The 144,179-nt window shown below is 42.2% G+C and overlaps 2 protein-coding genes across 2 annotated transcripts; one reads left to right on the top strand and one right to left on the bottom strand.

Annotated features, from left to right (window-relative positions):
• Nucleotides 1-25,226: 25,226 nt before the first annotated feature.
• On the bottom strand, nt 25,227-56,099 carry APIP (APAF1 interacting protein). Its single transcript, XM_060261208.1, has 7 exons — nt 55,855-56,099; nt 43,677-43,777; nt 38,355-38,403; nt 37,332-37,449; nt 34,642-34,777; nt 26,809-26,976; nt 25,227-25,854 (listed from the first exon to the last, which is right to left on the bottom strand). The coding sequence occupies exons 1-7, from the start codon at nt 55,921-55,923 to the stop codon at nt 25,755-25,757; spliced, it is 741 nt and encodes a 246-aa protein (XP_060117191.1). The 5' UTR covers nt 55,924-56,099; the 3' UTR covers nt 25,227-25,754.
• Nucleotides 56,100-60,126: 4,027 nt separating this feature from the next.
• On the top strand, nt 60,127-138,191 carry PDHX (pyruvate dehydrogenase complex component X). Its single transcript, XM_060261207.1, has 11 exons — nt 60,127-60,465; nt 73,189-73,272; nt 87,895-87,995; nt 93,252-93,442; nt 98,947-99,045; nt 104,536-104,695; nt 106,304-106,451; nt 118,399-118,457; nt 127,525-127,683; nt 131,020-131,084; nt 137,479-138,191. Exons 1-11 carry the CDS (start codon nt 60,321-60,323, stop codon nt 137,741-137,743), a joined length of 1,476 nt encoding a protein of 491 aa, XP_060117190.1. The 5' UTR covers nt 60,127-60,320; the 3' UTR covers nt 137,744-138,191.
• The last annotated feature ends 5,988 nt before the right edge of the window (nt 138,192-144,179 follow it).

Genomic DNA, 144,179 nt, shown 5'->3' with positions numbered 1-144,179 from the left:
TCACTTCACAAAGTACTTGTCACCTGCTGGGAACAAGGCAAATTACCACAGGACTTTCGCGATGCAATCATCATCACCCTATACAAGAACAAAGGGGAAAAGTCAGACTGCTCCAACTACCGGGGGATAACCCTGCTCTCCATCGCAGGCAAAATCCTTGCCAGAATACTCCTGAACAGACTGGTGCCCACCATTGCAGAAGAACTCCTCCCAGAGAGCCAGTGCGGCTTCAGAGCTAACAGGAGCACCACCGACATGGTATTTGTTCTCAGGCAGCTCCAAGAGAAATGCAGGGAACAGAACAAGGGTCTGTATGTGACTTTTGTCGACCTTACCAAAGCTTTCAATACCGTTAGCAGGAAAGGCCTGTGGCAAATCTTGGAACGTTTAGGATGTCCCCCAAGGTTCCTCAGCATGATCATCCAGCTACACGAAGACCAGCGAGGCCAAGTCAGACACTGCAACGACCTCTCGGAGCCCTTCCCAATAGGCACAGGTGTAAAGCAAGGCTGCGTTCTCGCGCCAACTCTCTTTACGATCTTCTTTAGCATGATGCTTCAAAGAGCCGCAGTAGATCTAGATGAGGACGATGGTGTCTACATCCGCTATCGCACCGATGGCAGCCTGTTCAACCTGAGGCGACTAAAGGCACACTCCAAGACAATGGAAAAACTCATCCGAGAGCTACTGTTTGCTGATGATGCTGCACTCGTCTCCCACTCGGTATCAGCTCTGCAGCATATGACGTCCTGCTTTGCAGAGGCTGCCAAGCTATTCGGCCTAGAAGTTAGTCTGAAGAAGACAGAAGTTCTCCACCAGCCTGCACCCCAGGAAGATTATCACCCTCCCTGCATCACTGTGGGTGAATCAGTTCTGAAGACAGTCCAGCAGTTCAGCTACCTGGGGTGCATCATCTCCTCAGATGCCAAGATCGACAAGGAGATTGACAACAGGCTGGCAAAGGCAAACCGTGCATTTGGCCGACTGCACAAAAGAGTGTGGAGCAACAAGCATCTGAAAAAAGGCACAAAGATCAATGTTTACAAAGCGGTTGTGATGACAACCCTCATCTATGGCTCCGAATCGTGGGTTTTATACCGTCATCACCTGCGACTCCTTGAGCGCTTTCATCAGCGCTGCCTTCGCACCATCCTCAACATCCACTGGAGTGACTTTGTGACCAACACTGAAGTCCTCAAGCGGGCAGAGGTTACCAGCATCGAGGCACTGCTGTTGAAGACGCAGCTGCGCTGGGCAGGGCATATTTCTAGGATGGAAAACCACCGCCTTCCCAAGATTGCCCTGTATGGCGAACTCTCCACCGGCCATCGAAATAGAGGGGCACCAAAGAAGAGGTACAAGGACTCCTTGAAGAAATCCCTTAGCACCTGTCACATCAACCATCACCAGTGGTCTGACCTAGCCTCAGATCGCAAAGCATGGAGGCACACCATCCACCAGGCTGTCTCTTCCTTTGAGAACACACGCATAGCTGGTCTTGAGGACAAAAGGAGATTGAGGAAGAATCGCACTGCTACAGGACCAACCCTAAATCAGACTTTTCCCTGCAGCCGCTCTGGCCGGACCTGCCTGTCCCACATTGGTCTTGTCAGCCACCAGCGAGCCTGCAGCAAACGTGGACTATTGCACCCTTCTTAAATCTTCGTTCGCGAAGCCAAGCCGAGAGAGAGAGAGAGATGGGAGATATTTACACAGGCTAACATGTTGTTCAGTTGTTTCAGGCTTTACACAAACTTTTTCTTGCTTTAAGTTCTCAGTTTCAGTTCACAGTTTCCCTATATCTTGCTCTCTCCACCTCTAGCAAAGGCTGGCCTCTTGGGTATGATGTGCCCAGGTCTCACTAATCGACTGGAGCCGCCACTACCAGCCCTTCAGACTTCTTAGACCCACATCTGCTCCCTCAACCACCTTTCTAGTTCTTCCGAGATGTATATAGGTGTCTGTGATCGTCCAGGTCTTCACTAACTCACACTTGTTCCTCACACACACAGCCCTCTTGGCTGGTTTTGTCGAGCTTGTAGTCTCTGGAAGACTTTCCCGCCATTGTCTCAAGCTCCTTCACAGAATCAGCTGCCCTCTCAGCCTCGGTCAGGCACGAACTGACCCACTCTGTCTCTGTCAGGCTCCAACTCTGACAGACTTCTGACAGGCACCAACTCTGTCAGACACCAACTGACTGAATGACTGCCTCAGCAGTTTCTGTCACTCAACCACTTTCCCTCCCTGAGAGCTCCGAGCACTTTGGCCCCACCCTCAGGTCACCTAACGGCCCTGTGCGTCTTCAGTTTCTGGTTAACCCCTAGCTTTCCGTCACATGTCCCTCCCCCTTCTGAGACATTGTGCAAGGCGAAAGGTCTCAGCCTTTTGCTGAGCAATGGGACATGGGCACACTTGCTTGGGTTACACTATGTTATAACTTCACACTTTTGTTATAACACCAACTTCAAAACTATATACATTCTTCATCAGTTATACAGACTAATATCTTCTATAACATCACTATACAAACAGACTTTTCAAAATTTACATTCTTTGTGACAGTGCATCCGCAATCACATTTTGCTTCCCAGGAATATGCCGTATGTCAAAGTTGTAATCTTGGAGCTGTAAACTCCATCTTATAAGTTTGCTGTTTGTATCTTTTACTTGGTTCAACCATTTCAGGGGAGAATGATCTGTACACAGTGTAAACTTCCTTCCCCATAGGTATGGTTTCAACTTACCTATTGCCCACACAATCGCTAAACACTCTTTTTCAATTACTGAGAGGTGTTGCTCTCGGTCCAATAACTTTCTACTCAAATACAGAACTGGATGATACAGTCCTTCCTCTCCTTGCTGTCTTAATGTTGCACATACCCCAACATTAGATGCGTCAGTAAAGAGGGTAAACTCCTTTGAAAACTCTGGAGTTCTCAACACTGGTTCAGTGGTAAGAACCACTTTCAGATGTTCATAAGATTTTTGACACTCTGCATTCCAGTTTACTGGATCAGGGTTCTTCTTCTTGGTGCACTCACATAGCAGTGCTGCTATCACGCTAAACTCAGGTATAAACCTTCTGTAGTATCCTACTACGCCCAAAAATGCTCGAATTTGTTTCTTAGTTTGGGGTCTGGGCCACTCATGTATGGCTTGCACCTTTCCCCAATCTGCTTTGATCTTACCTCCTCCTAGCACATGCTCTAAATACTTAACCTTGGCCATGGCTAGTTGACACTTAGATGCTTTGATGGTGAGACCCGCATCTTTCACTCGTTGTAACACAATGGCCACATGCTGCAAATGTTCCTTCCATGTAGCACTGTAAATAGCAATATCGTCAATATATGCAAGAGCAAATTCTTTCAGTCCCACTAACATCTTATCAATTAATCTTTGGAACGTGGAGGGAGCATTCCTTAACCCAAATGGTAATACAGTAAACTCAAAGAGTCCCTCTTTGGTTACAAAAGCTGTTTTCTGCTGATCTTTAGGATCCACAGCCACCAGCCAATAACCTTTTGTCAAATCTAAGGTGGTAATAAAATTGGCAGCTCCAATTGTCTCGACCAACTCATCTATGCGAAGCATTGGATACACATCCGGTACTGTGATCTTATTCAATCTTCTGTAGTCCACACAAAACCTTATGGTTTTGTCCAGTTTGGGTACTAGGACTACAGGTGAGGCCCACGGACTTTCTGATGGTACAATCAAACCCAATTTCAACATTTCTTCTACCTCCTGCTGTACATACTTGGCATTCGGGCCGGTCACTCTATATGGTTGGAGGGCCACAGGCCTCGAATCCCCTGTGTCAATCTTGTGACACGCTAGGTTTGTCTTACCTGGTACATCTGAAAAAACTGTTTTGTACCTTCCCAATATTGTTTGTAATTGGCCTCTTTGTTCTCCATTAAGAGAAGGGGCGAACTGAACCTCATTAATGATCAGTGGAGTGAGCAGTGAAGTGGCCAAGTTTGCGGATGACACTAAATTGTTCAGGGTGGTGAGAACCAGAGAGGATTGTGAGGAACTCCAAAGGGATCTGTTGCGGCTGGGTGAGTGGGCGTCAACATGGCAGATGCAGTTCAATGTGGCCAAGTGCAAAGTAATGCACATTGGGGCCAAGAATCCCAGCTATAAATACAAGTTGATGGGGTGTGAACTGGCAGAGACTGACCAAGAGAGAGATCTTGGGGTCATGGTAGATAACTCACTGAAAATGTCAAGACTGTGCGTTTGCAATAAAAAAAGGCCAACGCCATGCTGGGAATTATTAGGAAGGGAATTGAAAACAAATCAGCCAGTATCATAATGCCCCTGTATAAATCGATGGTGCGGTCTCATTTGGAGTACTGTGTGCAGTTCTGGTCGCCGCATCTCAAAAAGGATATTATAGCATTGGAGAAAGTCCAGAGAAGGGCAACTAGAATGATTAAAGGGCTGGAGCACTTTCCCTATGAAGAAAGGTTGAAACGCTTGGGGCTCTTTAGCTTGGAGAAACGTCGACTGCGGGGTGACATGATAGAGGTTTACAAGATAATGCATGGGATGGAGAAAGTAGAGAAAGAAGTACTTTTCTCCCTTTCTCACAATACAAGAACTCGTGGGCATTCAATGAAATTGCTGAGCAGACAGGTTAAAACAGATAAAAGGAAGTACTTCTTCACCCAAAGGGTGATTAACATGTGGAATTCACTGCCACAGGAGGTGGTGGTGGCCACAAGTATAGCCACCTTCAAGAGGGGTTTAGATAAAAATATGGAGCACAGGTCCATCAGTGGCTATTAGCCACAGTGTGTGTGTATATATAAAAATTTTTGCCACTGTGTGTTACAGAGTGTTGGACTGGATGGGCCATTGGCCTGATCCAACATGGCTTCTCTTATGTTCTTAATGGTATCTTCCTGGGATATTTTCCCCCAACCCGACAATTCAGTTCCCACACTCACTCCCTTCTTAGCAATGAAAACCAAATTACCCCTATCAAAATAAGGTTTTAACATGTTTACATGGAACACTTTACATTGTTCACCATTCTCACTTAAGTTCACTACATAGTTCACGTTGGAGACCTTATGGGCGATGGTATAAGGTCCCTCCCAGGCCACATCTAACTTGTTCTTCTTCCTGGGCTTCAAAACCAGTATGTCTCCTGGCTTGAACTCTCTGTCTCTGGACTTGGAGTCGTACCACTGCTTCTGCCGTCGTTGCGATCTTCTCATGTTGTCTGCAGTCTCCATCATCTGCTTGGCAATTCTTCCGGCGGTGCATTGTTCTTGCTTCTGCTGAATGAGCTGCTGCAGTTCTGTTTCACAAGTGGTGATGCATAGCTGGTATGTGGATGGGGAAGCTATACTGCCCAAAACTTGTACGGTTGGTTTCCTAGCTTGGACAACAGTTCCATTAGTTGTCTTGGGAGAGGATGACAAAGGAGCACACATGCCAACTGACAACTCTGATCGAAGAGGCTTGCTGGTCTGGACAATTTCTTGCTCTGTTGCTTGGCTGTGTCCTCTGCTCACTGGTTGGGCCACCTCAGAGGGTTCCAAAGAGCCAAACATGCTCTCCCATTCTTCTTCCGTCATCTCCCCAGCTCTCTGCCATAGTTCCTTCAGGCTGTCATCCTGTTGCTGCTCTCTGAGGAATTCTGCAGCAGGGATGGTCTGCAACATTGTTTCTTCTTCTTCTGGTTGCTGTACCAACACCTCAGGCGCTGGCTCTGGCCTGTTTCTTATAACAATGTTTACAGGATTAGCTTGCTGTCTCTTTAATTCAGAAGCTAAATCATTGCCCAATAAAAGTGATGTTCCTATGTCACTCAGGACTCCCACAATCCAATCACCTTGGAACTCTCTATACTTGATAGGAACTTCTGCTAGGGCCACTTCAAATGCAGGTCCTCTAATGCCTTTTATGGTGTAGGATTTCCCAGGCAAATACTGATGACTTTTTACTAATCCTGGCTGTATCAGGGAAACCTGCGCCCCTGTGTCCCTATAAGCCTTGACTTCCTTGTCATTTACCGTCACAGTCTCAGTATACTCCTCACTCAAGCCTTCCTGCACCTTCCATACTTTCAGAACACTAGTGGGTCTTTCTGGTGGTGTGTTCTCTGGAAGTGAGGGGTTTGTTTCTACTTCTTGCTGTGGACACTGCGCCACTTTAACTGTCTTAGCTGGTGGTGTCCTTTTCTCCTTTTCCTTTCTTGGGCAAGATCTGGCATAATGCCCTATTTCTCCACATTGGAAACAAGCAGCCTGAGTCTTTCTGTATGGAGGTGGACTGTACCGCCTTGCAGGGTTGTTGTTACCCGCCCCAGACTTCTCTGGAGAGTTCCAGACTCGGGGGTTTTTTATTTGGAACAGTCTACATTGATCTCCCTAGATCTGATTCAATCTCATCTAGAATCACAGCTGCTGCTTCTACTGTTTTCAATTTCTTGTCCCTCAGAACCCACCTATACTGAGAGGGGACTTGGTTATAAAACTGTTCCAAGCCCACTAAGTTTTTCAGGTCTTCTAATGTGGAAACTTTACTCCCTTCTACCCATCTGTTAAGGGCTCTGTCTAACTGACAACCTAGTTGAGAGTATGTTTCCCCAGGCTTTCTTCTGATTTCTCTGAATTTTTTCCTGCGTTGCTCTGCTGTTAAGCCAAAGTGGACTCTGACTCTTTCCTTGTACAATTGATAGTCAGAGGTCTCCTCATCCCTCAGTTCAGAGTATATTTCACTCAACTCTCCACAGATCTGGGGTCTCAAATAAATCATTCTGTCCTCATCAGCAACTCTTAAATCTTTACAGGTTCTTTCAAAATTAAACAAAAAAGCTTCTACATCATCCCCTTTTTGGTACTTGGGGAATTTCTTTTGTTCTACTGTGAGGTGCCTTTCACTTCTAGTATCACGTTGAAACTCTGGCCTCCCCTGAATCTCCTGGAGTTTCAAACTGTACATTTTTTCCTCAAGTTCTCTCTCATTTTGCCTTGGTGGATGATCTCCGGAGGCATCTGGATCAAGGCGGTTTGGCACTGCTGATCCTTCTTGATCTGTCAGCAGTGTTTGATACGGTCGACCGTGAAGTGTTGGCCCACCGCTTTGCCGATGCAGGGATATGAGGGCTGGCCTTAAAATGGCTGGTCTCCTTTCTCCAAGGTTGGGGACAGAGGGTGGCACTTGGGGGTGAACTATCCCAGTGGCACCCATTACAATGTGGTGTGTCACAGGAAGCAATTCTCTCCCCAATGTTAATCAACATCTACATGCGCCCCCTTGCCCAGATCACCTGGAGGTATGGGCTGGGGTGTCATCAATATGCAGATGACACCCAGCTCTATCTGCTGATGGATGGCCACCCGGATTCAGCCCCAAAGGAATTGGGTAGGGCATTGGAAGCCATGGCTGGCTGAAACTGAATCCATCGAAGACGGATGTACTGTGCCTAGGTTATAGGGGACTGGGATCAGAGATCAGGCTCTCATCCTTTGCTGGGGCTCCATTGACGCCTACATCAAGGGTGAAGAGCTTGGCGGTATTTCTGGATGCCTCTCTAACCATGGAGGCCCAGGTTACCACCACTGCCAGATCGGCCTTTTTCCATTTGAGGCGGGTCAGACAGTTGGTCCCATATCTCGACCCCCGCAACCTGGCCACAGTAACCCATGCAATGGTCACTTCCAGGCTAGATTATTGTAACTCTCTCTACATGGGGCTGCCCTTGACCCTCCTCCGGAAACTCAAGCTGGTGCAGAATGCTGCTGCATGGATGTTGACTTCGTCACCTGTACGGGCACGGATTCATCCTGTGCTGTGTGGACTGCACTGGCTACCCATTGAGTACCGGATCCGGTTTAAGATGTTGGTACTTACCTTTAAAGCCCTATACAGTCAGGGGCCAGCATACCTTTGGGACCACCTCTCCCTATATGAGCCCCATAGATCCTTATGATTAGCAAACCAACAACTTTTGGTAATACCCGGCCCCAGAGACATCCATCTGGCCTTGACGAGGGCCGGAGCCTTTTCAGCCCCTGCCTGGTGGAATGAGCTCCCCCTGGAGATCTGGGCCTGAAGAATCTGCTTCAATTCCGCAGGGCCCGTAAAACAGAGCTCTTTTACCAGGCTTTCAGCTGAGGCAGTGGGAGTCGCTTGTTATTGGCCTCCCCGCCTCATTCCATCCCAGCACTACAAGATCTGCTGGACCTGGACAATAGATCACATCTGTGAGGCAGGATCTGCCATCTTAGTCTGTCTAATTTTAGATTTTATATTTTAAACTAGTCTTTTACTGTTTTTATTGTTGACTGTTTTTATGATGTAACCCGCCCTGAGCCTGTTCTATGGGAAGGGCGGGCTAAAAATCTAATAAAACAAATAAATATTAAGAAGTTTTAAATTATTACAGAAATAAAACTGCAGCTGATCTATGAGTGCTTTCTCTGTCTCTCTCCGTGAAGTGCTGTCAAGCTGCTTCTGACTTCTGGTAAACCTATGAAGTAATGTCCTCGCAAATGTTCTATTGTTAACAGCCTTGCTCAGGTCTTGCAAACTGAGGGCTATGGCTTCCTTTATTGAATTAATCCATCTCATGTTGGGTCTTTTTCCTGCTGCCTTCAACTTTTCCTGTAACTCTTGTCTTCTCATAATGTGACCAAAGTACGATAGCTTCATTTTAGTTATTTTAGCTTCTGGGGACAGTTCAGGCTTGATTTGATCTAGAATCTACAAATTTATCTTTTTGGAGGTTCATGGAAGCTGTAAAACTCTCCTCCAACACATTTCAAAGGAATCAACCTTCTTCCTGTCAGCTTTCTTCACTGTCCAACTTTCACACTCATACATAGTAATGGGAAATACTACATCATGAATTACATACTACATCATGAATTACACTCATACATAGTAATGGGAAATACTACATCATGAATTACATTGATCTTGGTTGCCAGCAACACATCCCTACATCTAAAAATTTTTCCTAGCTCCTTCATGGCTGCCCTTCCCAATATCAATCTCCTGATTTCTTGGTTGCAGTGTCCCTTTTGGTTGATGGCTGAGCCAGGGAATAGAAAATCTTGAACAATTTTAATTCCTTCATTATCAACCTTAAAGTTGTGCAATTCCCCAGTAGTCATTACTCTGGTATTCTTGATGTTCAGCTGTAATCCTGATTTAACACTTTTTGCTTTAACTTTCATTAGGAATCATTTCAAGTCTTCACTATTTTCTGCCAGTAAAGTGGTGTCATCTGTCTCTCTTAAATTCTTAATGCTCCTTCCCAGGGCTTTGTTGGTTGAAAAAGTTCAGTAGGAACTCATTTGTATATTAGACCACATCCCTGACATCACCATTGTTTCACAAAGCTTCTTTATAGAAAAAGCCCAGCAGGAATGTATTTCCATATTAGGCCACGCCCCCTGACACCAAATCAGCTGGAACTGCATTCCTGCTAAAAAAAAGCCCTGTTCCTTCCACCAATATTCACTGCCCCCATTTGGATTGACTCAATAAATAAGGCAGTTGAGCGGGTACAATTTTGCTTCCTACAGAAGACCTTGGGTGACCCATTTTGTGTCCCGCACAAAGCTTTATGCCTAGAATTTTATGATCAGAATGTTATGATCACAAGGGCATGGCTCATGAGCTTTAAATATTGGCTGCGTTTGCATTATAATTCTGACCCCTCCAGCTACTGCTTTCAACTATTAATCTAATCCTTAACTCCCAAAGAGTGCTTGTTAATGGTTCCTCATCCTCTAGGAGAGGAGTGATAAGTGGAGTGCCTCAAGGACCTGTCCTGGGACCTGTTTTGTTCAACATCTTTATAAATGATTTGGATGAAGGAATAGAGGGAATGCGCATTAAATTTGCAGATGATACAAAATTGGGAGGGGTTGCAAACACAGAAGACAGAAACAGGATACAGGATGACCTTGACAGGCTGGAAAACTGGGCTAAAATCAATAAAATGAATTTTAACAGGGAGAAATTTAAAGTTCTGCATTTAGGTAGGAAAAATCCAATGCATGGTTATAGGATGGGGGAGACTTGTCTTAGCAGTAATATGTGCGAAAAGGATTTAGGGGTCTTAGTGGATAATACGCTGAACTTGTATCAACAGTGTGATGCAGTGGCTAAAAAGGCAAATGCAATTTTGGGCTGTATCAACATAAGTATAGTGTCCAGATCACGTGATGTGATGGTGTCACTTTACTCTGCTCTGGTAAGTCATCACCTGGAGTATTGTGTTCAGATTTGGGCACCACATTTTAAGGATATAGACAAGCTGGAACGGGTCCAGAGGAGGGTGACGAAGATGGTGAGGGGTCTGGAGACCAAGTCCTATGAGGAAAAGTTGAAGGAGCTGAGGATGTTTAGCCTGGAGGAGGCGGCTGAGAGGTGATATGATCACCATCTTCAAGTACTTGAAGGGCTGTCATATAGAGGAGGGTGTGGAATTGTTTTCTGTGGCCCTGGAAGGTAGGACCAGAACCAATGGGTTGAAATTAAATCAAAAGAGTTTCTGGCTGAACAGAAGAACTTCCTGACCGTTAGAGCGATTCCTCAGTGAAACAGGCTTCCTCGGGAGGTGGTGGGCTCTCCTTCCTTGGAGATTTTTAAACAGAGGCTAGATGGCCATCTGACAGCAATGAAGATCCTGTGAATTTAGGGGGAGGTGTTTGTGAGTTTCCTGCATTGTGCAGGGGGTTGGACTAGATGACCCTGGAGCTACCTTCCAACTCTATGATTCTATGATTTCCAGTATTTGCCTTATATTCTGAAGGTAAATACTGCATTCCTTTAAAAAAATCCTCATCATTAAGGTAATCAGGATATTGATTTGATTAAAACAAAACTTTTCCTTTCATAAACATGGTGAGGTATTTCCACAAGAATTTAACTTTTCAGCCTACTGCTTCATAGCTTTGAATCTGACAGTTAATCTTGCTATATTATCATCTACCAAAACACACACACACAAAACCGCCCGCCCCCCTGATTTTCTGACGTAGGCTTCTTATAGTGAATCATCTGTGTCATTCATTTCCAGCAAGTTAGCATAGGATCAGTTATCATGCAGCCTTGCCCTCTTATGTGTAACTCTACCACATTCACTAGAGAATTTGATTTCTAGCTTAAGGATCAATGTAATTTTGGCTTCATTCTACATGCATTTCCAGTCAATTTGATGTTTTGTAAATTTTGTAAGGAGTGTTTCAGTGTTTTCTGCTTCGACATCCAATGTGGCATTTCTGGTTTGGATTACTTTATTGCAATTGTCTATGCGAGCTAATATCTTATACCATACAGCTGACATTAACACAGAGAAAAAAGACATCACATAGTATAAAACAACTTAAGTTATAAATACTAGTCTTCATCCTGGGACCCCAGGAAACTCTCAGGCTCCCTTTGGATCCAAGGGCCCTGGTGCAATGAACCTGCTGACCCCTCCTTTCATAAGGCCTGTAATATAGAATGTACTACCTTGACTAAAACAGCAATGGTACTTCTAGGGCCAGTTAATTGAGAGTAACACAACTCAGTGGGTTAATCCTTGTTGAACAAGTTTCTGAAGATCAAAAGACATGTATGCATTGTTTTCCTAGCTGATAGCCACTGTATCTAATACTTGCTTTGAAACAGCTATCAGCTAAAAAAAGCAATGTATGTTTGTACTTTTTTTTTGTTATCCTCCATCATGTTTTTATAGACATACTATACAACACCCCTTTTTGATAGGTCCAGTCAGAAAATCTTAGTCGTAACACTATGAGACTAGACAATATGAAAACCCAAATTAGCAAAGTATATGATAACTTTATATTTAAGAAGAGATTGGCATTATACCCCACCCTTCACTTGGTCTCAGAACAGCTTACAATCTCCTTTCCCTTCCCCTCCCCACAACAGACACCCTGTGAAGTAGGTGAGACTAAGAGAGTTCTCAGAAAACTGCTCTTGAGAGAACAGTTCTGCTGAGAACTTGTGGCTGACCCAAGGTCACACCAGCAGCTGCATGTGGAGGAGTGGGAAATCAAACCCAGTTCTCCCAGATTAGAGTCTGCACACTTAACCACTACACCAAACTGGCTCTCATTTATATATTTTAATAAACACACACACATTTCAAGTGGTGGTGACAGTAATAGGGCTCTGATGGTAACCAAAAAAATGCATAAAATATTAAATCCAGACCTTGTAAAGTTTCAAAAACCTTGACATTTCAAGTGCCCATTTAACAATAACACTGAGACTTCTATGCTGAATCTCGTGTTGTTACTGGTTTTGTTCATATAATGATTAGATTCCAAATGGAACTTACACAGGTGTTCAGGTTTCTGGTGTTGAGTGATGGAAATGACTGATTAATTACAGACTTAGCTTTTTACATAGTGTAAACAAAACTATTTATGAAGAGGACTGTCAGATGGGTATCAAAGTACTACTGAAACACAAGATTACACAGAAACATCTCCTCCTCACCTCCAAAGCATATCACGTGCCATGAAAAGAAAATACCTGATGGCACACTATTGAAGATTTTATAAGGGCAGCTCAACATATGTTAATTGGATCAAATCATCCATTGTGAATGGCATGCAATCTTTAATTAAGTTGACACTGAGAATACAAACCTTCTGTTCTGGTATTTCTAAATAACTGAAAAGTTAATTGGTGGTTTGTGTATTGATTTTACCTGTAAATTCAGCTTCACCAGCTATACCAGCTGGAGGACGCCGGCGAGAGGCCGGAAGCTGGAGACAGCGGCGTCTGTGAGTTACAGGACGGGGCGAAGTACCGACGCGGCTTAGTTGCCGGCGGGACGACGGCCCTATCCCCCCCCCTTCCATTACGGGGATTGGAGGCCTGTGGACTGGAAAGTTGGGGAGTGGAATGAGAGGACGCCGACGAGAGGCTGGAGGGAGCGACGACGGCACTAAAGAGCTGCGGGACAGGGCGAGGTACCGAGGCAGCTGGTCTGCCGGCGAGACGACAGCCCTGTCTTTTTCCCCTCCCTCCCCTCCTTCCATCGTTAGAACCGAAGGTCTCCGGGCCTCTTGGATAGCGTGTTGGCACGCACCACCCTCATGTAAGATCAGCGCCCAAGACTCAGACCAAGACACCCACACCTTATGGACACTGCCGCACTTTAAACAAAGACCATTTGCACTTTACTGCCATCAGCACTTTAAAATAACTGTTACTCAAAACAGCAGCACTTTAGCCAATTAAGACTACTAAGATCATTTGCACCTTATTGTCTCCGGCATTTTAGTTGGTTTAAACTGTACCCTCCTACCACTGGACCCTATCTCCCAAATTATTAAGATTGGATTACTAAGATTGGATTAATTACTGGTTATTTAAACTGTTTTTACTGACTAGCTAATTTAATGGAATTATTTATGGCAAATTAATGGAAAAGGGGGATAATTGATTGAAGATTTTTAATTAAGGAGCCAATTGGATTTATAACATTATTGTTAGCTAGTGAATTGGATGGGTTGGGATGAGTGTATATTAAATAACTATTAGAATATTAGTGGGTAATTTATTGATAGGCCAATTGGAGGTGGGAGGGTTGAGAAGAGATAAACTTATGTCAGTGGAAGGGTTGGTGGTACCAGTGAGAGATGATTGGTCTGGGGATTCCGGTACTCCTGGGGAGGGGGAGGTATGACGGTGGGAACAGGCGGAAATGGAAGGGAAGGGGATCGAGACAAGATAGTGCTCGACCACCTTCCAGCCTGTGTCCCATCCCGATGGTGACAGGTAGTGGGGCAAGGCGAAATTACTCGCCTCCGTCACTGGTGTTATGTAATGCCAGGTCCATCAATAATAAGACCTCTACCCTTCGGGAATTCCTGCTTGAGCAGGATATGGACCTGGCATGCATGACCGAGACCTGGGTGCGCGATGGGGAGACCGTAGCTCTCTCCCAGATGGCGCCCCCGGGATACTTGGTGTTTCACCAGTCGCGGACTAGCGGGTGGGGGGGAGGGGTGGCCCTGTTCATTCGAGAGGCTTACTCCTTCCGGGCCCTCCCGGCTCCGGAGATCAAGGGTATTGAATGTGCCGGCCTGGCGTGGGATGTTGGGGAGGGGTTGGCGATCTGGCTGGTGTACCGACCGCCTAACGCACCGGACAGCACCTTACTATCCCTGACGGAGGCCGCAGCAGGATGGGCATTGGAGCACCCGAGGCTTTTGATCCTGGGTGACTTCAATGTTCATGCCGATGACGTGACCTCCAGTCAGGCGATGGACCTAGTGTCTTCCATGGCGACACTAGGACTCTCCCAGGTAGTTACGACACCCACTCACCAGGCAGGTCACATGTTAGACTTGATCTTCGCGTTGGGAGTTTCAGTGAACGATCTTGCTTCTATAGCAGTGCCATGGTCGGATCACTATGCCCTCAAGGCTCGTGTGGATGTCCCACCCCAAGCCCGTTTGGGCGGCGAGCTTATTTTAGCTCGCCCGCAGAGCCAGATGGACCAGGAACAGTTCCTGACGGCTCTGCGGGATCCCTGGCCCCCTGGCGACTCCCTCGATGACCTGGTGGAGGCTTGGAATGATAGGCTCGCCGGGGCCATCGATGAGATCGCACCTAGGCGTCCTCTGCGCCCTCGTTCAAGGCCGACACCCTGGTATAACCAGGAGCTGTGGCATTTGAAACGGGGACTCAGACGACTAGAGAGGCAATGGCGGCGTACTCGAGACGAAGTGACTCGAACATCTTATAGAGAGTTTATGAAGTCCTATGAGATGGCAGTCAAGGCCGCAAAGAAAACATACTTTGCAGCGGAGATTGCGTCCGCAACTTCGCGCCCGGCACAACTGTTCAATACAATTCGGACCCTTACAACACTGCCACAGGGCAGACCAAATTCTAATGAATTGGAAATTGGCTGTGAGGCTTTTGCGAATTTCTTTGCGGATAAAATCGCATCGCTCCGTTCTGACTTCCCTGCTATATTAGATACAGTTAGCAAACCTGAGGCTCCGTGCCTGTCTTCGGATTGTGTCCTGGACGGCTTCGGTGCGCTCAGCCTGGAAGAAGTTGACAGGATCCTCCTATCTGCATGCCCAACAACCTGTAAATTGGACCCATGCCCCTCCTGGCTTATTAAGACCTGCCAGAGGGAGCTAAGATATCCTATACGGGATATCATAAATAGATCCCTGCTAGAGGGGCATTTTCCATCAGCACTCAAAGAGGCGGTGGTCCGTCCCCTCTTGAAGAAAACAACGTTAGACCCGGCCGAATTGGCACACTACCGGCCGGTCTTGAATTTGCCCTTCTTGGGCAAACTTATTGAGAGGGCAGTGGCGTTGCAGCTACAGAGTTTCCTGGAGGATGCTTCTATCCTTGACCCCTACCAGTCTGGCTTTCGCCCGGGCCACGGGACGGAGACGGTGCTGGTCGCCCTGGTGGATGACCTTCAGCGGCATCTGGATCAAGGTGGCTCGGCGGTGCTGATGCTGTTAGACCTATCAGCAGCGTTCGATACGGTCGACCATCGGCTTCTGGCATGCCGCCTTGCCGACGCAGGGATTCAGGGGCTGGCCTTGCAATGGCTTTCCTCTTTCCTTGACGGTCGGGGACAAAGGGTGGCGATTGGGGAGGAACTGTCCCGGAGACACACGCTTGATTGCGGAGTGCCTCAAGGGGCGGTACTTTCCCCGATGTTATTTAACATCTATATGCGCCCCCTTGCCCAGATTGCCCGAAGGTATGGGCTGGGTTGCCATCAATATGCTGACGACACCCAGCTCTATCTGCTTATGGACGGCCGGCCTGCCTGCGCCCCAGATAATCTGGACCGGGCGTTACAGGCAGTGGCTAGGTGGCTTAGGCTGAGCGGGCTGAAGCTGAATCCGGCGAAGACAGAGGTCCTTTGCTTGGGTCGCTGCGGCCCGGGAAGGGAAATCCCCCTGCCAGCTTTTGACGGCGCGCCGTTGATAGCGTTGAGCAGGGTCAAGAGCTTGGGGGTACTATTGGAGCCTTCACTGACTATTTTATTCCAATTTTCCATTCCCTTGCAAATGCTTCTTTTCAGCTGTGACACATAAGCTGCATTCATATGGGAGACGTGGGCCAACACAGCCACCTCCCCTCACAGATTAAACAGGGCACATCTGGGCACTGCAGTGCACTTGCCATTACCTTGTTTTCTGATGCCTTGTTAGCCCTGGACCCCCTCTACCATCATTTAAGGACTATGATTCCCCTGGCTCTGATGCCAGACCCACATGGACTTTTAGCTACTACAGACTTTTGCCTTCAAACTCACATGCCTATTGCCTTATGGACATTCAGTCTTGTTGGACTACAAACATCTGGCCTTTGTGCCAGCCTCAGTATGGACATTTGCCCTATGAGTTATGCAGCAAACAAGTGGTAACACTACAGAATAGAATCAACAAAACAACAATGTAAAAATACAAGTAAAAATAGAAGAATTTTTTAAAATATATATTGTAATTTCAGTTCTATTTCTTATTTAAACAACTTTTTATCCATACAAAAAGATACCAAAGTCCACAGTATAATAAATTACAAAATAGGTAGGATTCCATTGAATAGCATCTCTCAGTTCAAGTCCATGCTAAAAAATACTGATGTTTATATATATTCCAAACGTTTCAGAAATCTGCACGGAATCCAACTCCCTTGAATGGTCTAGAGCTTGTGCCTGATGACAATGCAGTAAGACATTTTATTTGACATCAATTGTATTTTTGTACAGAATAAGATAGACTCTGGAAAAAGCACTCCTAGTCGACAAACATATTAAGGAAGAATCTTTTATCCTTTGAGCCAGACCATTCAAGGGAGTTGGATTCCACACAGAAATTTCTGAAATATTTGGAAGATCTATAAACCGATATTTTTTGCATGGACTTGAACTGAGAAGATGCTATTCAGTGGAATCCTACCCGTTTTGTAATTTATTATAGTGTAGTGTCTTTTGTATGGATAGAGTTGTTTAAATAAGAAATAGAACTGAAATTACTATATATATATATACATATATATATATATTCCTTCTATTTTTACTTGTACTATACACAGTTGTTTTGCTGATTCTATAGGAGTTATGCAGCAGTGTTCCATCCAAGCGTCTGCCAACTTCCTGCTTCTGCCTGTGACTGCGTGACTGTTAGGCTTGCCTAGCAAAGAGGACTCCAGTTCATGCTTCCCAGATGAGCTGTTCAGCCCTGCAGAAAGCAACTGCACTCCTGTCATCCAGACGACCCTGCCAGAAGCAGCCCCTGACAGAAGCCATGTTTCTGAGATGTCCCAAAACAGTCATTCCTGCAGATCTCCATACCAGGGAGATGTCTAAAACACGTATCACATTCCCATGATCAGGTATGCTTTGGAGATGCAAATAAAGAAGCCTACAGTTAACAATAGACTAGCTGTCACGTCTTCACACCTAACAAAAGACTTCCTGGGGACCATTCAGGCAAGCATCTGACACAATGAAACATCTTGGAAGATGATCACTGTCAATGACTTACTCCTATCATGTAGACCACTTCCATTGTGATAGTTACGGTAATAATAATAAGTTTTTATTTATACCCCGCCCTCCCCGCCAAGGCAGGCTCAGGGCGGCTTACAAAGCATGATATAATATCATGGTATAACAATAAACGGTGTCACAATAGTAAATAATATGGCGCTAGATTGCCCATGTAGTTCTCTTTATTTTTACGATGGTTTACACTATATAAAACCATCAACACCCATTAATCCTTTTGTCAAACCCCTGGAAGCCATCTCCAGGGTGATGTCATTGTCTTAGGACATGAATTTGGCTATAAGGCGGCCATTTTTTTTGCCAGATCGGTGTCTCTTACAGTACCCCCACCCTTGCTGTTTGAACTACCCCCAATTACCTGAGCAGTACTGGGTCCATTATTGCGAGATACGCTAGTTTTCTTGCTCCCCCCCTTACTTTATGGTCTTCGCTTTTGGCTCATTCTTCTGGATTCTTCAAGATTGGAAAAGTATAGGGGCTTCCGGTTCATGGCGTAGTGAAGTAGAGCATTCTCACTGAGCTCCGGTGAGTGCTCTGTTTATCTAGCTCTCGGGGGGGTTCCTCTTTTTGAGGATACCTCCAAAGAAGTGTCAGGGGACACTTCACAGACTGGGGAGCTGGTTTGGGAGACTTTAGGGGAGGTGGAGGCTTTCCCTACAGATCCCTTACCTGTCTCTTGTCCGGAGCTAGCTAACGCTTCGGCGTCTTACTAGGTCACCAGAGATGAGCTGTTAGAGGGGAAACTAACTCTCATTATTGGAACTTTTGGAACTTTCCCGATTACGAGCGGCGAGTAAGGGGCAAACTATAAACGGCAGCCTACCTCGGTCAACAAACTTTGGTGTCTGCCCGGGAGGAGAGACGACGACAGAGGAAAATGGCGGCGGCGCACCACCGTCAGGGCTGAGACCAGCGGAGCAGAACGAAACCAGGCTTGCCAGGTCTCTGGCAGGATGAGGTGTCTGGCGGGTGAGTGGATCCCCCGGAGCGGTGAGTGACAAGCAATAGACCCTTCCCCCAGAAAGGCGAATGGTGAACGACGCAGAGAGGCTTAGCGGGGAGAACACGAAGACGAAGGCGGAAGAGAAGCTGAGGCGCTTGAATCAGACGGGAGCAGGACTGGAAGGAAGTGATTGGAGGGCAGTTGTAAGTGAAATTGGTTGGCAGTTGTAAGTGGAAGAAGGTTGGAGAAGGGTGCTGAGAGACATAATTGACAAGAAGGCTAAAAGGAAGGTTGCGGACGTAATTAGAAAGCTACAGTAAAGATGCAGACTTAATATAGACGGCGAAGGGAAAGCGGAGGGCTCAACTGAAAGTAGAACGCAATAGGAGTAAGCTGTTGGCTGTTGCGAGACGCCCTCTGCCTGTTCAGGGAGGAATTGATGGGAATGAGACGTGCTGGGTCAGCTGAGCTACGCTGAGGGAAGAGAGAAGCCGACGGAGCTAGTGGCGAAGAAGATCTCAAACAAGGAAGGGGTGGATCTTAGCAACATCCTTGCGGCCACCCCTCCCTTGAAGAGTGGTTTTCGTTTGGTTTTCGTTTGGATTTATAGTTACCATTACTGCTACGTTATTTTTTGACTGGCTTCGGGGACGGTGCTTGTTAACAAGTTGTTTAGGTGGACAAAGTTTGTGACTGAAGGCATACAAAGATGGAAGACCTCAGAGGCTGAAGAAAGGAAGTAGAACTCATAGACAGGACAGAACTATATAAGAATAACGAATAATAAGCCAAGAAGAACAGAAGATAAGAAGAACAGAAGAAAGAAGAAGAGAAGAAAGAAAGGGGTCTGAGGGTTGTAATATAAGTAATGCTAAGTATTTGCAGTAATTAAATAATGAATTTAAGTAACTGATGAATTGATGATTAATTGTATAACTGATTAATTAACTAATTGATTAATATAAGTGGTAATTAGTGTTAGTTGATTGATTGATAGTTGATTAGTGATAACAGATTGATTAACGTGATTGATTTGAATTAATTATAGTATAAGTAATATTTAATATATACTATCCATAATAGAACATAACCAGTTATATCTAGCAATTTGAATGTTTTGGAAATTGCAGTAGGCAATAACAATAAGATAACTCTGGTTCAAGATACCTGTTAGAGGAAGGTTGGAATTATTTTTTCTGTTAGGTACAACCTTTTGTGTTCCTGGAAATGGAGGCTAAAATTAAGAAGGGTGTTCAATCTACTCCACCTGGGGGGAGCAAACCAACTACCACAGCTATTAGTCAGGAGGCCTTAGATAAACTGCAAAATTTAATGACAATGGGCTTTCAGCAAAATCAAGCAGCGTTGCAAGATGTGAAGACTGACCTAATGGGTGAGATCAGGAAAACTAATGCACAACTGGGAAAATTTCAGAGACAACTGTTGGCGAACACACAGCAGGTACATGAGCTCTCTGCTAAGTTTGACAGACTTGAAGAGCGTGAGGCAGCCATGTCGGCTAACACTAGAGAAAATCAGGCCAGTCTGAGTATGCTTGAAGATCACATAGCAAGACTGGAGATGGACAAAGCAGCATATCTCTTGAGGTTTCAAGATATTCCAGAGGAGAGAGGAGAGGATTTAGATAGTAAAATTCTCAAGCTGTTAACAACAGATGAAGACAACATTTTAGTCAATGGCAAGGCGGATATCGAATTGGTCAGAAGAGTGGCCTCTACCCACACTAAGAAACTTAATCTCCCAGGTGAAATCCAGGTTAGATTCACACAAACTTCAACTTGCGAAAGAGTACTGAAATTGGCAAGAATAAAGGGCCTGAAATGGGGTGACAAGAATATTAAAGTTCTTAAAGACATACCCTGGTCAATAAGACAGAGACGCATTGGTTACAAGAAGATGACTACCTGGCTAATGAAACACAACATACAATACAGATGGTTGATTCCAGAGGGAGTCTTCTTCTCCTACCAATCAAGGAGATATAATCTAACTACGCTAGAGAAGATGGAAGAATTTTGGACCAAATTTGTGGAACCTGACAGTCAAGATTCTGGATCCGGAGAAGACCAGGCTGAGGGGCCAGATCATGCCCTTAAAAATACAAATGGAAGAGTTAAGATGAGGGCGCAAACACAAAAAGAAAAACGGAAAATATCTGATAGTAAATGCCCTCCAGAATGATGGCAAGAAGGGACCTGCAGATCTTCTCAGTCAACGTCAACGGACTAAATGAACCTAAGAAAAGAAAGAAGTTCTTTCTACAGTTACAGAAGATGAGATCCCAAATTGTGTGTATACAGGAAACACATATTAAGAAAGATGACAAAAAATTTTTACAAAACAAAAAATTAGGCCAACTTTACTGTTCCTGTGATTCAAAGAAAAAAAGAGGGGTTGCGATTTATGTGCAAGAAAATGTTGAATCTAAACTACTATATAGCGACGAGATAGGTAGAATCGTTTTAATAGAAGTAGAAATTAATGGTGGCAAAACAATTCTGGGGAATATCTACGCTCCTTGTGATGGCCAAGAGAGATTCTACACTCTACTACATCAGAAATTGCTTGAATATAGTGCAGATAACTATTGTATTGTGGGGGATTACAATGCGGTTTTCGAGCCCAGCATGGACAAGAAACATGACCCCATCAAACCGATTAAATTCCGGAATGTATTACCCAAATCCTTTATCCAAACGGTAGAAGAACTTAATTTGATTGACGCATGGAGAGCCAAAAACCCACAAACGAAGGACTACACTTTTTATTCTCATGCACACAAGGGATGGTTGCGAATTGATATGTGCTGGCTATCAGCGGCCTTAGGTCTATCAATTACTTAAGCACATATATTGCCAAAAACCTATGCAGATCACAACCCCATACAAATCAATTTGGAAGACTTCCATCCCAAATCACGTTGGACCCTTAATCTGCAAATATTAAGGGAGAAAACCTTTATTGAAAAAGCCAAAAAAGAAATTCAGATGTTCTTCCAACAAAATTTGAAGAAAAATACTTCGATGTTAGTTATATGGGACACCTTCAAAGCATTTTTAGAGGGATTGCAATCTGCTATTCAGCTAAGAGAAAGAAGGAAAAGACGAAAACTTATAAAGACCTATTACTACAATTGAAAGACCAGGAAGTACAACAAAAGATAAAAAATACTAAAGAATTAAAACTAAAAATCCAAACTATCCAACATAAAATTAACTTGATTCTCACCGAAGAAGTAGAGAAAAATTTGAAATGGGCAAAACAATTCTACTTCGAACATGCTAACAAGACCAGCAGATGGCTAGCCTACAAGCTAAGAAAGGAAAGGGCGAAAAATACTATCTCTTCTCTTAAGAATGGAAATAATGAGGTCTCCCAAATCACTCAAATAAAAGAAATAATACATAAAGATCTATATTCCAAACAGGACATCCCAGAACAACTTCAGGAAGAATACTTAGAGCAGGTCCAAATTCAACATTTAACGAAAGGACAAAAAGACAGATTAGAGGAACCTATTTCAATGTACGAAATTAGTGAAGCTCTTAAAAAAACAGAAAATCAGTAAGTCTCCAGGCCCGGATGGTTTGCCCATTGAATTTTTTTAGAGCTTTTGAAGAGGTATTGTTAATTCCTTACAAGGAGGTAATAGAAGATATCCAAGAAACTGCTAAAATTCCTGCATCATGGACTGAAGCGATAATCTCCCTGATTCATAAGAAGGGAACTGATCCCCAAGAGGTCAAAATTATCGACCTATATCAGTTTTAAATGCAGACTATAAAATATATGCCACGATTCTATCCAACAGACTTAAAAATGTAATTTCATCGGTAATCCATACCGATCAAACAGGATTTATCCCCGACAGAAAGATGTGCCAGAACATAAGATACTTACTTAATATGTTGGAATATTATCGTCAACACCCAGACAAACAATTTGCAGGCATCATGTTAGACGCTGAAAAAGCTTTCGACAAAGTTAATTGGTCTTTTATATTTAAATCACTAAAGGCAATTGGATGTGGGGAGAAGTTTATTCAACTCGTGCAAGCTATTTATGTCAAGCAAAAGGCAAATATAAAAATTAATGGTCATGTTACAGAAGCGATTGGCATTCAACAAGGCACGAGACAGGGGTGTCCACTATCACCACTCCTCTTTATTTTGACTTTAGAACCCCTGATTAACAGTATTCAAGATGTTGAGGAAATTAAAGGAATTAAAATTAAGGATAACATCTTCAAGATCCAAGCTTTTGCCGATGATGTCCTGCTCGCGATAGAAGATCCCATATACTCTATAGCCCAGCATAAGAAGAGACTTCAACATTATAGCGTAGTATCTGGTTTCAAGGTAAACGTTCTGAAAACGAAATTTATATCACAAAACATGACAAAGGACCAAATATCTTATCTGGAAAAAGAATCTGGGTTTCAACACGAGAAGAAAGTAAAGTACGTGGGCATATATGTAACTAGCGATTTGAGGTCACTACAAAAGGATAATTACGACAAAATCTTAAAAGAAATTCAAGATGATCTGGCTCGGTGGAAAGATCTACAAATCTCATTGTTGGGCAGAGTTGCTTCCATCAAAATGAATGTGTTACCCAGAATACTCTTCCTGTTTCAGATGATCCCAATTTCATTACCTCAAAGTTTTTCCAGCAACTTAATAAGGCCATCTCAGCCTTTATCTGGCAAAATAAAAAGCCAAGAATTAGGCTTAAAATCCTACAAGATAGTAAGCTAAGGGGAGGCTTAGCCCTACCTGACTGGAAACTGTATTATCGAGCCTCCTGTTTGGTTTGGGCCAAGGAATGGTGCCTGCTAGAAAATAAAAGACTTCTACTATTAGAGGGTGCCGGCCTAACTCGAGGCTGGCATTCGTACATGTGGTACCAGGCCCCTTTGGGAAATAACATATTCGTAAGACATGTAATAAGGAAGCCTATCTTCAAAGTGTGGAGTGAAATAAAAAAAATATATTATACACATGTACCCCATTGGGTATCCCCAGTCGAAGCCTCAGTACATCCCAATGTTTATAATTGGGAACTTAATTATAATTATGGAGCACTATTAGATAGCACTCATAAACTAAAATTAGAGGAAGAGAACATCAAATTAGATTGGTGGACCAAGATGCAAATCAATTCAAAATTTCAAGTCGATAAAGTAATGGGGTTTTATAAGAAATTAAATGAATTGGATATGATTTTACAAGATGATGTAAAACTTATTTCTAAGATTTATAATTGGCTGTTGAAGGAAAAAATGCAAGACGAGGTAGTTAAAGAGTATTGGATTAAATGGCTTAAAGATTTCGGTTTTAACATAGAACTGAAGGAACGGGATGAAATTTGGCGGCAAAATATTAAATTAACTAAATCAGCGATTTTTAAAGAAAACCTTTATAAGATGGCATATTGTTGGTACCTGACTCCAGCTAGATTGGCAAAGATTTAAACGAATTATTCTAACAAATGCTGGAAATGTGGTAGAATAAAGGGTACCCTCTTTCACATATGGTGGCAATGTAAGCACGCAAAAAAATTCTGGGCTCAAATCCATGATTGGTGTCAGAAAATTCTAAAATTAAGATTCTTTCATACTCCAGAGCTTTATTTATTGAGTATTGTTAAAGAGAAAATATCAAAGTCATCAAAAAAACTATTATTGCATGTTGTGACGGCTGCCAGGATGTTATATGCTAAGTATTGGAAATCCCTTAAAATACCTGACAAGAACGAATTTTTATTTAAGCTCTTAGAAGCTGCAAAACTTGATATGCTATCGACAAGACTAAAAGAGGGGGATTTACAGACCTGTAAAAAAACATGGGACCCGCTATACTCGTGGATAAATAGTATGGGATTGGATATGAGGAACCTGAAATGGTGTTTTGGATAGGCCCCTCCAGCTCAAGGTGGGGGAGAGGGATTGACTGTTTATTGTTTCTTATATGTATGTGTTTATAGGTTTGTATGTTTATATAGTGTTTGTATTACTGTATTACTGTATGTTTGTGCTGTTCAATAAAATGTTTTATTGTGAAAAAAAAAAGATTGGAAAAGTATAGTCCTTTCTGTGTTTATTCCCTTATATGTTTCACTATCCAATTTCCCCTCCATTTTCCTAGGACTGTATGATTGTTGTGTGATGTTATTCTTTTGTATGCTTGAACTATTCTTCTAATAAAATCCATTTCAGTTTATCAAATCTTCTCATTATTTTGAGAGGGCTCCTGGGTAGAAAGACTCCTATATACATAGGTTACTGACCCTGCGCATTTGCCATCTTTGCCCACCTAGATAAATTCCCCTATACTTCATTCGAGGGGAATTTGGCTTAACAGGCTCCAGTCTGCTTCAAAAAACCACCAGTTACTTTCTGGTGGCAAATTAATGAAGCACTTCCCTGGTGCCTTTCCCAGCTATCTGAACGGCTGGGGTCAACAGAAAAGCACCTGCCATGTGCTTGAGTGGTGTGGCCACTCCTCTGGGGTGCTCGCTGCTAATGCCTGTCTAGGCAGCTGGGTGTGTGCCGTCTTAGCCCCCCCGGGGTGCCTCAAACTGTGATGCTTTTTTTAAAGCTGAGAAGCTGCCATGGGAGCTGCCTGCCTGAATCCAGCCCTAATTTCTCCTATGATCAGCACTGTGTATTTTACACATGTCAAAAAAATCAAGGAAAACAACGCATGGGAAAATTTATTTGAACTTATTAAATTGGACAGTAAAGAGAGCATTACTTTGACACTTTTCAAATGTTTTGGTATGCTTTTTTCTATAGCAGTCTTTCAATACTTTCTAGTTTAAAACTAATTAGAACACTTTCTTAGCAAACACCAGTTCATAAAGCAATACAGCTTTTTATTTTTTAAAACCACAACGGAACAAAACCTTCACATTTTGAAGGTGCTGCCTAAAAACATTCTATAATATGAATCACAAGGAAGACTCCAAGGCAAAATTACTGTCAGCTGTCTGTGGAATATGGCAGATCCCATGCAAATCAATACAGAGATGGAAGCTCAGACTTGACAAGCCTTCAAGGTTTAATAAACAGGGTAAAATGACATAATTAGAAACAAAGTGGCTCTGAAACAGTTAAGAATATGTTATATAAAATGCTGACAAGTTATTTAGATACCATAGCCTAAAAAGCCCCTTGATAAATTGTACTGACACATTAAGGGCATCTCGGAACAAAGTGTCAAAGTATTAAATGATCCCATTTTCTTCTTTAGGAACCGTAGCAGGATCAAGGCCATGTTGCTTCATTTGTACCGCAATATCAAATAGGTAGTCATAACACTCACACCTTAAATGTAAAACAGAACAAACAAATCTGTGTTCAGCAACTAGATTATGGTGTATTTTTTAAAAAAAAATAATTTAAGCAACCCTTGATTGTAGCAGAATGACAATATGTCAGTGCCCTCCCCCCATCTGTGCAATGGTTAATCTGGTAATACCTTTCCCTTCATCAAAAACATTATTCAAGCCAGTGTGGTGCTAGAAGTTTTTATTATACTCATTTGGTAAGCAGGATATAATTGTTTTCAGTTTGTGCTCAAATTTCTAAGGCTATTGTGAAATGAGGGGTTATATCACCAGGAGTATTTGTAAAAGGATTATGAAGACAGAACAATATGTCTGGGCCAGTGGTCCCTCTAAGCTGAGTTACTGTGAACTAGCTCATGAACATATGAAGCTGCCTTATACTGAATCAGACCCTCGGTCAATTAAAATCAGTATTGTCTACTCAGACTGGCAGCGGCTCTCCAGGGTCTCAAGCTGAGGTTTTTCACACCTATTTGCCTGGACCCTTTTAGTTGGAGATGCCGGGGCTTGAACCTGGGACCTTCTGCTTACCAAGCAGATGCTCAACCCATGAGCCACCGTCCCTCCCCTCATAGGTTTTTAGCCTCCATCTAACACACTTTTTTCTTAGCTCAGGAAAAAAGGCCCCAGAGCAAACTAATTTATGCAGTAGCTCACAACTTTAATGCCAGTAGCTCACAAAGTAGAATTTTTCCTCACAAGACTCCACAGCTTAAAGGGAGTATTGGTCTGGGTGTATAGGCCATCCACGTGTATGAGAGCCATTCATACCTAATTAGAAGGAAAAAGAAGACCAGAGGTGGGAGGCTGTCATCTGTGGTGGTCCTAAAATCTCCATGCAATCTTTAGTTATACCTGAATGTACTACAGATCAGCACTTGTAGAAGATGAGGGCTACCACTACAACAGCTTTCTTTCTAGGTGTACTCACATTGTCTTGGCTTTTTCCCAAGTTTCTCCCCAAACATAAACTCCATGACGCCTGACCAATACAGCACAGGAATCTGGATAATCATTCATTGCTTGCACCATTCTCTGCTTCAAGTCCTTTTCTTCAGGTGTGTTCTCAACAATGGGAACAACTAAGGTATCATCATATCTGTGGGGGGAAAATGGTGTGGTTGTGGCTGTTATATTCCCAGTGGAAGACATGTTCTCTTTAAGGTTATCATCATGTTGCTTCCTTCTAGTAAACACTGAAAGGGAAGAATTCTGTTACATAATTCCAACATGCCACAGCACTAAATGATCTCTATATAAAGCACAAAGATTGTTTCAATTTAAAAATAATTACATTATCAAAGAGATACAAAATATCAAGCATGTTCACATTACAGAATTTTGGAAATAAGCATTTGTCTGACATCATCTTTATCCTACCTGTTTCTATATATGTTTCTAGGGGATGACCGGGGAAGATATGCTGGTGGGAACAGACGTAGTGATAAAAGAAGGAGGCTGAGACATGGAGAAGCTCGGCCTCCTTCTAGCCTGTGTCCCATCGCAGGGGTAGCAGGTAGCGGGGCCAGGTTGAAATACTCGCCTCCGTCATTGGTGTTTCGTAATGCCAGGTCCATAAATAATAAAACAGTCTTATATAAATAATAAAACTCTAATAAAAATAATAAATGCAGTCTTCGCAGTGGAGGACGGTAAGCAGTGGGGTGCCGCAGGGCTCGGTACTGGGTCCCATCCTCTTTAACTTGTTCATAAATGATTTAGAGTTGGGAGTGAGCAGTGAAGTGGCCAAGTTTGCGGATGACACTAAATTGTTCAGGATGGTGAGAACCAGAGAGGATTGTGAGGAACTCCAAAGGGATCTGTTGAGGCTGGGTGAGTGGGCGTCAACGTGGCAGATGCGGTTCAATGTGGCCAAGTGCAAAGTAATGCACATTGGGGCCAAGAATCCCAGCTACAAATACAAGTTGATGGGGTGTGAACTGGCAGAGACTGACCAAGAGAGAGATCTTGGGGTCGTGGTAGATAACTCACTGAAAATGTCAAGACAGTGTGCGTTTGCAATAAAAAAGGCCAACACCATGCTGGGAATTATTAGGAAGGGAATTGAAAACAAATCAGCCAGTATCATAATGCCCCTGTATAAATTGATGGTGCAGTCTCATTTGGAGTACTGTGTGCAGTTCTGGTCGCCGCACCTCAAAAAGGATATTATAGCATTGGAGAAAGTCCAGAGAAGGGCAACTAGAATGATTAAAGGGCTGGAGCACTTTCCCTATGAAGAAAGGTTGAAACGCTTGGGACTCTTTAGCTTGGAGAAACGTCAACTGCGGGGTGACATGATAGAGGTTTACAAGATAATGCATGGGATGGAGAAAGTAGAGAAAGAAGTACTTTTCTCCCTTTCTCACAATACAAGAACTCGTGGGCATTCGATGAAATTGCTGAGCAGACAGGTTAAAACGGATAAAAGGAAGTACTTCTTCACCCAAAGGGTGATTAACATGTGGAATTCACTGCCACAGGAGGTGGTGGCGGCCACAAGTATAGCCACCTTCAAGAAGGTTTTAGATAAAAATATGGAGCACAGGTCCATCAGTGGCTATTAGCCACAGTGTATGTGTGTATATAAAATTTTTTGCCACTGTGTGACACAGAGTGTTGGACTTGATGGGCCGTTGGCCTGATCCAACATGGCTTCTCTTATGTTCTTAAAACCTCAGTCCTTTGAGACTTCCTGCTCGAGCAGGATATGGACATGGTTTACTTGACTAAGACCTGGGTACGAGATGGGGAGACTGTAGCCCTCTCCCGAGTGGCTCCCCCAGGATACTCAGTCTTTCACCAATCATGAACTAGTGGGCGGGGGGGAGGGGTGGCTCTATTCATATGGAAGGCTTACTCCTTTTGGGCGCTCCTGTCACCAAAGATCAATGGCATTGAATATGTCGGTTTGGCATGGGATGTTGGGGAGGGGTTGACGATATGGCTGGTGTACCGTCTGCCTAATGCACCAGCCAGCGCCTTACCGTCCCTGTTGGAGGCCGTAACAGGCTGGACATTGAAACACCCAAGGCTTTTGATCCTGGGTGATTTCAATGTCCAAGCTGATTATGCGAACTCCAATCAGGCGGCGGACCTAGTGTCATCCATGGCGACACTGGGACTCTCCCAATTTGTTACAGCACCCACTCACCAGGCGGGACACATGCTGGATTTGATCTTTGCAGCAGGAGTTGTAGTGGACCAGGTTACAACAGAAGCAGTGCCATGGTTGGACCACTATGCCCTAAAGGCTTGTATGGATGTCCCACCTCAAACCCATTTAGGCGGCGAGCATATTTTGGCTCGCCTGCGGAGCCTGATGGACCCAGTGCGATTCCAGATGGTTCTTCGGGATCCCTGGCCCCCTGGCAACTCTAATTGAGTCCTGGCATGGCCAACTCTCCAGGGTCATTGACAAGACTGCACCACAGTGCCCTCTGTGCCCCTGTTCTAAGCTAGCACTGTGGTACACCCTGGAACTGCGGCTGATGAAACAAGGGCTCAGAAAGCTGGAGAGACAGTGGCAATGGACTTGAGACGAAGCAACTGGAACATCTTATAGAGAGTGTATGAGGTCCTATGAGATGGCAGTCAAAACCACAAAGAAAGCTTACTTTGCGGCTAAGATTGCGTCTGCGACTTCGTGCTCGGCACAACTGTTTAGTATAATTTGGATGCTTACTACCCTGCCACAAGGCAGGCCAAATCTTAGGGAATTGAATATCAGCTGTGAGGCTTTTGCAAATTTTTTCACAGAAGATCTCGTCAGTCCGCCACGACCTCCCCGCCACAGTTGAAACAGTAGGTGAGCTTGAGGCTCCGTGCCTGTCTTCTGGACCAGCTTTGGATCATTTTAAATTGCTCAGTTTGGAGACAGTTGACAGAATCCTCTCTACTGTGCGCCCAACAACATGTGACCTGGACGCTTCCCCATCCTGGCTAATTAAAGCTTGCCAGGGAGAGCTCCAATATCCTATATAGGATATTGTAAATAGATGTCTCTTGGAAGGACTTTTTCCAACGTCTCTTAAAGAGGCAGTAGTCCGCCCTCTCTTTAAAAAGTCCACTTTAGATCTGGCCGAATTGGCACACTACCGGTTGGTCTCGAACTTACCCTTTTGGGATAAAATTATTGAGAGGGCAGTAGCACTACAGTTACAGAGCTTTCTGGAGGATGCTTCCATCCTAGATTCCCACCAGTCCAGCTTCCGTCTAGGCCATGAGATGAAGACAGTTTGGTCGCCCTGGTGGATGACCACCAGCGGCATCTGGATTGGGGTGGTTCAGCAGTACTGATGTTGTTAGACCTATCGACTGCATTTGATATAGTCAACCATCAGTTGCTGTCCCACCATCTTGCCAACGCAGGGATCCAAGGGTTGGCCTTACAGTGGCTTTCCTCTTTCCTTTGCGGTCGGGGACAAAGGGTGTCAATTGGGGAAGAATCATCTCAGAGATACATGCTCAACTGTGGTGTACCTCAAGGGGCGGGTCCATCCCCGATGTTGTTTAACATCTACATGCGACCCCTTGCCCAGATTGCCCTGAGGTATGGGCTGGGTTGCCACCAGTACACCGATGACACCCAGCTCTATCTACTGATGGATGGCCAATCTGATGATGTCCCAGAAAACCTGGACTAGGCATTGCAAGCTGTGGCAGGATGGCTTAAACTGAGCAGACTAGAATTTCCGGGATCCGTCATCTTGGCTTCAGAGTTGCTTGCAGATCGTCTCTCTGCAGCAACTCTGAGTCTGGCCATTGGAGGGGCTTTTTCTTTGGCATGGGACTTTTACGGGGGGGGGGGGGAGAGCAGCAACTGCCCTCTGTGCTCTCTGTTCGTTCTGAAGCTCCACGGCCATGAAAGCTGGCATACCAGCAGAAAAAGAATGCCCGATAGCTTTTTGCTTTCACTTTCTCCAGTACAACTTTGAAGAAGCATTTTTCTACTTCTAAAGCTATGACTCTACTTAACATGTAGGTGTTTTTTCTAATTCTACTCCCTGATGTGTCACTCTGCATAACTACAAAAGATCAGGTCAAAGCATTTAGAAGAGGCCTCATAATGTCATGAGCAGTCTTAATTACTTAAACTGGATTGAATATAATCACTAAAATTGACCCGGACTATAATTGGACATATATACATCAAAGAGTTTACTAAGAAGTTGCAATACGATATGAGCACAAAGGAGTTATATTGCAGAGTGTTCTGTCTCTATCGCCTGACTGTATCTGAAAGAAGGGTTTTTAAAACTTCAGTTGAAGCTGTTGTGGAACGGGGATTAATAGGAGCTTGAAGCGAATTTAAAATCTGATTTAAGAGACTGAGTTTGATATTAGAAATGGCACTTTTTAATGAATTGTGACATGGAAAAGATATTTGTTCAAATCTTATCTCTCTGAAGGAAGATCTTATCTCATTTATGCAGCTCCTTAATGATCAAATTGAATGTTTTATGCTGAAAGCTAATGAAATTGCAAACCTACAGGGGTCCAGTTCTAAAGAGAGTATATTGATGGCAGTGAAAGTGGAAGGGGAAAGTGATACTCTCAGAAATAAACAAAGGAAAAGTAATATACTCTTTTGTGACGCATTTTCAAAACTTGACCGGAAATTAAGATGCAGTGAAATCAAGCTGAGAGGGAAAGATGGCAATGAATTCTTCCCCCTGAGGTTGAGGGGGCAGGCCATGTTGAGAAGAGAAAAGTTGCACTCCAATCAACAAATCAGGATTTGGAAAGCATTTCAGAAAAAGGATTTGGGATTTTTTTTTCTGCTTTGGTGAATGGCTGGACAAGGAACTCTGACTAAGACGTGAAATGTGATATCAAAAGACAGAATGTGATTAAATGGGCTGCCTCGGATGCAATATGGGTGCAGAAATCAAAGGAACTTAAAACTTTTTAATCTTTGGGAAGAAGGACTGGAATCTGGGTTCTTTTGGTTTTTTTCCCTCTTTCCCTTGTGAATAAATAAACATGTAACCATTAATAATGAACAGATGTTAAGATTTTAAAAGAATAAGGGAGATTTTGAAGCAGAAATGTTAATGAGTGCAGTTAACATATTTCTCTATATAGTAGATGTATTTACAGTTTGTCTATTTAGTGAGATTGTCTATAATGATATAAATATAAGATCAAAGGTTGAAAAGACAGATAGCATAACTGCTGTGGAACTGGGTAGACTTGGTAATTTGGCAGACCTGTTTTTAATATGTTATCAGGAGAAATGACTTAGATATAGATAGACAAAATATTTAGTTGTATTTTATGTAATTTCCTAAGGATAAAGAAATTATTCTTATGTGCTTTTTAAATGATTTCGCTAAATCAACCATTTAATTTGTGCTTATAATAGGTTTAAGTTAAGTAAGATAAAATTGGCATTGGGACAGTTTTGAAAGAAAAAAATCTTTTTTCTTAACTGTTTATATTTAATTTGTGTTTAAGAAGAAGTGTCTAGATTTACATTGCTTTACTAGTTTATTAAAAGAAAGTATTCCTTTTTTTTAGTCTGCTAAAGGAAGAAAGGAAGGTAATATTTAAGGAGATATTTATACTTGTAGGTAGAATGATCAGAGCATTTTATTGGGAAGTGGAATTATAATTGATATATATGTACTGGTTTCTGTTTCTGCTTTCCCCATTCCATCAAGACTCCTTCTCCCCTCTTTTTTATGTATCTGCAATGCTTCTTTGTAGTTTAAATCAATAACACTTTTTAAAAATCAAACTGAGCCGACTGAAGCTGAATCCAATGAAGACAGAGGTCCTTTGCCTGAGTCGTGATGGACTGGGCAGGGGGATTCCCCTACCAACTTTTGACGGTGCGCCACTGACAACGGCACACAAGGTCAGAAGTTTGGAGGTGCTACTGGAGTCCCCCCTGACAATGGAGGCCCAGATAGCAGCAACTGCGAAATCTGCCTTTTTCCATCTTAGCCGGGCGAAACAGTTGGCTCCTTTCCTTGACCGTAGCGACCTGGCAACTGTGATACATGCAACGGTCACCTCAAGATTGGACTACTGTAATGCCCTCTACATGGGGCTGCCTTTGTCACGAACCCGGAAAATACAGCTAGTGCAGAACGCAGCAATCAGGCTGTTAATGGGGCTGCCCAGGTGGGAGCACATACAGCCGGCACTGCAAGAATTGCACTGGCTGCCAATAGTATACCGCAGGGTTTCCCAAACTTTTATTTCCCGTGGCCCGGTTATTTTCACACTTCTCCTTCATGGCCCACTAAAATTTGGGGGTGGAGCCAGGAGATAGGAATTATGTTATTTCCTGTGGTGTCACTTTCAGGTCAAGGGCCAAGTGATATCACTTCCAGGGCACACTGAACCAAAACTCCACCAAAACCAAAACTCCACCTTTTCCTGTGATGTCACTTCCAGGGCACTTCCCCAAACCTGCCTCTTCTTCTGAAGTAACTTCGTTTTCAGAAAAATTTCTCTGAAACTCATGCTGAGCCAAAATGGGGGTGGAAAGTGGGTGGTCTGTAACTGGGGAAGTGGTGAAAATCACACACCCCTTTGCTGGCAGAAGTGCCCATTTATTGGCAGAAAGTGAGCAATGGATCACACTCTCTGTCTGCAAACAGTGGCCAGCCAAATGCTACAGGAAAGTACAAACAGGGCAATATTAATCCATGTTATCAATCACTTGCAATAGTAGTGAGTCATAAGGTGAGAATGGAAAAGTTGTCTTCTTGCTATGACTGCAAGCAGCTCTAAGTTACAGATCTGTCAAACAAATTTCTAAGCTCTGTATTTATACCAGTGGACATCATCATCATGCACTTTGACAGTGTATTCCAAATTATACATTGTGCAATCATTTCCTTGAATATTCCTGAATTTTTGTATTTTGAATGGAAGTTAACAAAAATATGATCTGACTTCCATAAAACTGTTAGGATCCCAATCATAATTGTCTGCTAGCAGAGTACCTATAGCATCCCAAGAATTTTGGCTCTGTGAAGAAGATATACTGTGTTGATCAGTGGAATTTGCATAATGAATACCAAAGTGGGATTAAGATTAGCTGGAATTAAAAAAAAATGGAATTAGAATTAGCAGAATACTGCCTATACAGATACTGGGAACATTCCTGAAATTATAAATAAAACATAACATACAGTATTTTTTGCGGTAATTTTATACAAAACAAAAAATAAAAAAAACAAATAAATGTTTGAGCTTCATGTTTTAAAGTAGGAGATAACATATATCATTGTTATATATGGTTTTAGCCATAGCATAATACTAGAATACTTTCATATAACCTAGAATATATGCCTTTAGTACAAGACCAGTAGTGTATTTGTGATACTTCTGCAGGCATATAACGTACTTTTTCATTATTTTCCCATTTCCTATTTACTGCTAAAACGCCAATTAAAAGCATACAGGCATCAAAAGTGTGAGGTTATTAGGAACTGCTACCATGCTTGTAACTGTACTTGTTAACCAAGATTTTAAAAGCTGGTTTATGTCTTATATTTTTGGGGAAATCACCAAGTACTGTTCTTTAATTTCTGTTCAGCCAACAGGAAAACATTGGTACACATTTTTTTTAAGTAAAAAGAAAAAAATATTTATTTAGTAAAAAGAAAAGAAACATTTATTTATTTTGTACCAACTTTGATATATAATTTCCAATTACTTAGGTATTAATTGAGAGATAATTCTGAAATCTATATATGAAGGAAAAGGCACTAGGAACCAGCAAACCTTATCTGTAGAAAATTACCTGAAATATCCTCCAGTAGTGCATTTCTTGATTCCTTTAATCATCTCCTGATGAGTAATCCTGAACTCACTTCCTGTATAGAGAAGAGTGGCCATAACAGCTGCTTTGGAGTGAGTATGGATCACTGCCCCTGCCCCTAAGAAAACAAGTTAAGGGAAGAATATATGACTTGCAAATTGCCACAAAGCATTTATTTCTCATCGCTTGTTTCCTGATACCCTCTCCCTGACGATGTTAGATGGAACCTGTGGTATTCTGAATGCAAAGCAAGCTCACTACTACTGAGAAACATCCCTCTCTGCTGAACATAATAAACACATCCTTTTTGTATATTCTTGAAGTATAACTTGTGTTTCTGAAAAGCCTTGTGAAATTAGAAATTACAATGTATTTGCAGTGTAAATAAAATGTACAGCTATAAAGACAACAGGGCAAAAGAAAAACAGATGCTGGACATTCAAAATGAAATAAAGGGAAAAAAAGGGGAACTGAGAAAAAGGCCAGGGAAAAAGAAAATTATGAGGGAGATTACAATATTACAAACACAAATGAGACATTTGTTAAATAAAGAACTGGAATGGAATCTGAAAAGGTTGCAGCAGAAATCTTTCGAGGGAGCGAATAAACCTAGAAATATTTGGCCTGGCAATGGAAGAAAAAGAGAGAAAGTAAAATTATTAATAAAATTGTAGTGGAGGGAAGAGAGGTGGTAGATCAAGAAGGAATAAAAAGAGAATTCTTTAAGTATTATGCCAAATTATTTAAGGGTGTTAAAATAAAGAAAGAATAGATGGAAGAGTATTTACAAAAGATTAAAATAGCACCCTTAACAGAAAATATGGGAAAAGTCTTGAATGATCCAATTGAAAAAATAGAAATTGAAGCAGCAATTAATGCAATGAAAAATGGAAAAGCACCTGGGCCAGATGGATATACAACTAAATTTTTTAAAACCTTCAAAGAGGAGTTAATTCCGAAACTTCAGAAATTGATGAACATAATAAGAATAAAAGGGAAAATACCAAATACATGGAAGGAAGCTGTTATTTCGTTGATTCCAAAGGAAGATAGAGATGTCACAAATGTAAAAAATTATAGACCAATCTCACTATTAAATAATGACTATAAAATATATACAAGAATCTTGGCAGAACGGCTTAAACAATATTTGATAAATTTTATAAAGGAAGATCAAGCAGGGTTTCTCCCCAAAAGGCAAATAAGAGACAATATTAGAACTGTTGTAAATATTGTAGAATATCATGAAAGACATCCAGAAGAGGAAGTAGCATTATTCTTTGCGGATGCAGAGAAAGCATTCGATAATTTAAATTGGGACTGTATGTTTGCAGTAATGGAGAAAATGGAGTTGGGGGAAAACTTTATAAGGATGATAAAAGCAATATATACTGAACAATGTGCAAGGCTATGTATAAATGCAGATCTTACAGAAGACATGATAATTAGCAAAGGTACAAGACAAGGCTGTCCGCTTTCCCCACTGTTGTTTATAATGACTCTTGAAATCTTACTGATGCAAATCCAAGAAGATAAAGAAATAGAAGGATTAAAAGTAAAAGGATTTACTTACAAATATAGAGCATTTGCAGATGATATAATGTTTATAAATGAAAATGCCATACAAGTCACACCTTTGTTGTTAGCTAAAATACAAAAATATGGGGAATTGGCGGGACTGTGTATTAATAAAAGAAAAATCAAAATTTCCAGAAAAGAACACAAGCAATACTCCATGTGTTTAATCAATACTGGCCTGGAATATTAATAGAAAACTAACAAGTAAGTGCATGAACAAGAGAACAGCAGTACTTACTGATCTCAGTAGTGTATTAACTTTTTATTAGCATGATTTGGGATTTTAATTTTTAAGAAAATAAGATGCACATAATTAATGCCCATTATAATACTCCTTATTTATTTTCCCCAAAGATTTTAATACTGGGGAATGCAGCAACTCAGGCAGGACAGCTGCTGTACTTCTAGAATATAGTACTCGCAGCATAACATTCCATCTCCCAGGCCCAATTGTCAGATCTTCCCTAAGCCTACTATAACCATGTGGATCAATTGTCAATGTGTTTAGACTAATGACTTTCTCTTCGGTAGGATGAATGCTCATGAACATTATGTGATAACACAATATAGCAGCCAGTAACTTGCATAGCAATTACATGGTATTTTAGCGCTTGCTACAATTGCCTTTTACCTATAAAACAAAAGAAAGGCTTTAGATTGCTGCAGTTCTCGGACAATATTTGGTATAACTACTTACCATCCAAACCTATGGTAAACAAATCTCTATTTTATCAATCATATGCACTTTCCTTCATACTCAGAGCTGGAACCAAAGTCCCATGAACTGAACAAATCTCTCCCCCTATGAAGGATGGAGAACCCCTGGGAGCAAAATTGGAAATGGTGCAGTAGACTGCAGCTTGAGAACAAATAGCCAGAAATCACCTCCCCCAAGCATAAGCTTTTATGTGAAGGAACAATTCACTCTCCTTGCTCCATTCCCAATACTGCCTCAGCTTTGTTTCTGAGGGTCCTCCAAGCCTTAGGAGTAACATTTCAAGATGTATGTGTGTGTGCATGCGTATGCACATGCATGTGGTTGGGGTAATTGAATCCAACCCAATGGTCTGATTTTTTTCATCAACACTGCATACCTCTCATGGTATAAGCGTTCATGAAGAGTGGAGTACACTGACTCTTCTTCAATTTCTTGTGTGGTGGAGGCCCACTGATGTCCCGTTCTTCTATGTCACACACAAACATATCTTCAGGCTATAACAAAGCAAAACCCTGAAAGCACTCGTATACATATATTTTTCCTCATGATGACCTGTTCTCTTTGGTTTAGACATTCTAATATAATTTATTATTCATAATGTATTATTTATAGATACATAACACACATCCAGAGTGAAATGATGGAGATCCAAAAAAATCACAAATCTGTTTGAGAAATATGTCAACTGTCAAGAGTAATGACGACACTTAACATGCTATTTGATAAACCCTTTATTTTAAAAGAACCTTCATTTAAAAGGAGGTATATTGAGAGAAAATAACACTGTACATGCTGTTTGATTAATTATATTTTCTTTATATTGTGTTTTATTTCAATTTAATAAGTGTTCTGATTAAGGAGTGTCTTTTTTTTTGCAAATATTGCAGTCTTGGAATAACCATCCATTTTCAGACTCTACTCTTTCAAGGGTTACAAGCAAACAAAGCTGAGATTCCTTTTGATTCTAACACAGATGCAAATTTAGGAAATACATATAGCACTAATTAAATATTTAATCAGAAAATTTACATAAACACAGGAAAAATGCTGCAGTACAGTGCATTTTCAAGTTTTTGTTGATTAATCATGTTTCATTTTATACTTTTGTAGGCAGAATGATCTAATTCTATCTAATGACCAATTCAGATTCCAGAAGCTAAGCAGGGTTGGTACTTAAGATGGGAGATTGCTAAAGAAGTTTGTGCAAAGGAAAGCAATGGCAAACTACCTCTGCTTCTTATTTGTCTTGAAAGACCCTTGCTGGGGCCTCCATAACTTGTGACCTGATAGCACCCACATATGTAAACTTCACTGTACAGACCTGCTTCTATGTAAACATGGATAATATAAGCACGTAGATGGATCTCCAAGGATGAGACTAGAAGTTTAAAAATGTTACCTGAATTCTTTCTTTTTGGACACCAGATGGAGCAATGTAGATCTCATTACTATGGAGGGAGGGAGTTAAAAAACATAGATAAAAAGTATTCTGAAACATACAGCACTTTTTACAGATGCAACAAACCATGCAGAAGATGTCCACATCATGTTATGATCTATATCTGAGCAGTGGATTTAATCTGTTGCTGCATGCTTAGTCAGTTCAGGATCATCCACTATTAATACAACTTAGATGTTACTATTCTAGGTGTCTTTAGTGTTATAAGATTGGATCTTGCAAACTTTCAAACTTCAGTAACAAAGCAGTAGCTCTAATTTGAACAGGAAGAGAGCCCATATTCCAAGCAAACTGAAATAGAAGCAAAACTTGTTAACCCAAGCAGTCTTGTATCAAAATAAGTACATCTGGGAGTGAGGGGTAAAGATACCAGTGTCTACAACTTGAGAAGAAAGAGGAATATAAACTCATAGAAGTGTGTTTTAATCATATGGAAACAACATTTGGTTTTGGCGCTCTTACTCTGAACATTGTGCAGCAGAGACACCTAGTGAAAAATCAGTCACACTGCCAACATTTTTTCTGATATTTCAAGACAAAGGCTGATGCCACACAGAGGGTCCCTCCCCACTCCCCATGGCAGTCATGTTGTCAGTGCAACTGTTTTGCAGTTTCCACTTCCAACACAGATTCCACACAACAGGATAATCTCCCCCCTTGTGGTTTCCTTTTCACAGCAGCTGTGGATTCCATCAACACCATCACCCCGCTGTTGTTATCCCACCTTCATGATTCTCTGCCATTCTTTTAAAAATATTTGGTGCATGTATAGTGCTGCTGAAGAATAACGCAATACTACACTTTTGCTCAGGAATAATATAATGTTATACTTAAAAGCATTTATACAGCACCACTCCAGAATAGTGTAATACTTGGATCTTTTGGCAATGCTAACTGCTGGAAGTTACTGGGTCATCTGCAGTCATCTACATTGAAGACTAATTGGCCCCCTACTGCTTGGAGGAAGAGGAAAGACTTCAGAACTTTTCAGGTGCTAGTGAGCGAGCAGAAAAAACACTTGCCACTTATATAGTCACACTGTAGTAACAGTATCACAATGTCACCTTAAAAAAATCTCAGTTGATATTAGCATGAACACCAAGGCAATTCACTGTGAAAATGCAAAGAAAGGAGCATTTCTTTCATTCAGACAATTAAAGACACATGAAAAAGATCATTCCAATAATGCCATGCTGGGAAAGATCTCTCCCCCTTCCAATGTTTTTAACGAGCAATTTTAGCAGGAGTTGAGTACAGTGTTGCGTGCAAACAAATAAAAGGAAATATGAGTAGAGTTGCTGAAAAAGAGAAAAAACTTTTGCGTTGAGACATTCCAAAAGAACATAACTTTTCCAATTAAAAAACCCACAGTGTTTACCTTTATTTGTTTCTGAATTGGTTTTTTTTTTTTTTTGGGGGGGGGGGGAGACCAACATTGTACATTACAGTAATCTAGTTTTGATATTACTGTGGTATAGATCCTGGTGGCCAGTTCAGCGGTCTCAAGATAAGGGGCCATCTTAAGGGCTTGGCTGCTGGTAGAGTGTTTTTGGAACTGGACTAATTTTCCCTCCCAGTAATTGGGTTGGATCCAGTATAACCCCAAGGCTTTTAAAACTAAGTCAGCAATGGTCCGTTGAACTTCATCAAAAGTGGGGAGAACAAGGTCCTTCAAGACCTTCAACTTCCCAACCAGCATTACCTCTGTCTTTTCAGGGTTTAGTTTCAGTTTGTTCACTTTAAGTCAGTTAACCACAGCAACTAGGCAGTCATTCAGGACCTTCACCACATTGGCAGGACATTTGGATAAGGATATATAAAGCTGAATATCATCAGCATATTGATCACAACCAACCCCCAAACTACTAATGATTTGTCCCTAATGGCTTTTCATAGAGATTGAAAAGCATAGGGGATAACTGTGGACCCCCACAAGGTATGTTACACACTGATGACAACTGGTTTCCAATAGCAACTCTGAGTCCAATCCATGAGGAATGATTTGAACTACTTCAAGGCACATTCCCTGATACCTACTATAAAGAGGTATAACCTTTGCCTGTACTCAGACAGAAGTCATCAACTAAAGCTAGCAATCTGAAAAGAGATATTATGTATAGCTTTTTTAAAAATTCATGCATTAATTAATTATTGCCATGGCATTTTCCTACCTGAACACAATTAAAGGAAAGAGAGTGTGTTGTTACTCCATTATAATTTGAATATTTTAAAAACAAAGATATGAGGCTGTATTCCCCATGCCACAATTTTTAAACCTGCCATATTGTTTATTTTCATTCAGTTCAATGAGTATACTATTTAACAGCTGCCAAACAAGGAATTGAGCGTATGCTAAATAATATGAAGGAAAAGCAGCAACTCCTAAAGCAAAGCTCAAGCCCAGTTCCTGGGAGGACCTCATTTAAATATTTATTACAGCTGGAAGTCCTGGCAACACACTTTACATCAGACTCATGTTCTAGTCAGTACACCTGCATACATATACAAACATTAACATAAGGGGTTTATGGCTCTTACTGATGGGAGTATGAAGCATGCTGCTGAAAGCACAGATTCTTTAATTCTGTAATTCACTAGATGACCAATCACAGAATGAAATGCACTGTTTCGCTTCCAGTCTGGTATCAACTAATCAACCTCTCATGACTTTTATATATATATATATATATTTTAAAAACAGCAATCACTGGAGAGACAGATAAGTAAACATCTCCCGTCCTTACAGAGGCATTACAGCCCAGACAGGATCATGATGGGGATTACAGTGGATTGTAAAACATGTATTTTAAACTCTGACATGAACCCAACCACCTTCTGCTAGTGATATCACTAGTCCCATGTCTCCTTCTCTTGATTGCAAAATATGGCTATGATAATGGAATATTAAAGTGAGTTACCTAATTATGCATGGGACAGTGTCTCAGAAAATCTGTAACCACTTCTGAATGAAGCAGGCTTTTAATAAATGAAATATAACTGATTAGATCAAAGAACTAAGTAACACCTGTATAATCTTTACAAGCTGCATAATTTAGTACAAACTTGCAGAATTTGGTTAGTAAAATAACCACATACAGTTGTCTCTCATGATACAGAGTACAGAGCAGATCTAAAGCATACAACATGAAACATGAAGTGACCCCCATGCACAAAAAGAGAGGACAGAAACCTGCAAAGCAAGAAGTCCAACTGAAAAATCAAGATATGCAACCAGGGATCCCTTGGCTTTTTGAGCCTGTGAGCACCTTTTTGAATTCTGATCCAGGATGGTGGGCACGATCACAAAATGGCTGCTGCAGGAGGCAGAGCCAACCACAAAAAGTCTGCCACAAGAGATTGAGCCAACCACAAAATGTCAGGGAGTCAAGTCATGTAAAACTCTAATAGTAACTCTTCAACATTTTAGGCAGAAGATGTGTTTAACAGGTTGTTTTTTTAAAAAAAAACCCAAACATTTTGTTTAAACATATTTTTTGCATACTCATAGCTTGCTTTCAGTCATGCAGTGAAGATACATGTGCTGTGGTGGCAGCTGCTTCCAAAACAACAAATCTGCAGAGCCAATCAGATCTCCAATAGCCAACCAGATGCCCTGATGGGCAAAACCCCACCTGGCAACACCCACTTTCTAAAAACACTTGACAGGCACCAGGAAATGTGTTGGCAGGCCCTGCGGTGCCCACAGGCATCATGCTGGGGATCCCTGGTCTATATGATCTTATTAGACAGAAGGGAGAGTGCAACCTCAAGGACTGGTTCCAACAATTAGACCTTTACATCAAAACCAGCCCTTCTCCCTCCTTCAACTTGCCCTGCAATTTTCAGAACTGGTAATTTTCTATAGCTTTTCTCCAAATACATTCATCTCAGTTCACCCCTCCTTCTGGTCTCCGGCCTGACTATTCATAATGGCAGGGGATCTCCAAACTATTTATTTATTTATTTATTTATTTTATGATTTATATCCCGCCCTTCCCAGCAAGAGGCTCAGGGCGGCTCACAACATAGAATCTCACATAAATAAGATTTAAGAATATAAACAGTTAAAATAATTAACACATTTAAAACATTTAAAACATTAAGGACAGCAGAAATCTAGTAAAACCACACTTGGTTTCTTGTGCCAGCTAGTTATAGGCCAGCCGGAAGAGGGTTGTCTTACAGGCCCTGCGGAACTGAGCAAGGTCCCGCAGGGCCCTCACCTCTTCCGGCAGCTGGTTCCACCAGGAAGGGGCCATAACAGAAAAGGCCCGGTCCCTGGTAGATTTTAAACGGGCTTCTTTTGGCCCGGGGATAACTAGGATAACTATGTTTCCACTGCTTTTGCAAATCCTGCTTCTGTTCACCTCTCAGTTCAGCACCAGGAAGGAAGGAAGCAGTGGGCCCGGCAACTCTAAACCTATATGCAACTCATTGACTACAGGCTTTTTGCCCATTCAATAAAATTCTTTCCAGTACATGCCTTCACTTAGAAAAACCTTGCACAAGAATGTTCCTTCTGCAGACTGTCTGTTTCCCTTCGATCACCACTAAGAGGAGCAATATATCCAATACCAATACCAAGATGCAGCTCTATTAACTCAAGAACAGGTAAACATTTACTTTTTATATCTATTTAAAGTAATGCACCTGTATTAAATTGTATGTATGTATGCATATATGTGCGAATAATTTCCAACATCTGTTAAAACATCTATCTATCTGTCATCTTACCAGATGCTGGAAATTATTTATATTCTACTAAGCTTTTAAAAAACCAAAAGTTTATTTGGTATAACCTTTTGTGTGCCAGAAGACTTCTTCCTATATCTAAAAAAGTGCATGTGCATACAAAAGCTCATAACTTGAATAAACTTTTGTTGGTCTTAAAGGTGCCACTGACCTCAAAATCTGTTCTATTGCTTCAGACCAACATGGCTTCCCACCTGGATCTAGCTTTTTAAAAGTTACTTGCTTAAGACATACAATAATGACATATCCCTTACCTGGGATTTAAAAAATGTGAATTACAGATTCCTGAGCTAGAGTACTTCTATTAAGTGACTTTCTCTTTTAAACTGTCTTCCAGCTTCAATGTCTACAATGTTTTTACTAGAACAAAGAACCAAGTTGGAGTCCAGTAAGACGTTTAAGACCAACAAAGTTTTATTGAGAATGTAAGGCTTTTTTTAACTAGTCACTTTCACATCTCTTTGCTGAACCATCCATCTGGAAAACAAAACAAACAAACAAACCACTCACCCGTGCTTCATGCTGATCCCTCCACCAGTACCTGTAACCCATCCTAAGTGATAAAACTGCTGGCAAAGCTCTGGGATGAGAATCCTTGGATGCAGCTTGTCCTAAAGACAGGGAAAAGTAATTGTTTGCATTGGTTCCTTTAAAATTAGAGCTGTGTGGTTTAAATGAATGATCCTAATTAAGTAGGCAACAGATTTATATTATTAATAATTTACTTTTAAGTACTTTCAAAAACTGCAAATGGCTAGTGTTGTTTCAGAAGAGGTATTCCTCCTTCTTGGTCACACAGTAAGACAGCGTGAAAATTGGCCCAAATGTAAAGTAATAAGCACAGGTTATCACTATATATCACAAATGGCTGGGAATTGGAATTACCATCAAATCTATTCACTTTCCTGGGCACAGAAGTTGAAGGAGCCCCCATGCAGTCTGGGGAGTTTCTATACTAGCTTTTGGAATCAAATATATCACAGAAAAGGGTTGCAAAAAAGGCATTTACTAATGCATGTTGATTGCAGCAGTGTTTCTTCTGTTTGGTGTAGTGGTTAAGTGTGTGGACTCTTATCTGGGAAAACCGGGTTTGATTCCCCACAACTCCACTTGCACCTGCTAGCATGGCCTTGGGTCAGCCATAGCTCTGGCAGAGGTTGTCCTTGAAAGGGCAGCTGCTGTGAGAGCCCTCTCCAGCCCCACCCACCTCACAGGGTGTCTGTTGTGGGGGAGGAAGGTAAAGGAGATTGTGAGCCGCTCTGAGACTCTTCGGAGTGGAGGGCGGGATATAAATCCAATATCATCTTCTTCTCCTCCTTCTCTTGTACAGTATCCTATGAACCTTTGGAGAGATTAATCCAAATCACAGAATCCATGCATATTCCCGCAATAGCTTCAGATAAGAACATGAACCTGAAAGAGGGCTTACCTCTACCTACATGGATAGCCAAACAGATCATAATACTAATGTATTTCATTTTTATAACAAAAATTAATTGGATGTACTTTGATGCAGAACTCTGAAAAGTTTTTTTAATACAACCTTTTAAGATACCAGTAGACCCTTCATTTTAAATATTTAATTATAACTGAACAGATGAATATTTTCTCCAAGGTAGGAGAACCACTTACATGATTCCTAAATATTTAAATTTAAATTGGAGAAAAATAAAATTAGATTTTTGAAACTCATTCAGCTTGATAGGATAGAGCTGTCATTAGTAACAGTCTTAAAAGATAACTTTCAAATGCAGTTTTGCTGAAATTACCATTAACAACTGCAATTTGTCACTCTTTATTTAGCACATTTTAGCAGATGCCAAGTAAATACTCTGGGGCAGCTTCAGAGTTAATATAAATAGCTGCATCTCTATTGAACAAAATGCAACTATGCAAGTTTACACCAGTTAATGTTGTGCATCATTATTAATTTGGAGCTAGCTACAAAATCAAACTCCCTTTGAAACCTTTCATATCATTATGTATTAGTCTAGCTTTTATACATGCTATTTGCTGCAAAGAAGTTATACACTTTTGCATAAACTGGAAGTTTCATTTCACTAGAATATCTTTCAAAATGAGCTTCTATTTATCTCAAGTATCATTATAATACCAAACACTGCAAAGGGATTCACAGAGGATTTACAGAATTACTGTTAAGCCAACAAAACTGAAATATGTTGACAAAAAGTTGCCAATATGCTCCAGTATTTCAAGGTAAATTTATAATAATAATAATAATAATTTTTTATTTCTATCCCGCCCTCCCCGCCGGAGCAGGCTCAGGGCGGCTCACAACAGAAAACACACATTACATCAGTTATAATTATAAAACACGGTTAAAACAATTACAAAGTATTAAAATTCACATAACAGTATGGCGTTATAACAGGTTTCAATAATTTCAGAGTAAAAACATTTCAAGAATAAAAGCATTTCTAGCAGCATATCTAGTTTTGTCACAGTTTTTCCACTAATTTAGGTATTAATCCTTGTACAAGTAGATTTGCATTGAAAACGGCTGCATTGAAAGGTGGACTCTATGGACTGTCTTAATGAGACTTTATGGAATTGACTATGGCCGACTGTCTTAATGGGACTCCTCAGAGTGCTACAGCCGAACCACAAAGGCGTCAAGCACTCAGTGTCATTAGAAATAAGGAACTGATTCCAGGTCCTTGCAGTGGAGGTAGAGATGGAAATGCTGCCAGCGAAAGTATCACAAACACAAGGAAGACGGGGTGTGTGTGTGTGGACAGGGAGTTACAAAGAAATGACAACAAGAAGGAAAAGGAAAGTGTTGGTCATAGGTGACTCCCTGCTGAGGGGTATGGAACATCATGTGTCCAGATCTAACACCTGACCGAGAGGCATGGTGTTTGCCAGGGTCGGAAATTAAAGATATTACAGAATTCATTTTGCTCTCTACATGGGGTTGCCCTTGTCTCAAACCCGGAAGTTTAACTGGTGCAGAATGCTACAGCCAGGCTGCTACTGGGGCTTCCTTTGCGGAAGCACATTCAGCCTTTGCTGAAAGTGCTGCACTGGTTACCCATTGCATACCAGATTTGTTTCAAGGTGCTGGTTCTTACCTTTAAAGCCCTATATGGCCAGGGACCTGCATACCTTTGGGACCGCCTTTCCCACACGTTCCCCAGAGAGTACTACGGTCAGGATTTCAAAACCTGCTTTCAATCCCCAGCCTTAAGGAGGCCAGGCTGAAGATGACCAGAGCCAGGGTCTTCTTTGTTGCAGCTCCATGCTGATGGAATGAGCTTCGTGAGGAGGTTAGGGTCCTGCGGGATCTTTCTCAATTCTGCAGGTCCTGCAAGACTGTAATATTCCGCCAAGCCTTTGATAGCTAAGATCGGAGACTGCAACACTGAATGAAATGATCTGAACCACCCTGAAGCAAAGGCGTGATCCTATGATTTTTATGGAACATCTGGATGCAACAGTTGAAGATGAAATTAGATATGGAATGGATATGCAGCTATCCACCATAATTAAATATACTATCATTTTAAGATTGTTTTTAATAGTACATGTATTATCTTAATGTTTTAATGGTATGTAAGCCACCCTGAGTCTGCTTCGGTGACGAGGGCAGGATATATGCCTAATAAATAAATAAATTTAAAGAGAACCTATATGGCACTGAGTGTAGTTATTGGGGTCATTTATTCTGACTTTTCAGTATGTATCTTTTAGACCCTGGGGTTAGTCCTTGCAGAAGCCTAGCCCTCAACTTGAATTGCTGAGGCTGACAAGGCCACCTGTAGGCTGTTAGCAGATTGTTTAGATTCTCCTTAGTGATTCTTGTTAGCAGGGCTGGCTGGGGTTCCATACAGTGGCCGAGCATGGGGGGCTCTGTCAAACCAGATTGTTTCCACCTATCCAAGTTTAATTTGCATATGTCAAACTTGTGATTAGCTGGGGGAATCAGGTGAATCTAATTATTGCCTATGGTTCCCATAATAGTTAAAAAAGGGAAGTTTTTCTTCCCATTATGCTTAGGCTAAGGCTTATTTTTTGGACTTTTGGCTGTATGCCAGAAACTGCTGTTATTTTGTTTGGAAACCCTGGATTTATGCTGGATGGACAGGAATGCCGTTACGTCACTGGACTAATGTAAGATGACCTACCTCCTGAACTTTATTTTAAGAAATTGTACTGATGACTGGTGTTGAACCACCAAAGTAATTTAGTTTAAAAAAAAGATGTTTTTTTAAATTTTCTTGTCAGAGTGTTGGTAAGATCTTGCACCTTAATAAATCTTTGTTAAAGACCTCTTGGAATTTGTCTATTGGTCAGGGCTTTAAAGAGTCTACTTCTGAGACTTAAGACCTGGGCTAAAGAGCCTGGAATTTGTGTACTATCCTAGAGGAAGCAGAGTGGACTGATGGACATATGAAGCTGCCTTATACGGAATCAGACCCTTGGTCCATCAAAGTCAGTATTGTCTACTCAGACTGGCAGAGGCTCTCCAGGGTCTCAAGCTGAGGTTTTTCACACCTATTTGTCTGGACCCTTTTTTGGAGATGCCAGGGATTGAACCTGGGACCCTCTGCTTCCCAAGCAGATGCTCTACCACTGAGCCACCGTCCCTCCCCTTCCTGCTTCCTCTATTTTAAAACCAGTCTGGTGGCAGCATATCAAAGTAAGTGTGCTACTCCTGTCAGGACTCCAGTCCAGCCTCCTGCTGGGAAGCTGGGGGGGAGAGTTGGAGGTTAACTGCAGGCAGGGTACTACACTGAGTTTTTATAATTTTGCAAACTTGTGTGTTATTATTAATTTTATATATTTTAACTATATTGAAATCACCCAGAGCCTAGTCCAAGCTGGGATGGTGTGATTAATTAAGTGTAATTAATAACAGTAATTTTGGGGGTCTATCTCAATGAGTAGAAAGATAGAAAGAGAGGCTGTGGTGTAGCGGTTTAGAGCTGTGGATTCTAATCTGGAGAACCAGGTTTGATTCCCCACTCCTCCTTCACAGGAAGCCTACTGGGTGACCTTGGGCCAGTCCTCATTCTCTCAGAACTCTCTCAGCCCCACCTGCCTCACAAGGTGGCTGTTCTACGGAGGAAGGTAGGGTGATTGTAAGCCACTTTGAGACTCCTGAAGGGAAAGAAAAGCAGACAGCTGTTCTTCTGTTTGAAGAACTGTCCTCAGTTTGGGTTTGGCTTTTATTAAAATCTGTGGGAATTTCAGCAAAGGCTTCTGGAAAATTCCTGTGACATACCACCCTTCTCCTATAACCCAGTGATAGTATCTGATAAAGCACAGCTAACTGTGGTTGGGAGTTTATTTTGACTAATAACAAAATGAATATCTGTGCGATGTCACAGATACTTGGAATGCTTTTAAGTCAACTGAAGTCAAGGATTCTATTTCCCCCAGCATCCACAGACATGGGGGAGAAATGGACTATTTTTCTCTCCATTCCTTGGGTTCTGTTCAAGTCAATGACTTTCACTGGAAGATTTTGGGATTGAATCCCTAAGACTGGGGAGGGATTGAGCCTAAAATGAAATGGAGCTGCTGGAATCCACTCATTCCTATTTAGGATTGCAGCCAAGTCCCCACCCTTCAGACATGAAAGAAAGACACAAGAGAAATATATATATTATTAAATCAACTTTGCTGAATAAATTTTAAGAGGCAGCCCTAAAACACCCACATGTCCTTATCCGGGTCAGACTACATGGGACACTGTTTCCAGTCCAGGGGGTGAACCTGGAAAGAGTGTGACATGTAGATAAGTCCTAAGTTTACAAGAAAGACAGTGCCAGAGAAGGCAAAAAAAAAACAAAAACCAACTCCTGCTTCCACCAGGGCTAATTTGGGGCTGCAGGGAAAAATTTATTCTTGGCTCCAATTCAGGCAACCATTTCTAAGCCTGCATTGTCCACTTAAGATTGCCGGAGGGGGGGGGTTGCCTCTAAAAGCTGGGCCTGAGTGTATCAAATCAGACCCCTCTTGAACAGCTGTTGGTTTGGGGAAGGAGGATCCTCCTAATGTTCGTTTTGGGAAGGAAGATCTTCCTGCTGTTGGTTTTGGGAAGGAAGATCCCTGCGGTACCCTATTGTTTACCTCGTTCCATTGTGTAAACTGTCCATTTATACTCACTTTCTGTTAATTAATTAAGAGGACTTATCCTGTTATCCCATGACTGCTGAGTTTACTTAGGAGCCTCTGATGAGGAACTTTATCAAATGCTTTCTGGAAATCTAGGTAAACAGCATCTACTGGATTACCCTTGTCCACATGTTTGTTCACCCCCTCAAAGAATTCTAAAGTGTTAGTGAGACAAGATCTTCCCTTACAGAATCCATGCTGATTCTTCAATAGTTTTTGTTCTGTGTCTACTAATCCTACCTTCAATAACAGAACCCTGGAGTCTAGTGAGTGCCTGGTTTAAGTCCTGTCCCCAATGGCTATGTTTATGTTTATGGATTTCAATGGCTTCCCTGCATAATCTAACATGGTAACTGGATGTGTTGTCCAGCATTAACAGTATCTTAGAATAAGAAGACTGTGTCCTGTTTTGACAATTTCAACAGGAAGGAAGAGAGTTTAAAAATGAATAGGACATGGTTTCTAGTCCTGAAAAACACAAAATGTCATACAGTTTACAACAGCACTACAGATAAGACTAGAATTTCAATAGCCAATTCATATACAAAAGAACCTCCTCAGGAAAGCTCCTCAATAAGCACAGCACAGCCTGGGAAGCTCCTACAAGATAATGACTCAGACTACCCCACCTTCCTGAGTAGATATGAATTACCTGCCTACCATCTTCTCACTTTGACCCAGAGAGAACTCCAGTTTTCTGGATTACACCTCTGAGGATGCTGGTGAAAGGTCTCACAATGCCAAGACCAAGACCACAGCCATACAGCTTGGAAAATCTACAATAAGTAATGAACTCTGGCTGTGAACGCCTTCGACAACAGACATAACATTGCCACAAAAAAATTCTAAAGTTGGCTGACTCAAGCAGTAAGCCCAGTTAAAATGTTTGCCACATGAAACACCACCACATGGAAGCACATTCAGCAGTTTCCACACACAGATTAACATTTCAACTGACTTGTTTGGAAGAATGCTCAGCTAAAACCTATGAGCCACATACTATCCTATGTAGTGGTTACAAAGTAACTGTACCAATGCCTACTCAATGATGTTACATTATATCTGAGAAGACTTAATTTGATAGCATGTGAAAAAAAAATCTTGTGTTTCGCTTCTACAGTGTACACTGCACGTGTAGAAGAAGATGATATTGGATTTATATCCCGCCCTCCACTCCGAAGAGTCTCAGAGCGGCTCACAATCTCCTTTACCTTCCTCCCCCACAACAGACACCCTGTGAGGTGGGTGGGGCTGGAGAGGGCTCTCACAGCAGCTGCCCTTTCAAGGACAACCTTTGCCAGAGCTATGGCTGACCCAAGGCCATGCTAGCAGGTGCAAGCGGAGGAGTGGGGAATCAAACCCTGTTTTCCCAGATAAGAGTCCACACACTTAACCACTACACCAAACTGGCTCTCCTTCAGTGTAGATGCTGAAGCCTTTTTTTAGATCACTAATGCCTAAAAATGACTGCTTCAAAAGATGCAAAGTTCGACCATGAAAAAAACTCTGTAAAACTGTTTAATATTTGAAACAGTACTTGAAATAACAAAGGAAAAAGTTAAAAGATGGCAAATCACTTTTGTTTGTATATTAACTGCCTCCTCCACTTTTATATTTTCAAACTACGGTAGTACACATTTCCATTTAAAATAATTTGATGAAGAAAGTCTAAAGTTCACATCACTTGGCTAAAAATAGCAACAACAGAACCTTTAGTTAGTTTTGTACAAAATGAATAAAAATAATTCACATAATTCTGAATTTTATTTTTGGAGCAAATGAAGTGCAGTTTAATTATAGGGTAGGACTTACAAACCACAGTAATCAAAGCTTCTGTAATTTTCAAAATAGAAATGGGGTTGATGTTTCTTCTTTCTATCCCATTATTAGTAGCATTGATAAACCACTGAAGTAACAATAGCTAAAGCAGCTGTGCTGATAACTTTAATCATTTACCCCCGCAAAATAACATTTACATGAGAAGCCTGTCCTGACCAAAAGGATGTGGCTGGATGACAAGGAATGATGGACAAACTCCCCATATATGGATTGCAATTAATCCTTCAGAATCCAACTAATTAAGAACCCTGAAGTCTTAATTTATTCTTTTAATGAATTAAAGGATGGGATGTGGGCCCCACCATGCTCCTGATGACATTGACAGGCATGTAATAACATTTCATAACTTAGATGGGAACTCTTCCGCCTGTCCTTTCACATTATTTACAGGAAACATGGGAAGTAGGAGAGATACTCCAGGGAGGCCTCACGCTTCATAAGAGCTTACAACATTGCCATATATGTAGTGGTGTGTTCAAGATGGGACATAACATTTCGGTCGCATTTTGGATTCTGTGGCTTTGCCAGCTGTGAAAGGGAGTCACAAAGAATGTCCATCCCTGACTCTGGTGTATGGACCCAGAGTCTTTCTGGCTTCTTAACATCACTAGTGAGAACTGTAAATACCACTGTTCACTGTAATATAACCAACAAACCCATTAAGTACACCAAGCATACAACCTATCCAACAAAAACAGTTCACAGCTAACATGAATGAAATAATTTAATGGATATTTTCTCATTCCATTATATAATGACACAATGGCTTTTTGGCTGTGTTCAGATTGACAGGTCACAAGCTGTCCAGGACTGGCCTAAACACAGTGGGTGTTTTCGCACTTACGTTTTACTGGCGCGACGACCCTCCTCACGCCGGCGGATCTGCAGTGATTTCGCACTAGAAGCGCCGGCGCAGCCCATTGCGCCGGCTACTTCCGTCGCTAAGCCAGCACAAACGTTTTCCTGCTTCTTGGCGGTTTCCGTTTGCGCTGGCTTAGCGACGGAAGTAGCCGGCGCAATGGGCTGCGCCGGCGCTTCTAGTGCGAAATCACTGCAGATCCGCCGGCGTGAGGAGGGTACTCGCGCCAGTAAAAGGTAAGTGCGAAAACACCCAGTGTTATCTATGCAGTGCAAAAGCAAATGCACTACAGTCTATAAAAAGTGCTATTCACCTATAAAGTGTTGCAGAGTAACAAAGCAAAAAACTGTAACTTATTAGCTAACAGTATATGGTTGACCAGGCTTTAGTCTTGAATCCAATGGTGTCCGCACTGCAGCTTCAGATTGACTAAAATATGCAATAGTTTTGTTAAGTCTGCTATTACTATCAGTGTATATTAATTGGAATCCTGACCTGGATGGCCCAGGCTATCCTGATCTCATCAGATCTTTGAAGCTAAGCAGCGTCAGTCCTGGTTAGTATTTAAATGAAACCATCCAGGAATTCCAGGGTTGCTATGCAGAAGAAAGCAATAGCAAACCACCACTTTTAGTCTCTTGCCTTGAAAACCCTAAAGCAGTGGTGTCGAACTCATTTGTTATGAGGGCCGGAGTTGACATAAATGAGACCTTGTCGGGCCGGGCCACGTGTGTCACAAAATGTAATGCCAGGTAGTAGACATATAAACTTTATATAGGGCAGACACACCATTAAAGATTTTTTTTAACAAAATAAAACATGCTTAAAATATTAGCATGCTTGCAATATTTTGTTTCACAGTCTCTGATAAATGCCACCTCTTGCTATGGATTATTGCATCAAAAACTGCAGAAAATGTTTGTACTGAACCAGTCTTGAATATGCATTCAGGTATACACATCTGTAAGTTGCAACCCTACTTTTGATTCATTGACATTTATTACAGATATCTCATGGTCAATGCTTTGAGGCTAAGACCCAGAGGAACATGAAGCAGCTGGACACTGTGAGCTTTTGTGCAGAAGTTGCTTCATGCACTAGTCAAGAACATGTGAAGGCACCATGGCACAGACTGAGGGCTATGTGCTGGTCTACAAAACTGTAATTTTCCCCAGAAAAATGACTACAATAAAAAAAAATACAACTCCCCCCCCCCCAAAAAAAAGCTACTACAAGAACAGAGAGACAGCCATGTACAGTGGTCAGTGTCAGCCTACTATCTGAGAAGTCTAAATTCAAGACCCCCAATCAAAGGAAAATGTGAAAGGAAAATTAAGGAAAATTTGCTGGGTAAACCTGGGGTGGAACACACTCTCAGCCTAATTTTGATATTTCTTTTCTAAATAGTTCAAATGCTTTCCTACTGAGAAAGACTGGATGGCATGAGTACAGTGAAAAAGAGGAGGGGAACCTAATAACACCCATAACAAGCTAGGTTTGCCAATCCCCAGGTCCCAGCGGGGGTTCTTATACTTTCCCAGGCTCCTTCCCGCCCCCAGTCAGCTGGCCAGCAGGGGGAAGCCCCGCCCCCAGAGGACCATGTGCCTTTCCACCTCCGGAGGCTTCAGTCTCCGATTGAAAGGCTTCCTCTTGGGATGGTGTGTCTGTGTTACTTTGAAGAAGTTGGCAGCAACTCGTGAGTAGAGAGGCCAATCCCTCGCTTCAGAGTCGCCAGAAACGGTGGGGGGGGGGGGGGAAGGAGGGAAATGTCTGCTGAGCACTTCATTATTCCCTATGTGGAGATCGATTCTCATAGGGTATAATGGGGAATTGATCTGGAGGTTTCGGGGGCTCTGGGGTAGCTGTTTTTTGAGGTAGAGGCACCAAATTTTCAGTATAGTATCTAGTGCCTCTCCCCAAAGTACCTCCCAAGTTTCAAAAGGATTGGACCAGGGGGTCCAATTCTATGAGCCCCAAAAGAAGGTGCCCCTATCCTTCATTATTTCCTATGGAAGGAAGACATTTAAAAAGGTGTGCTGTCCCTTTAAATGTGATGGCCAAAACTCCCTTGGAGTTCAATTATGTTTGCACACCCTTGTTCCTGGCTCCACCCCCAAAGTCCCCATATATTGCTTGAATAGGACTTGGCAACCCTATAACAAGCCCAACAAAACTTTCTCTCTGTAGCAAGGCAAAAAGTTCATACCTTCACTAAAACGTTGATAGTCTTAAAAGCACTCTTTGTAGCTCTTCTGATGGTGGGGACTGGCAAAAGAAGCTCTGGCTCTTTCTTTCCTTTCCTGGAGCATGAGGAGGGAGAGGAGCCTCAGCCATTCATTAGAAGGAAGAGAGGCTTGTCTCAGTAGCTCTGCAGGGTGATTAATTGAGCCTGGCAAACTTAATCACCCAGCAGAGCTATAGAGCCAAGCTCCCTCATTGGCTGAGGCTGCTCCTCCCTCCTCCTCCCTTTGGGAATAGGGAGGGGGGAGAGGGAAAGGCTGCTTTGCTGCTCTGGCCTGCCCAGGGAGAAACACAAAATGGCAACTGAAAAAAGCAGGCAAGGGAAAATGAAGCAGATGACAGCCAGTTGCTGGAGGACCTGATTGGAGCCCTCTGTGGGCCTGATCCGATCCACGGGCTGTATGTTTGACACCCCTGCCCAAAGAGGTTGCAATAAATCAGCTACAACATGATGGCCCTTTACAACACACGTATTTTTAAAAAGTAAAGGCAGTCCCAAGTGGAAGCACCGAGTCATTACCATGACATTTTCTTGGCAGACTTTTTACAAGGTGGTTTGCCATTGCCTTCCCCGGTCATCTACACTTTACGCTGAAGGCTGAGTTAACCTTGAGCCAGCTACTTGAACTCAGTAATGCAGCTTACCGCTCTGTGCCATGGAGTTCTTTTTAACACACATATTAATTGACTGTAAATCAGTGACTTCTCCCCCTCCCCCGAAAAAATTCTGGGGGATTGTGTTCATCTTTTACATAAGGACATCCAAATAATGATTAATTAAATAAAACCCAGAGACTTACTCTGTCTGGCTTATGTTGCTGTCATCATTTTAACTAGCTGCAGTTTGTTTTCTTTTATAAACTGCTATGGACAAACGTGTTTTGGTCAAGTAGTAAAAAGTGTGTAAAAACAAATCACTATGTTCCTATTTTAAAATACAATTTGTTACATATTAAAAGACAAATGGGAATGAGGAACTTACATTTATACCAAAATCAAGTAGCTTGTTGCTTCAGAACCCTATAAAGTAGATAAGCTAAGGAAACAACACCCAAGACCACCCACTAAGTTTCAAAATTATCCCTAAGGCCACCCAGTAAGTTTCATAACTGGCTAAGCAAGAATTAGAATCTGAGACATAGGGAGTGTGGTTCTATTGGGCAAGGGGGCTGGGCTTTTGCCAGGATCCCAAGATTAGCAAAAAAGTCCATGCTCCTGACAAAAACCTTCTCAGTTTGAATGAAACATCAAAGATATAGTGGGAGAAAATTCTTAGCTTGCATTCTTTATTCCAGGGTAAGAAACCCTCTGGTTATGCCTTGTCTTGAGTCTGCTTCAGAAATTCGACTGGCACGTGATTTTCAGTTGCCTGCCGAACTTCTGCTGGCCATGGAGATGTCAAATGCTCTGCTTGCCTAGAAAACTGGCAGCGAGCTTAAGCCCTTTCCATAACCAAGGGCTAGGTTTAAACATAAAGCACGGACACACCAAATTCACGTCCTGCCTCCACATGAGATGAAAGCAAAAGAGGCGCTCAAAGTTTCACACAAGAGCATTTTTTTTTCCTGTTTCCTCAGCGGAGACTGGGGGACGGTTCTCCGCCATTACCTCAGCGCCATCCCAGCTGTCCCCACAGTGGCAGGCACACTCATCTCGCTGTTGCCGCTGCCCAGCCATAACGTTAAAGCAGGCGAAAACTCATCGCACTTCTTGGTTCCTGCTCGCGTCAACGCTGAAGCCGAACAGAAGAAAGACCCCTGGCCCTTCCCAGCTCCTGGCGGTGGGAGGAGCCTGAGCCGCTGACCTGGGAAACCGAAGCGAAGTGGTCTTTGCTCCTGGAGAGGGAGTCAGAGGGTTGGACTTCAGTGTAGGGGTTAATAAGAAGGACCCCCTGACATGTTAATGGGCGTACGGAACAGCTTGGGACTGGCACGGAAATGGGTTTTGTTTGGTGTACTCAGACAGACTTGTAAAAGGTTGAGGTACTACTACTACTACTCATCGCGGGCTCCTGGATGGCAGTTACTCAGACAATAACAAATTGGCCAACAACCATTTGAAGTAGGTAAATCTCAGAGGGAGCATCTTGTGGAATAGAAGTCCAGGAGCACCTTAAAGAGTTAAAAATAAATAAAATTCAACATAAGCATCATCTGATTAAGTGAAATCAAATTCAAGAAAGTATATACTTTTTTGTAGTCTCTAAGTAGCACTGGAGTCTTACTTTGTTGAAGAGACTAGAAGAAAGGTTGGGTCGGGTGGCACCTTTAAAACCAACAAAGTTTAATTCATAAGTGTGCATGCACACAGAAGCATATACCCAGAATTAAAGCAGGAGTCAAGTTGCACCTTTAAGAACAAAGTTTTATTCAGAATGTAAGCTTTGTTGGTTTTAAAGGTGAACTTTGACTCCTGCTTTGTTCTACTGCTTCAGACCAACACGGCTGCCCATCTGGATCTGTCTACCCAGAATTAAACTTTGTTAGTCTTAAAGGTGCCAGTGGGCCCAAACGTTCTGTTATTTCAGACCAACATGGCCACCCATCTGTAAAAACAGACTTGCAATAAATCGAACATCTCTACTGGAAATATCTCACAGTGGAACACAAATACGTCTAGCGAAAGCTGAGTGATTTTGGGAACCACTTTATTCAAAAACAGGATTACAATCATCTCTACCTTTCTTCCAGGTAGCAAGGAAAATTAGTTGCGATAGTTGGGCAGGAACTTTAACAGTAGTAGGGTTTGTGGAAATTTAACAGATATGCCTTTTCCCATTGCTAAAGAAACAGCCCTTTAGCATCCTGAAACTCTTATTGTGGTACATACCGCATCACAAAAAATGTATACAAAATAAATTAGGCTTTAAAGTTCCACATTTTGGCTGATGGAAGTGAATATGGCTGCTCTGTGAAAATTTTCAGTTTTTCCCACACATGAACACACATGAAGCTGCCTTATACTCAGGCCTCAGATTCAGCAGGAGCTCTTAGGAACACAGCTCCTGAACCTTTCTAACGGTTCCTCCTCCTCTTCCCCACCTTAAGAACATAAGAGAAGCCATGTTGGATCAGGCCAATGGCCCATCCAGTCCAACACTCTGTATCACACAGTGGCATATATATATATATATATATATATATATATACACGCACACACACTGTGGCTAATAGCCATTGATGGACCTCTGCTCCATATTTTTATCCAATCCCCTCTTGAAGCTGACTATGCTTGTAGCCACCACCACCGCCGCCTGTGGCTGTGAATTCCACATGTTAATCACCCTTTGGGTGAAGAAGTACTTCCTTTTATCTGTTTTAACCTGACTGCTCAGCAATTTCATTGAATGCCCACGAGTTCTTGTATTGTGAGAAAGGGAGAAAAGGACTTCTTCCTCTACTTTCTCCATCCCATGCATAATCTTGTAAACCTCTATCATGTCACCCCGCAGTCGACGTTTCTCCAAGCTAAAGAGACCCAAGTGTTTTAACCTTTCTTCATAGGGAAAGTGTTCCAAAACTTTAATCATTCTAGTTGCCCTTTTCTGGACTTTTTCCAATGCTATAATATCCTTTTTGAGGTGCGGTGACCAGAATTGCACCCAGTACTCCAAATGAGACCGCACCATTGATTTATACAGGGGCATTATGATACTGGCTGATTTGTTTTCAATTCCCTTCCTAATAATTCCCAGCAAGGCGTTGGCCTTTTGTATTGCAATTGCACACTGTCTTGACATTTTCAGTGAGTTTATTTCAGTGAGAATAAATAACCTTGTCCATTGAATAGTAGGTGCAGCTGCATAACAATTCCTGATGAGCTCCACCACCTATTTTTCTACAAAACAAACCCTGCTTATACTAAATCGGACCCTTTGTCAATCAAGTTCAGTATTGTCTGCTCAGACTGGCAGCACTTATCCAGAGGCTCAGGCAGAGGTCTTTCACATCACCTACTGCCTTGTCTTTAACTGGAGATGCCAGGGATTGAACCTGGGACCTTATGCATGCCAAGCACAAGCTCTGCCATTGAGCCATGACCCTTCCTGTTCCATGTTGGAAAAGTTTCACTTCACATTTCTGACAACACAAAAGGCTGAATTTTCAAAAATCGTGTTACATAGACACTTGAATAAATAATACATTTGCCTTCTATCTGTTTTTGGGGTTTCATACTGTGCTGAGAAGTGGGTGATTAATGTCTGAAAATTAAATGGATGAAAAAAAATTGTTTCTGTGTCTAGGGGGATGGGACTGTCATAAAGGTTGTGAAATAGAGGTTTATAATGGCTGGCAGTTTCCTTTCCAGAGAAAACAACTGCGCATTTAGCAAATAATTGTCCAGGCAGAACCCTGGAACTGCTCCGCACAAAAGTGTGATTTGTTGATAACATGTTAAGTTCTGATTTCACTTCATTTTGACCATTTACTTACAAGAGAACTAGATCACCATTAAGATGTGAGTAAAACTTGGTAATTTATAATTTATTAGAAAAAAATTGAAATCATTTCTCAATATCCCATATTCTGTCATTGCTGCCCTCCACCCAAGGAATAGTCCCTATTTTTGGTTTCTGTTTCAGAGCCTACGGAATTTCAAAATCTGAAACAACTTTTTACACCTTCTGGCAGGTACTGAAGCAAACACTTTAATTAATATATGGGATAGGAGCTGTTTGGCAAATTACTTTGCACTCAGGGTAAAGAGAAATACATATTCTTCAGCTTTGTTGCTATGCTAGTAGAAATGCCTAAATCTAAAATGAAAAGGCTTATAATCAATGAAAAGGCAATTATTTTACCATCTTTAGGGTTTGTAGAATCTTTCGGGCTCAAATGCCGTGTTCTACTGGAGAAAGTTTTCCTTCCAGACGTTTCGTTCTCAGCTGCCAAGAAGGTCAGAGCGCCTGCTCCGGCTGCAACGCCACTGAGGATGTTCTCCACAGCTGAGAACGAAACGTCTGGAAGGAAAACTTTCTCCAGTAGAACACGGCACTTGAGCCCGAAAGATTCTACAAACCCTAATGATGTTACCAGCCGTGAAAACCTGAAATCTTTGATTTTACCATCTGTTATTGTGACTAGAGGTCCTTCTTCTAAATGATGGATAATCATACTGAACATTATCTTTAAAACAATGGGGAGAACAGCGATCAGTGTGATTGCCAGCCTCCAGTTGAGACCTGGAGACCTTCTGGAATTACAATTCCAGACAACGGAGGTCAGTCCCTGGAGGAAATGCATGGTTTGGAGAGTGGACTTAATCTCAAGAGTTGGAAGGGACTAGGATCTAAGAGACCCAGGTTCAAATTTCCACTCTGCCACGTAATGATGGTAGCTTGCTGGGCGGCCTTGTGCCAGTCACACACATTACTTCACAGAACTGTTGTTTGGATACAATTAAGAAAGTTGTCAAACACTTTAGGTCCCTAGTGGTAAGAAAAGGGGTATAAATGAAGTGAGTAAACTCCATTGAATAATCTGAGATTTACTTCCAAGTAGGCCTTGTTAGGATTGCTACCTATGGCTAGTGATTGTTTGGGCTACATCAAACGGATATGGCTATCCCTCTGGAATTTATCCTAAATAAACACACTGCATTTGCTTGTGTCTCAAACTAAAGGAGCTTCTTTTTATGGTAACTAATAATTTGAAACGTGAATCTGAAGTCAGATGTGTTGTCACATTTTTAATGAACCCTGCATAATCGACAGGCAGGTACAGCTTTCTCTTGCAGGGCAGTAGCACTGAGATGGGCTAACGACTTTTTAAAGCCTGTTGAGCAGTTCTTATAGGTACAAATCCCTTGTTGCTTTTAAAAAATGTAGCAAACTTATTTTAGAAAGCCAGATTTCTCAGCTGTTTCTTTCCGCTTTTTCATACAGAATCTCTAATAGAGAATGGCTTTTTAGTATATAGGGCTGATATTTGCCATTAATCTCGATCTCTCGTGGGAAATGTAACTTTGCGTATTTTGGTTCAGGCAGTAAAGAGACAGCCTACCGCAGGGGGAGTACATCTACTTATTTTTCAGGCAGGGACAAAGACAGCCCTAGAGTTCGGAGTGGGAGAAAGATGGCAGCCTCCTTGTGGCTGAGCTGTAGGGGCGGCAGAAGAATGATAAACCTGCTACTAGGCAGGAATTTAGCGCGAGGGGCTCTTGTTTCACTGCCTCATGCAGTGGGCTGGAAGTTTCTGCATAACACCGGGGAGCTCCTAGGTGAGTGTTCGGCTCTTTATATATAATGTCGCCTGTTAATTATACATTTTTAAATGCTGGGAGTTGGAATTCGTACGTGAAAATAATAACATTGAAGAGACATCCTGGGGGTGGGCCTGTGCACATGTGCGTGAAAGAATAAATAAAGACAGACAGCGCTATTAGAAATAGGATAAAATTTGACGGCATTAACAAAGGCAAAGAAGGATATAGGCAGGGCTTTTTTTGTAGTAGAAAGTCCTTTGCATATTAGGCTACAACCTCCTGATGTAGCCAATCCTCCAAAAGCTTACAGGGCCCTTCTTACAGGGCCTACTGTAAGCTCTTGGAAAATTGGCTACATCAAGGGGGATGGGGGTGTTGATTATTATGCAAAGAAGTTCCTGCTGCAAAAAAAGCCCTGGATATAGGTGATTTCTCTTTGCGTGTGTGGTACTGCAGTGGGAGTTTGCAAATAGTTTTGTGTGTGTTAATGAGCTGTTGGTTTTAGGTTTTACAATAACAATTTCCAGCAGTCTTTGATTAATGTAAGTATGATTGTAAATTTAACTGTCATTGATGTACTTTTTAGTAGTTATTAGTGAATTACTTCTAGTCTGGTCTCCAGTTCCATTGGAGGTAGAAATTATCCTCAAAGCAACCCTTGTATTTAGAGACTGGTAAATGTCCATGAAAGCAGCCTTGTGGTGCAGAGTGGTAAAGCTGTAGTACTGCAGTCCAAACTCTCTGCTCAGGACCTGAGTTTGATCCCGGCGGAAGCTGGGTTCAGGTAGCCGACCCAAGGTTGACTAGCCTTCCATCCTTCTGAGGTCAGTAAAATGAGTACCCAGCTGGCGAGGGGGGTGGGGGGAGGTTGGAAATGTAGATGACTGGGGAAGGCAATGGCATACCACTCCATTAAAAAGTCTGCCATGAAAACGTGATGCGACACCACCCCAGAGTCGGAAATGACTGGTGCTTGCACAGGGGACTACCTTTACCTTTTTAAAAATGCCCATGAAAACATCAGTTACATTTTAAAGGTCATGTATACTTCAAACAATCTCTTTCCTTCATTTATTCCAGCATTAGAATTCCTGAGTCTGACTCAGGAAAGGTTATACTGCAATAAATATGGTTAATATTTATTTTATTTCTGTTTTAACCTACCTGCAAGTGGGTTCAGGGTGGCTCACAACATGCAAGTATAACAATTTAAAAATTAAAACATATGATAAAAGATTAATACATGTTTTAGAAGACCTTGCTGTGTATATGCATACTTCTTTATTCAACTGTTAGAAAATAAATTATTTCATTACTAAAAAAAAAAAGATTAAAATTCAGTTCTCAAAAGTGCCACGATTTCTGTTTTATTTATATTTATTTATATACCTTGGGTCTGGGATGGGCTAAAATGCAGTTTGCAGAATTATATGGCCTTGGCTTGAAATCTAAGTTGGCTAACTGTTAATGCTTTATCAAAGTGGACAGGGGTTACAGGATTTGAAAATATTGCCAAAGAAGAAAGAAAGCTGAGATTTTTGGGGGGCACCTTTGTGAAATGATCCAGGTGGGCAGCTGTGTTGGTCTGAAGTAGAAGAACAAATTTTGAGCCCAGTAGTATCTTTAAGTTTGCATTCGGTGGCACCTTTAAGATCAACGATGAATAAAACTTTGTTGATCTTAAAGGTGCCACTGAATTCAAACTTGGTTCTTTGTGAAATGAGTGGTTCCAGCATCTGTCTTCTGTAATTTATTAAACTGAACAATAATATTTGCAAACCAATGTAACTGTTAAAGATAAAGTGCTGGTAACTTCAAGAAAAGTGTTTAAAAGTAATTAAATAGTTTGGTTTAGTAATTTAGTTAATATAAAAAATTAAAAACAATAATAAAACAAAATACATAAACAGGAAGGAGAACCAGTGAAGAAATATCAAGCAAAACAAGAAACATCTTTACCTGCTGGAACAAAATAGTGAAAGTATGGAACAGATGAATTTCTCTGCAGAGGGAATTCCATAATTCTAATACCCGTGACTGAAAAGGCCTGTTCACAGGATCCCGACCATCCAGTTTGAGACTCAGGGCCCCTGAATATGGCCATAGTGGATGGGTAGGTTGATTTGGGAATAGGCTTATACAAGTCACACAGCCCATTTAGGGATTTAAAATTCAATATCAGTATGTTGAATTGTGCCTGGAAGCAAATTGGGAGCCAGTGTAGATGGACCAAGTGATATGGTCGCAGTGGCCCATTCCAGTTGTAGTTTCCAGGCACTCTTAAAGGGCAACTCTATGTAGAGCACATTGCAGCAATCTAATCTAGATGTTTCCTGGGCATGCACCATAGTTGGCAAAATCTTTTTTGCTCAGAAAAGGCTGCAGCTGCCTCACCAGTTGAAGCTAATGAAAAGTGTTCCTGGCCTGCATCAAGCAACAGCCCCAGTCTGTGAACCTCCTCCTTTAGGAGTGTAATGTCATCTGGAACAGGTGACAATTCAGTTCCTAGGGCAATCTTTCTGCCTACTAGTAGCAAATCTAATCAATAGGGATTAAGTTCCAGTTTAGCATCTATCTTGGGGTGGCCATGGTACCTGCTGAGCATTTTTAGAAAGTGTATGAAGCCAAATGGGGCTCTTGCCTAGCAGGACTTCTGATTGGCCACTGGAGATTGGATTGACTGTTTTGGTGGGAGTTGGCAAAACAACTTTGGTTTTATTGGCTCGCATATTTCTCTTTCCTGGTGTATTTCTAAAAATTATCAGTCTTGTCCCTTGCACTTAGGTATCCTCTGTGTGTGGCTACACTTCCTGCAGTGGCCTTTTTGTGGTTGGCTCAACCTTCCATGGCAGCCATTTAGTGGTTGCGCCCAGCACTTTGTTTCCAAATTCCAGAGGTGCCCATAGGCTCAAAAAAAGTTGAGGAACCCTGATTTATCCCAAAACTTCCAAAACTGCATCATCTCTGGGGTCTGCTAGAAATGTGAGGCATCTTTATATCAATGACAACCCAGTTCAAATCTCTGAATGACCCCCCCCTCCCACACACAGCACTTTTCTGTTGCACATTCCCAGTGTCCAATGTGCTGTACATCCATTGTGCAGTAACACACCCGTAACACACTCGCTGCTTCTCACTGTCTTCAATAATTGTAATCTCCAGGTAGCAGAAACAGGTTATACATTACCTGGACAATTATCATGTTTGAGTTGAAACAGTGCTTTCTACAGTTCTGCTTCGACTGAAACAGTTAGCTAAGCTATCATAAGCAGATAGAAGGGTATCTGAACATGTGCAAAAGTTAAAAACGATTGGATAATTTACAGTGCAGTCCTAACCAGGGTTATACCCTCAAAGCCCGTTGACTTCAGCAGGCATAGAAAACGCTTCATAAGATGGCACTATAATCTAGCTTTTATTATATTAGTGGACATGGATTACGTATATTAATGTAAGTTTCTGCAAATATTTTATTTTCTTATTAGCAAAAAAAGGCTTGTATTTTATGTTGATATTCAATAAATGAAGGTTTATGAATCTTGTATACTATGTTGATTGAAGGATATCTTGCAAATTCAAGGCATGCATACTTCTTCTTAAGATAGTTCTTTTGGATCAGATCAAGTTTAGATTCAATCAGCCAGGTCAACTGTAGTAGTGTGGTGGCTTGGAGACTGAGCTATGAGTCAGAAATCCTGTTTCGAATTTTGTCTCTGCTATGATTGACCAGATATCATTAGGTAAACCAATGTTTCTTAGCTTCAAAAGACAGACAGACTCCATCAGCAATATGGAGATGATAATGCTAACATACCTCACAAAGTGGCTGTAAGAATTACAGAAAGATGTTCTTTAAGTGCTTTGAACTTGTAAAAACATACTCATCCTCCTCATCTGTGGCATTCACATGGTTCCAGAAAGTCCTTGGACAGGGCATGAAAATGATAACCTCCTCAAGTCATGTGGTTGCCAGTGGCACATTGACTCTTAATATGAAGGTTTCATTTGGCTAAGCCTTCAAATAAGGCAAGTTGTTTAGAATCCTTCCAATCTGGTTGTGGGACTGGAACAGGTTTGGTCACCCTGATGGATGACTTGCAGTGAGAGATGGACAGAGGGAGTGTGACTCTGTTGATTCTCCTGGACCTCTCAGCAGCTTTCTCTGCCATTGATCATGGTATCCTATTAGACTGCCGATCTGCATTGGAATTGGAAGGCACTGTTCTGTGCTGGTTTCTGTGCTACCTGGAGGATAGGTTTCAGAAGGTGGTGCTGCTCAGCCCCTTGGCCTTTGGCTGTGGGGTTCCACAAGGTTCCATTTTGTCTCCTGTGGTCTTAACATCTACCTGAAACCACTGGGTGAGGTCATCCAGAGATTTGGGCTGGGCAGGTGACAATATTTCATGCTTCCAACTGACCACAGGGAGACTGTAGAAATCCTGAAACTGGAGGCAGTTTTGGAGTAGATGTGGGCGAATAAAGTAAAGCTTAATTCTGAAAGACAGAAGTGCTACTAATGGGTAGAAGGTCAGACCTGGGATTTAAGGTATCACTCGTATTCTAAACATGTGAATGCAACTGCTGCTTGTCAACTATAAAAACTTTGGATTTGCTGCCCAAGGCTGGAATCTATATCATTGTCATGGGCCCACCTGACAACCTCCTCAGATGATGAAGAGATGGAGAAAGCTGGCCCCAGCCCTCAGATGCTGCTGAAAGACCTGCCAGACAAGGTGGAGACTCCCATCAGGTACAGACAAGAAGTCTCAGCCTGCAGTCAGCATGCCACACTCTCAGTCCTTCAGCCAGGGATCAGAAGCCAAAGCAGAGGCCCTGCAGCCACCAGCCTGCAGAGAAGGCAGGTCCAGAGGGAGGTGCAGGAGCAGTGTGGTTGGTAGTCCAGCACTGGGCAGCCTCTGGTAGTCTGAGATATTGCAAGATCAGGGCTGACAGTCCTGTAAGCTGCTCAGCCATTGAGATCTTTTGCCTTTCCCTAGATGGCTCAGCAGGTTGAGGAGCTGCACCTGGCCTTGAGTGATTCCTGATAAAAGCAGCCAGAAAAAGGAGAGCTAGCATGGAAGGGACTTGTCTACAAGCCTTGTGTGCTTCAGGCTTCTGTGTGAGTTGACCTTCTGGACGTGATCTGGCTTGTGCTGTTTGGATTTCCCTTTCTGGTTTAATGCTTGGACTTTTGAATAGGTGTTATTTGACCCCAGACTGTTTTTGGTCTATGCCTGTTGCCTCTTATCTGTGGTGTCTGCCTAAGCCAGGACTGTCAGTTGGAGTAAATCATTGGTTCTCAGATTGTGGCTCAGGCTCCAACAGTGGATGACAACCCTTTTGTGGGTGGGTTGCAAAGCCAGGAAGGAGGGAGAGGATTAGGGTGAACTAGAGGAGAGGAGGCTCTGGGAAGTTCCATGACAGATATTGTAAGGAAAGCCCCCTACTTTTCATACATATGGACATCGTGATCACCAGTATGGTTGCCAGGGTGCCTGGAGTTTTGACTCTCACACATCTGCTCTATGAAGTGGACTTTGCTTACAGTTTCTAAGGCTTATGTGGATACTATAAGCCTCAGCTTTGCAGCTGCATTCTACATCTCTGGATTGGTGTTAACCAGAACTACAGACGTGCTCCAGCTACTCCTTGTGTGTCCAGTCTTGGCCGCTGCAGTAAAGGAAGCCATGCCACCATGAACCACAGGCTAACACCACCAGAATCCATCTTGTTTTCCTGATTCCATCTCCAGCATCTGCTTCAGCTTTTGCATAAGGCAATCAAGCTCATCCAGGCATGGATCCTGCCAGACCACTCAAGCCTTTGTCTAACAAAACCCAGGACAAAGACTGGTGCCAGGAAGAAGATAGAAAAAGAGGAAGACCATCTCCTGCCAGAGCCAAGTCTTTTGTCTAACCCGGGGGATACCTAGGTCAATATTTGATTCTCTATTGTCACCTTTTCAGATAAGTCCATCTAATCTTAAGTGTTCCCCACCCAGTAATCACTTCTATTCTGTCACTTTGGAGCCTGCCCCACGGCCTGTTTCAATCTGAAAGTTCTTTCAGGTACACAGGACCCAGGCAAGTTCATTGGTCAAGAGCAGGTACCCAGTTGGGTGCCACCAAGGGACTTGCTATTGGCTCTGCAATAGTCCAGCCCTCCTGATCATTGCAGAGCCTCCCCTTTCTCCTCCCTCTTATCTCCCAGCCCCTGAGGGTCTAAGCTAGTCTATTTAACCTCTGACCCAACTCCACTCGTGTGTGCTTCTAGCAGTACCCCAGTTCCGCTGTCTAGATCCATCCCCAATTCTGGCCACAGTTTTGGGTCCATTTCCCCCGTCCTCTTTTGTCGCCATTGGAGCCTTCCTTGAAGACTACGATAGGTAATATTACCCTGTGTGTCTACCCTTTATGTTCCCCTATCGATCTATCTATATTTCTAGGACTGTATGTGTGATTGGATGTGTATTTTTACCTTGTATGGAAGACTATATTTTTCTTAATAAATTATAATTGGTTGTACTAAATTAGAGTTCCGTTATTTAAGCATCACTCTCTGGTTGGTTAATCTTGTATACATAGGTGAAAAGATCCCTAGTGAGCCAGGTGCCCACCTAACTAATTCCCCAACCTCGTTTGGAGGGCATTTTGGCTAACAATATGATTTGCTCCTGCAACATGTATGGAATGGTCAGCAAATACCACCTGGTAGAGACTGTGTGCCTAAGCCCAAATCACACAGTTGTTTTCTGCTTAAAATCAGGAGATCAACTGACATTTTGATTTTTACATATGTATGCCATGAAACTAAAATGTAGGGTTTAAAAAGTGAACTTCATTGGTTTTGTATCCTGCTTTTCTATTAGTTTGCTTAAGGTATTTAATTTACGGGATGTCTATCTACAAGACCGCCTTTCTCCATATGTCTCCCCAAGAACACTGCTTTCAGGGACACAAAACGTACTATCGATCCCTGGACCAAGGGAGGCCAGATTGTGTTCCACATGGGCTAGGACCTTCTCAGTAGCAGCACCAGAAATGTGGACGGCCCTCCCAGAGGCCATAAGGGCCCTGTGGGACCTCTCCCAATTCTGCAGGGCCTGTAAAACTGAGCTATTCTGATAGGCCTTTAACACTTAAATGGAAAAGGACTGCCACCCTACGCTGCTGAGCGATATCATTCATGAGGAATTATGATCATTATAGAATCACTGCTAGAAGAAATAAAGTTATGATCCCGCCAATACTGAAGTTTGAACAGCACCATGAAATATATTTTAATTGCTATTTTATTGTTTAAATTATATAAATTGTTTTTAAATTGACAGTTAGCCACCCTGAGTCCGCTTGTAGAGAGGGCAGGATAGAAAATTAAAGTAATAAATAAATAAAAGTTGCCTTCCCAGCCAACTTCAGGTCTCCAAGGTGGTGGGCAATCAAAACCATTAAAATAAACTTTTAAAATACTTATTATAAAACCAATTTACAATATGTTAAAATACCTAAACAATTAATGGATCAGTAATGGCTTTATGAAATGAGCGGAAAATTGAGAGCTACCACTTTCCAGTGCTGCAAGTAGTTTGTGAGTAATTACAGTAGGGATGGGCTAGTGTAGCTGGTCATTAAAACTCTCTTCCTACTTCCTACAGGTGTCATTTTTTTTTTTTGCCAGTATCAAGGATAGCAAATGGAATGTGTTCTCTTCACTCTTGCTCCCCATGTGCACTGTAACAGATAATGAGCCAGCATCAGAGATGGTAAAAAGAGGACACATTTTGCTCAGTGTACTTGTACCAGAATTGAGCTAAAGCTTGATGTTGACTTAAAGCCTATCTGGCTATGTAAGAGAAGAGAGGGGGAAATCTGACTTTTGGTACATTTATAAATATTACTTTAATGATCACATGTTAATATGACAAAGGTTGAATATTTATAACTGTCAGGCAGCATGAGAAAGTTAAGCAGTTTTAAGTTGTGTTGACATTAACAGAACCAAAGATTTGTGCTGTAGTTTTCTCATATTTTTCTGTATGGTTTACACATGCTTAACTTTGGCTCTATAGAGGAAAACTGCTCTGAATAGTAACTACCTACTTATGAAATGTTCTAGGCTTTTGGTCACTGTTAGTGTTCTTAAGTGTTAGTGTTCTTGCCCTTTCATGATTTGCTGCCTTGACGTGGTGAGAGGGCTTGCACGGTTCAGTGAGGCTGTGGGCTATGCCATGCAGGGACACCCAAGACAGACAGGCCACAGCTGAGAACCCAGACAAAATGTGATCCACTGGAGAAGGAAATGGCAAACCACTCCAGTATCCTTTCCAAGAAAACCCCATGGACAGTAACAAAAGGCTAAAAGATATGGCGCTGGAAGATGAGCCCCTCAGGTCAGAAGGTCAGAAGGTGCCCAGTATGCTACTGGGGAAGAGCGGAGGGCAAGTCCAAGTAACCACAGAAAGAGTGAAGCAGCTGGGCCAAAGCCGAAAGGACGCTCAGTTGTGGGATGTGTCTGATGGTGAAAGAACAGTCTGATGCTGCAAAGAACAATACTGCATTGGATTGTGGAACCAAGGTAAGCTGGATGTAGTCAAACAAGAGATGGCAAGACTGAACATCGACATCTTGGGAATCAATGAACTAAAATGGACGGGAATGGGTGAATTTTAACTCAGAGGATCACTACATCTAACATCGACATCTTGGGAATCAATGAACTAAAATGGACGGGAATGGGTGAATTTTAACTCAGAGGATCACTACATCTATTATTGCGGCCAAGAATCCCGTAGAAGAAATGGTGTGTCCTTTACAGTTAACAAGAGAGTGAGGAAGGCAGTAATGGGATACAATCTCAAAAATGACAGAATCGATCTTGGTCCATATCCAAGGCAAACCATTCAGTATCACAGTAATCCAAGCCTATACCCCAACCATTGATGCATAAGAGGCTAATGTGGACCAGTTCTATGAAGATCTACACACCTTCTAGAATTAACACCAGAAAAAGATGTCCTCCTCCTCACAGGGGACTGGAATGCTAAAGTAGGAAGTCAAAAGGTAACTGGAACAACGGACAAGTTTGGCCTTGGAGAACAAAATGAAGCCGGGCAAAGGCTAATAGAGTTCTGTCAAGAGAACAAACTGGTCATAGCGAACACCCTCTTCCAACAACCTAAAAGGTGACTCTACACGTGGACATCACAGAAATCAGATTGATTATATACTCTGCAGTCAAAGATGGAGAAGCTCCTTACAGTCAGCAAAAACAAGACCTAGAGCTGACTGCAGATCAGATCATGAGCCACTCATTGCAAAATTCAGGCTTAAACTGAAGAAAACTGGGGAAGCCATTAGGCCATTCAGGTTTGACCTATATTACATCCCTTAAGAATATACAGTGGAGGTGAAGAATAGGTTTAAGAAACTAGAGTTGATAGACAGAGTGCCTGAAGAACTATGGACGGAGGTTCGTGACATTGTACAGAAGGCAGCAATCAGCACCATCCCAAATAAAAAGAAATGCAAGAAAGCAAAGTAGCTGTCTGATGAGGCTTTACAAATAGCTGGGGGGAAAAGGAAAGCGAAAGGCAAAGGTGAAAAGGAAAAATTCACCCAACTGAATGCAGATTTTCAGAGGACAGCAAGGAGAGATAAGGAGGCCTTCCTGAAGGAACAATGAAAAGCAATAGAGGGAAATAATAGAATGGAAAGGACAAGAGATCTCTTCAAGAAAATTGGAGAAATCAGGGGAACGTTTTGTGCAAAGATGGCCATGATAAAGGACAAAAACGGTAGGAACCTAACAGACGCAGAAGAGGTCAGGAAGAGGTGGTAAGAATACACAGAAGAATTATACAAGAAGGATCTCAATGTCCTTGACAACCATGACAGTGAAATTGCTGATCTTGAGCCAGACATCCTGGAGTGTGAAGTCAAATGGGCCTTAGAAAGCATTACTAACAACAAAGCGAGCGGAGATAATGGTATCCCCGCTGAGCTATTCAAAGTCCTAAAAGATGATGCTGTTAAAGTGATGCGCACATTATGTCAACAAATTTGGAAAACACACAGGATTGGAAAAGATCAATTTATATTCCAATCCCAAAGAGGGGTAATGCCAAAGAATGTTCAAACTATCGCACCATTGCACTCATTTCACATGCCAGCAAAATCATGTTAAAGATCCTACAAGTTAGGCTTCAGCAGTATGTAGGTCGGGAACTACCAGAAGTTCAAGCTGGGTTTCGGAGAGGTAGAGGAACTAGAGATCAAATTGCCAACATTTGATGGATTATGGAGAAGCACAGGAGTATCAGAAAAATGTCCATTTCTGTTTAATTGACTATGCTAAAGCCTTTGATTGTGTGGATCACAACAAACTGCTGCAAGTCCTTAAAGAGATGGGAGTACCAGACCACCTAACATGTCTCCTGAGAAACCTGTATAAGGGTCAAGAAGCAACTGTCAGAACTAGATATGGAACAACTGATTGGTTTAGAATAGGAAATGGAGTTAAACAAGGATGTATATTGTCACCCTGCTTATTTAATTTATATGCAGAGTACATCATGCAGAATGCTGGCCTGGATGAAATAGGAGCTGGAATTAAGATTGCCAGGAAAAACATCAACAACCTCAGATATGCAGATGACACCACTCTAATGACAAAATGTGAGGAGGACCTAAAGAACCTCTTGTTGAGGGTGAAAGAGGAGAGCACAAAAGTAGTCTTGAAACTCAACATCAAAAAAACTAACATCATGGCATCAGGCCTCATCACACCTTGATAAGTAGAAGGGGAAGACATGGATAATGAGCTTCTTTTTCCTAAACAAATGGGCATCGTTTAAGAAATGTTGCCACAATGACTCTACCACAGTATAAAAGTAACATCTGAAATAAACTTTTAGGTTTTTATGATTACTTACGAATACTATCGACAGCATGGATTAAATGGGAAGGACAAATCAGAAGGTCAGAGCCAATGTGCCATAGCAGGTAGAGTCCTGGTCTAGGGCTTGGGAGATCCAGGTTCACATTCTAACTTTGCCAGTTGCACTTTCTCAACCTATCCTACTTAACAGAGTTGTTATGATGATAAAGTGGAGGAGAGGAGAACAGTGTCAGTTGCTTTGGGTTCTCATGATGGTGAAAGACATGGAATAAACAAAATAGATAAAAAGTCTTAGAGCAGATCACAGATTTGCCTTAAGCACTGCTTTCAAAATGACATTCTCTCTAATACAGTTGCTAATAATTTGTCATCTGTGAAGTTCAGTTTTGGTCTTACAGTTTGATATTACAGTTCACATTGTAAGACACATATAGCTAGTAGGGAACCTTAGGGAAGGAAACTTTGTAGAGCATTGTTACAAGGAATAGCTTTCTACATGCACAATTCAATTTTGTGGTTGCTTGCTGTGTTTTATAATATCAATATAGTGCATTGGTTAATCTGTATAAACAGTTGTCAAAGGAGTTTTTAAGTAAATTATATATCATGGCCTAGGTATCTGGACCAAAGTGCAGTTAACATTAAGTGCATTAAACATGTGAAGAACTTACCTTTCAATTCACTATTGTACCTTTGCATAATAGCATGTGGCAATTTTGTGGTAGCACAAATTTCGTTAGATTTGAGATGAAATCAGCTTCACAACAAGCACAATTTAACCTTTCCTTATATGATATATATCTTGCCATCTTATCTGCATCTGCCATAATATAAAAGTAACACCTAAAAGAAACTCCGGACTTATTAAAAGAAGCAAAATTCAATGAGTTCATTGTAGAGATGTTAACCTCCAAGTGGGGCCTGGAGATCTCCCAGAATTATAACTGGTTTCCACACTGCAAAGATCAGTTCCCCTGAAGAAAACGGTTGCTTTGGAGGGTGGAATCTATGGCATTATACCCTATTGAAATCCCTCCCCTCCCCAGACCCTGCATTCTCCAAGTTCCACCACCAAATATCCAGGAATCACCTCGGAGTTGGCAACTTTCATTCAGTGGATCTTACTCTTGTGCAAGTGTACATAGAATTGTGGCCTATGGAGGCCTATCCTATGTGTGTTTATATGTAGAAAATAGGGTTGCCAATCCCCAGTTGGAGGCAGGGGATCCTCTGATTTGGGGGCTATCCCTTCGCTTGAGGGTTATCAGAAAGCAGTGTGTGTGTAGAAATGTCCACTGAGCACTCCATTATATGCTATGAAGGCCAGTCCTCCTCATAGGGTATAATGGAGAATCAGTCTGTGGGTATCTGGGGTTCGGGCGGGGGCTGTTTTCGTGAGGTAAAGACACCAAATTTTCAGTATAGCAACTGGTGCCTCTACTCAATCCCCCCTCCAAGTTTCAAAAAGATTGGACCAGAGGGTCTGATTCTGTGAGCCTCAAAAGAAGGGGCTCCCATCCTCCATTATTCCCAGTGGAAGGAAACATTGACAATGAGCATTGTCCCTTTAAATGTGATGACCAGAACACCCTTTGGAGTTCAATTGTACTTGTCACAACCTTGCTCCTGGCTCCATCCCTAAAGCCACCTGGTTTCTACCCCCAAAGTTTCCAGATACTTAATGAGTTGGACCTGGCAGCGCTAGTAGAAAATGAGTATTTAATTGAATGTAGTGGGTCTTTCATCTGACAAATAATGCTTATTTTTTGTCTGTTCATAACAATACTACACTGAGATAACGATGCAATACTGTTTTCAAGATTGCTTTTCTTTTTTCTCCAGGTACCCCTGCAGTTAAAATCCTCATGCCTGCACTTTCACCCACCATGGAAGAAGGAAACATAGTGAAATGGCTGAAAAAGGAAGGTGATTTGAGTTACTTAATTGCTACTTGTGACCAACGAGAATTTCATGCTTTTCACTTTCAATTCAGTCTGTTCCATCATTGTCCATTCCATCACAAAGGATGACCATAATTACCACATGTAGAGAAATTGCTAGCAACCCGTTAATTCTATGTGATCATTAGCAGAGTGGATTGATTTTAAACTAAGACAACTGAAATTTCCAAAAGACGCTTCTGTTAAAATTAGGTTGCCCATTTGTACTTCAGGAGAAAAGTCCATATATTGCTTGATACAGCTTTTAATCATATTGATTTCCCTATTTTCCTTCCAACCAGCCAGTGTATTTCCAGGGCTTATGTGTTTTTTGGTGTTCTGTTTGTTTGCAAAGTGAGCTAGGAGGTGAAGAGACTTAAGAAATCCTAATCCTTGCTTGTGTGTCACTTGCCCTTTCACCGCTAAAGTCATGCTTTCTGAAGTCTGATGGCAGGGCAAACAAATATTATCTGCAATCTTAGTTAAATGCACTTTCAGTTCAGCCAGGTGGACTGTCTTTTGGCTTAAGATCTAGATTCACTGGCTCTGGGTGCAAGTCTCTGTTTGCAGAGAACTCTCAGTGGCCAGAAGTATTATGGCTGTGCTCTTAGCTTTTTCAAGCCTAAGGGTCTGATTCAGGCTTTTAATGAATACATTCTACAAAAGCTGACTGATGGTTGGTTTATGCACACAGTAGAATAGAAAGAGGGAAAGCACCTTGAAACATCACAGTGGATGGTATTTCTTCAGTATGGAAATAAGGGATTCCATTTTTGAAATCTTCCTGTGTTAGAAAATCTCTTTGCAAATAGAAAAAGAGCCAAGCAGTGCAAAAGGTTGCATTCTGACCTGCTCCCTGCTGTGCTGGTTTTCTGTATGAGTTCTTCTGTGTAAGGAAGCATTGAAACAAATGTCATTCACTGAGCTGAAGTGCTTCTGTCACCACAGGATTCTGCCACCACTTCAACACTTTATGCTGCTGCATGTGTAGACCAGGTCTTAGTGACTGAAAGGGGTGCTCTCTAAGAGCCAGGGTTCCGAGACCCCTGGTGGAGGCAGGGGTCCCCTGCTACCAGGCCCCACCTCCCTGTCACCAATCAGCTGGCTGGTATTGGGGGCGGCTTTCCCCCAAAAGAGGGAGATCCATCTGACATACAGCAGCGTGTCTACATCACTGCCCGTATAACCTGGAAATGATGTCACCACAGCCCAGATGTCAGGGCAACACTGATATTTGGGCAAAAAATTAATGGAAGAAGCCAGATTTACATAGACTTTTTGCCCAAATACCAGAGCGTCACACCAGCTGCAAAAATATGATGATCCGCTTCCAATTCACATGTGCAGTGACGTGGACAAGTTGCTGTATGTCAGATGGGCCTCCTTGCTGCTTCCAGTAAGTCTCTCCCATCTCCCACCAGTTGCCAGAAGGGAACTGGCAACCCTACTAAGAGAAGGGGTGAAGAATAGTGTCCAAATGGCCTTTGAGAGTTTCTCAGAGTTAATTTTTTGGACATTTTAAAACAGTAATTTATCAAGGATTCCAGCCCATTGCTATTAATTAATATTTATAACACCTATATTTAGTACTAATGATTTCTTCAAATTATATCTGGTTCCTAATGTATTCTCTAAATTAGGAAAGGCTTTTTTTTTTAATTCACAATAACTAACTTCCATAAAGTGGTATTTTGGGATATTATTCATCATCCACTGCTCTTTTGGATTCTTGTCACCCATACATGATTCTTCTTTTTATTAAATCAGTACTGTTCAACTAATTTCTTTTTTTTTTTAAGGAAACTTTAATTGAAAAGTTCTTCTTTCTCTCCTTCCTTGCTTCCTCTCTCCCCTCCCCCCCCCCCCATTCTCCTGGGCACAGTTCTTCCCTCCCCAACTTCTTTGCATCCCTTGTTCTTTCTCTCCTTCTTTCCTTTCTCTCCCCCCCCCTTTCTCCCAGCTAATGCCAGATTATTTTATGTACACCTTACTGTATCTCCAATAACCCAAACAATCGGAAACTTCTGCAGATAAACTTTATTCCACTTAAGCTCTTTCTCCGAACAGAAGGCTTTAACGATACAGAGCTCTGAAGGCACAACAGAAGATAACAATAGCACAACTTCTGAATACAATAGAAGGTTATGCATTTAGTATTCAGATGAACTTTACTCAAACTCTCATAGCTAAACTTACCCCAGTATATAATCTAATACCTGTAAAGAAAATTAAATCTATGAAAACCTAAATCCCAGTTCTCTTAGAGCCACACTCTCTTGTTGAGAATATGGGCTATGTTTTATGTTTGAGGCCTCAAACAGAAGCCAACAAGGTTGTTAATTTCTGGGCTAGACCAGCAGAGAGGACCCCCGCTTCTCATGTAGTCAGCCCGTTTCGCTCAAAAGTCCAGGGTTTACAAAGGCTTAAAACCATTTCTTATCAGATAGTATCTGATGTCATGCATTCTAAAAATCTCCAGCTGCATCTTAATGTCAATAATCATACTGCCAAATCAAAACATTTAAGGCTAATATTGCCCTAAGACAAATGTTACCTTTAGCCTACTTCTACTGACCTAGATTTCCTGCTGAGAGCAATATGGCTGAGAGCAATCTGACTGCAATGAATAGTGCTGAATAGAACTTTTGTGGCCAATTTCATAAGAGATCCAACCCAAAATAAATCCTGCCACACCAGCCATGGCTCTTTGCTTCCATCCTCTGTTCATTCTCTCTTGCCTTCCTTTCTCTCCCCTCCCCCTTTCTCTCAGCACGATGCTCTCCTCCCATCCCTCTTCTTGGTGTGTGTGTGTGCCTTTAAATCTTTTGTTTAGAATAAAACTCCAACACCATCCTTTGGCTGCTCTCTTTTCCTGAGAAGTTGGTGAAAATGATGGTTATATTCACCAATTCCTGTGAATAAATTGCTCCAGTGAGATCCACAATTGTGCAGGCTTGCAAACTCTTTATTTTGGCTGCTGGGTGTGTGTGTGAGAGAGAGAGAGAGCAGTCAGCTGTTAGGGAATAGGAAAGTCTCCTGGCTCTACTCGCAAAGTCCCCAGATATTTTTGAGTTAGACCTGGCAACCCTATGCTCTGTTGTCCACAGGGAAGGTGTTTTGATTCAGAAATGAGAAGCATTTACTGTGATCATTGGTAAATTGATAGTGTTCACTGATCAAGCTCTAAGCACTGATCAAGATCTAGCAAGTTCACTTACTTTTTCAGATGCCAAGTGATGAAATCATGATTTCACTTTAAGTACAATTATACAGGTGTTTTTAAGCCTTAGCAACAGAATCCCCCTGGCTTTTTCCACCTTTTGCCCCCCTTTGTGTTTTTAATGGGGGGGGGGGGCTGGTTGCACAGAATTCTACTGGTGGCTGCCTCTTCCACCATAAGAGCACCTGAAAGTCATGGTGACAATTCATCTGTTTTTGAAAATTGGTTATGAGTTTGTTTGTTGTTGTTGTTGTTTTTTTGGGGGGGAGGAGCCAGAACCTAGTTTTGCCTAGTGCACCAGATAGGCTAGGGTCAACCCTGGCTATGGTGGACAGTGACAGGAGGCAGCAGTGTTTGGGTGCCTCCAACACAATGCACCAACTCTGTGGCTGCCCTGAGAGACATCACCTTCTCTGTGACCACATCAGATATCCACAGACTTGGCACAGGGCACTGACAGGAACAGATGCTCACTGCCATTGGCCATCTACGACATGACATTGTGCTTCTTCAAGACATGTTAGTGCTCAATGAGCACTCTTCAGTGTCTACAGGCTAGCAGAGGGAGACAGCAAAGAGGCACAGCTTTTTGGTACTGTGACAGATCACTGATGCATCTGCCTTGACCAATGTGGCTTACTGCCCATCATCACAGGCGAAGCACAACTTGAAGCTCTGCTTGTGAATGAGCTCCTGCTCAAAGACAAGGGCCTCCATGTGGTGCTGGAGATGAACTGGTACCCTGTCTGGGGACGCCACATTTCCAGAGTGTAAGGGAAGATCTTGTCTCACTAGCTAATCTGTTAGAGTTCTTTGAGGAGATGAAGAAACATGTGGCCAAAGAGGATCCAATAGATGTTGTTTACCTTGACTTCCAGAAGGCTTTTGATAAAGTTCCTCATCACAGGCTGCTTAGTAAGCTCAAGAATAATAGAATAAAAGGGCAAGTCCTCTTGTGGATCAAAAACTGGCTAATTAGTAGGAAACAGAGAGTGAGTATAAATGGGCAATTTTTGGAGTGGAGGATTGGTAAGTAGTGGGGTACCGCAGGGCTCAGTACTGGGTCTGATGCTTTTTAACTTGTTCGTTAATGATTTGGAGTTGGGAGTAAGCAGTGAAGTCGCTAAGTCTGTGGATGACACTAAATTGTTCAGGGTGGTGAGAACCAGAGAGGATTGTGAGGCACTCCAAAGGGATCTGTTAAGGCTGGGCGAGTGGGCATCAACATGGCAAATGAGGTTCAGCATGACCAAGTGCAAAGTAATGCACATTGGGGCCAAAAATCCTAACTATAAATACAAGTTGGTGATGCGTGAGCTGACGGAGACTGACCAAGAGAGAGATCTTGGCGTCATGGTAGATAATTCACTGAAAATGTTCAGACAGTGAGTGACTGCAATAAAAAAGGCCAATGATATGCTGGGGATTATTAGGAAGGGAATTGAAAACAAATCAGCCAGTATCATAATGCCCCTGTATACATCAATGGTGCAGCCTCATTTGGAATACTGTGTACAATTCTGGTCACCACACCTCAAAAAAGATATTATAGCATTTGGAAAAAGTGCAGAAAAGGGCAACTAGAATGATTAAAGGGTTGGGACACCTTCCCTATGAAGAAAGGTTGAAACACTTTGGGGCTCTTTAGCTTGGAGAAACGTTGATTGAGGGGTGACATGATAGACGTTTACAAGATTATGCATGGAATAGAGAAGGTAGAGAAAGGGGATGGTACGCATGCGCTGAGGAAGCCGGCTGTTTGCTCGTCCTCCCCCTTGGATTGGAATTTTAAATAGCTCAAAAGAATGTAAATAGGCTTTTGGCAAGACTAATTGAAGAAGGAGCTTACTTGCGAAGGTCTGAAGAACGTAAGAATTCCTTTCTGGGGTCCCAGAGGGTAAGATAACAACTCTTACTATCAAATTAAGGAGGCAACGCCCAGGCTAATTACTCAGCGGTTGCGTGTAGCTCCAGAAAAATAAGAAACTATGGCTAAATCCATTAAGGAGTTATCAGAGCAGATGGCTGCTTTCCAGGCTTTAATAATGTCGTCCCAGGACCAGATAAGATCTGAAATTAAGTCAGTGAGAGAGGCAGTTTCAGAACTGGCAGCTGAACTCAAAGACACACAGAGCATTGCTGTTTCGGCTAACGAGCTTGCTTTATCTAACAAGCAGAAGATAGCCCAGCTGAATACGCAGCTTACAGAACTCTCTGACTGTAACAGAAGAGCGAATTTGATTCTTGGTGGAATTTCAGAGGAAATAAATAATAAACTGCTGGAAGGAACTCTTATAGACTGGATGGGTGAGCAAGGAGTTACTCTGCAATCTCAGGACATTGAGAGGGCTCATAGACTGCAAAGGAGACAAGATGGTGGTGCCCCAAGGGAAGTCGTAATTAAATTTTCAAGGGAAAAGACTCAGCAGACAGTTTTCAAGACTTTGAAAAAAAAGAAAGACCTTTCTTTTAGAGGAAGGAAAGTTTGGGTGAGGGAAGACTTTTGCCAGGAAACCATCAGAAAGAGGAGGCTAATGAGACCCTTTGGGCAAAAATTATATGACAATAAGATTAAATTCTCTTGGGGGTACCCTTCCTCAATAATTATTTTTAAAGATGAAAAAAGGCTGGTGGCCCGCAACCCTAAGGAAGCAAGAGATCTCCTTACTCACCTGGGCATCGCCACAGACGACCTGAGAGACCCGAGAGAGGAAGAAGAAGAAACAGTGGATCTCGATGTGGACCCGGGAGAAGGAAGCTCAAGTAGACAAGAGAAAAGGCCAAGGACGGACTACTAAAGGGAGGTATAAAACAATTTGAGCTAACTTTAGGTAGAAGCTAGAAGGGGAGGGTTGGGGTGCGTACTCCCTGGAAGGTGGAAGACAGGATGATTGCCTCATCCAGAAAGTTGTCTGTGCCACAGGGGAAGGGAATGGGGGGTGGGTTTTTAGTAAGAATTAAAGTAAAATACCCTCAGCCAGTAGGGCCCAAGTTTGTTACAAATAAAGAGAATGGATAGATCTTTAAGAGTGCTTTCACTGAATGTGAATGGCCTAACATCAAATCTTAAGAGATTCAGAGTAATTAAAATGGCTAAAGAACAAAGAATTGATCTGTTGTGCCTACAGGAAACTCACAAAAAAATAAATGATAGAAAACCATTGATAAAAGACTTGAGGTGGCAGGTTTTAGCAGAAGCAAGAGGGTCTTCCAAAGCCAGAGGGGTAGCTACATTGATTCGTAAGGATACTAAGGTGGAGGACATTGAAAAATTAGTAGATGAAAGGTAGATACCTGTTAGTTAAGTTTAAGCTGGAAGCCATAAAAATCACTATAGTAAATGTTTATGCACCAAATAAAAGACAAAGGAAATTCTTAAACTTGGTTTTTAAGAAGATACAACAGTTTTCAGAGGGCGAACTAATTGTAGTGGGTGATTTAAATACAGACATAACCAAGAACAAAAGTATTAAGCTAAGAGATTGGGGCTTGAAGGAAGCTCATGAGTTTACCGACACGAGACCCAGCCCGACACACATTTCTAGTAGACATAAAACAGCATCCCGCTTAGATTATATAATTTTGGAAAAAAATAATAATATGGCGGTTAAAGAGATCAAGACCCATCCAATTTTGATTTCTGACCATGCCCCTATAAGTATAGAATTAGAGCTAAAACTTCCCTCGACAAACAGACCTTGGAGGTATAACAACCTGGTAATGGCAAAAGAAGAGGATAGGGAATACTTAATGACACAGTTAAAATTATATTTTAGGGAAAATAGAGGCACTGTGTCAACTAATATATAATGGGACGCTGCTAAAGCGGTAATAAGGGGCCATTTGGTTAGGAAAGAAAAAGACATAAAAAGAGAATGGTATAAAAAAAGGCAAACAAAACTTAATGAATTGGAGGAGTTACAAAAAGAAATAATGGGAAAGTGTAATCCTAGTTTACAGATTAGAATTAAAGAGATTCAAAAACAGTTGGAGGCCCTAGATATGGCAACAATGTGGAAAAAGGAAATAATGGTTAGGAATGACTTCCAGAGGAATAGTATTAATACAGCAAAAAGGTTAGCTAATTATTTGAAAGTTAAAAAGGCAAAACAATCAATTAGAAGTATAAAAATTAATAATAATACAACTCAAAACTCTAAGGAAATCACTAAGGCATTTGAGGACTTCTATAAAAAGTTATATATGAAAAAGAATATAATGGAGGTGTGGGACGCACCTAAGCTAATCATAGAGGAGGAAGCGAAAGCCTCAATGGGAGCTGAGATTACACTCCAAGAGATAAAGGAAGTAATAAAAGCGCTCAAAAAAGGTAAATCACCAGGGCTGGATGGCTTTACTTCTGACTTTTATAAAGAAATGGTAAAAATTATAGCACCCGAATTGCAGGTAGTTTTTAACGAAGTCTTGGAAGGAAAGAAAGCCCCGGACTCATGGAAGGAAACAGAAATAATTTTGATATTAAAGCCCCAGAAAGACCCGGAAGAAGTAGGTTCGTATAGGCCCATTAGTTTACCAAATCAAGATTATAAGATCTTTGCTAAGGTTTTAGCAAATAGACTTAAGAGAGATATCCCGTCAATTATAAAAGGGGACCAATACGGTTTTATTGAGGGTAGATCTATTGCTCATCCCATTAGAAATATCTTAAATGTACTGCACCATGGCCAAAAGAAAAAAAATAGCTCTGTTAAAGTTGGATGTTTACAAAGCCTTTGATACTCTCTCACATGAATTCTTGTGGCAAATATTAAAGAAGATAGGTTTAGAGGAACAGTTCTTACAGGCCATACAGGAAATATACAAAGGTGGTAAGGCAAAAGTTAGAGTCAACACTGACCATTCACAAGCGTTTCCAATTCAAGGGGGGGTAAGACAAGGCTGTCCACTATCCCCGCTCATATTTATAATAGCTATAGAACAATTAGCAGAGCAAATTAGGAATGCGGGGAGAATAGAGGGGTATAAGTCAGGTAATGAAGAAATGAAAATTAATTTATTTGCGGATGATATTATAGTAATTATGTCAAACCCCAAAGATGGAGTTAAAGAGATTAAGATAATTTTAGATGATTTTGAAAAGTGTTCAGGGCTAGGAGTGAATATGGCAAAATCAGAAATTCTATACCTTAACGTTAACAGAGAGGAAAAATAGGAAATAAATAGGATTACAAATATAGGAATGGGGGCCAAGAGACTTAAATACCTAGGGATAGTCCTGCAAAAAAAATATGGACAAAATGATAAATGAGAACTATGGTAAAATATGGAAGAAAATAGAGAGAGATATGAATAAATGGAATCATAAAATACTAGGGATATCAACTAGAATAAGATCCCTTAAAATGTTCTTGATACCAAAGTTAATGTATTTATTCAAAACGTTGCCCTTAGGTTTGAGGAAAAATCAAATTGAACAATGGAATAAAGCAATTAGAGTGTGGATTTTTAATAATAAAAACTGTAGGTTTCATAAGATAATTCTATACAACCTTAAATCAGAATTAGGTTGGGGAATCCCAGATTTAAGTAAATATTATGAGGCCTTCCAACTAAGAGCGTTACTAGAACTGAGTGAGGATAAGGTACAGAAGTGGATTAATTTCGAGAATGCAGTTAACAGTGGTATTGGAAGATTTGGTATTTTTTCCACAGTGTTGACAAAAGATCTAAAATTAGCCATAGGGCCCAGAAGAGAATCATTAGAAACCTGGATGAAATGGTACCCACAGTGGCTAGGAAAGGTTTCAAGATGGACCCCCCTAGCAGCTATTGTTAAGGAGGTGCATGCTATAAAATGGTGGGAAAGGCTTAAAAACAAAGGCTATTATAGAGTGGGCGATATGTTTATGGGTGGTAAACTAAAACTTTTACAGGAAATTACAGATGATTTAGGTAATCAATACTGGTTAAACATAGCAGGCTTACATAAGATAGTTAAGAAGATCAGTGAAAAGGGAGAGCTTTGGTTAGACGCTCCAATGGAAGAGATATATAAAGTAATGGCCAAACAAAGGAAGGGTCTAGTGGGGTTACTATACAGGAAAATGATTTCAAATAAAGATAAAATAATAGTACATTTACAAAAGATTTGGAGTCATGAAGGTCAGTTAACAGAGAGGTTGGCTGGGAAAATCTTGGAAGGACTAGAGGGGATTAAAGTAATCAAATTTAAAGAACTGGAATATAATTTTTTCACAAAATGGTACAAAACACCCGCACAAATAGCCTATATATTCCCAGGAATGAGTTCCAAGTGCTGGCATTGCAAACTATTTAAGGGTTGGTTTGCACATATGTGGTGGGGGTGTGAAGAGGTTAAACCCTTCTGGGGGGAAATTATTGAATTTATTAGAAAAGTCTGCAATGTACCATTAACCATTGGCTTTAATATGATGTTGTTAAGCACAATAGGAAGTCTGGCACTAAGTAGACCCACTCAAAACCTTGTCAAGGCAATGATACTAGCGGGGAAGGGTCATCGCTTTGGGGTGGAAAGATAAAAGTAAATGGTCAATAGAAATCTGGCACAACTATTTGTTTGATTACATACAGTCTGACATCGTGGCAACAATCAACAAGGATTCCACGTGGGAAGATAAAGTCAAGGAAATCGAGACCAGATGGAACCCTTATTTAGAATGGATCTCAGGAGAAACAGGGAAGGACATTCAGTGGAAGATCAAGACTTTGTGCCCTTGGCTGAGGGGGAAGGACTAAGAGAAGATGGGGAGGGTTGCGGGGGGGGGGAGGGTTATTTGTAATTCCAACATTCATATGTTGTAATGGTCAATTTTACAAGAGTCAATAAAACATAAAAATATTTATTTAAAAAAAAAGAGAAGGTAGAGAAAGAAGTATTTTTTCTCTGTTTCTCACAATACGACAACTTGTGAGTATTCAATGAAATTGCTGTGCAGTCAGGCTAGAACAGATAAAAGGAAGTACTACTTCACCTGAAGGGTGATTCACACATGGAATTCACTGCCACAGGAGGTGGTGGCAGCTGCAAGCATATACAGCTTCAAGAGGGGATTGAATAAACCTGGAGCAGAGGTCCATTAGTGGCTGTTAGCCACAGCGTATTGTTGGAACTCTCTTTCTGGGGCAGTGATGCTCTATGTGCTTGGGGCGGGGGCACAGTGGGAGGGCTTTTATTGTCCTGGCCCCACTGCTGGACCTCCTGATGGTGCCTGGGTTTTTTTGACTACTGTGTGACAGCGTGTTGGACTGGATGGGCCATTGGCCTGACCCAACATGGCTTCTCTTACATTCTTATCAGTGATAGGCCACTTTTGCCATGGCCTAGCACACCATACACCCATTGGCAAGGTGAGAAGAGTGAAGGAGGAGCGTCCGAGCACAGCCCAACCTCATGTGGAGGCGTCCCTCTGCACCATGGAGTAGCAAACCATCACCACACCCTGGGGCTGAGTTAGTGTGAGCTAGTTCAGTTTTTTAGCTTCTGGCTCACACATTTTTGTCTTGGCTCAAGAAGAATGACCCCAGAGCAAACTAATGTATGCAGTAGCTCTCAATGCCAGTAGCTCGCAAAGTAGAATTTTTGCTCAAAAGACTCCACAGCTTAGAGGGAGTATTGGTGACAATGACTAACAGTCCTTGCTGGCTATCGCGCTGCGTTCCACTGACTCTTGCAAGCCAAAGAGCTTCTCACGTAAAGCGCCTGTGTTGATGAACAAGAGAGTCATCACAGCGGACAGTGTGGGATGGACTTCCATCAAAACCAGTACGCCTGGCGACCACGAGCACAGTGTTAATGCACCAACAGACCACTGCTGTGACGGACGCAGGTAGTGGTGGCACGAGGTGCAGCGCTGCGGTCAAGCCCATACTGGCCCTCCAGTGGGAAAGAGACAGCGTGATGAACTGAGCCCCACCCCCCCGCGTCACACGTCTTAGCCCCCAGGGGAAGAGGGTACCTTTAACACAGCACAGAATGGGAAATTCCCATTTTAAAATGTTTATTTCACTGATCTAACTGGAATCCTACCCTTTCATTGAAATGTAGGCATAATAATTTCCCTCCATGAAAAAAAGAGATTGCTTTCTTTTAATTGTAGACCAGTTATTTTAATCTATGCTGTTGTTGAATTTTTACTCCATAAATGTGAACAATTGAGAAGCCACAAACATTTTTTCTGAAGAACATCATACTTTAGTGCTGGTGAAACTGCTGATAATTGTTTTGTTCTCACCTGTCTAATTTACAAATATGTGATGATGCTGAAAGACTAACTGGCTGCTGTTTTCTAAAACTTTAAGGCTATTTTCAAAGCAAATTGCCAGAGAATTCTGGGAAACACTGTTGATCACCAACCTGGATTTCTGTCTGCTATTCATAATGATTATTTCCTTTCCTCAAATAGGAAGTTGCTGACTATTAAGTGTGGCAAAATGTAAGTGATCATTTGTGTCCAAAAGCTAGCCATGAATACTTGGCATTTGGCTTCCTACAGTACTAAGTTCAATCTTGTTGATGCCAGAATGGTTCATCCACTAGGCAGAGGGGCGTCAACTAGCCTGGCTGTGGCATCAAGATCTGTCCAGGGAGGTACCTGTGTGTGGAGAGGTGAGGAATGGGACAATGGTGTCCCACACTCTGAAGTGAGAAAGTCAGGTCTTACTACTGGGGGATGAGACGGGCAGGCACCAGCTATTTGATGCAGCCTGGCATAGGAGGTGAGGGGGACAGATAGCATCTTGCCACCTCCCTGTGGCACCGTAGGGGAACTGCTTGGGTACTGTAGTCTAGGTGCCCAAAATTCTTGGGTCAGCCCTGGTAGATACTTAGGGATTATGCTTCCCAAGATTTTTTGTTTGTTTTAATCTGAAAGAAGTTATCCTTTTCTTTTTCTGCTTAAATTGGGTTCAGATGCATTTTACAAATGTGAAATGTTTTAGGGCAGGGTGGCCAAACTTGCTTAATGTGAGAGTCACATAGAATAAACCTCAGATATTTGAAGAAGAAGATATTGGATTTATATCCCGCCCTCCACTCCAAAGAGTCTCAGAGCGGCTCACAATCTCCTTTACCTTCCTCACCCACAACAGACACCCTGTGAGGTGGGTGGGGCTGGAGAGGGCTCTCACAGCAGCTGCCCTTTCAAGGACAACCTCTGCCAGAGCTATGGCTGACCCAAGGCCATGCTAGCAGGTGCAAGTGGAGGAGTGGGGAATCAAACCCGGTTCTCCCAGATAAGAGTCCGCACACTTAACCACTACACTAAACTGGCTGCAAGACATGATTGAGAGCTGCAAGACATGATTGCCAGATGTTTAAGAGCTGCAAGAAAAGATGGAAGACAAATAGATGGAGGAAGGGAGGGAGAGGTGGAAAGAAATCAACTTTAAATGCATTCTCTAAGGTGCCAGCTGGCTTGGCTTAGATAAGTGATTTAAAGAGACAAATGCCTTCTCCAAGCTGGCTGATGAGGTGTTGGGGGCTTTGAATATATGTGAAAGAGCCACATAGGGCTCCTGAGCAGCAATTTGGCCACCCCTGCTTTTGGGGTTGTGGTCAAGAAAGTCGCTTACAAATCTAATAGGTAAAAAGTTAGTGGAGTTACCTTTGAGTTTTTTTATGGAGCTGACAAATTTTAGATAAATGTTCTTTTGTATATAGTTTTGAACTGTGTTATAAAGTTGCTTTAAATCTTTGGTTTAAAGGACAAGAATACCTTTTAGTTAAAGAGCGTGAATACCTTGGCTGATTCTACACTCACCTTTCTCTGGGGCAGTCTTCCGTTTTTGGGCAGAGCAAACTGGCGATTTTGCACCAGTTGCTCCGCACCAGCATTAAGCACGGGGCAAACCCGCAATTTGTCCCACTGCAGTGTAAACCTGAAAAAACAGGTTTACACTGCAGCGAGGCAAATCATGGGTTTGCCCCTCGCAAAATGCTGGCGTGGAACAACTGGTGCAAAATTGCCAATTTGCTCCGCCCAGAAACGGAAGCCTGCCCCAGAGAAAGGTAAGTGCAGAATCAGCCCTTATCTACTTTATATTTCAAAAAGGAGTCATGATATATTTGTTCTACTGAGCTTTGACATTCTGAATAAAGGGCCTTTATTATGATCCAAAAGGCTAATATCTTAGAATTCAGGCAAAGTCGCCTAGTAAAAAAATAATTACTTATCTATTCAGTTCCTTGGGCTTTAGTGAAAAGAATATTTCTCAGAGGTAAGTATTGAACAGATAAATAACCTTTTATTCATTCTTTTCAAGTGCAATGTCTGCAGAGACCGAATATTGGTTTGAAAGGAGTTTGCATGCGGCAGCTGTTTCCTTGTTGCTAAAGGCAACCAAGTTACATACATAGCACTGCCTCTCAGTTTTGTCTGTTTGGTTTTGCATAAGCGTGATACAGATAGCTAAGACAAAGCTGTGTGTGTCATTTCAGTGACAGGTTTATTGCAAATTGCCAGTGTTGTTGCTCAGTGTTCAAGCATTTCATAAAGAAAGCAAAAACAAATCCAATTTAGGGCTTAGATAAGTCTCTTTATTTCCTTCCTTTAGGCAAGACTGTTAAAAGCCTTTTTCATATTTTAAGAAAAACTGCATTGCTTACAAGCCTGCTATATAAGCAAGCCTTTTGTTACCTTAGTGTTCTGTAAAGAAATTCAATTGTATATTCAATTGTCTTGGCCCTAGAACCATTCAGGAATCTTTTCACTGTAATCCTGTTTTAATGGCAGGCATACAGCCAGTGGCATCCATCTTTGCTTGACAAAAGTTTTTGGGTTCATAGGTGTATTATCACAAGGCAACAGATGTGAATATGATCTTAAAATTGGACAAAAATGCTTGTTACAATGATTCCACTTTAGAGAGATGTGCTGTGTGTAGCCACTGTGTTCTACCTGTGTTTCATTCAAAAAGAATTCCTTGTTTCAGTTGAAGAAATACTAAAAAGAAATGGGTTTACAGGCATGCCTTAAATTCATTCTCATTTGTGAGGGAATGGTGGCAGGGGAGGGCTGCTCATCTATGAACACATTTTGAAATTAAAATACTAGTGATTAGAAAGCCCTTTTTAGAAGCTCCAAACAAACAGTTTATCACATTAATATTGCTTGTTACTCAGTCAGAGCACCTCAGATTATGTAGCTGTGGGCTATCTCTGGGTATTTCTTGTACCCTTTTCTGTCATTCCTTGGTCCTTTGCTATTCTCAGGCAACTGAGGTCATACTGGTCCATCATTTTTCAGTCTGAGATTAGCATATATATATATATATATATATATATATATATATATATATATATATATATATATATATATATATATATATATATATATATATTTATTTATTTATTTCAATATTACTATTATGTATATTTTCATTTTATAGGAGAAACTGTGAATATTGGAGATGCGTTGTGTGAAATTGAAACAGACAAAGCAGTTGTTACCATGGAGTCGAGTGATGATGGCATCTTGGCGAAAATAATGGTATGTTACGATTTTCTACAATGAACACAGTTTCTACACACAACATACGTTTAGAATCCTTTGTGAGTGAACCAAACTCTCTAATGTATCTCCTTTACATGATTTTTTGAAAATACATATATGCACATGTAAATCAGTTTTACGTCGTACATAAAACATTTAACTATGAAGACTGTTTTTTCCCTCTTAATTTATTAGAATTTATTGGCAAAAGAGTTTCCTTTTATATGATCTCTAAACATACCACATTTTGACTATGTATAGTACACTAACAGTGGCTTAAAACAAAAAGCAGCCATTTGACAATATTGGGAAATGATAACACTCTGTGGAAATGGGTTTACTTGTGGCTACATTAATTAAACCAATTACATGTATCCTGATATGTGTATCTGCAGACTTACAATAAGCAGGTTGGCACTTAGTGAATTGGACCATAAGGAAGGCCAAGCGCAGAAGAATATTTGCTTTTGAGCTGTGGTGCTGGAGAAGAATCTTGAGAGTCCCTTGTACTGCAAGAAGATCAAATCAGTCAGTCCTAAGGGAAATAAACCCTGACTGTTCCCTGGAAGGTCAGATGCTGAAGCTGAAGCTCAAATACTTTGGCCACCAAATGAGAAGGGAGCACTCACTGGAGAAGATCCTGATGCTGGGAAAGACAGAAGGCAAAAGAAGAAGGGGATGGCAAAAGATGAGATGGCTGGACAGCGTTACTAATGTAACTAACACAAATTTGGGCAGACCCCCAAGGATGGTGGAAGACAGGAGGGCCTGGCATGACTTTCTCCATGGGGTCGCAAAGAGTCGGACTCGACTGTGCGACTGAACAACAAACACTTAGTGAATGTGGAGAACTTTAACTGGAATCATTCAAAAAGGTCACTATGTTGATAAGGATGAGAATATGCAGTTTTATCTTTCTCCAATAATTTCAACAGATTGTAATCAGTCAGTGAATGACTATTATGATGTAGTGGTTAGAAAGTAATGACTGAGGAGATGTGGGTTCAGTTCTCCACTTACCTGTAAGGCCCACAGGGTGACATTGTTATGGGAACAACATATCTTGTTAGAAGTTAGGTGTACATCTTGTACTAATTGTGTTTTGACACAACATTTTTGCTGTTAGGGGAAAATTAACATTTTTGTATCATTGGTATAATTGTTATTATTTGGTTCAGATTAGAAGAGCTGCAGAATGTTTCAGTGTGGTTTATCATTCTTTGTTAAAGAAGGAAGCTGAGTAGATAACAGCTAACCAAGTAAAGTAATGTACAAAAGACCTTTGTTAGCATATCTTACACTGACTGCTGTTAAAAGTCGATTATGAAGAATATTACAGTTGCACATTAAAATCCCATTAAGACCCTGTCATGATTTGCAATCCCTTACATGTATTCATGTCACATCACTGATCCTGGTGTTGAACTTGCAGTCAGCTGATTCTTTGCATTTATGCTCCCCCCCCCTTTTTTTTAAATGATTTCTAAGATACCAGCCTGACAAGTTAAAGAAGAAACTCAGTACACAGAAAGGCCTCTGCTGGAAATGTGGAATAGCAGGGCCGCCATTTTATTAAGATATGACATCTTTGGCAACCTAAGATGTGCACCATTTGCTGCTTCATATACATTTGTAATGAGATTCTTACTTTCAGGATGGATTTTATCCGTACTGCTTTTCTTGTAGACAGAACATATGGAGTTGGATGCAAAGATGCCCTTCCATATGCAAAATGGTGTTAGCTCATGGAAGGAATGTTTTATGCTTTGTGCTCAAACTTTGCATGAGAAATGTGAACCTAAACCTGCTTTCAGTTGAGGAGGACCTTTCAAACCTGTTGAACAAATGGAAGCATAAAAACAGCTTGTAGAGCCTGCTGTTTATGGTAATGTGCTATACGTGTGTACATGAGCTTGTTGAATAGTGGCTGTTTTCTCCTGGTCATGGTTGTTTGGGTTTATCCTTGTGTCTTTTGTGGATGGAAGACTGTTAAGCTTCCTCATGAGCAAGCCTGCTTTGAATGACTACTGTATCTAGCAAACAGGAAAAACACAAATCTTGTTTGATAAACAACCAGACCAGAAACATAGGGAAAACCTGGGCTCTATTTTCAGAAAATTGTATAGGAAACCAGACTATGCTGGCATCTTCTTTCTTTCCCCTCCTTCCTTTTTTGACTTCTTGTTGGTGGTTTAGTTTATATAGTTATTACAAGCAGCCTGAAATCTCAGAACATTGACTAAATACCACGAGGAAAATGTCATTCCCCCTCCCCCCCACCCCGTTGGTAGGAAAACCAAACATTGGGTCATTTTTCTGCCATGGATTCAAAATTTCTGGGAGTTTTGTTATCTGATAGGTAGTTTGCAACTTTCCCTTGATTAGAGCTAACAGCTGATATGATAGAAGGCCAAAACCAGGTTTAAACTGATCTCTTAATGCCACAGGGGAGGGTTGGGACAATCAATTGCCCAGTTTTAGCATTACCTAAGGAAGCCCCATGGCGCAGAGTGGTAACGCTGCAGTACTGCTGTTGAAGCTCTGCTCAAAACCTGAGTTTGATCCCGGTGGAAGCTGGGTTCAAGTAGCCAGCTCAAGGTTGATTCAGCCTTCCATCCTTCCGAGGTCAGTAAAATGAGTACCCAGCTGGCTTGGGGGAAAATGTAGATGACTGGGGAAGGCAATGGCAAACCACCCCATAAAAAAGTCTGCTGTGAAAATGTTGTGATGCGACATCACCTCAGAGATGGAAATGACTGGTGCTTGCACAGGGGACTACTTTTACCTTTATGAACATATGAAGCTGCCTTATACTGAATGAGACCTGAATGAGAGAGATCTTGGGGTCATGATAGATAACTCACTGAAAGTGTCAAGACAGTGTGCGTTTGCAATAAAAAAGGCCAATGCCATGCTGGGAATTATTAGGAAGGGAATTGAAAACAAATCAGCCAGTATCATAATGCCCCTGTATAAATCGATGGTGCGGTCTCATTTGGAGTACTGTGTGCAGTTCTGGTCGCCGCACCTCAAAAAGGATATTATAGCTTTAGAGAAGGTGCAGAGAAGGGCAACTAGAATGATTAAAGGGCTGGAGCACTTTCCCTATGAAGAAAGGTTGAAACGCTTGGGACTCTTTAGCTTGGAGAAACGTCGACTGCGGGGTGACATGATAGAGGTTTACAAGATAATGCATGGGATGGAGAAAGTAGAGAAAGAAGTACTTTTCTCCCTTTCTCACAATACAAGAACTCATGGGCATTCGATGAAATTGCTGAGCAGACAGGTTAAAACGGATAAAAGGAAGTACTTCTTCACCCAAAGGGTGATTAACATGTGGAATTCACTGCCACAGGAGGTGGTGGCGGCCACAAGTATAGCCACCTTCAAGAGGGGTTTAGATAAAAATATGGAGCACAGGTCCATCAGTGGCTATTAGCCACAGTGTATGTGTGTATATAACATTTTTTGCCACTGTGTGACACAGAGTGTTGGACTTGATGGGCCGTTGGCCTGATCCAACATGGCTTCTCTTATGTTCTTAGACCCTTGGTCCATCAAAGCCAGTATTGTCTTCTCAGACTGGCAGCGGCTCTCCAGGGTCTCAAGCTGAGGTTTTTCACACCTATTTGCCTGGACCTTTTTTTGGAGATGCCGGGGATTGAACCTGGGACCTTCTGCTTCCCAAGCAGATGCTCTACCACTAAGCCACCGTCCCTTATAGCTTATTCACTTCAGAAGACAAGGCCTGTTTTGGCCTTGTGTTGTATTAACTTTTTTAATCACTTCCAGTAGTGGAGAATTATTGACATGAGACTTCTACCTTCACTTTGTTAGCATAAGAGTCTCTTCTCCTCAGCCTGTGTCCAGCCCACTTGTTCTGCTAAATGCAAGAAGTTTCTGCAAGTCTTTGCTTAGAAGTAGTGTGCAAGCTTTGGTTGGGATATATGCATGAGAAAGGAGGCAAGGGTTGGTCAGAATAGGCTGGAGCATTCTGCTTAATCAGAGGTCATGTCTAGCTTATCAAGATGCCACTTGTCGAAAGTGAAGCCTGGCATAAAGGAGTGGCTGAAGCAGATTAACCCAATTACGTGTGGCCAGCTCTGCCAGTATTGTTCTAAGCATTTCAGTCTAATGCCCAGTCTTGTTGAGCAAAAGAATCCCTGGTGATAGACTTAGATCCTAAGTAGTGCGAGAGGATTTGTGCTAAAGCAAGGCATATTCCCTGTCTCTCCCCTTTCACTGTAGTCTTCTGTGCTTCCCCCACAAATAGTGCTCCTGTCCACCAGTAGTTCTGAAGCAAACAATCTTCAGCAATGGAGGGAGGCTCCTAAAATCTTTTCCTCCTCTGCATTTTACCAAAAGAGCTGTTGCTGCACTGGCAGAACATTGCCTTTAGGATCCAAGTCAAAGCCTGTAACAAATGCATTTTGTACCTGAAGCTGACACTTTTCTAGCATACTCCTTTACTGCTCTCCTTACTGAGCTTCCATAGCGAGTAACCCCCCCCCCCCCCCCCACCGACACACACTTCATATCTTTCCCTTTACCAGGAGTCATTTTGTAGAAAAATAGGTGGTGGAGCTCATCCAGGGATTGTTATGCAGTTGCACATACTATTCAATGGACAAGGAGGTGGAACTCTCAGAAAGGTGCAGGAGCTGCACTCCTGTGAGCTCCCATTGAATCTGAGGCCTACCCTTTACCAATCAGAAAGTTTGTTCCTGACTTCTCCCAACTTTCTTCAAGGCTGAGATATCCAAAACTTTGTGTTGTATCGCCAAACCTCTGTCTGAACTTCCCCATAGTGGCCTTGGCTTTTTGATCTTAAGATGCTCAGTTGCTACATTCTTTGACTTCTGATTTGCAAAAGTCCTATTGAAGACAATATCTGTAAGAACATCCTAAGATCACTTAGTATGTATGTCGGTTCAGCTTGTTTTTGGTTGTTCAAAATAACTTTCCAGGGTCATTTGTACCACAGCTTCTGTTGGCTTAATTAATGAGGATATCTAACTTGAAGTGTACAAATGATAATTATACAGGTAATGGGTATAGCTTTGGGAATAGTTGTTAAAAATATCCTCAGCCACTTCCTTCTACTTTAATTTAACTTTAAAAGTAAAACTGGGTTTTATTAACAGATGAAATATTTAAAATCATGTCTGACATTCTCACCTTTTTTAGCCTTGATAGCATTATATGTTTGTATAATTGAATATGATAACCAAGTTTTCCTCCCTTGTGATTTAGAAGGAAGAAGGAAGCAAAAATGTACGTCTAGGCATAATCATTGGCTTACTGGTAGAAGAGGGAGAAGACTGGAAGCAAGTTGAAATTCCAAGTGACATGGCTGATGCACCTTCTTTGTCTCCGGCAGCAGCAGCCCCTTCTCCTGCCGTTGTGTCTCCTGTGCCTAAAAAAATAGAACCTGGAAAACTACAGTGAGTTTTCAGTACTGATTATGAACCAGTGCTTTTTAGTCCCACATAAGATGTAATAATTCATATTTGTTTTATTTCACGGGGATTAAGCCAAATCTTGGAGACTGGGAGCCCAAGGTTCTGATCACCACTTCCTCATGATCCTAATTTGTGTGGCCACAAGCAAGTAGTCTTCACTTATTATTTATTTATTATTTATTAATTTCATTTATATCCCGCCCTCCCCCACCTCGGCAGGCTCAGGGCGGCTAACAACATTTTATAAAAACATACAGTAATAAATAGAACCTTAGATTTACAATATAAAACATTAACATTAAGCTTAATAACATTAAAACCAGTCTAATAAATACAGTTATACAGTGGTATAGGTCTTTAGACCGCGTTGGCGGATCCTTAATTACCGACCCTTTTTAGCAGTCCGAGTGTGCAAGTTTAAAAAGGGTGGTCTTGCAGGCCCTGCGGAACTGATCAAGGCTCCGCAGGGCCCGCACCTCCTCGGGGAGTCGGTTCCATAGGGTAGGGGCCGCGATCGAAAAGGCCCGTGCTCTAATATTCTGGTGTTTAATCTCCTTCGGCCCGGGGATGGTCATTAGGTTTTTCCCGGCTGACCTCAGTGCTCTCTGGGGTTCATATGGGGAAAGACGGTCCCTCAGGTAGGCAGGTCCTCGGCCATATAAGGCTTTAAAGGTAATGACCAACACTTTGTACTGGACCTGGTATATAATCGGCAGCCAGTGCAGTTCACGTAGCCCCGGCCGTATATGTTCCCGTTTCGGGAATCCCAACAACAGCCTGGCCGCCGCACTAGCTGCAGTCTCCGGGTCCGGCACAGAGGTAGCCCCAAGTAGAGGGCATTACAGTAGTCTAGTCTTGAGGTGACCGTTGCATGGATCACTGTTGCGAGGTCCCGGCGCTCAAGGAAAGGGGCCAACTGCCTTGCCCGCTTCAGATGGAAGAATGCTGACTTGGCGGTGGCCTGTATCTTAGCCTGTATCTGGTTGTAGTGAGAATTGCAAAACACATGGTACAGGGATAATTTCTATAGCAGCTATTATTTCCATAATTTTAAATATTTTTATTCAAATAGTAGTAATTTTGGCTTCTCTCTCATTGACATTACTGCCCCACCCCCAACCTGGTTACAGTTTACCTTCGCTTAGGTTTTAGAAGTAGACATTCTAGCAACTTCTGCTCTCTGGAAACAGAATGCTTAGTTAATTTACCACTCATTAAAAGCATTTTTAAATTATATATGTGATACATTATTGGTTCAGAAAGCAACTCACAAAGCAAGTAGATGTCTGCAAAGCAGAGTCATTTACACAACAGAGCCCCTTATCCTGGGAGCAGGCTCTACATACACTGCTGACAAGCCAAGATATTCAGATTTTTTTTTAATGATTACATATCAGTAGCTGGAAAAATGTGTTTGAGTACCTACTCAGACATATAGCTGGTTTATCCACAATACTGGGGTTTTTTTAAAAAATATATTGTCAGCATTTAGATGGTCCAAGATAAATTAAGGAAGATCTATAAAAACGTCTTAACGATTAGGATGAATGTTGAGATTGCAAAGAATGTTAGAACACAGAGGTTGCAAGTAGAACCATTGATGTAAAATGAAACTAGTCTTGCTAATTATTTTTTTCCCCATTCCCTGTCTTAGGCTATTTAGATGCAACAGTTGCAATTCAGTGCTGATGATAAGCTGCATGTATGATAATTTTGTTCTGACCCAAAATCCCTCTGTAAGCAATCCTTTCAAGAGGGAAGCATTCAGTGGGGAATTGGGAAAAGCAAAGCAGACTTCAGCTACTTTAATAATTCTTTTGTTATACCCCTTGTGTTAACACTTGTGCAGAATTGACAATATTTCCTTCTAAATTTCTGTTACAATAAAGTGTGTTATACCTCTTTATGCTAATATAGTACTTGCTAAAAAGGAAACCAGGCTTTGGATCTTACAAAGTCTGTTTTAAAACTGTCCACATGACACTGGAATGAAAACACCATTGATGTTGAAGATGACCTGCTGAATTTGATCCTTATACAGATGATTAATGCTAAGAATATCCATCAGAAATGAACAAAGGATTGGGAACAGCAATCTTTGGTTGTCAAGTGACTTACAGAAGTTCTCGTTGACCTTTTGCCAGATAGTGGTGGAATGCTAGCTGATGAGCACAAGTGAAGGAGGGATTCCTAGTGGTTGTGGTGCTCCTGCTGCTGTGGTTCACAGTATGGCCCTATGCATGTGTGAGGCTATGGATTGTACTATTAAGGCCCAGTTCCAATTCTCCCAAAACAATAATTAATCACTGTCTGTAGGACAGAAGATTTGGTCTCATTAATATCAGTGATATTGCTAGCATAAATCTGTTATTTGTCAGCAGCTGACCTACAGCAAGGACATATCTAAAATGAGATGGTGTCACAATGCTTGCGGGAAAAGAACAGAGGATATTGAGGCTCAGAGTGGGAAGGATGAGTGTACATATTATAAGATGAATCTGACAAGTTGTTGTGTGACTAATTCCATGCTTCAGGGGTTTTGTAACAAAGAAAATTAGGAATTCAGGAACCTGCCATCATTAATCCTGGTCAGGACACAAAGCCTTAGTCAAGGCATAGCAAGCAGCACCTTTTCAGTCTAGGCCAGCTTTCTCTCTTGTGAAAATTGGACTCACTGATTCATAGTGCTTTTATTTTGGTATTTGTATGACACCTGAGAAGTTTGCAGAATGGACAGAGGAATCAATTGGGAGTGAAATGGACTAGGCCTGGGGAGATCCAGGTTCAAATCCCTAGTTATCAAACTCAGTAAGTCACCTTAGACCAGTTATTCCCTCTCAGCCAAATCTACTGCACAGGGTGGTTGGGAAAATTAAAAGGAGGAGGAGAGAATTATGCATGCCATTCTGAGCTCCTTGGAGGAAGCGTGGAATAAAATGTAGCAAATATTCATGGATAAGATTTAGAAGCAGCAGGTAGGTGCACAGAGTTCTGGAGACAAGGTAATACCTTTGAGAGGCTGACAGATCAGAGAAAACAAAACTTCCATATCTATTCAAATTTGCCAAAGAAACTTTCTGTCAAGTCCTCTTTCAGACAAGCATGTGGTTGTTAGGTAGCAAATGGATTGTTAGGACTGATGCAGCAAAGAATGTTATAAAAGATGTGGCAGTTTCCTCTAAGAGTTGAATTTCTAATGGAGCTCATTTCTCAGACATCATGTGTTGTTTGGGATTTGAGCATATGAAACTGCTTGATATTGAGTTTGCCTGTTTGTCCATCTTGTCTGCTTAGTGTTGACAGCTCTCCAGATTTCAAGGCCAAAATCTTTCACAGGCTTGCTGCTGAGATCTTTTTAATGGGAGATGTGGGGAATCAAATCTGAGAATTTCTACTTGCATGCATTTTGCCACTGAACAAAAGGCTGCTCCCCGCATATGCTACTTCATATCATCCGCAAGAAGGTTTTAAATTCTGTTTGCAAGAGATAATCTCATTCAGAAGAGAGTGACAATACACTTGCTACTTTAAGGAAGATACAGATCTTCGTGGTCTCTGTGCATCACACTGATGGGATATAGGCGCCCGCGCCGATCACGATCGGTATTCTTGAAAGCTGCGGATTTCCGCGCCCCAGACCCAGTGCGCATGCGCAGAAGCCCCACCGCGCATGCCCACTGGGACCGGAGTGGACATCCCGCCAGTTCTCTTCTGACCGCCGCTTGGATCAGTCGATCATTCGCTATGGTCGGTAGATACCCTTTCTTGTTAGTTGCGATTGAGACTTAGAGACTCTATACTATTTTTGTTTTGATTTTTGGGCAAGAGGGAAGGCGGAAAGGCATTACGCATTGGACCTTCGGTGGCGCACACGTTCGTCAGTGGGTCGTGCTGTTCTTCAGGAGCTTCCCTGCTGATGGACCGTTGCACCCTCCTCCATGTAGGATTTTGGCTTGCTAGTCTCCCATCAGTGTGATGCACAGAGACCACGAAGAAGATAAACAGGTTTCCTACCTGTAACTGATGATCTTCGAGTGGTCATCTGTGCAGTCACACTACCCGCCCTCCTTCCCTCCGCTGCCAGTCCATCTGGAAGGGCTTATGCAGCGGTCAGAAGGAACTGGCGGGATGTCCGCTCCAGTCCCAGTGGGCATGCGCACTGGGTCTGGGGCACGGAAATCCGCAGCTTTCAAGAATACCGATCGTGATCGGCGCGGACGCCTATATCCCATCAGATGACCACTCGAAGATCATCAGTTACAGGTAGGAAACCTGTTTTTCTGGATTGGACTGAGAGGTTTGGAAGCTTAGTTGGGCCTTTAATCTTCCCTGTGATCCACTTTACCGTGTTGAGAAATGGGAGTTTTAAATAAAAAGATAGATGGAGGCACTGTAGGGTTTTTTCTTTAATTATAACTAGAAGTTATGCATATTGTCACTGTCAACAAAGGTTGCCCAACCCATCCTGGGTCAGGTGGCCTTTGGTTCAAGAAGGCAGCTTAACAAATTACAAACAGATGGGGTGCACCTCAATTTTGGTAGGCTGCCACCAGTCCTTTGTTCTTCCCTACAGCTTCCTGACAGGTGGGCTCACAGCAGGAATTCACAGAAGTTAAGAATTATGCCATTAAAGGTTTGGTTGAATGAATGAAAAGTTAAGTTTAGTGGTAAGTAGTTTGCCAGTCTTAAGCACTAGATTCTATTGCCAGCTGCGGAAACAAATAACCAGAGTTATGATTTTAAAAGTATATTTTATTAGGGTGCAAAGAGTACTTAAAAATTAAGAACAGTCAGTGAGGAGAAACTAAGAAATCTAGATATTTAGTTGCTAGCTGAAATGCTTAAAGACACAAGTACAAGATGTTTTCCTTCAGTTTCCAAGACAAGTCTTCTCCAGAGTTCAGCAAGCCAGTGCTGTTTGGCTTCAGCAAGCAATAAGTCCAAAGGTGGTTGAGACATGCCAGCAAGCCTTCATAGAATGTAGGCACCTTCCAGGCTAAAGAATAGGTTTTAGGTTGCTTTCTTTATTGCTAAAAGTCCTAAGTGCTGCTAGGCCTTTGCACCAATCAGGGCTCTGAGCAATTTCCTATGGTCAACCGATTGCTGACCAGATGACATAATAGTCTCTGACCATGTGAGAAGTCAGAAGAGTCTGTCTGCAGCCAGCCGATCCAAACTTTTTCACAGGTACCTAATTGGATGGAATGTGCAAGGACGATAACAGCAAACAAAGACTGGACCCAGCTCTCTTATTGCCCTGTACGTCAGTGCGATCTCTAGAGAAAAACTACAAGACAGGCTGCAAACAACCTGAACCAGACTTCTGAAGTAGAATCCTTTGTGAGTGAACCAAAAATCTACGACAATCACAATCAGACACCCTGTCCTGCCGCCTTCCTACAGTGTATAAGACATAAACTCCCTGACTGAATCTGGATATCTTTTCTGCATCTCTTTTTATTCTGTTCATTGCTTTTGTTTTTTAGCTTTCGCTTAAGCCCTGCAGCCCGCAATATTCTGGAGACACATGGACTTGATGCAAGCCACTGTACTCCTTCAGGCCCTCGAGGAATCTTCACTAAAGAGTATGTCATCTGTTTGCTCCTCTTTCCCTCCCTATCATATCGGCTGAAATTTATCCTTTACCATCAAAGTTTCTTAGGAAAGATAAATGCTTGGGAGATGTTTGGCCATAAGATTAATTTCAACAAAGTGTATCTTTGAAATATTTTTTAAAAATACATTGTGCAGTATACACAACAAAGGAAACAATGAGGAGCTGAGGCAAAAAGGGTGTAATCTGAGAGCAGGTTCTGAAGAAATTTCACAGCACTTAAATTTAGAAGGAGAAAGGAGTGTTGAGGAGTCTGATCAAAAACTTGTTAGTGGAACAAAGTAGGCAATAGCCTGAAAAGCAGAGACCTGAGGCAATAATATGTGGTGCTATAAAGTCAGATTGAAGGAAGAAAGTAGGTTTGGGGCAAAATATCTTATGGAGGATACAGTGCACAATTTGCAAGAAGGTGGATGTAGGCAAGACAGCTATAGGCCCATGGGTAACTAGATCTGAATTCTGAAAGAAAAGTTCTTTTAGCACAGGAGTGTCAAATATGCCACCTGGGGGCTAAATCAGGCTCCTGGATGGTTCCTATCAGGCCCCTGAGCAACTGCTGTCATCTACTTCCTTCTCCCTCTCTTTTGTGTCCTTCTGCTTTGCCAGGCTTGCTCAATCACACAGGAGCGACAGAGCAAGGCCTATGTTTTCTCCATTGGGTATGGCTCCTCCCTTGGGGAGGAAAGGGGAGAGCAACTAAGCCAGGCCTCTCTTCCTTCTATTGGCTCAGGCTCCTCCCCCTCCTTGTTCCCTGGGGAAGGAAGGAAAGAGCCAGAGCTTCCTTTGCCCAGTTCCCTGGATCCCATGGGAGAGATACAAAGAAAGCACCTTTAAGACCGAGTGCTAATGTTTTAAGCATGGTTAATTTTAAGGGTTTTTTAAAAACCCTTTTAATTGTGTTTGTCTGTGTCCTTTATAAAGTTTATATCTCTGCTACCTAATCTTAAATAGCTGCACACATGGCCTGGCCTGAAATGGCCCAGCCTGACAAGGTCTCATTTATGTCAGATCCAGCCCTCATAACAAATGAGTTTGATACTCCTGTATATGGCAGGACATCTCCAGCCATGTGTTGCATGTCCTATAGCTTGGAATTTGGTGTGTGTGTGTGTGGGGGAATTCTTTTATGTTCAAACAACTGCTTATAGTTTTCAGCAACAAATTCCTGTTGTCCCAGTTGGTAGTATGCACCTTCTGAACCCAGTCAAAAGTCCAAAACTGTATTAAACAATTTTATATGCTGTCCTGACTCTCTTTCAGGAGCTAGTCCAAAGCATTTCTTTTAATTCAGGCATTTAATTAAGGGGTTGTCTTTTAATATCATGTTATAGTCTGCTTTTAGCCTAGGAACTGTTTTATGAGATTCATTTTAAATGCTCACTATTTTGTGATGTTTCATACTCTGGCTGAGTTTTTAGTTCTTATGTTTTTATTGTGTTTTATTTTGTAAGCCGCTTTGGACAGGTTTCCTGTAGAGATGACGTAAAAATAGGGTTGCCAGGGCTGCCTTCCCCAATGGAGAACTTTGGGAGGTGTTCCTGGAGGGAGCAGGACATCCCCAAAGCAATGACATCACACAGAAATAATGTCATCAGATCATGATCAACACCCTGCACACCTGAACTCCAAGCAGTGAATTCACTGCTGGAATTAAGGTGCTCCCCACTTAATGCAAACAGCATTTAAAGGGTCCCTTTAAAAGCTATTTACAAAACGTGGGGGCCATGCACCTGTACTCCAAGCAGCAAATTTGCTGCTGGAGTTCAGACGCAACTCCCCTTCTTGAAAACTGAGAACCCACAGAAGTGAAGTCATTATACAGCAACAAGTGACCATCTCTAAGCAAATAGTCAGCCCTTTAAAGGGTCCCTTTAAATGCTGTTTACAAGAAGCGGAGGCCACGTGTACCTGAACTGCAATGGTGGATTTTCCCCTTGGAGTTCGGGCATGCGACTGGCAGCCACTCCCTCCCCTCCTGCACGACTGAAGGGCCCTCTATCTGACCCACAGGAGCACAGTCTTGCAGGAGGCAGGGAGAGGGACAGCCACCAGTGGTCACTCGTGGGGGTGGGGCTTCCCCCCACTGGCCAGCTGGCAGGCACCTGGGGACTGGCATCCCTACATGATATAAATTTTCTGTCTAATCTAAGTTTCCAGATTCCAGAACACTTTTTTTCTAATTCTTATGGTGACCAGAACACCTTTCTTAATCTTCTTTTATAAAGAGCAACAAAACTCAGTATTCATGAGGAAACAATGTGGTAAATGTAACCAATGTACAAGCATACATCTGCATACAGAGTCGGCAGATGCAGGTTAATATAAAAGAAAATTATTACAAAAGGAAAATCAGAAATTTACATTGCATATAAAAAGAGAAAACCAGAAATGTGGTAAATTACAAAAAAAGAAGAAGAAAACAAGCAATTGTATGTTGCCTGGTGCCAGATATAAATTTGGGCAGGACTGACCATTTACTTAGAGATAGTCACTTGTTCTTGCATGCTCACTTCTGTGGGTTCTCGGTTTCCAGAAGTTTCATGATTTGATCTGTGGCTTTTTGTTTTGGGAAAAAGACTACAGAGTCCCATCCACATTTAATAGAGGAAAAGTTGAAAAGGAGGATGTTAGAATGTCATTCAAAAGTTTGGCGTCTTTTTAACCTCTCCACTTTACTTTCTTTAAAAGTATTGAATGTCCATTCAGTGTGGACAGTTGTTCCTTCCCGGGTTCATGTCTGGTGGCCCTGGAATCTTGTCTGCCATAGTCCATTGTAGGAATCTAATCTCCCATTAGCAGGATTTTGCTAATCCAAATGACAGTGTATTGCTCTGAAAATTCCCAGTCTGGTTCTTTTGAAAACTGCAGGTGGCAGTAAGACACAATGTTCAATGAAATGGAATTTCTAACTATTGCATCTTAACCAGCAATCCTTCTTGTTAAGTGCTGGAAATGGATCTAGATGCAAATGACAAGTATTCATTTGCTAATAATCTCTGGACCTGTTTAGTGATACTAGGTTTTTTCTTGATTTGGATATTGTTTTGTCTATTTGGTACCACTGTGGTCTGGAAATTCCTGAACAGAAAATATCCCCTACAACCCCACTGATTTGAAGCAGAACTGTTACATCTTGGGGTTGATAGAGAACTATATATGACATACTTCCAGGACATCTGATGACCTGTTCTTTGAAAACCAACAATATTTTTCTCCTTAGTTTTAATAGTGCTTTGTAAATTTCCAAATTGCCAAAATGAATTTGCATGGCATGTCTAATTTGATGTTTAAGACCGCGGTCCATAGTTCATTAAGATCTGTGGCAAAACCCCTATTGATTTCAATGGTCCAGGTCTGCTGCCATAATTTTTAACTATAGCACTGCATGTCACAAATAAATTCATTCATAACCAGCAGCCATATATTACCCATGCAAGTCAGAGGCAAAGCAATTAAATTTTATGGCAGACTGTGGCATCTAAAAGAAGATATATACATGCTGTATATGTAATTTTCAGTACATTTAAGCATCTTCAGGGCTGACAAATGGCACATCCTGTTTAACCCTGTTATTATTTATTACTGTTATTAAGATTTTATATACAGCTATGAATATGTTAATAATTTGGAAGTAACTGAAGCCAGTAACACTATTAAAAAGTTGCTGACAGTTTATAAGGCTGTTGTTGAAGTAGGTTTTTATACCATTAAATAATATGTGGGTGAAAAAAACCTATTACTAATGTGGCAAGCTTTATAAAATTTCAAACTATTATTTGTAATTCTTTTTTGTACCTGATTGTTATGGCTTTTTAAATGAATGTTTAATTTTATGATTTAATTATTTAAAATAGCAGTTATACACACTTACAATTTCTTGTGTTTTTGCTTTTGTTACCAAAACATTTCTATTTGATTTAGCACTGACTGATATACATTCACAAGTTCTATTTGTTCTTGTCTTAGATTAGGAATGATGTCTAAAATGAGTGTATTAAAGAACAAAATAAGGAGACTTTATTGCAAATGGCCTTTCTTGCTGGATCAGACTGAGGTCCATCCTGTGCAATACTCTGGCTGCATTCAGGCATGTTCAACAAACCTTTGTCTGTAACATGCACAAATACAGAGTTGTTGTTATTCTCAAAGACTCCACTCTGCTGATTGTGGTCTTCATTTTTACATTCAGCCAGTTAGATGCCTTTAGAAAGCTTGTAAGCAGGGCATGAGACAGTACAGAACTTGATAGTGCTTCTTCTTGAACTGCAGTTAAGAAGCCAAAAGCTATCCTTACGGATGCATTCTCTTTCTCTGAGATAAATTGCTCCTTCTACTCACTCCTTCCATATTTAAGGGACGTTTTGGTGTCAAGAGTTCAAACTTTGTTTAAACAGGAATCTTGGTTAATGTTAACAATGAGTAAAGTGGATTTTCATGTCTTCCTCAACCACAGTTGGGTAACTTGGGTCAGTCACATGTTTTCAGCCTAACCTACCTCACAGGGTTGTTGTGAGGATAAAATGGAGGACAGGAGAATGATGTTCATTGCTTTGGATGCCCATTGTGTAGAAGGCAATATATAAGTGAAGTAAATAAATGACAAATGTAGCTGAATATGGAAGCAGGGATGATGGAAAACATGGTGGGAGGAAAAGAGGATAGGAAGTAGGGAAATGGAGAGAATATAGGGGCTACCAAGAGGAGAAAAAAGGAAATAGGCCTAGCGGCTAGCATTGCTCAACTTGGCCATAGTTTTCCCAGGTAGAAGCTGCCAGGAGTAGGGAAGGAAAGCAGTAGATAAGAAGCAGATCTAGGTGGGTGAGTGAGAAGGAGAGAGGGAAACAATGAAAGGGAGAGGGAAAATGAAGATGCCCCTGCAAGTCATTGTAGGTCGCCTACTTGTGATGTTCTGTTTATAATGATAAATGTAAACAAAAAGAAACAGGAAACTCATTTCTCACAAGACCTGCTTACACTCACTTGAACCTTGGACGACTAACTTCAACCCAAGATTTTCTATAACTTTTCAGCAATTTGAGTCCAAAAATTAGAACTGCAGCCAGCTTTTGGGTTGCAATAAAGCAGTGTTGTCCCAGTGATACAGTATGTGTATTTTGCCAAATCCTTCCAATTCACACATTTGTTTATGAAGTGGTTGTCTGGATGCAGTGACTTATCTCCTGATATTTACATGAGAAGGGGGTTGTCCAGATTGGTCACTTTTTAAAAACAAATATATCAATAAGTACCATATCAAAGGAAATATTTGAAAACTTGTTTTTTTTCTGATGTGGTATTTTTGTTACAAGAGCATATTGTACATACAAGCTGCTTGGTAGTTGAGAATCCATAATAACTTGGGATAGTGTAATTTTTTAAATATATATATATATTTTATGAGGTATTCCGTTTCTAGTGTTCCTCCCTTTTAACCCAGTGTGATTGCCCTTTTGATTGACAGGGATGCTCTCAAGCTTCTTGATAAAAAACAGAAGGGGAAATCCATTGCAGCAAGGCCAGTGGTTTCATCACTCCCTGCACAGCCTTCAGCCTCACCATTAGCAAGCATGCCTCGTCCTGCCATTCCTCCAGTTTCTGTGCTAGGACAACGTGCTTCCATGGTAATAATGATGACAGCCTTGCTTTATTTGACATGTATTTACATATCTGCAAAAACTCACATGTGAATATGAATTTGTGTTCTATCAGAAAACTGCAGAGAGATTACTGCTGTGCTTTCAATCATTTTGCCTTATGGTTTCTAAAGAAATAATTAGACTCAGTGTTAGATGCTGCAGTTATTTTAGATGTATAACAAAATCTGGAAAGAGGAATGTTGAAATAAAATTCAGAGTTTGATGTCAAAAGTGCCAAAATTATATTCCCACTGATTTTCCTTAGGACTTCAACTCATTCTGCTGCCAAGGATCAAATGCTTTAATGTCACAGAGAAAGCAGTGAACTGTTATTGATGTTTGTATTTAATACTCAACAACTGCTGCTTCTGGAGACAAGTAACTTTGGAAGGAGAGGTTTTTAGCAAGTAACAGGTGAGGGGGGGTGAAATCTAACATTTGCCTCGCCCACAGCTTTTCTGCAAATTCCTCCTTCTAAACTGTTTCGCCCCCACCCAAACACATCTAGAAAATGATAAATGACAGGCAAGAGAAGCGTTGGGTAGCCATTTTCTTGCTGACAGTTTTTTGGTAAAAATTGCTGTATTCCACAGCTGCTTTTCATTAGAAGTAAGGATGTAACTCCATCCATGCACTCTCAAGTCAAAGATCGTGGCATAGTCAGTCAGGAGAGTGTAATTGGAGTAGCTTCTGTCAGATGAAGCCTCTCCAGATAATCATGTCATTTGGATCTCACAACGAAGCGTTGATATATTCAAAAGAACTGTATTATACCACTGAGTGTTCCAGCCCAATGCTGATGTATCTTTATTGGATTCTTTGTTCCCTGTATTTCTCAGATGGTCTGAGTTTACTTTGAGGGCTTGTAACCTGTCCCACTGTTGGTTTAAGAGTCAGTGTACAGGTTGTACATCTTCTGTACCATCTTCACATGAAGATTAGACACATGGCAAATTGATTACCCAATGAACAAAACAAGTCAAGCACCCAAGCAATTTTTCAAATAGTAGAAACAGCATAGTTCATTGAAACTTGGAAGATGTCTGGATGTGAAAGATACTGAAGATACAGTTCCCAGTTTAGAAACAGAAAATGCCAAAGAATGAGTAAAAAGTGAATCCATTTTCTTTCAGTTGAATGATATGAAGACATCAGAAGGGTAGCAGTGTTGGTCTGCTAGGTCTGAGTGCAGTATCTTACAAAAGGAGTGTTGACTCTTGAAAGCTTATATCCTCAAAATCTTGTTTTCTTAGGTGGTATTTGACTCAAATCTAGCTCAGTGTGTGTGTCTCCACTAGTGAAACAGTGCTTGTAACAATGGTTTTTTTTTTTTAAAAAAAAGATTCTGTAAGTATATTTACAAAGGTATGAGGCATTACTTATTTGTACTAGTAGTGCAGAGTAAAAAACAAAATGTGTATGGTGTCTAAACTATACATTTAAAATGAGAAGGTAGGTGAGATCAGTGCATTTTTCATCACCAATAACAGTCTGAAGTATATGCACTGAGCATTATTTTTATTAATGTATTTCAGAACAAAAGTTAGCTTATGCTTTCTTAGTTATTCAGTATGTAAAATGTTATTATTTCAGGGTGCATTCACTGAAGTCCCTGCTAGCAACGTTAGAAGAGTTATTGCTAAGAAATTAGCAGAATCGAAAACTACTATACCTCATGCATATGCTACTGCTGACTGTGACCTTGGTGCTGTTTTGAAACTTAGGCAAGAGTTCGCAAAAGGTGAATCTGTTACTGTTTATAACTGCTGGCTTAATGCAGTATACTGCCTAAACTGGTAATCATACTCTGTTGTTTGTATATTCCATAGTGATGGGTTTCAGTATATTGAAATCTGTGGATACTCAAATCCAGAGATTGGAGCCATGAACAGGTGGTACAAATCTTTTTGCAAACCTGAAAAACACCCCAGGTTTGTAGAAAAATATGAAATGTAAAGATAAATACACTGGAAGTTAAAAAAAAAAAAACCCTAAGTGATAGAAGTTGTGCCTGGCACTTTAAGAAATAAATGTCATCTTTGGCCATTCTGAGCAACCACAACAGTATTGCCATTTAAAGCCTTGGTTTTTGTCAAGAAAAGGGAGAAGCCAGGACCCTTTCAAGTCCTGTTTTGGCCTTTGTGCCAAGCCTGCCAGCAACCATAGGCCTGACTGCTTGCTACTATTCAACAGCAGCTACCACACAAAAGCCAGTATGTTGTAGTGGTTAGAGCTTCAGACTAGGCTCTAAGAATCCCAGGTTTGAATCCCCATTCTACCTTGTAAGCTAACAGGGTGACCTCGAAGCAACCATACACTCCCTGCCTCACAGGGTTATTGTGAGGATAAAGTGGAGGACAAGAGAACAATGTAGGTTGCTTTGGGCTTCCATTGAGGAGAACAGCAGGGAATAAAAGAAGTAAATGAATAATAAATATACCTGAGGATGTCAGGCAGATAAAAGAAAGATTGGCTGGTGGATGAGAAGGAAGCAGGGAAAGTGAAAGGATATGGGGGCTGCGAAGAGGAGGAACCAGGAATGAATTCCTTGTGGGTTCCATACTTGTTTGAAATTTCATTAACATTTGACTGGGCATTGATATCGATGCTGTAAAATACTGAACTGATTAAAATATTTTGCTCTTATTGCATTTCCATTTAAACTTCCTTGATTCCTTAGTTTTGTTTCAATTGTAGCAACTTTTTCTAGAAATATAGAGCAGTTTCCTGCTGCTACTTCATATCTTAAATATAGTGATACAGAATAAAATTACTTCCTTGACTGACATAAAATGCCCTGTTAAAATGGGCTGGACATTTTAACTGGAACTTGCTATTTCTGGTGCCTTCCCATGGGGAGATAAAATTGAAACTCATAGAAGAGGTCTGTAATTTGTAAAGAAGTGGAAAACCAGTTGTATCAGGGTGGCAGTAGCATCTTTTCAAATAGCCTCTTTAAAAGGTTAGATTAGATCATTAGTTCTCAGATTCTGGGTGGGACCTCAAAAGAATTCTTGACTCTCTTAAAAGTGCGCCTCAAGGCTAGAAAGGAAAAGGTAGAATAGGATGAACTTGGAGAGGAGAGTCAATGGTAAACCTAGGTTATCCTTGGCATAATACTTGAAGTAATCAGGATATACAGCCTGTGGTTCAGTAATGCTATACTCAAATACAAAACATGAAAAACAGACTGTGCATGTGTTCATTATTAACAAATGTGAAATTCCTACATTTCATGTAAAGCAGTATGAAGTTATTTTGCAAGTGGGCCCTTGGTGGCAAAACAGGCTTTCTTCTGCCTCCAACAGGCCCGTCAGCTGCCCCCCACTTGTCCAGCTCTGATCTTGCCACAGTGATTCATGTGGCAGTCACCTCTTTTCTACATTACTGCAGTTGGCTATATGCAGGGCTCCCCTTGAAATACAGTGCAACCCAAAATAGCATTATACCCTTCTAAGTCCACTGACTTAAATGTTCTTAGAAAGGTGTAACTATGCTTTGGATTGCACTGTTAGTTTCATATATGTGGTTGTGAACAATTTGGCAAATGCTGATTGATTTAAACTAGTTTCAGGTGAGCTGTGTTGATCTGATCTGCAGTGGAAGAGCAAGATTTGAGTCCAGTAGCCCCTCTGTAATTATTGAATGGCAAATTCTCTTGTAGTTTTCTTTGTAATCCTCTCCCTGTAAATATTCCTTTGAGTTCTTTTTAGAGAGCTTGGTTTCTTTTCTCCTCCTCCAGTACATAAGCTTTCAGGAGTCAAAGTTTCCTCCATCAGACAGTATTTAAACCATTTTATAAAGCCAGTTTGGCGTAGTGGTTAAGTGCGTTGACTCTTATCTGGGAGAACCGGGTTTGATTCCCCATTCCTCCACTTGCACCTGTGGAATGGCCTTGGGTTAGCCATCACTATCTCAGAGGTTGTCCTTGAAAGGGCAGCTGCTGTGAGAGCCCTCTCTGCCCCACCCACCTCACAGGGTTTCTGTTGTGGGGGGAGAAGATATAGGAGATTGTAAGCCGTTGAGTCTCTAATTCAGAGACAAGGGCGGGGCATAAACCTGCAATTCTTCTTCTTCTAAAAGAAAATTAGGGTTTTCCCCCTGGAATCTAACAACTTTCTTGCCAATGTAATATGAGCTTTTATTCAGTTGGATAGCGGTATTGGTCTGAAGCAACAGAATAAAACTGAGTGGCAGGTGGAGTTTGGGCTGCTTATTGATTGGTAATATTTTAGCTAGCCTTTTGAACCCACTTGCATTATTTTGGCAAGTTCTGGTTTGTGATTTTTGGACTTTATTTGGATGTTCTATTTTGATGTAGGTGCCTTTAAGCAATTGTTATATGATACAGCCGATTTTGCAGTTAGGCTAGCAAGTTCATTTTGAATGTCTATTATAATATATACGGATATATAGATACAGAATTGGCATATATATGAAATAAGACATTTATTTTAATACACTGGTGTTTAATAATTATTGTGCATTACACAGCTGATACTGTGATCATCTATACCCAGAATTAAACTTTTTTGGTATTAAAGGTGCCAGTAGACTCAACCTTTGTTCAGGTGCTTTTATGTATGTGAGATATCATTATCCATCACTTAAGAGTACAAATAGACTAGGCCTTCTTCTTTCTCAGCCTGCTCCTGATAATAGAGGTGTACATGTTCTGCCTGTTTGTGTGTGTTCTGCCAGAAGCCTGTGTATGTTCTGAGCCAGTCAGTCTGTCATGGGAAGGGCTGGGGAATGTATGCAAGAATCAAAGACTGAGGACTGTTGGTTTGTGCTGTCTTATAATGTCAGTCCAGGGTAGTCCTCAGTAAGGCAGATTAATTAATAGAGTCATATTGGAATGGAGTTCATATTACAAATTACATTACATTAAATTTGGAGTCAAAGAGCTGGATGCCTTGGACACAGGTGGGGACTTGTAGCTCAGGGCAACAGCTAGTGGATGACCTGGAAGTATTTCTAGTGGTACTGGGAGTAGAGTCTCATTGAGAGCTCCTTAGTTAATAGAGCTATCTCCCCCACCCCCATATACTTTTAAAACTGCTTGCAACAAAGGTGGACAATAATCAGCCCCAAACATTTTTTCATAGCACTTGCCATGTCCCCATGCCCACTAATGGGAATGAAGGGTTAGGTTGCCAGATTCAGACTGGGAAACTGGAGATTTGGGGATAGAGCCTGAGGAGAACAGGGATCTCTCAGTGGGGTCCGTCCTCCAAAGCATCCATTTTCTCCAGGAAAACTGATCTTTGTGGTCTAGAGATGAGGTGTGATTCTGGTGAACCCCAGGTCCCACCTGAATCCTGGCATCTGTAATAACACATGAAATACAAATATTTGTTACCTATCTTGATTTTTATTTTATTTTTACATTTTCTAAAGGGGTGGGATCTGCTGTAACCAACAAGGATGTCCATGGTGAACTGTAGTGGTGTGTATAAGGAACAAGAGATTGGAAGAATGTTCTCTGTTCCTTCTTTTAACACCCCTCCCCCCTGCAGAGTCCTGCTGTTAGCAGCTTTTATGGGGAAGGCTCACAGGTGGACATAATCATCACTGCCATAAAGCTGCTTTGTATGGGATTTCCCCAGACCAAGGTACTTTTGTGATAGAGAAAGCAAATGCCACAATTTGTAGTCTACTGAGCCTGGAGATTTCTGAGCTGGGTGGATTCGCTGTGATGCCACAGGTCTCTTTGCCTTCTGTCTCCAAGGACAAGCCTAACTAGCATGGGGTCTGAGGAAGAAGCTGTAGAAGAGCAGGTAGTTGCATGCACCTTAAAATTGTATCTATGCTTCACAGGCACTGACTTAGGGTAGCAGCAAGGCCCAAGCCCATATAAGTTTAGCTTGGATTAGGAAAAGCTGGTAGCAAGCAAGGAGAATTCCGTGATATGATGCCTGCTTGTATTATTAACTATTTGGGTGTGGAGAAGAAAAAAAAGGGTAGTTCAGATTTTCTTTTGAAGTCACACACATTTTTTCTAAGCTGCACAAAGAGATCCAAAGAGGGTAATAGAAACCAATTAGTTCAAGAACAAAAAAATGCTGTTCAGACCACTTTTGCCTTTCATTAGTGAAGCTGTATCTATTGGACTTTTGTTGGACAGATTTGTCTCTGTACTTTTCCACAGATCATTATGTACTTGTTTCACTTTGGAAGGTTCACTTTCTAGTGAAGTCTGCATAGGCTGTCCATTCTGTCCCACTCCCCTCGCCCCAGCAGTAACTATCTTAGTCAGCAACATGTATAAAATTTAGGTGGTCATTGGGTTTTTGAAGTCCTTGGAATCCCACTTATCCTATTGTTATTTAATAGTTGTGGTTTAAAGTGTTCTGTTGAATGTTTTCTTTATGACAGTCAGCATTAATCTAACTTGGAGCTTTTCAAGTTGAGGAATTAGAATTTTGCTAAGCATCTGTCTTCTGGACCTTGGATGTATTTGGGTAATTTGCTTCTCTTTCCTTTCCGTGTCTGTGTGTGACCATTCTTGCAATCCACTGATTGCTGTGATCTTCATTAAATTGGTTTTGATAACCATGGGGGTTATCCAGATGTCATGTTAGAGGCAAGGGATTTTGATTTAATGGAAGCTTTGTCTTTGCTGAAGAGCTAAGCAGCTTTGATATTGCCATATTCCCAACAGCAAAAAAAGAATCAACACAGAAGTCCACCATAAGCTTCCTCACATGAATGGCTTTGCTTGCATAAATGCGTTTTGGATGAAGAATTCCAAGGTTACCTTTTAATAGGCAACCTTGGCCAGAGCAAAGGCCAAAGTCTGCCATTAGAATTCTAAACAGGTACAGCTTATTCATATGATGATCAGACCTTTTCAGTGTGAGCCAACTCTATTGGGCTTTGTGTTTGTTTTTGAACTTCTCTTTACCATTCATTTAGACTTACAGTGCAAATCAGAAATTGAAAATGGGGAGCAGAGAAAGAGGGAGAAAAATTATCCAGCTTTCAGATTCCCAGCAAGTGATTTCTTGGGTTTCTTAATACCTTATAGAACAGTGCTTGATAGTGCTACTGTAAAAGACTCATAGAGTTGAAAGGGACCACCAGGGTCATCTAGTCCAACCCCCTGCACAATGCAGGAAACTCACAAATACTTCCCCCTAAATTCACAGGATCTTCATGGCTATCAGAAGGCCATCCAGCCTCTGTTTAAAAACCTCCAAGGAAGGAGAGCCATTCAGCATATGGTCCACTAAGACCCCTGGATCCTTTTCGCACATACTACTGCTAAGACAAGTCTCCCCCATCCTATAACCATACATTGGATTTATCCTACCTAAATACAGAACTTTACATTTCTCCCTGTTAAAATCCATTTTATTGGTTTTAGCCCAGTTGTCAAGGTCAACCTGTAACCTGTTTCTGTCTTCTACTATATTTGCAATCCTTCCCAATTTAGTATCATCGGCAAATTTAATAAGCATTCCCTCTATTCCTTCAGGTCCCAGGACAGATCCTTGAGGCACTCCACTTGTCACTCCTCTCCAAGAGGATGAAGAACCATTCACAAACACTCTTTGGGTGTGATCTGTCAACCAGTTACAGATCCACCTAATGGTAACAGGATCCATATTTTACCAAATTGTCAACAAGGATAGTATGTGGAACCTTATCAAAAGCCTTACTGAAATCAAGATAAATGATGTCTACAGCATTCCCCTGATCCAGCAAGGTAGTCACTTTCTCAAAAAAAGAGATAAGGTTAGTCTGACATGACTTGTTCTTGAGAAACCCATGCTGGCTCTTAGTAATCATAGCCATCCTTTCTAAATGTCCCAGGACTGACTGACTGATGATTTGATCTAAAATTCTTCCAGGGATAGATGTCAAGCTGATGGGTCGGTAGTTACCTGGATCCTCCTTTTTCCCCTTCTTGAAGATGGGGACAACATTCACCCGCCTCCAGTCTTCCGGCACCTCTCCTGTTCTCCAAGAATTCTCAAAAATAATAGCCAGAGACTCAGAAATTACATCTGCAAGCTCTTTTAGAACTCTTGGATGCAGTTCATCTGGCCCCGAGGACTTGGTTTCATTTAGAGAAACTAGATGTTTATGTACTACCCCTATGCTGATACTAGGTTGGAACTTCATACCCTCATTATATGTTCTGTTTTTGCCATGTTGAGCACTGTTTCCCTCAGAAGAGAAGACTGAGTAGGAATTGAGCAGTTCTGCCCTCTCTTCATTATCTGTTACAATTTCACTTTCCTGCCCTCGCAATGAGTCTACCATGTCCTTGCTCTTTTTCTTACTCTGAACATAAGAACCCTTTTTTGTTGTTTTTAACATCTTTGGCCAGCCTAAGATCATACTGAGCTTTAGCTTTCCTAACTTTTTCTCTACAAGCACTGGTGATTTGTTTATATTCATCTTTGGTTATAAGGCCCTCCTTCCAATTCCTAAAGGAGTCTTTTTTATTTCTCAAGTCTTTAGAGAGCTGTTTATGGAGCCACCTCAGCTTCTTTAGGCTTCTTCCATTTTTTTCTTCTCATAGGAATCGTCTGTTATTGTGCTTTCAGTATTTTGCTTTTAAGAAACTCCCACCCCTCTTGAACCCCCTTCTTCCTAAGTATTTCTGACCATGGGATTTTACCCAGCATAGTTCAAAGTTTGTTGAAGTTTGCCTTTCTGAAGTCCAACCTATAAGTCTGACTATGTATAGCTTTTTCCTTCCCTAAGACTGTAAATTCAAAAATCACATGGTCAGTATTGCCCAGGGTGCCCACTATTTCCACTTCTTAAATAAATTCTTTCTTGATGGTGAGAATCAAATCCAAGGTAGCAGATCGCCTTGTTTCCTTCTTCATTTTGTACCGTAAAGCCAAAGTCAATTGAAATCAATGGAGTAACTCTGCATAGAATTCCAGTGTTAATCTTAAGCAAGACTATAATGTTCACAGTGATGTAATTCATTGCAGTTCTGCTTATTGCCTATAAAATATATGTTGTAACAATTATGTGTTCTTAGTTACTATTCCCATTCTGCTTTTGTGTATGCCACAAACTAAGATTTACTTATTTGGAGCAAGTTGTCTCACATTTCTCAGTATTGGTACCCAAGACAGTTTGCAAAGGTTAAAGTAAGAGAAGGAAAAGGAAAGGTTCCCTGTGCAAGCACCAGTCATTTCCAGCTCTGGGGTGACGTTGCTTTCACAACGTTTTCATGGCAGACTTTTTTACAGGGTGGTTTGCCATTGCCTTCCCCAGTCTTTTAACTTTTAAAGGCTTTTAACTACTGTATGTTTTTATAAAATGTTGTTAGCCTCCCTGAGCCTGCCGAGGTGGGGAGGGCGGGATATAAATAAAATTTATTATTATTATTATTATTATTTTACACTTTCTCCCCAGCAAGCTGGGTACTCATTTTACCGACCTTGGAAGGATGGGAGGCTGAGTCAACCTTGGGCCAGTTTGGTGTAGTGGTTAAGCATGTGGACTCTTATCTGGGAGAACCAGGTTTGATTCCCCACTCCTCCACTTGCACCTGCTAGCATGGCCTTGGGTCAGCCATAGCTCTGGCAGAGGTTGTCCTTGAAAGGGCAGCTGCTGTGAAAGCCCTCTCCAGCCCCACCCACCTCACAGGGTATCTGTTGTGGGGGAGGAAGGTAAAGGAGATTGTGAGCCGCTCTGAGACTCTTCGGAGTGCAGGGCGGGATATAAATCCAATATCTTCTTCTTCTTCTACCTGAATCAAGCTTCCGCCGGAATCGAGCTCAGGTCATGAGCAGAGAGTTCAGAGCACAGTACTGCAGTACTGCTACTTTACCACTCTGCGCCACAGGACCTCTAAAGTAAGAGAATGTCCATTTAAAAAATGAGTCCAGAATGCTCTTTTATATCTTCACAGGACTACTGGGTAACCATGGGAGATAAAATAACAAAAGGCGAAATCCACAGCCTAGCCCTTAGATGGTCTCTTTATATTTCACAATGCACCTGGTGGCTATACTATCTTCTCCAGAAGTAGATTTAAGTACTCATTGGGGAGGGGGCTTCTCAGTTCTTAAAGCAGCCCCAGCTGCTGCTCCTCCCTCTGCCTTGCTGTTGGAGGACTGGGTGAGGGGCAATCTGGTAAACATCCTCACTGCAGCTCTCAGGTGGTCCTGCTTCTAAAGATGGCCTGTTCAGAAGCTTCTGAGAGGTATCAGTGGATTCTTAACCCTGATTTAATCATGCTCTAGAATCCTGGATTAGGGTCAGGAACAAAAGCTGGTTTGTTAAAGTGCTCAGATTCAGATTTTGCAGCAAACTGTGGTTAGATCTAAGATGCTATAAACCAGGAAGTCTTCTGTCTTGGTTCCATGTACAAGGGGGAGGGAGCATGTGAGCCTGAGGATTTCATGTTTGTTCACATTACAAACAAACTGTAGATTGTTCTTGATGCAGACAGTGTGTTTCACTTCATCTCAGTGCAGTAGTAGACTTGGGGGAGTGAGGTTGCTGGAAAATTGAAAAACATCAGTGCTAGGGGCATGCACCTGGATATACCCAAGACAAATTTTGGGGATCCCTCCCCCCCAAAAAAATCCTAGGAAAAAATCCCAAGAAGGTAACTTAGTCATTGTTCTGGACTGGTAGTAACTAAATGGAATTAGTTTCTTTGAATCCATCCATTGTAATTAGGAGAGGCAATTAATACTAACTCTGGAAGCAAATTAGTTCCGCTCCCCTGCTATATATTTTCAGACACATTGTGTGACATGAACCTTACCTGTATTCTGAAATTTTTGCAGTGAACCACTAAAGTCCAATACAGCAATAGTAAAATAAATATGGAAGGTAGAGTTGCCAGCTCCGGATTGGGAGATATCTGGAAATTTTGGGAGTGGAGCCTGAAGAGGGCAGGGTTTGGGGAGGGGAGAGACTTCAATGGAGTATAATGCCATAGTGTCCACCTTCCAAAGCAGCTGTTTTCTCCAGGTGAAGTGACACCTGTCAGCTGGGGATCAGTTGTAAGAGTGGGAGGGCAACCCCAATTGAAGGAGTTTCTGGTTATTCATGCAAAACAATAAAAAATATCATATTTGCCTTTGAGATTATTGTACAGGAAGTCTGAAGCTACACTGCATTGGTGGTCTGTGCTGCTCTCTCTGCACAGAATGGCTTGTATCTTGTTATTTTAGTTTCCCTCTAAAAGTTCTGATACTTTAGTGAACCCAGTCTTCTACCTGCTAATTGGGAGAGAGTTCCACATTGTCTCAGCAATATTAGGACTTTCATTATTGTATGTGCTGGAAAAATCCAGACCTCTCATTGCATCCCTTCAGGCTAAATTGTTAATTAAGAGATTGAAAAACCCAAACTTTGTCTTAGACATTTTAGACTTCCCAGTCATGCAGTAGAACTCTCTGTTATTCATAACCCAGTTTCAGAATGTGCAGATGCCTCCACCTCAGTAATCTTAACAGCATAAGGCCCCAAGTGCAGAAAGGCAAGTTTCTTGTTTACAGCTGAACTGATATATAAAATAATCTTTTTTAGTCTTTCCGTTCATGCATCATAGGCTATTGAAAGAAACCGTGAAATTTGTCTTTGGGGCTCATCTTAAAACCTTCAGAAGATCTTTATATAATAGTACATCAATATATAACATGCTCAAATTGCCATTCATTTGCTGGATACTTTGTAGTATGTGATAAAATTATGGGTACTCTGATTGTTGCCACAAATATTCAACATCAGTTTATAGATTCTTGCAGGACTCTATAAACCATATTTTTCTGTCAGTTTCTGCTGAATTATTTATTTTATTTTTTCTGTTTTTTAACATCATGCTTCAACAGGGAGGTGTATGAAATTATTTATTTGCCATAGTTTGTGTGGAACTGTGTCACTTACATCTAGAAAACTATTCCATATGGAAAAATCATACTTTATAGATTATTTAATACAATTCTTAGTGTTATAAAATGCCCCACAGGTCTTCATATATTATTGAAGTAGCTTTGAAACCTCCAACATACTGTTTTTAAAAGGAAGTGGATTTTAATATATTCACTGTAAATGAAACATCGACATAATAACATTGTTTCTTATCCTGAATGATTGACATTTTCCTTCATTTTGAGCCTCAGAAGTATTCTCTATATTTGTCTTGAATAATATTATGATAAACCAGCATCTCACTGAAGTGGAAGCCAAATATCCAGCAAGCATATTTGTAGTTTGCTGTTATGATCTTGTGCATCAGCAAGTAAGGCCTCCTGGGTATTTCTAACCGTCCTTGGGTCAGAAACATGCATGATTAGCTCTGCCTGTGTGCTGTCAACATTCATGCAGTTCAAGGCTCAGGGTCAAAGGAAAGAAGCACAATATCAGGCTGATGGTCAGGACTGAGAGTGAGCAGTCCAAAGTGCAAAGGCCAGAGGTGAAAAAATCAACCTAAAGCAGGCAGGGTAGAATTCCAAGAAGACAGGCTAGTTTAAGGAAGGGAAGCTGAGTTGGGCTCAGTCTGAGACAGGTTCTTGCTTAGGGCTGTGCGTTCGGTATATATTGAGCTGAATAAATGAAAAAAAATTGCCCTGCCCAAATAGAATTTGGCTTTTATTCAGGTATAGATTCAGTTGCCACTTCAGCGCAACTCTGCAAGTGAATTCAGCAAGCATTTAAACTTGAAATCCTTGCTGAATTGACTCATTCCGTTGCCATGATGCAACTCTGCAACTCAAGTCAGCAGGGATTTAAAGTTTAAATGCTTGTTGAGTGTACTCGCAGAATCACACCACAGCAACAGTGCAAGACAGTTCACTAGGAATTTAAAGTTTAAATCTGTTTTCTGTTATACCCTATGGTCCCTGTAGAATATGAGGAGCCAAATAAATTCAGGTTTCCCAAATATTTACATGTATACCATTTAAAAAATCTATATTGATTTTTGGGATTACTGATATTTTTGGGGTCCAATAGACCCAAATCAGAAAAAAACCAAGATTTTGTGCAGTCGTATTAAGTCTCACTTGCTGATAGGTTGTCCAGACAGAGTGGAAGGCAGCCAGCAACCTTATGGTTTATGGAGCCGGAGGCTTTATAAATGTTTCTTTGAGTCATGTGCTGTAACCTGGGATGCTCTGTTGTTTTATGCAGCTGCAGTAGCTAGCCCTGTGGTGTCAGTTGTAAAGGCTGGGCCTGGGTTGGTGACAATCTTAGTTCATGTCACTGTAGGGAGGCTAATGGTGATGATGAGATGAAATTTCATCTGTCATTGCGGGCAAATGGGACTTATCACCAGTACATCAGCTATTGCTAGAGATGAACTCCCTTCAGTTCACCTTGAATTCCAGCTGGGATAAATCATGAGAAAGCTTTCTGGTCTGAGCTCTTGGAGAGCTTCAGATTCTCTGTTACAAACAAGAAAAAGGGAATGTCTTGTCATAGCCGTCTCCACCCCCTCCCATCGCCTAAAATGGTTGATATGTAGAGCACCTTAAGTTCATATTCATGCTTCTATAGAAGTAATTTTATTGTAGGGATAAGTAATTTGTCTAATGTTTCTGACAGTACAATTCTGTAAGTGCTGTCAGAGCTGTCTGCTGTTTGGCTAATGATTTTTAAATGCTAGTTTATTAATAATAGAAATTAATCTATTATATGAAACCAATTTATATTATCTGAAACCACATATTATAACTTCTTTCTCCCCCCCCCTCCAGATAACATTCAAGTATCAGTAAATGACTTCATTATCAAAGCAACAGCATCTACCCTTAAAGTAAGTAGCTGTTAATAACATTGTAGATCATACTTTTTCATGACAAGTGATGTTGTGATAATTAAATTTTATCTGAAATGTAAAATAGGTGTTTTCATTTCTGTTCAGAGAACACAAAAGTGGTTTGTGCATTTTCTGTACTTCTAAAGTCATGGTATACTTGAAAGAAGATCCTTATCCGCTTGTTAGATATTTTCTGCTGCTTCTGATTTTGTACCATGTGCTGGTGAAGTTTTTACCCACATGCTACTCCCTCCTGGTTTTTAACACAAACATCACTACCAATTTTTCTGATAATCTTATTCGCAGCAATAGATTTAAGCACATAGATTACTTTTTAAGCAGCCTCTACACAGCAAATGTTTATGTGACTTTCCTGTGAGTACCTGATTGGCAGACTGGATAGTACAGGAGGGGATGTTGCTTCAGGTACCAAGGCTGCAAGCCATTTAGGGCTTTAAAGGTGTAAGAATCATAGAATCAGAGGTTTAGAAGGGGCTGTACAGGTCATCTAGAACAGTGGTCCCCAACCTTTTTTGGCACCAGGGACCAGTTTTGCCACTGCTGCCACCATGGCACACCCCCTCCCTTGCCTTCCCTAGTGCCATGCCATGCTCCGCCCGCCCCCCACCCGTGTGATCAGAGGAGCGGCGAGGCTTGGAGTAGACCCTACCCACTTCAACAGGCCCACACTGATTCTAAGTAGTTTGAAGAGCAGGCTGGAGGAGGAGTTTCACCCCTCCCTCACTTCTGGAAGTTAAGGGGGAAGAGAAACCTCCTTCAGCATGATCTTCAAATAACTTAGAATCAGCCCAGGCCCTGTTGAAGCGGGTGGAGCCAAGCCTCATCGCCCATCCACCCCCCAGCGTGATCAGAGGGGCCCAACAATGAGACTTGGGCTGCTTCGACAGGGCCCAGGCTGATTCTAAGTTATTTGAAGAGTGGGCTGAAGGAGGCTTTTCTCCCCCCCCAGTCGAAGTGGGTAGGGCCAACTTTGAGCCTCATTGCCCCTCTGATTGTGTGGGTGGTGGAGGGGGCGGAGCACGACACGGTGCTGGGGAAGGGAGGGTGTGGGCGGTGGCAGGGAGTCTCCCCTTGTCGGGCGGGGAGGTGATGGAGTGCGGTGCCGCATTGCAGCGCTACAAAGGGCAAGTGGGGAGTAGTGGCAGCCCTATTGCTAACTGGTCCACGGCCGGGGGGCTGGGGACCCCAGGTCTAGAATTCACACTTTGAATTGTGCCCAGAAACATGGGTAACCAGTGCATGTCCTATTCTGGATAGCTCAGGCTAGTCTGATCTCGTCACATTTCAGAAACTATGCAAAGTCTGCTATGGTTAGTTCTTGAATGGGAAACCTCCAAAAAGTACCTGGCTCATGATGCAGAGGCAGGCAATTGCAAACCACCTCTGAATGTCTCTTGCTTTGAAAACCCTATGGTGTCGCCATATATTGACTGTGACTTGGTGGCAAAAAAAAAAGTACAGCTTGGTGTAACCAACCCCTGATGGTAGTTTGGCTGCCATATTTTGGACCACCTGAAGTTTCTGGACTGTTTTGAAAGGCAGCCCCAGTAAATGCCAGCAAATTAGAATTGTAATTTTCTCTTGTTGCATAGTTTGCAGGTTTGAAATGTTTGACACATGTGTGCTCCATTTGTGGTATATAGGATCCATCTTATTGATAATACAGGTACTATATACATTCCTCTGGAATTCATTTTGTTAATATTGGGTTTATGTACTTTAATCCCCCCCCCCTTACTCGTATCCCATTCCCATGCCAGTTTTGAGGGGGTGTTTTTTTCCAGATAACGTCAGCATACAGCTGCAATGTACAGCTATAACTATGAAGCAGATACAACGAAGATAGGACTCCCTAATCGCTTCTGAATAGGCTGTATACGCTGTAGTTGTTTTATCTATGGAGGATTATGGTTTTTGGTGCATTAAATTTTAATACTTGATTGCATTTTTATAAACCTATTAACTGAGAGAGGGGCAGGCTAAGCATAGAGCAAAATGCTACAATTTTCTCTGCAGAAAAAGCTTTTGGTGTCTAAAATTGCTGAACAGTGAAGTATGTCACGGCTGGGGGCGGGTCAGGCAAAGTCCAGGGGCAGTCCGAGGTCTGTAGCCAGTAAGCAGGAGGGTCCGAGGTGCCAAATCCGAATCACTGTACAAGTATCGCAGGTCCGAGGTCCAGAAGCCGAGGTCAGGGAGTCCAGAAGTCACAAGCCAAAGTCAGGGAGTCCAGAAACCAAAGTCAAGCCGGAGTGGATTCCAGAACGTCAGGGAGATGACTAGTTGCCTCCACAAAGCCTCCTCCCAAAGCCTACAGCTATATAGCCCTCTGCTGGCTGTTGCCCATTTGGGCTAATTGCTGGCTTAGAGAGACAGCCAGGATCCTGTTGCAACTCAAGCATCCTTGCTCTTAGAAGGGCCAGAATCCTCTCAAAACTCAGGGCTCAGGGAGCGTCTTGCTTGTGAGCGTGCCGCCCTCCTCCGATCCCTGAGGTCCTGACGGAGGTGGTCACGCACACGCGCCACCCGAGAGGGCGAGGCAGGGGGGCTGGGATCTTCTCCAGCAGGAGGCAGGGGCACTGGTGCAGGTGGCAGGGGCGCAGTTTCTTCTGCAGGCTCATCTTCCTCTGCAGGATCCCCAGCACCCATGACAAAGTAAAAGATTTTTGGAAGTTTTTATCATAACATTATGAGTACCAATTTATTTTATTTGCAAATTCACAGATTTAAAAGTCCCATGGATGTGTATTTTTGTAACCCTGACATTTAGAGATCCCTGGAAGAGTTCACCGTTATGTTGCAGGAAATAAACAGAAACCTCTTCAGAATTAGCTATTCTTTGTGAGCTATAATACATATATAAATAGTTTTTAAAACCCAAAAGGCCTAACTTTAAAGGTATCTCTCAGGTTGTGTGGTTGTTTTCTATCTGTCTGTGTTACAAAAGAGCAACACTGCACCAAAATGTAGAAAGGTTTGCTTTCACTAGCCCATGATAGTCCTATACGGGACATCATAAATAGATCTCTTTCGGAGGGTCTTTTTCCAACCCCTCTGAAGGAGACAGTGGTCCGCCCCCTCCTGAAAAAGGCTACAACAGATCCGGCCGAATTGGCGCATTACCGGCCGGTCTCAAACTTGCCCTTTTTGGGCGAAGTTATAGAGAGGCAGTGGCGTTGCAGTTGCAGAGTTTTCTGGATGATGCTTCCACCTTAGATCCTTTCTAGTCCGGCTTCCGCCCGGGCCATGGGATGGAGACAGTGTTGGTCGCCCTCATGGGTGATCTCCGGCGACATCTGGATCGAGGCGGTGTGGCGGTATTGCTGTAGTTGGACCTATCGGCAGCGTTCGATATGGTCGATCACCGGCTGCTGACCCGCCGCCTCGCTAACGCAGAGATCCAGGGGTTAGCATTACCGTGGCTTTCATCTTTCCTTGAAGGTCGGGGACAAAGGGTGGCGATTGGGGGAGAGCTGTCCCGGAGGCACCTACTTAATTGTGGTGTGCCTCAGGGGGCGGTTCTCTCTCCGATGTTATTTAATATCTACATGCGCCCCCTTGCCCAGATTGCCCGGAGATATGGGCTGGGTTGTCACCAGTATGCTGATGACACCCAGCTCTATCTATTGATGGGCGGCCGAGCTGCCGACGTCCCTATAAATCTGGACCAGGCGTTGCAAGTCGTGGCTGATTGGATTAAGTTGAGTGGGCTGAAATTGAATCCAGTGAAGACAGAAGTCCTTTGTCTAGGTGGCAGTGGTCCGGAAGGAGGGATCTCCCTTCCAGCTTTTGACGGGGCGCCATTGGTACCGGTGCGCAAGGTCAAGAGCTTGGGAGTGCTACTGGAGTCTTCCCTGACAATGGAGGCCCAGATAGCAGCCACCGCCAAATCCTCCTTTTTCCACCTTAGGCGGGCGAGGCAGTTGGCCCCCTTCCTGGAACGGGGCGACCTGGCAACAGTGATCCATGCAACGGTCACCTCGAGGTTGGATTACTGTAATGCCCTCTACATGGGGCTGCCCCTGTACCGAACTCGGAAACTGCAGCTAGTGCAGAATGCAGCAGCCAGACTGCTAGTGGGACTACCTCGGTGGGAACATGTGCGGCCTAGGCTGCGGGAACTGCACTGGCTGCCAATTGTATACTGGGTCCATTACAAGGTGCTGGTTATCACCTTTAAAGCCCTATATGGCCAAGGACCTGCCTACCTTAGGGACCGCCTCTCCCCATATGTTCCCCAGAGATCACTGCTTTCCAGCTCACAAAATCTTCTGGAAATCCCAGGGCCTAAGGAGGCCAAATTAAAAACAACCAGGGAACAGGCCTTCTCTATAAAGGCACCCCAATGGTGGAATCAGCTACCGGAAGAGGTGCGGGCCCTACGGGATTTTAATCAGTTCCGTAGGGCTTGCAAAACCGCCCTCTTCCAACTAGCCTTTTAAGATGAACCAGAATTAATATCGAGCCATTTTGTACAAACAGAGATTGTAGCACAATTGTATGGTTTTTAGATTAATTTTAACATTAACTTATATATTGTATTTATTTATGTCACCTGTTTATTGATTGTATTTCTTTGTTTTATTGCTATATTATGATATTTATATCATGCTTTGTAAGCCGCCCTGAGCCTGCCTTGGCGGGGAGGGCAGGGTATAAATAAAAACTTATTATTATTATTATAGTGAAGCATATCTATTAGCTCAGACACCCTATAGCTGCTTCTGAACCAGAGAATAAACTGTAATAGTCTGTGCTGTAGGGATGCCACATGGAATGCTCTAGGCCTCTAGACAGTCTGTCCTAGTGGCCTTTTGAAGATAAACAACACACAAGATAAGATGGATCCTTGTGACATCTGAAGGATAATGCCCATAAGATAGGAATTGTCCCAAACTATCACTTAGAATCATTGAGTTGGAAGGGGCCTTCAGGGTCATCCAGTCCTACCCCCTGCACAATGCAAGAAATTCATAAATACCTTCCCCCTCACATAGAAACACCCAGTGACACCTGCTCCATGCCCAGAACATGACAAAAACCTCCAAGATCCCTGGCCAAACTAGCTTTAAGAAAAATTGCTGACTGACCCCAAAGCAGCGATCAGCATATCTTCATCGTGGTCTCTGTGCAGTCCCACATATGGGTTTTTCCGCAGGATCGAGCCCATCTCGGAGAATTCAAAGCAATCCTAAAGCGTTATTTTTGGCGCGCCTTTCCCCTCGTCCCGGGGAGGGGGCAGTGACTGCGCATGCCCAGACGAGGGGGAGGCGGCCAACCCACTCAGTTTTCTTCTTACCGCCGTCCGGAGGACAGAATACGAGCGCTCCCTTCACATAAATTGCCTGGAGTTGATGGCAGTCCACAGGGCTCTGCAGTCCTTTCTCCCCTCACTCCACAACAAGCATGTCCAAGTCGCTTCGGACAATGTTGCAACTGTCTTCTACATAAACCGACAGGGGGGCACTGCTTCCATCAGACTGTGCAAGAGAGCCTTGAGCCTATGGCACTGGAGCATTGCCCACGGCATTTTCCTATCTGCAGTGCATCTACCTGGAATCCAAAACACGCAGGCGGACACTCTGAGTCGACATCCCATCAACGATCACGAGTGGTCCATCAACCGCCGTTATCTCCTTCCCGTGTTTCGGGAGTTCGGTACGCCGGACGTAGATGCCTTTGCAACGCAAGACAACACTCAATGCCCGCGCTTCTTCACCCGCGGCCAGCCGTCTCCACTGTCAGCAGGGGACGCCTTCCTACAATCCTGGAACGGCCTAATGTTGTACATGTTTCCACCAATTCCTCTCATCACGAGAGTATTGCAGAAGATCATGACGGACAATGCCAATTGCATCTTAGTGACTCCGTGGTGGCCACGTCAACCGTGGTTTACCACTCTCCTTCTGCTGTCTCACGGACTCTTTCTCCGCCTCCCGCAGGCTCAGGACCTCCTCTCTCAGCAGAGGGGCAGGGTTCTTCATCACAACCCTACTCTCCTCCGTCTCACAGCATGGAGAATCAATTCCTAACTTTCACACCGGAGGTCTGTCATATCATCCTCAATGCTAGGAAACCAGCCACTAGAAAGGCCTATAACCTCAAGTGGAAGCATTTCTCTAAATATGCAGAATTACATTCCTTTCACCCTGAGTCGGCAAATATTAATCAGATTTTAACCTACACCCTGACGCTCTCCAAAGCTGGTCTCTCTCACTCCTCTCTGAAAGTGCACTTGGCAGCTATCTCGGCATTCCATCCTCGCATTGACGGCTCCACTGTATTCTCGCACTCCGCCACTAAGGCTTTCCTGAAGGGAATTTTCCACCTTCATCCTCCAATTCGCAAAATACAACCTGCTTGGAGCCTATCCTTGGTCCTCAGTCAGCTAATGAAGCCACCATTTGAGCCAATGGGTTCCATCTCCTTAAGCCTTTTGACATGGAAGACTGCCCTTCTAGTAGCCGTCACCACTGGCAAACGAGCAAGCGACATTTGCGCTTTCAGGTCAGACCCTCCGTACACTATTTTTCACCATGACAAGGTAGTGCTGCGCCCTGATCCTGCCTTTTTACCTAAGGTCGTATCGCCTTTCCACCTTGGGAAGCCTTCCGTCTTGCCTGCGTTCTTCCAGAATCCTACAGACACAGCCCAACGCACTCTGCATCACCTAGATGTACGCAGAGCTCTGGCCTTCTACATCGAAAGGACTAAACAGTTCCGACAGGACAATAGACTCTTTGTCTCTTATGCTACCCATAATCAGGGTACTAAAATTTCAACTCAAAGATTCTCCAAGTGGATTACCTCCACGATATCTTTATGCTATGAACTGGCTAAGCAGCCCGTACCTGAGCACTTGCGAGCTCACTCTACCAGAGCTGTCGCAACCTCTACAGCCTTCTGTAAGGGCGTTCCGATGGAGGACATTTGCGCTGCCGCGGTCTGGTCGTCCCCATCTACCTTCGCCTCGCACTACGCTCTTGACGTTCGTGCCCGGCGCGACACATCCTTTGGGCAGGCTGTGCTGAGATCAATCTTCGACTAAGTCATCTGCGGACTTGTGAGTACAAATTCATTTTGCTTATTCTACTCTAACTTGCAGATCTTTTTTACAGATCCAGCACCCGCCTCCTGCAAGGTAGCTTGCCAGTCACCCATATGTGGGACTGCACAGAGACCACGATGAAGATGGACAGGTTTCTTACCTGTAACTGATGATCTTCGAGTGGTCATCTGTGCAGTCACACATACCCACCCAGCCTTCCCCGCTGCTGGACTATCACATCATTTCACCTTGTACACCTACCCGGCGGCGGGAAGAAACTGAGTGGGTTGGCCGCCTCCCCCTCGTCTGGGCATGCGCAGTCGCTGCCCCCTCCCCGGGACGAGGGGAAAGGCGCGCCAAAAATAACGCTTTAGGATTGCTTTGAATTCTCCGAGATGGGCTCGATCCTGCGGTTAAACCCATATGTGTGACTGCACAGATGACCACTCGAAGATCATCAATTACAGGTAAAAAACCTGTCCTTCCCTGGACATATAAGAAAGGGCCACAAGAACTAAGCACTGATGCAACCCTTCCTGCCCTTCTTCCCGTGATCTGCCTAAGTTCACAGAATCAGCATTGCTGTCAAATGGCCATCTAGCTTCTGTTTAAAAAACTCCAAAGAAGGCGAGTCCACCACCTCCCAAGAAAGCCTGTTCCACTGAGAAACCAATCTGCCAGGAAGTTATTCTTAATGTTGAGCCAGAAACCCTTTTGATTTAATTTCAGCCCACTGGTTTTGGTCCTATGTTTTGGGACAACAGAAAACAACTCCGCACTGTCCTCTCTATGACAGCCCTTCAAGTGCTTGAAGAGGCTATCATATCACCTCTCAGTTGTCTTCTCTCCAGGCTAAACATACCCAGCTCTTTTCTCATAGGACTTGGTCTTCAGACCCTTCACCATCTTTGTGGCCGTCCTCTGGACACATTCCAACTTGTGACTTTCTAGAGAGACAGGAGTAGAACTACTGCTAAACAACTCCTCCAACTTGCATAGCCAGCCTAGAAGAATCTGATGTTGAGCCTTCCCAAATGCTGATACTGGAGGGCTTAAGTGGCTTAAAAGGGCTTAAGTGGACAAAAAACCATGGGGAATAGGAAGTGGCAATGAGGAAGGGAAACCTACCGGTAATTAAATTGGTCTCCCCTTCCTGTTCTGTTAACCTGCTGATGATGATAAAAGAATTTCTAAAGCACGTATGTGTACTTTTTATTCAGAAATTTCAAAGTATCATATTTCAGATTTCTTTGCAAGAAAAAAGTATAAATTTATTTTCAGAATGTTTTGCATTGTTCTTGGTTACAGTAGCTATTAGTATTTAAGGTAGCTACCAAAAACAAAGTAGTATTGCATTTTGCAAGTTGCTATTTAACATTATTGCCTTAAGCCTTATCACAGCTATGTGTTTGAGACATATTCATTCTAATTATAAAATGTCAAATTTGAAATTAACAAGTTTCACATTTGTTTTTAAAATAGCTCTTCTAATCAGTTACTTTTGACACAGATATGTTGTGGGGTTCCTGCCCTTTTTAATATTCAGTAGTATTTTTCTTCTCTAATCAAAGTGCGGACAGAAAATCCTTATGGTTGGGGTAGACTGTTAAAATTCTTGTTTCCCAGGTGTCCAAAGGTGAGAGTTGATATCTGAAGGAATATCCCATTGTGTTACTAACTTATCAACAGCTCAGCAACTATATTGGTTTATCGCTGCTTCTGACTGTGCCCAGCTATACAGTTTCCATGTTTACAAGGTGCATTCATGCTTTGTGACTAAGGCATGCTTGGATATTAGCTATTAAGTGAAATCTTTTCAAAGATGGTATGACAGATCTTTTGTCATTGTTATTGACCTTGTGTTAGTAAATCTAAAACCTGTGCATAGATGTAAATACCTATGTCTCCATAAATTCTAAAAGGTTTTCCTTATATTTAGTAATTAGTTGCATCATTATTCATCTAACAGCTGTGTCTCACTGTGTTTCCTTCTTCCAGCAAATGCCAGATGTGAATGTGATCTGGGATGGAGAGGGCCCCCAGCAGCTGCAATCTATAGACATCTCAATTACTGTGGCAACAGACCAAGGTTTCATTACACCAATTATAAAAGATGCTGCAACCAAGGGAGTTCAGGAAATTGCTGCTTCTTCGAAGGTTGGTACTTGGTAATCTTTACTTGGTAATCTTTAGGAGTAGAATAGAAAGCACATTGATTTGCAACAAAGTATATGATGTGCCTAAAAAAAATCCTTCAGCATGCTTTCAAGCTGTGCTCCTCTGGATAAGAAACATCTGTGATAATGTCCCATTCCACAGGAATTACTGTATCTTATTTTGTTTCCTGGAAAACATTCATGGATTTTAATTGAGATTAAAGCCAACAAATACATTTAGTTTCTGCCCTACATTTATTGAAAGTTCCTAAAAGAGAGATTAATTTTGAGTGCCATTTTCAGCAAAACCACAAAGAGGGTAATACGAATTCTCAATGGAAAAAAATACCCCCCTTCCAACAAGTACTGGGTTTTCTCACTATTCCTTTGAATGTTTTGTTTACTGCCTTTTAAAAGCATCTTAGTCATTGAAGGCACTGCAGAATATATGACATGCCAGAGTCCTGCCCAGATGATTAGTCTTAGCTGCGAAAACCAGTTATTTGCTTTTTCATAGATTCATCCATATAGGATAATTTGAGATTGTGACAGTATAGTAATTGACAAGTTGTTTTTAAATTGTTTAATGGCCTGTTATTAAATTTTTCACATGGAGCAGAATTGCCTTTAGTGAAATGTTTATGCTTATTATTTTATTTAGCTGCCACAAAGGATTAATTTTCAGCCATTAGATCAGGTATGACTGGACAAAACAATCCAGTTTAATATTTTGATCTCTTAAACAGCACACATACATATTTCTTTAAAGGGGAGTACCTTCCTGGTTCTAGATTTACTGCCTGGGGTCCCTTACTCCTCTTTATTTCAATCACCACCGACCTTCTCCTTGGTGGCTGATCTGGGTGTTCCTGCCTTGTTCCAGAGTTACTACTCTGTGTCCCTTACTTCTCTTCATTTCAAACAGCACCCCACTTCTCATTGTGGGGGGGAGGAGAGACCTGCCTTGTTCTAGAGTTACTGCTTGGGGTTTCTTCCCTTGACTCTTCTCCATTTCAAACACCACTCTCCTTCTCTTGCAGGGGGGGGGGCTGCCTTGTTTCAGAGTTACTGCTTGGAGTGCCTTACTCCTTTCCATTTCAAACACCACCTCTCTTCTTCTTGGGGGCTGATCTGTCTGTCCTTGCCATTACTCCTTGGGGTCCGTCACTCCTCTCCATTACAGACACCACCCCACTTCTCATTGGGCACTATTGGGTTGTGTGGCTGCATGATCTGCTGTTCAGGGCCATGAGAGGATGTGGCAGGGGTCATGCTTGTTCACCAATACTCAGTGGTCATGGGCCATGAGCACAGCCTCCCCTCCCAGCAGCATTCTTTCATAGCACATCATCAGGTCTCTTGGCACCCAGCTCCCCTGCTCCATCCACATGGCTTGTTTCAACTGCTGCCTGAGAGTTTTCTACATTGCCACCTGTCATGGGTACTGGGGACCCTGCAGAAGAAGCTGAGCCTGCAGAAGAAACTGTGCCCCTGCCACCTGCACCAGTGCCCCTGCCTCCTGCTGGAGAAGATCCAAGCCCCCCTGCCTCGCCCTCTCGGGTGGCTCGTGTGCGTGACCGCCCTCGTCAGGACCTCAGGGATCGGAGGAGGGCGGCACGCTCACGAGCAAGACACTCCCTGAGTTTTGAAAGGATTCTGGCCCTTCTAGGAGTGAGGATGCTTGAGTCTCAGCAGGATCCTGGCTGCCTCTCTGAGCCAGCAATTAGCCCAAATGGGCAACAGACAGCAGAGGGCTATATATAGCTGTGGGCTTTGGGAGGAGGCTTTGTGGAAGCAACTAGTCACTTACCTGACGTTCTAGCATCCACTTCGGCTTTTGACTTTGGCTTCTGGACCCCCTGACTTTGGCTTTGACTTCTGGACCCCCTGACTTCGGCTTCTGAACCTCTGACCTGCGATACCTGGACTGTGAATCGGTTTTAGCGCCTTGGACCCTCTTTGCTCACCAGCTACAGACCTTGGACTGCCCCTGGACTTTGCCTGACCCGGCCCCAGCCCGTAACAGATTGCTTCCACCACTACAAACATCCATTCCACAGGATGGATGGTGAAGCAAGTGGAACCGCAGGACTACTGGCTGCCCTCCAAGCCCAGGTGCAGCAGCTGACACAGGCAGTAGTGCACTTGCAGCAACAACCTGCGGCCAGTGCTCCAGCCAAGTGCCCAGTTCCCCCACCTGACAGATTTGGGGGTGCCGTGGAAGAATTTCCTGCTTTCCTAGCGCAATGTCGGCTGTACTTCGAACTAAGAGCACGGGACTTCCCCAATGACAAAACAAAGGTGTGTTTTATTATTAGTCTGTTAAAGGAGCAGGCGGCCAAGTGGGCCACACCCCTACTGGTTGAGTCCTCTCCCCTACTGATTGATTACCAGGGGGTTGAGGCCCACCTGTCTGCTGCCTTCTCAAACCCAGTCCAAGCAGCCACAGCCAACCGGAAAATCAGGGCCCTAAAACAAGGCAAATCCTCGGTGGCTCAGTATGTCACCGAATTCAAGCTCCTGGCCCAAGACTTGGCGTGGAATGAGGCTGCCCAGATGGACGAGTTTACTGAGGGGTTGGCAGAGGAAGTCCTGGACGAACTGGCCAGGGTGGAGCAGCCACCCATGCTCCAAGAACTTATCACCCTCTGCCTCCGCATTGTGACTTTTATAACTTTTCAGTTCCAATAAAGCTGAATCTACTGGTTATTCATAGTGGTTTTGATCAAGTATTTGTTGTTTCATTTTAATATTTACCAATAGGGTTTTTTAAAAATATATTATTTTTCACTGATACTGAGCATGTCTCTGAAAAGGAAGGTGATCTCTAAGCACTGTTTTCTAAAAAATCAAGACCATAGATGAGGGCATGCTTGATATTGGATAGATCTGTTCCATACATCCTCCAGAACAGAGCAGTGTGCACAGAGGAAACATTTTCAAAGTATTTGTCTTTTGGAGTCTTCTTGTTTGCATGGCTAGCTGTTGAATACAAAACAAGCTGTCCATAAGGCAAAATGTTGACTAAGGCAATTACAGTATACAGTGAGATTTTGAGTGCCAAGCTAACAGAGAAATCACTATGGAAGACCCAGAGTGATCAAACCTCCAGTGTGGGAATAGAAGCCTATTCCCAGAAGATACAACTTGCAGTTCTGCTGTCACAAATTGTAACAGCTGGCAGAATCACTTGATTTCTAATCATTTAGGAAAACAGCTGTCTGACAGAAATACTTATATGAGCCAAATATGTTTCAAAGAATCTTAATTTTACTAATCCATTTTCTTTCATGTTGCTGAATGTTACGTCCATTAATACACTTTGGGCTTTATTTAGGCTCTAGCAAAGAAAGCAAGAGATGGGAAATTGCTACCAGAAGAATACCAAGGAGGATCTTTCAGGTATTTTAACTCCTTATTGTATGTATTACCACATCCCACACAATTGCTGTGTGAAATGAGCTTGTGTAATTAAATATGTGTGCTGGAGTCTCAAACCCATTTGTTATGAGGGCCAGATCTGATATATATGGGTCAGGCCAGGCCATGTGTGTCATAAAATGTAATGCCAGGTAGCAGAGATCTAAACTTTATAAAAAACACACAATTAAATATATATTTTAACGTAAAATAAAACATACTTGAAACATTAACACTCTTGCAGTATTTCGTTTACACTTCTTGGTAACTGACACCTCTTGCTCTGAATTATTGTATCAAAATCTGGAGACAATGTCTGTGCTGTAGCAGTCTTGAGCACCTTGCTCAGGTGTGTATCTGTAAGCTGTGAATGTACTTTTGATTTACTGACATTCATTACAGAAAAGTGCTATTCACAGACATATGTTCTCCCAAACATAGACTGAATTTTCAAAGCAGAAGACTTAGGTTAGGGGTAATTAGGACCCAGAAACTGGTGTAAAATTTGCTAATGCCAGCTTCAGAAAGCTTACCTTTCAGTACACCATCAACTGCAGAGCAGTTATTTCCATCTGAAGCTCCTCTGGAACCTCATCCACACAAAATGGATTATGGAAAATTCCAAAATCTTTTGTTAGGTTTCAGTAGTCAGAAAATCTTTCTTAAATTTCATTTCTGAGTTTGGAAATTTTTCTTCTGTACTTCTCTGTCAGTATATGATCACTGGACAGAGATTTCATGGTGGGAAAGTGCTCCAAATTATCTTCTTGAAGTTGCTTTCCCCAAAGCTGAAGCTTCATCTCAAAGGCACAAATGCTGCCATAATATTCTGTCACAACTTTGTTTTGATCCTGTATTTTTGTGTTGAGACAGTTCAGGTGTTCTGTAATATGAACCATAAAAGCAAGATCTTGAAACCATTAATTGAATTTTGTTTCAGGGACAGTCTTCTCTTTTTTCGCCATAAATACCTGTATTTCACTTTGTAGTTCATAGAAACATTTCAGTAGAGCTCCACGACTTAACCATTGCACTTCAGTGTGATATGGTGCCCCATATCTGAACAAGCTTTCTTCCAGAAGACTGTTAAATTGTCAATAGCTGAGGCCTCTGATTCAAATAAAATTAACAGTTGTTATGACATTATCCATTTTCAGTATTTTTCTGCAGTTTTTTGGTGCAAAATGCAGTGGAAATTGAAAAACTGATGTTGTGGGTTTGCAGCTACCACTTTTTCTTTGAGTTTTACAGCAACTCCACCTGTGGTGTACCATCTGTGGCCAGACTCACCACTTTTGTCCAGTCAGCACTTATTTTATATAGAACTGCTACCAAGTTCTTGAAGATGTCATCGCCTGTGGTTATGTCTTTAATAGGAATGATTTCTGCAAATTCTTCAATGACATGCATCTCTTGATCAACTCTGTGAATAAAGATTGCAAGCTATGCTACATCAGTAACATCTGTGCTTTCATCTATTGCAACTGAAAATGCAATAAAGGACTCAGCTTTTTCTGTCAGTTACCTGTGAATATTCTCAGATGGATCACAAATTCTCTCTGCAACCATGTTTTCTTGAGAGTCATAGATTTGCAAAAGCCTGCTCCTGATCTGGACAGACTAATTCTGCAGCCACGAGCACACACTTTTTAATAAACTCCCCTTCTGAAAACGGTTTTTATGACACTGCTAGTTTGTGTGTGATTATATAGTTTGCCTTGACTGCAGCTTCAGTCACTTGATGTGACTTTTTGAAAAGCCAGTAAACGGGCTGAACTGCTCTGTGAATTTAAAAAAAAAAAGTCTAGTGACACTCGTGATGCAACAATTTAAGAGGAAAACAGAGAAACACTGGAACCAAGAAAAAACATTTCAGTCTCTGCCACAGAGATAACAAAGTGAAATACACAACAAAAACAGCAAACAAACCCAGACACACACAGACATACGCTCACCTTTCATGCTCCTCATTCCCAGTTGTCCACTCACTTCTGCTCTAACTGACCTTTCAGGCTTATGCTGCTCTTCCCTTGTGCAGTTCCAAATAGTGAGAGAGTAGAATTTGTTTGGGAACAGGAAGTGGCTTTTGGCCCCATCTACTTCATTCATTGGGGGAGGGGGAGAGAAGACAGCCCCAAAGTACATGCTCTCCTCAGAAGCTGAAAGCGTGGTTCCTTCCACTCCCTTTCACCACTTGTTTGCAAACCGGATTAAAACCCTGGCAAGGTGGTTCTGGTCCATGGGCTGTATGTTTGACACCCCTGCTCTCAAGCAAGTAGACCAGTTGAACTTGATTATCTTAAATTTCTTATAATCGTCGACTGCATGCAGGTTTATCTACCAGTGGAGGTTCCTGTGATCTTTTCTGCTGTGGAATGAGTTTGGTTTTTTCTGACTTTATTCCTCAAATGAAAAGCAAACTTCCTCTGTATTAAGATTAAAAGATGTAATGCAATTTCTGAGGTTCTTGGCTAAGCACTTTCAGAAGAATTAGGTAATCTTACGTAGCCCACATCTGAGAGATTCAGAGGTGTTTTGAGTGTGGCTATCTTTTAAAAATCCAGTTGTAGGAAACACAAGTGATTCTATGGAAACCATTTAAGTTGTCTCCTTTGATTCTAAGATGTAAGCAGTTCTGAGTTCAGAGCTGACTTTCCTAAAGAACTAAGTGTTTTAAACTAGTGGTTTGTTTGTTCTTCACATTGCAAGATTTATTTCTGGGCAAGCATCCAGTGATTCACAGTTATCTTTCCAAGGATAATAAGAACTTTGCTGAAATGGCAAAAATTATTGGGCCTGTTTTGTTCAATCATTAACATTCAGAATCTGAAACATCTATGTGTATCAGAAGGCTGTTGCTCTTGCATGTGTGTAAGGAGTTAGTTTCTTCTAATTCCTCTTACCACTGGACTGTGTTCCTAGTTATGTTATGCAAGTGACAATGAAAAAATATGAATGGTTTGGGAATGGTAGGAGTGGCTGTAGTTTGGAGCATACGCTACACATTCCAATATCATGTTATAGACATACCCCTTTTTTCTTTTCTGTGGAATGTTGGGTAATTGTTTTGGAAAATTTTATTTTGTGCTTGGTGTTTATGTCTGTTATTTCCCGTCACTCTCGCTTGTATGGTTTCTCTTCATTCCCTCCTGCATGCTTGTTTATATTGAGTTTATAGATGTGAGAGCAGAATGATATGGCCTCATGGCATGCATCCTGATATATCCACCCAGTTGTCCTGAAATAAATTCCATGTGCCTATGCTGTGATGGTCTGCTGGGCTAGTATCCTTATATGCGCCAGTAGTATCCTTATATGCTTGGTTACTGGTAGAAGGACTTGTCCCCAGCTGTGCATTGGAAATAGTATTAATTAATTAATTAATTAATTGTGGTTATTTATTTATTTATTTGATTTGTGAATCACCCAATCCCTGCTGCTGCACTGGAAGCCAGAAGCTCACACAGCACCGGATGGATGTGTGCCATCCAGGGGCCCCTCATGAGAATCCGTGCAGCTATATTCTGGAACTTCTGGTCAGGTGCAAGGGTAGGCCTGTGTAGAGCAAATTACAGTAATCTATCCCAGAGGTGACCATTGTGTGGATTACTGTGACTCGGTCAGGGCAAGACAGGAGCCAGTTACCTGACCTGGTGCAGTTGGAAGAATGCCAGCTTGGCAGCCTTTGTGACTTGCACCTTCATAGATAGGGTGGCATCCAGAGTCATGTCCAGACTCCTGATGGTTGTACATTTTAATCATATGTGTTTTTTCTGTGTGCACTGCTGTTCCAACAACAAAAAGCTGGGGAAGTGGAACTCACTAGCCTTGTCTCTCCCAACCGCACCTTCCCCCCCCCCCCCCCCCAGCCAACTCTGGCCTTGCTCCATGCATCTGAGTGACATACATTTCTAAGTAGAATGCAGTTTTGGGTTACAAGCAACAGCACACTGCAGTAACTAGCTGCAAGATAAGCAGTATCCCCAACTACTGGCCATATAAAGAAAAACTGGATCCTTCTCCAGTTAGCCTGTGTATTGTTCACCAATAAGTTAAGATTCATAGTTATGGGAACCTAACATCTCTGGCATTATGTATTAGTTTTATCTGTGCAGGAGTGTAGTTTCTTGAACTCAGGACTTATTGTGGATAAATGGTTACTATAACAAGGTTCTAATGTGCACTTTTGGTTAATACCTATGTAAGATACTTGACTTACCGGTAATTGGAATACAGAATGCCTAGAAAGGCATGAAATATTTTTTTTCACTTTGCTAGGCATCTCTGGTGTTTGCTGCTGTGGTAAAGTATTTTGCACCACCCTGGCTATTTGCTTTTTACCACATTGAATCTATTTTCTGAATCTGTTTTGTCCTTGGCTGATTAGGCCCTGGTTATGCAAAAACCTCTATGTAGCAATAAACATAGGAACTATGTTCAGAATTCTCAGAATGCAAATATGGCACATAAAAGCCCTAACTGTATCCCAGTTTCTTAAATCTTATATATTTTTATGAGTTTATAAAGATGAATGGGTTTAAAAGGCCGGTTAGGAATGGATCAGTAATGAATTGTTTCCTCTGTGTAGCAATAAACATAGGAACTAACATAGGAATAAACATAGGAACTAAGATGCCAGCAGTATCCCAGCATCTTAAATCTTATATATTCTTAGGAGTTTATTAAGATGAATGGGTTAAAAGGCAGGTTAAGAATGGCTTGTTAATGCGGAGATTTCCTCTGTAGCAATGACATTCCTTAATTTATGGAACATCTTATGGAATACAATTTCTTTTCTTGTCTGTCTTCAGTGTGAGTGGTCACAGCATATCCAGAACAGTCGGGCCTTTTATGCTGATCAGTTGTCTGGCAACAAATGCCATGTAATATTTAGTACTCAACTACTGTGGTATGTTATTTGGAACTGCCACTGCCATTTTAGCCAATGGTGGGTTGAGGAAAAGGAGATGTGTACCATAAGGGTTCTAAAGATGGAGGGGACATGACAAGGTGGGGGGGAGCCTAAAAGAATGTTGCTATTGGAGATTGGCTGGATGTCTGTTTTATTTTTAGTAGACTCCAGCCTTCTTAGTTTGGCTATAGGAAAGCAAAAAACATGCTGAGGTTGTTATCAAAAGTTAGATTTCTAAAAATTGCCATCAATTATATAGTTTTTGTTGTCCTCGTTTCTGACTATCTTATAATTTTTGTTTTGCTGTCTATTTTGTTTTAGGGCTGTCTTTGTCCTGTAGTTTTAAGTTATTTTTAGCTAGTATAATTGGTTTGGGGAGTAAATTAAAATTTTATTACTGGTCACATTTATTGGGTTTCATTGTAGTGAACTGCCTTGAGTGGTGGTTGTAGAGAGAGGCATATACATTTTAAATAAATCAATTCCATCTGACTGTTTTAATATAAATGAGGAATAGTAAGGACTAGGGATGGGCACAGACCAGGAAAATGGAGGTTTGTATTCATGGGGCTTCATGAACTGTGAACTTTCGCAAACCAGTTTGTGGGTTCATGAGGTTCATGGTGCTGTAGAATGGCCCCCTGTGGACTAGAAACACCAAACTCACAGCGAGTCTCCAGCTGACTTTCCTCTACCTGCCCTCCAAGTTTGGTGAGGAGTGGATTTAGGGGGGCTGAGATCTTGGGGTCCAATGTGCAAAAGGGGGAAGTCTGTAAAACACCCACACACACCATGTGCTAGAGGGTTTTTGTCATCTTCTGGGCATGGAGCAGGTGTTACTGGGTGTGGGGGGGAGGTATTTGTGAGTTCCTGCATTGTGCAGAGGGCTGGACTAGATAACCATGGAGTCCCTTCCCAAATCTATTATTATAGAGGCATCAAACTTGCAATGGACCTCCCTTGGATGCTCCTCTATGTACCCTTCAAGTTGTGCGCAGATTGGCTTGGGGGGGAAGGAGGCAGTTTAATGGTTGCAGACCCACCAGGCTGCTAGGTTTAAATGACTGGCAGCCATTTCAGGGGCTGGTTTTGCTTCCACCTGCTTCCTGGAGAAGCGAAACTGACCAGTTTAATGGTTGCTGGCAGTTAATTCATTGGTGCTGACCTGTCTCGCTTTTCAAACTGCTTCATGAACTTGGGGCCTGGTTCATGACAAATTTTGATTCATGGTTCGGTTTGAGCCCATCCCTAGCAAGGACTTCTTTTGTATGCCATTTTCAGTTATTTTAAATCTTTATTGGATCACAAAATGTTAAGCAAAAATTGCAAATATTTATTGTATTACATTTTTGTTAGTAATTCCTACATTTGAATTCATCAATGGCTGTTTCCTAGATTTGTTTCCCTTGTGACTTCTGTGTTTATACTTACCTTTTGGTGTCTTTTCTCGCCCCGCCCCCCCAGCATTTCAGATCTTAGCATGTTCGGCATAAGCAGCTTCATTGGTTTTATAAGCCCTCCTCAAGCTTGTTTCTTAGCCATGGGACGAATTCGAATGGAACTTGGGATTGTGGTGGATGAAGAAGGGAATGAGAGACTTCAGCAGCACCAACTCATGGCAGTGACTCTGTCAAGCGATGGGCGAATGGTGGACGATGAACTTGCTTCAAAATTTCTGGGAAGACTTAAAGCTAACTTGGAAAATCCAGTCCATCTTACTTTGTATTGAAAAAATGACATATTAGTGGTCTTCTTAGCAAAAATATGGAAACTGAGTAACAAAAGGAAACCAAGTACAAAAATAGGAAGATAAAAACTCAGCGTAAGATGAACAATTATTTATTTATTTGAATTAACTTGAAACAATTCTTTAAAAATCCAAGATTGTTTCCTTGGTTTTTGTATAGTGATATATTGTTAAACATACTTAATCAAACTTGCAAGAGTAATCGCACAGTGTGCTTTAATGCATAAGATGGTTGTTCAGTTACTTGAAGGTATATATGAAAAGTAATATCTAGTCTGTATTGTTGATGCAGTTGTTTCAGTTGAAAATAGTTCTGTTAGAAGATGAACTGTTTTATCAACTTTGCTAGAAAGTCCATATGAGTTTTCCATATGCTGTAGATGTATTGGATAACAGTAAACAGGAAATAAAAATTAGAATGCTTACTGAATTTGTGAGTGAATACAAATGGGGGAAATGTGCATATATGGTTTATAACAATTAATGCCTAGTGCTGTCTTTGAATTGCACATTAGTATTAAAAACAAAGAATTTAAGTACTTATTACACATGATGTAGCTCCTTGGTAATATTTATAATTCTGACATTTCGCTATAGATCTTGCTTGCAGTTCTCCAGTGGTCCCAGGAGTGGGCCAGTCCTCACTCTTGGGATCATAGCTCCTCCTCTTCGATAGCAGGGCTTAAACAAACTTGACCCGGAGGGGAGGTGCTTGATCCTTGGAACTCATTTTGTTTAGCCCTGCCATCGAAGCAGGACGTGCTATTAGAGCCCTTTTGAGGCTCCATGCCCGGAAAAAAAAGAAGTAAAGAAAACAAAGGAAGACTCACAGAGTGCCATCGCGCTACTCTTCAGGGGGGAGGAATTTCACCCCCGCAGTCTCTTCAGGCGTCGGAGGAGCCTCGGCTGCGAGGCACGAGCACGCCCGTTCCCCTTTTTACTTCCCGGCCCTCCGGACGTGCATTGAAGCCGTGGAACAAGCCGCTCCCTTGTTGCTAGCTGAAGGTACTCCGGCAGACCCCGGGGGCCTGGAGGGCAGCGACAAAGCAGGAGAGAGACTGGGAGAGGACTCGTGGCCCACATGTAGCCCTCCCAGAACGCCGAAGGCAGGACGCTCGACGCGATCAAGACCAACTGCGGTAGGGATCGCGCGAGGAGAACGGACTGCAGGACGGTGTGGGGAAAGAGGAGGTCTACTGACCTAGCCCTTACTCCCTTTATTACTAAAACACGAGGATGCCGAAGGCTACTGGGGCTACCTCACAGCAGTCGGGGCATCAGCGCATAGTCCCCCCCCCCCCTTCCTTTTCCTTCCCCTCCTTAGTAACCAGGAGGTATGGCTACAGCATTTAGCCTTATGTGAAAAAGGGAGAGGGAAAAAAGCATAAAGGCCAGTTACAGAACTGGCGGGGGGGGGGGTCTGAGGGGTTTTTTTGGCCGGAATGGAAGCCATTTTGGGTGTAAAATTTTTGTGCTTGCAGTGCGATACCCCCTAAGATGGCCGCCTCCACCGGGTTTTTCAAGGGAGCAGTCATGGAGGAGGGCACCTGTGATCTGGAGCTGGCTGACTCACCAGCCCAGGAAGAAGGGGCAGCAGATCATCATGCTGATATCTCTGCAGATGAGGCGAAGAATAATCTTTTTTCATGGATCCAAGAGCTAGTGAGGAAGGAGGTTCAGGCAGCAGCTATAGCCACCAACCCAGTCCTCCCAACCAAGAGAGCATCCAAGCTTAAGCATAGGGAGACAGATAGGGAGGAGGAAAGTTTTTCTCCTAGACCTCTCAAGCACAGCAGAACAGAGCTAAGTTTCTCTCCCTCTGATCAAGAGGAAGAGGAATCTGACATTTCGGATGCCTCCTTATCTCCAGATACTGGGGAACTCTCTGAGGAAGAGGAGGGGGTAGCCTCTATTCACTCCAAACTTTTTCCTGCGGATGTGTATCCACGCTTGCTTCCAAATGTGAACCAAGCACTGCAGAATCAGTAAACTCCCAAATATAAGGAGGAGGAAGATGCAGAGTTCCCGGTGGGAATGGAAGACATCATCCCAAAATCAGGCTTCAAACCTCTGCAGGTTCCCTTGCCTGTTGGTTTTTACTCCATTTTTAGGTCTGAGTGGGAACACCCGGCTAAGCCAAAAACTGTTTCTTCGAATTTCTCAAAGTTCTATTCATTCATCCCATTTGCATTCATGCATCCTATTCATTCATTTGCATCAGACTCCACTCTAGAGGCGGTTCAGCTATCAGCTAGGTCCATGGCCTCTAGCGTTACAGCCAGACGGAACACCTGGCTCCGCAATTGGGATGTGGACCCTTCGGCTAGGTCTAAGGTGGCAGCAATTCCGTTTAAAGGTTCTTCACTTTTTGGAGACGGTCTAGACAGATACCTCATCGAAGATAGAAATAAGAAAAAAGTTCTGCCGTCCAAGAGTCGGGACAACAGGACGAAGCAAAGGTTCCAGTCCTTTCAAGATAATCGGAGAGACTCTAGGCAATCCTCATTTAAGCCCTATAGAACAAGGTGGCAACCGAAATCCAGAGACGGGAGAGCTCCCTTCACAGGGAAACAGAACCAGCTCGCAAAAGGTTCAAAGAAGCCCGCCTCAGCATGACTGGGACGGGTATCTGGCCACAGGTCGGATAGGAGGCTGACTCCAGAGATTCTCTCATGTGTGGCACCAAACTATAACAGACAGATGGATGCTGGACACAGTAACTAACAGATACTCTCTGGAATTTTACTCACTTCCCCGACAGCGTTTCCTGGAAGTACACAGATCCCAATCTCCAGAAAAACATCAAACACTACTGTTAGCCATTGACCATCTAGTATCGATAGAAGCCATCGAACCAGTTCCTACGACAGAGAAGTTTCAAGGCGCATACTCGGTCTTCTTTGTGGTACCCAAGAAAAACAGAGATGTTCGCGCGATACTGGATCTGAAGTGGGTGAACAAGTGGATTGTCACAAAGAAGTTCCAGATGGAGACCTTGAGATCCATCCTGATGACCATTCAGCGGGAAGATTTTATGGCCTCCATAGATCTTTTGGAGGCCTGTCTTCACATACCCATCTCAAGGAAGCATCACAGATTTCTTCGTTTCTCTTACGACGGGCGTCATTACCAGTACAGGGCCTTGCCATTTGGCCTCAAGTCATCTCCCAGAGTGTTCACAAAAAGTCCTGGTCACTCTAGTGGCAACCCTCAGGCTACAGGGGATGTCTCTTTTTCCGTATTTGGAAGACATCCTGGTAAAGGCTCCGTCAGTGGAACAGACGAAGAAAGACCTAGACCTGAGCATGAGGATTCTCAGATCACACGGGTTTGTGATAAACGTTCAGAAGAGCTGTCTGCAACCTTCACAGCTGCTGACACATCTAGGAGTTCAGATCGACTCCTGCAAGGACAAGGTTTTTCTGACTCTGGAAAGGCAGACAAAGATTCTACAGTTGATATCAGAGGTCAAACAGAGGAAGCGTATGAAGCTGATGACCCTGGCAAAATTGATGGGAATGATGGTGTTGTGTCAGGATGTAGTTCAGTGGGCACGGTTTCACACGAGGCCCCTACAAAAATTTCTTCGGCCATTCCAGAAGCAAATAAGTATCCGGAGTCCGATGCTAGTTTCAATTCCGAACGACCTATTGATTGCCCACGAATGGTGGCAGGTATCCAGTCGCTTCTCTTGGGGTCAGGAGATGCGAGAACCCAAGAGGTTGGTGTTGACCACAGATGCCAATCTTTTTGGCTAGGGAGCTCACATGACAGAAGCAGTAGCGCAGGGTCAGTGGAGCACTCAGGAAGCCAGGGAAAGTATAAATCTTCTGGAGTTGAGGGCCATACGATTTGCCCTGCTTCGCATGGTAACGCGTGTGGTCGGGACACACCTTCTGGTACAGACAGACAACATGACAGCAAAAGCCTACTTAAATCGTCAAGGGGGCACCAGGTACCGGAAGCTTCAGGACGAAGCAGAGGCGCTATTCAGATGGGCGGAAGTCCATCTCTTATCTATCAAAGCCACTCACATGGGAGGAAAAGACAACGTGCTGGCGGATTGGTTGAGCCGGCAGTCATTGAGCCAATCGGAATGGTCCTTCCATCGCGAGACATTTCAAGAGATTTCCCAAAGGTTCGGGATGCCGGGAGTGGACCTGTTTGCGTCGGACGACAATCATCAGGTGCCCCAGTACTTTTCAAGGACCAGAAGCAGAGGAGCTATAGCTGTTGATGCACTAAATGCGGACTGGCCGCGAACTCTTTTGTATGCCTTTCCGCCTTTCCAGATCATCCAACAATTCCTGCAGAGGGTCCAGGATCAGAAGGCAGAAGTGATTGTGGTGGCCCCTTTTTGGCCCCGGAGAGCATGGTTTCAGGAACTTCAAAGGCTGGCTGTAGAGACTCCCTGGCGGATTCATTATCAATGGAGGCCCAGATAACAGCCACTGCCAAGTCAGCTTTCTTTCATCTGAGGCGGGCGAGGCAGTTGGCCCCTTTCCTAGAGCGGCAGGACCTAGCAATGGTGATCCATGCAACGGTCACCTCAAGACTGGACTACTGTAACGCTCTCTACATGGGGCTGCCTCTGTACCGGACCCGGGAGCTGCAGCTAGTGCAGAATGCGGCAGCCAGGCTGTTACTTGGTCTTCCAAGATGGGAGCATATACGGCCGGGGCTGCGCGGACTGCACTGGCTGCCGATTGTATACCGGATCCAGTACAAAGTGCTGGTCATAACCTTTAAAGCCCTATATGGCCAAGGACCGACCTACCTGAGGGACCGTCTCTCCCTATATGAGCCCCAGAGAGCACTGAGGTCAGTAGGCAAAAACAGACTGAATATCCCTGGGCCAAAAGAAGTAAAACTGCAAAGCACCCGCACTCGGGCTTTTTCCGCCGCAGCCCCACAACTCTGGAACCAGCTCCCAGAGGAGGTGCGGGCCCTGCGGAACTTAGACCAGTTCCGCAGGGCCTGCAAGACCGCCCTCTTCAGACAGGCGTTTACTAATGATTGTACTAATGTTTATGGCTAGATTAATAATACTTACCGCCACTGTTAGCTTAGGAATGTTTTAATTACTGATTGGTTTTAATGTGATTTTAATGTTTTGTTATTGTATTGTTCATTTTAAATGTTGTAAGCCGCCCTGAGCCTGCTTCGGCGGGGGAGGGCGGGATATAAATAAAATTTTACATTACATTACATTAAGACTAGACCTGCTTTCTCAGGGCAGTTTAAATCACCCTCAGCCAGAGTTGCTCCAGCTCACTGTTTGGAGATTGAGCAGCAACAATTGATTAGCTTAGGTTATTCAATACCCGTAGTAGACACCATATTGGCTTCTAGGAAGACTTCAACTAATAGAGCTTATAATGTCACCTGGCAGGTGTTCCATGCCTGGTGCATGGGGAAAAGGGAAGATCCTTTACAGGCCTCAGTTTCAGTTATCCTCGCTTTCTTACAAGAAGGGTTAGAGAAAGGTCTCAGTTCTAGTATACTACGTAGACAGGTTGCTGCTATAGCAGCGGTCAGAGGATCTAAGAAGGGCAAGTCTATATCATCACACCCACATATCAGGTGGTTCCTGAAGGGCGTGGCTCTGATTAACCCATCGCAGGTGCATAGGTTTCCATCCTGGAATTTAAACACGGTGTTAAATGCACTTTGTGGTAAGTCCTTTGAACCCATGGTGTCATGTATTCTTAAGTTGCTCACCTTTAAGACGGTGTTCTTGGTGGGTATCATTTCGGTGCGCAGGGTGTCAGAACTCCAGGCCCTTTCTACACATAAGGATCTGTGCGTATTCCACCATGATTAAGTGGTGCTACGCACCGACCCCGCATTAGTACCAAAGGTAAATTCTCTTTTTCATAGGGCGGAGGACTTTGTTCTCCCATCTTTCTGTCCCAATCCAGTTCATGAGAAGGAGAAGTTGTGGCACTGTCTAGATATATGTAGAGCTCTTAGTTTCTATTTGGATAGAACCAAGGAGTTTCACCTGTCTGACTCTCTGTTTGTATCCTTTAGGGTGTCAAATAGTGGGCGTAGGGTGTTACTCTCCACTATTAGTAGGTGGATTAGGGGATCCATTGGTGAGGCCTACAAGGCCAAGGGATTAGAGCCCCCAAAAGTGGTGACAGCTCATTCCCTTAGAGGGGCTGCTACTTCAGCGGTCTATAGGGCTTTTCCTTCCTTGGAGGTAGTGTGCAAGGCGGCTACCTGGAAATCGGTTCATTCCTTTACTAGACACTACAGGATTGATAAGATGACCTCGGCTGAGGCCGTGTTTGGCAGGAAAGTCCTCCAACACGTGGTCTAGGGGCAAAGCTGAAGGCCCACCCTGGGACAAGGCTTTTTTACGTCCCAAGAGTGAGGACTGGCCCACTCCTGGGACCACTGGAGAATGGAAGAT

This window comes from Heteronotia binoei, chromosome 21 (genome assembly GCF_032191835.1).
Source record: "Heteronotia binoei isolate CCM8104 ecotype False Entrance Well chromosome 21, APGP_CSIRO_Hbin_v1, whole genome shotgun sequence".
Taxonomy (NCBI): Eukaryota; Metazoa; Chordata; class Lepidosauria; order Squamata; family Gekkonidae; genus Heteronotia; species Heteronotia binoei.
Note: the sequence above shows the minus strand (reverse complement) of the source record. Positions and strands in the feature narration are given on the sequence as shown.

Coding starts and splice junctions, on each gene's coding strand:
- APIP (XM_060261208.1), bottom strand. CDS start 55,923: ATGGCTGGGCAGCGGCAACAGCGAGATGAGTGTGCCTGCCACTGTGGG. Junction 38,404..43,676: donor GGGATCAGCATGAAGCACGG/GTGAGTGGTTTG, acceptor CTCCCTCCATAG/TAATGAGATCTACATTGCTC. Junction 34,778..37,331: donor GAACGCTTATACCATGAGAG/GTATGCAGTGTT, acceptor TTGTTTTCTTAG/GGGCAGGGGCAGTGATCCAT.
- PDHX (XM_060261207.1), top strand. CDS start 60,321: ATGGCAGCCTCCTTGTGGCTGAGCTGTAGGGGCGGCAGAAGAATGATA. Junction 60,466..73,188: donor TAACACCGGGGAGCTCCTAG/GTGAGTGTTCGG, acceptor TTTTTTCTCCAG/GTACCCCTGCAGTTAAAATC. Junction 99,046..104,535: donor CGAGGAATCTTCACTAAAGA/GTATGTCATCTG, acceptor TTTGATTGACAG/GGATGCTCTCAAGCTTCTTG.